The sequence below is a fragment of the Phyllobates terribilis genome, unplaced genomic scaffold (genome assembly GCF_046119375.1).
Source record: "Phyllobates terribilis strain yellow unplaced genomic scaffold, ASM4611937v1 Scaffold_5__5_contigs__length_657084704, whole genome shotgun sequence".
Classification (NCBI taxonomy): domain Eukaryota; kingdom Metazoa; phylum Chordata; class Amphibia; order Anura; family Dendrobatidae; genus Phyllobates; species Phyllobates terribilis.
Window position 1 is genome coordinate 570,480,358 of NW_027362765.1, and position 144,179 is coordinate 570,624,536.

At 45.4% G+C, this 144,179-nt stretch overlaps 1 protein-coding gene across 1 annotated transcript; it reads left to right on the forward strand.

Moving 5' to 3' along the window:
- The first annotated feature begins 24,390 nt into the window (after nucleotides 1–24,390).
- On the forward strand, nucleotides 24,391–80,153 carry LOC141271661 (uncharacterized). Its single transcript, XM_073681700.1, has 5 exons — nucleotides 24,391–24,495; nucleotides 77,459–78,289; nucleotides 78,674–78,733; nucleotides 79,512–79,535; nucleotides 80,076–80,153. Exons 1-2 carry the CDS (start codon nucleotides 24,391–24,393, stop codon nucleotides 78,245–78,247), a joined length of 894 nt encoding a protein of 297 aa, XP_073537801.1. The 3' UTR covers nucleotides 78,248–78,289; nucleotides 78,674–78,733; nucleotides 79,512–79,535; nucleotides 80,076–80,153.
- The last annotated feature ends 64,026 nt before the right edge of the window (nucleotides 80,154–144,179 follow it).

Here is a 144,179-nt window from a genome sequence, read left to right on the forward strand (position 1 = left end):
ATTATATTGAATTTGCAACCCGATGGAGGTCAGTATAGATGGATTAATAGACCAAGTCCCACACACTGCTAGAAGCCGAAATATTTTTTCAGAGCTAGATGTAGAAAAAAATTATTTTTAATTTGCAACCTGGTGGAGGTTAGTATAGATGGACTAATAGAACAAGTCCCAGACACTGCTAGAAGCCTAAATATTTTTTCAGAGCTAGATGCAGAAAAAAATTATATTGAATTTGCAACCTGATGGAGGTCAGTATAGATGGACTAATAGACCAAGTCCCACACACTGCTAGAAGCCTAAATATTTTTTCAGAGCTAGATGCAGAAAAAAATTATATTGAATTTGCAACCCGATGGAGGTCAGTATAGATGGATTAATAGACCAAGTCCCACACACTGCTAGAAGCCGAAATATTTTTTCAGAGCTAGATGTAGAAAAAAATTATTTTTAATTTGCAACCTGGTGGAGGTTAGTATAGATGGACTAATAGAACAAGTCCCAGACACTGCTAGAAGCCTAAATATTTTTTCAGAGCTAGATGCAGAAAAAAATTATATTGAATTTGCAACCTGATGGAGGTCAGTATAGATGGACTAATAGACCAAGTCCCACACACTGCTAGAAGCCTAAATATTTTTTCAAAGCAAGATGCAGAAAAAAATTATATTGAATTTGCAACCTGATGGAGGTCAGTATAGATGGACTAATAGACCAAGTCCCACACACTGCTAGAAGCCTAAATATTTTTTCAGAGCTCGATGCAGAAAAATATTATATTGAATTTGCAACCTGATGGAGGTCAGTATAGATGGACTAATAGACCAAGTCCCACACACTGCTAGAAGCCTAAATATTTTTTCAGAGCTAGATGCAGAAAAAAATTATATTGAATTTGCAACCTGATGGAGGTCAGTATAGATGGACTAATAGACCAAGTCCCACACACTGCTAGAAGCCTAAATATTTTTTCAGAGCTCGATGCAGAAAAATATTATATTGAATTTGCAACCTGATGGAGGTCAGTATAGATGGACTAATAGACCAAGTCCCACACACTGCTAAAAGCCTAAATATTTTTTCAGAGCTAGATGCAGAAAAAAAATATTTTTAATTTGCAACCTGGTGGAGGTTAGTATAGATTGACTAATAGAACAAGTCCCACACACTGCTAGAAGCCTAAATATTTTTTTCAGAGCTAGATGCAGAAATTTTTTTTAATTGAATTTGCAACCTGATGGAGGTCAGTATAGATGGACTAATAGACCAAGTCCCACACACTGCTAGAAGCCTAAATATTTTTTCAGAGCTAGATGCAGAAAAAAATTATATTGAATTTGCAACCCGATGGAGGTCAGTATAGATGGACTAATAGACCACGTCCCACACACTGCTAGAAGCCGAAATATTTTTTCAGAGCTACATGTAGAAAAAAATTATTTTTAATTTGCAACCTGGTGGAGGTTAGTATAGCTGGACTAATAGAACAAGTCCCAGACACTGCTAGAAGCCTAAATATTTTTTCAGAGCTAGATGCAGAAAAAAATTATATTGAATTTGCAACCTGATGGAGGTCAGTATAGATGAACTAATAGACCAAGTCCCACACACTGCTAGAAGCCTAAATATTTTTTCAGAGCTAGATGCAGAAAAAAATTATATTGAATTTGCAACCCGATGGAGGTCAGTATAGATGGACTAATAGACCACGTCCCACACACTGCTAGAAGCCGAAATATTTTTTCAGAGCTACATGTAGAAAAAAATTATTTTTAATTTGCAACCTGGTGGAGGTTAGTATAGCTGGACTAATAGAACAAGTCCCAGACACTGCTAGAAGCCTAAATATTTTTTCAGAGCTAGATGCAGAAAAAAATTATATTGAATTTGCAACCTGATGGAGGTCAGTATAGATGGACTAATAGACCAAGTCCCACACACTGCTAGAAGCCTAAATATTTTTTCAAAGCTAGATGCAGAAAAAAATTATATTGAATTTGCAACCTGATGGAGGTCAGTATAGATGGACTAATAGACCAAGTCCCACACACTGCTAGAAGCCTAAATATTTTTTCAGAGCTCGATGCAGAAAAATATTATATTGAATTTGCAACCTGATGGAGGTCAGTATAGATGGACTAATAGACCAAGTCCCACACACTGCTAAAAGCCTAAATATTTTTTCAGAGCTAGATGCAGAAAAAAAATATTTTTAATTTGCAACCTGGTGGAGGTTAGTATAGATGGACTAATAGAACAAGTCCCACACACTGCTAGAAGCCTAAATATTTTTTTCAGAGCTAGATGCAGAAATTTTTTTTATTGAATTTGCAACCTGATGGAGGTCAGTATAGATGGACTAATAGACCAAGTCCCACACACTGCTAGAAGCCTAAATATTTTTTCAGAGCTAGATGCAGAAAAAAATTATATTGAATTTGCAACCTGATGGAGGTCAGTATAGATGAAGTAATAGACCAAGTCCCACACACTGCTAGAAGCCTAAATATTTTTTCAGAGCTAGATGCAGAAATTTTATTTATTGAATTTGCAACCTGATGGAGGTCAGTATAGATGGACTAATAGACCAAGTCCCACACACTGCTAGAAGCCTAAATATTTTTTCAGAGCTAGATGCAGAAAAAAATTATATTGAATTTGCAACCTGATGGAGGTCAGTATAGATGGACTAATAGACCAAGTCCCACATACTGCTAGAAGCCTAGATTTTTTTTTCAGAACTAGATGTAGAAAAAAAATATTTTTAATTTGCAACCTGGTGAAGGTTAGTATAGATGGACTAATAGAACAAGTCCCACACACTGCTAGAAGCCTAAATATTTTTTCAGAGCTAGATGCAGAAAAAAATTATATTGAATTTGCAACCTGATGGAGGTTAGTATAGATGGACTAATAGACAAGTCCCACACACTGCTAGAAGCCTAAATATTTTTTCAGAGCTAGATGCAGAAAAAAATTATATTGAATTTGCAACCTGATGGAGGTCAGTATAGATGGACTAATAGACCAAGTCCCACACACTGCTAGAAGCCTAAATATTTTTTCATAGCTCGATGCAGAAAAATATTATATTGAATTTGCAACCTGATGGAGGTCAGTATAGATGGACTAATAGACCAAGTCCCATACACTGCTAGAAGCCTAAATATTTTTTCAGAGCTAGATGCAGAAAAAAAATATTTTTAATTTGCAACCTGGTGGAGGTTAGTATAGATGGACTAATAGACCAAGTTCCACACACTGCTAGAAACCTAAATATTTTTTCAGAGCTAGATGCAGAAAAAAACTATATTGAATTTGCAACCTGATGGAGGTCAGTATAGATAGACTAATAGACCCAGTGCCACACACTGCTAGAAGCCTAAATATTTTTTCAGACCTAGATGCAGAAAAAAATTATATTGAATTTGCAACCTGATGGAGGTCAGTATAGATGGACTAATAGACCAAGTCCCACACACTGCTAGAAGCCTAAATATTGTTTCAGAGCTCGATGCAGAAAAAAAATATTTTTAATTTGCAACCTGGTGGAGGTCAGTATAGATGGACTAATAGACCAAGTCCCACACACTGTTAGAAGCGTAAATATTTTTTCAGAGCTAGATGCAGAAAAAAATTATATTGAATTTGCAACCTGATGGAGGTCAGTATAGATGAACTAATAGACCAAGTCCCACACACTGCTAGAAGCTGAAATATGTTTTCAGAGCTAGATGCAGAAAAAAATTATTTTTAATTTGCACCCTGGTGAAGGTTAGCAAAGATGGACTAATAGAATGATGCTATGCCCAAAAGATTTTACTTCACTAGGTGCAGTAAAAAAATTATATTCTATACACAGGTGGTGTAGCTTGCAACACAGATAGGCTACTCCACTGACTAACACACTCTGCAATAGGCCAAAAAGGATTTGCTTTGCTAGATTTACCCAAATGATGTGAAAAAAACTTGCACAGCACTGGCACAGACCTGCCTGGAAAAAGTGATAGGAACTGATGTAATTTAGCCCTGAAAAGGACCGCAATTACAATTAGTCTTCACTCCCAACCTATCTATTTAAGATCACAGACCTGCCTGATAAAAGTCGTATGAAATTATGTAACCTATTCCTTAAAAGGACTGCAATCACAACTCTTCCCTACTCCCAAGCTATATGTAGATTTGTGCGAAAATTGGCTTGAAATTAACAAAGTATAGCGCACACAGCAACACCGGTACCATCTAACACGCAGCTGCAGCAGTGAGAAAATGGTGGCGAAGGGGAAAATGTCTGTGTCTTATAGGGCAAGGACATGTGACATACACTGCCAATGACACATGCCCTTGCTTGTGTGAAAAAAAGCAGTTCGCTCCGTGTGTGCGCTGCTGATAGGCTGACAGATTGCACCTCCCCACTGTAAATGCGGGAAAGAGAAAAAAAAATGGAGATCTTCATTATTCCTGCAGAGATCCATCCCCTGCCCCTCCCCCCGCCCCGCTGTTCACTCAAACTGCGTATTAACATTAATTTTCAGCATTACTGAGAAAATATCCAGTTATGATTTTGGTGCACGAACAGTTATCGAACATAACCTCGAACAGCCAAATTTTTTTCTAATTGTTCGTGTTCGCCGAATGGCTCGAACACCGCCCAAAACAGCTCGAATTTGAGATTGGCGAACAGTTCGAGTCGAACACCGCTCATCTCTATTCAACACTGACTTGAGGGATTTCTGTACACTGGTCAAATTAAAAAATTCATTTCTCCACACTGTACCTCACTGTTTCCTCACAGAGATCACTCCAACACTGTGTCAGTCCACACTCTCTGTTTCCATTACTATTTGTAACAGCTGTACTCTCTCCTGCTTCTGTTGCTGAATGGTGTAAAACCTTCTTTGTCTTTGTTTGACAAGGAGTGAAAAAAACAGCAATTCTGTTTAATATTCTGCGTTTTGTGGTGTCTTCCCACCTCTTGTGATACGACAGCCCCCAGTCCAACATCTGAAGCGTCCATCTGGATCAAAAACTCCTTTGAGAAATCCGGCGCCACCAGCACTGGCTGTTTACACAGAGCCTGCTTCAGCTCCTAGAAAGCCATCTCAGCTTCTGGAGACCATTTAGCCATAGCCAACTTTGTCACTTTAAGGAGGTTTGTCAAAGGGGCGGCTATCACGGCGAAGTTAGGGATGAACCGGCGGAATTAGCCCACGATGCCCAGGAAGGCTCTGACCTGTTTTTTTGAGAGAGGTTGTGGCCAGCCCTGGATCGCTACAATTTTATTTATTTGGGGCTTTATCACGCCTCTGCCTACGACATAGCCCAAATATCTGGCTTCCTCAATGCCCATGGCACATTTCTTTGGGTTGATTGAAAACCCCGCCATCCGCAGAGCATCGAATATTGCCTGGACTTTACTCAGATGGCTTCCCCAATCCTGGCTGTAGATCACAATATTATCAAGCTAGACCGCTGCTTACTTCTTGTGTGGAGCTAGGATACAGTCCATGGCCCTCTGGAAGGTATCTAGAGCTCCTTGCAACCCAAACGGCATCCTGGTGTACTGAAAACACTCATCTGGAGTTGAAAAGGCTGTCTTCTCCTTGGCATCTTGGGCCATAGGGATCTGCCAATACCCTTTTGTGAGGTCAAAGGTGGTAATATACCTGGCCGGCCCTAGCCTTTCAATTAGTTCATCTACCCTGGGCATTGGGTATGAATCGAACTTAGAGACCTCATTCAGTTTCCTATAGTCATTGCAAAACCACCATTCTCCATCTGGTTTTGGCACTAGGACTATGGGACTGGACCAGCCACTCTTGGATTCTTCAATGACTCGCAGACTTAGCATCTGCTTTACTTCTTTCGAGATTACCTCTCGGCGCGCTTCGGGAATCTGATACGGCTTCAGGTTTACCCGGACATGAGGTTCTGTAAGGACCTCATGCTCTATGATCTGGGTACAAGCTGGTAGTTCGGAGAACAGGTCCCTGTTCCACTGCAGCAACTCTCAGCACTGTTGCTTTTGGGCATGTGAGGGCGACTCAGCCAACTTGACCTCTTCCACATCGACTTCAGACTTCGCCACCAAACACGGAGCTTCAAATCCCTCTCTCGCCATGGCTTGATTAAGTTGACGTGGTACAGCTGGTAGGGCTTTCTCCTCTCTGGTTGGTGAATTTTACAATTGACATCACCAACCTTTTCCACTACTTTATAAGGACCCTGCGACTTGGCCAGGAATTTGCTCTCCACTGTAGGCACCAGCACAAGTACCCCATCTCCAGGGTTGAAGTATCTCACCCTCGCCGACCTATTGTACACCCTCGACTGTGCCTCTTGCGCTTTGATGAGGTGTTATTTCACAATGGGCATTACTTCTGCAATCCTCTCTTGCATCTGTGCCACATGTTTAATTACACTCCTGTAGGTTGTAGACTCAGCCTACCAGGTCTCCTTTGCTACGTCCAGGAGTCCACAGGGGTGTCAACCATACAACAGCTCAAAAGGGGAGAATCCAGTAGAGGCCTGTGGGACTTCTCTGATCGAGAACAGAAGGTACGGCAATAGGCAGTCCCAGTCCTGGCTGTCTTTCTCTACGACCTTCTTCAACATGGCCTTCAAGATTTTATTGAACCGCTCCACCAAGCCATCTGTCTGCGAGTGGTAAACTGAGGTCCTTAGTTGTGTGATTTTCAGGATCTTGCACAACTCCCTCATCACCTTTGACATAAATGCAGTTCCTTGGTCAGTTAGAATCTCTTTAGGCAACCCTGTCCTGGAAAAGATATGGACCAACTCCCTAGCTATACACTTGGAGGAGGAGTTTAATAGGGGCACAGACTCCGGATACCGCTTAGCATAGTCCAGTACCAGCAGGATGTACTGATGTCATCTGGCAGACTTGACCAGGGGTCCCACTAGATCCATTGCGATGCGTTTAAACGGGATCTCAATGACAGGTAGAGGCACTAAAGGGCTACGGAAGTGAGCCACTGGGGAGGTCAACTGACAGGTGGGAGAAGACCTAAAATAATTCACTATCTCTCGGTGAAACCCGGGCCAGTAGAATCTCTGGAGAATCCTCTCTTGGGTTTTTTCTACCCCCAGATGACCACCTAAGACATGTGCATGGGCCATATCTAACACGTTGCATCTGTACGGCACTAGTAACTGCTCAAGAACCTCCCATCTGAGCTTGGTGACCCTATATAACAACTCCCCATTTATGGCAAAATGCGGATACCGGGTGTCAGCCCCCGGCTCTTGAGCAACACCATTAAGAACAGACACATTATCAAGCGCCCCTTTTAGGATTAAGTCCCTGAGCTGGGCGGTTCCAAAGTTTCCTCTGGACACCTCCAGTTCAGGGAGGTTGACCTCTGGGGATGCTGCCTCATCTTCATCCCCAAGCAGCACACAGAAAGGAAACCCGTTGGCAGCGGGATGTGATGAGGTTTCTTCAGGAGTGACCAGGTTGTTGTCCGGAAAAGCTGGTTTCCTCCCTTTCTCCCACAAGTCCCAAAACAAGGCAAATTATAACAGGGTGCAACAGGTCCTTGACTACACCCACCTCATGGGACTCAGTGCCACAGTTTGTGTCTATGACCACTCGGGCCACAGGGTAGTCCTTAGCGTCCCCAAGGATACAACGGACTCTGACCTTTTTCCCCGGAACCAGATGATGAGGAACTGTGGCCCGCACTAGGGTTACCAGACTCCCTAAGTGTAGCAGAGCAGCCGATTGGACACCATTCACTGACACGAGGCATGCCTGCGGTCCCTCGCCTGTTTGAGGATCAGCACTGCAGGCAGGATATGCAAAGTACAAGCAGAGCCATCCTGCGCTGCAGTCCATTGGCTCGTTGGTCATGGGGCAACGTGCAGCTATGTGAACTGGGGTATTACATCTCAATCACACTATGTTATGGGGCGGGACCTTGGGCAGCAACTCAGACCCCTCCTGAGCTCTAGGACGCCCCCCAGGTGTGGCTATAGCTCCCCTTTTTTGGGTGTCCACCCCCTTTTGGGGACCCCAGTATGGAGACGCTATGACCCCTTGTTTCCCCAAGCAACTCTTAACCACCTGGTACCTTTCCACAAACCCTACCAAGTCAGCGGCATTGCTGGGATCTCCCTGGGCAACCCAGGATTGCACAGACCTCAGAAGGAGTGTATGAAACTGTCCATGACAACTTTCTCCACCATTTGTGCTGGGGAGGAAGATTCAGGTTGCAACCACTTTTGGACCATGTGTAGGAGGTCGAACATCTGGGACCGGGGAGGTTTGTCATTACAATAGGCCCAGTGGTGCACCCGTTGCACCTTGACAGTGAGAGTCACTAACAAGAGTGCCAAAATCTCATTTTTCAACTTGGCGTACTCTTTTGCGTCCTGCAAGGCCAGGTCATAATAGGCCTTCTGTGGCTCACCTGTTAAATATGGCATCAGCACCTCCTCTCACTGCTCCGGAGGCAATTTCTCCCATTCTGCCACCCTCTCAAAGACCATCAGGAAGGCCTCGACATCATCACCCAGGGTCATCTTTTGCAATGCGCTCCTACCATCTTCCTCACGTGAGAGTCATCACCTGGAGTCAACCTGCCACGGATCACCTCGGCCAGGAGCTCCATCTACTGCTTGTGCTGTAGTTGTTGCATCTGCTGCTGCTGTTGCCACTGCTGCTGCGCTTGCTGCTGCTGTTGCCACTGCTGCTGTTGCTGTTGGTGCTGCTGGAGGTTAGCCTGCACTTGCTTAATCAGCTCCTCCAAGCTGCCGGATGTCCCTTGTTGGCTGGCGGCCTTCACCCAGGACATAAATAGTTTCTTATAGCAGTCACACTGCCCCTTGGGATTCATGCCCGTGCTTCTATTACCAATTGTAGGGTTCAGTACTCACTTAGCGGCGTTAGAGATAGGCTCGGGACACTGTCTCCTAAAAATGTCCAAGGCAGGTTTATTATGCTGCATAAACCGCACTTTCAGAAGTAAACAAAAGAAAGCCTTGTCCGGCACAGTGTAACAAAACAGAAAATAAACAGTCCAATACAATATGGCAGGTTCACCCGCTCACGGTCACGGTCAGTGTCTTTTTGGCACAAAATACTCTGGAAGTCTCCACACCTCTAGCCACAGACACTGAATGAGACACTTGTTCTCCATTTTATACACACGCCCTGGGGGTGGGGATATGTGAGCAGCCAATCCCCCCATCTCTTATGACTGCTCGAAAAAAACAGCCCTGATACACCTAATTAACCCTCTCAGCACTACTTGTGCTGGAGCTTGCTTTTCTGGTTTTGCATCACTGAAGTTGCCATCCTCAGCAATACATATCTCAACTCAGGGACTTGTCCGGTGGCCATTTTACAGCACTAATGTACATGTAGATTTCCTGAAACAACAGAAAGTTAGAGTTTCAAAAAAACACCAGTGGCCAGTCTGAAAACATCCCTCAAAAATTGATGAAGAGTAGAAAACTGGTCATGGAAGATTCCTAGAGGCCTATAGCAACATTTAAGTAAATGCAGGAATTTCTGACAAGTACTTGTGTACTGCATCTGACTATAATCTTGCATATGCCTCATATGTTTGGCTTGTGGGGTAGGGTTCCAAAATGGAAGCCTTTTCTTACAAAGAGGAACATTCAAACCTGGCTACGTTTTGCCAAGACCTACAATGCCTTGAAGAAATATTCATACCCTGTGAACTGTTTCACATTTTTTCATGTTACACCCACAAACCTAAATATTTTTTATTTAGTTTTATGTGATAAACCAACACAAAAAAGCAAGAATTTATGAAGTGTAAAGGAAATGATACACAGTTTTCTAAATATTTTAAAAATATAAATCTGAAAATTGTGACATGCATTTGTATTCAGCCTCCTGAGTCAATACTTTAAAAGACCACCTTTCACTGCAATTACTGCCTCAAGCCTTTTGGGGTATGTCTCTACAAACTTTGCACATCTGGAATCTGAACTTTTTGACCATTCTTCTTTGCAAGGTAGCTCTAACTCAGTGAGATTGGATGGAGAGTGTCTGTGAATAGCAATTTTCAGGTCTTGCTACAGATTGTCAATAGGATTTTGGTCTGAACTTTGACTTAGCCATTCAACCCATAAACATTCTGTGATCTAACCAATTCCATTGTAGCTCTGGCAGCATGTTTAGGGTCGTTGTCCTGCTTGAAGGTAAACTTACACCCCAGTCTCAAAACTATTGCAGTCTCTAACAGGTTTTCATCCAGGATTACCCTGTATTTAGCCTACATCCATCTTCCCTTCAACTCTGACCAGCTTTCTTGTCCCTGCTGAAGAAAAGCATCCCCATAGCATCATGCTGCCACTACCATGTTTATCTGTAGATATGGTGTTTTCAGGGTGATGTGCAGTGTTAGTTTTGTGCCACACATAGCATTTTGCATTGAGCCCAAAGAGTTCTACTTTGATCCCATCTGACCAGAGCACCTTCTTCCACGTGCTAGTTGTGTCCCCTCTTTGGATTTTTGCAAACTGCAATTGGACTTCTTATAATTTTCTTTAAAAATGACTTTCTTCCTGCTACTCTTCCATAAAGGCCAGATTTGTGGAGTACACAACTAATAGCTGTCATGTGGACAACATGGGCCTCTTGGCTGCTTCTCTAACTAGTGCTCTCTTGCTTGGGAAGTCAGTTTAGGCTGATGGCTATGTATTAGTAGATTTGCAATTGTGCCATAGTCCTTCCATTTTTGGATGATGGATTGAACGGTGCTCTGGGAGATCTTCAGAGCTTGGTCTATTTTTTATATAACCTAACTCTGTTTTACTCTTCTCCATAACTTCATCCCTGGTGTGTTCCTTGGCTTTCAAGATGCTGTTTGATCCTGTAATGATTCCACCCCTCAGTGCTGAACTGTCAGTGCAATGATTGATAGCTCAGTTGTCTAGTCTGATGCAGGGGTATGCGGCTGAGCTTTCTGTGTTTTGAATGACAGCTTGGCCATCCAATCTGTGACTGGGAGGTCCAAAGCTCTTGTCAGCTGCTCCCAGTTTCCATAGTTGCTCAGCTATTTAACTGAGCTGACTGTCCCAGATAGCTGTCAGCCGTAGCTTCAGCTAAGTGTGGACGGTTTACTCTGTGCCTTGCTTGTTGATGTATAGCTGACTAACTTTGGACTTTGTTCTTACCATCCGTCTGTTTAACCCTTTTGCTCTAAACCAATATCCTCCTGGTATTTTGACTTCGGGCCATTACCTGACTACGACTTTGTCTCTTCCCTCTGCTTATGACGTACCCTCCTGGCTTTTGACCTTAGACTATCCCGACTCACGGTCTGTCTGTGAAAAGTGTTTCAGCATCACATTGGTCAGCATGCCCCTGCACCAGACAGGACAAATGAGCTATCAATCACTGCACAGACAGCTCAGCACTGGAGGGTGGAATGGTTACAGATCCCTAATGTTCTCAAACAAACCTCTGAGGGCTTTACAGAACAGCAGTAGTTATACTGAGAATACAATTTACATTTTTTGTGATTTCTGGTCACTCTGGATTTTATTAAGGAGTATCAGACTACATTGAGCTGAATAGAAATGCACGTCACAATTTTCAGATTTATATTTTGTAAAAGAAAACTATGTATCAGTTCCTTTATACTTTACAAATATTTGATATTATGAGTTGGTATATCACATAAAATCCCAATAAAAATATTGTAGGTTTGTGGTTGTAACGTGAAAAAATGTGGAAAAGTTGATAGGGTATGAATATTTTCAAGACTCTGTACATCAAGTTTGCCAAAATCATGTGAGAAAATGTGTTATGAACTTTTTGGTCATAATTCCTAAAGGTTTGGCACAAAGCCAGCACAGCACATCCTTAACAGAACACCATGCCCACAGTGAAGCATGGAGGATGCAGCATTATGCTTTTTGGTTGTTTTCCGACAACTGGAACTGGAGCTATAGTTAAGATGTGGAAATTATGAAAAATTTTAAAGAACAGTCAAATATGCAACAAAACCTTCAGGCTTCTGCAAAAATGCTGAAGATAAAGAGAAATTTCACCTTTCAGCACAGAAAAGAGGGCACTGTACACAGGAGATGCCCTTGCAATCTGACAGATTTAGAACTACTGCATTGAAGAGTGGGCAAAGATTGCCAATTCTTGATGTGCCATGTTGATTGACTCATACCCCAAAAGACTGAATGCTGTCATAAATTCAAAGGGTATTTAAAGTATTAGTTTAAAGGTGCTCATATTTATGCAACAATATTATTTTAGTTCTTTATTTTTCTTATATCACAGGAAAATATTTTAATTTAGTTTTCAATTAAATTGTACGGATTATCAATGGTATTAATGATGGAAAAAGTACTGAAATTATTATTTTAGTCATGGCAATTTATATACAGGTCAGAAGATAAGTAGACTCAGTGAAACAAGGGAAGAATATTAAAGGGAACACCATTGCTGTCTTCAATTGGCTCCAAATTTGACATACATATTTAATATGTACAGAGGTAGTCAAATTCAACCATACGAATAACTCACCATTTGGATAACTTTTCTAAGAAATTTATCATACTTAAGTGAAATAAGATAAGTTAGCAATGTAAATGCCATTCACTAATCTCAAGTTCTGTAACAAATTACACTTTTCTAAGCAGTGATTTCAAAGTGCTGTGTTATGACATTGTGCAGCACACAAACTGAGTGTCACATTGCCGGAAGGAAATTAACTTTATTCCCCTTTGCAGTATTTGTCTTCCAGTCACAGGGGTGGTGCCAGCATTGTTCCAATCACCACTTAGCATCTAGAGAGCGGCAGCTGTATCCGCTTCCCCAGCACTGACTCTAATGCTGATCCTGTTGTCAGTCAGTGCTGGAGGAGCGGTTACTAGTGATGGGCGAGCAGTAAAAAGCTCGGGTGCTTCTTGCTCGGGTTGAGCAAATTGGAATGCTTGGGTGCTCGACCCGAGCAGCGAGCCCAAGGTAAGTCTCCCCCCGGCAGTCTGCAGAGGGACTAGAAATTTCGGAAATCGATAGGAACAGTGCTCAAATGACATGGGAACAGCATGGGGAGTATCAGAGTATTACGCCACTTTTACAGACACACAAAAAAATGTACAAAAACGAAACCAAACTGGATTTTCCTAGGAAAAATGTTAAGGAACATCCTTTGCAGGGTAATGACTTGTATATAAGGCAAAATAAATAACCAAAAACAAAAATGCTCCCCCACACTTTGGGCTATGTTCACACATAGCGTTTTTGATGCATTTTTGCACTGCTTTCAACCAAGACAAATGCATGTCATTTTAACATTTTACAACCTTATTTAGCCATGTGGTGTGAGATACATCATCAGATACATGCATACAGGGCTAAAAAGACATGGGAACAGCATGGGGAGGACCCCTGGAAGCATCTCTGACTCCCAGGTCACTACCTAAAAGTGTGCCTATCATAAGTGAACCTTGGTGCATGCGAAGATGCCTCCCGCCATGCACCTGTCATTGCAGACTTGCAACAATCAACATCCACGTCCTTGTCCCACCACAGTGTTCAGTTATCCCTACTCCATTCCTTGGAATGCAAGCGCAAGTATGCAGCCAGCCACTCACCCTCCCACAGGCTGCAATATTATACTGCTAAATTTTTGACAGCTGCTTACTCTTGAAATGTGGCCTTTTAGGCTTGTGGAGGCGGAAGCTTTTCACAACCTCATGCAGGTGGCGGCCGGGTGTCCATACTTGGTGCCCGGCTGCCACTATTTATCCCGGTGTCGTCTCCACCTTCCACAAGCACAGGTCCTGCAACATTACCCATGGGAAGGACCGCCTAACCACAAACACGTGGACAAGTGAATGTGGCCAGGGACGGTAGGGAGCCAGTTCACAGCTCGTCTGTGAGAGTTGTATTTCACCACAGCCATATTCTTTAGCTTGGTGAAAGGACTTGGGAAACCGTATCTACTCCAGTTGTCTTTTCTCCCAGGAAGTCCTCTAAAGCATCTTCTTGCATAAGCAATGGCAGCCCATTCAACATCAGCTCACACTTCTTAATGGTGCTTCGACACACAAACATCTTTGCGACTTTAATTTCATGACTACAGAGTAGGGCAATGGCCTGCTCTGCAATGCGGTTTGAGAAATAACATGCATAAGCACGACCAATCCACAGTTAAAAAGCAGCCATAGAGTGTCTGGGAACCTTCCCACACACTTTTCTTAGCCAGGTCTGCTTCTCGGCAGGGTTGGACGGTCCCATCATAGAATCCTCCTGTGAGTCCTGGCTTCTCCATCAGGAGAGTTCATGATGATAGCGCAAACTTTTCAGCCGCTATGATCGGGGGAGAAAGGTGGACCCTCAGAATGAAATCCTCTGGTCAGAGTTGTATTTCACCACAGTCATATTCTTTAGCTCGGTGAAAGGACTGGCATAGAGGGAAACCATATCATCTCCGGCTGTCATTTCTCCGTCACCAGGTTCCACCCATTGTCACACATGACCATGCCTGGCTGTATGTTCAGCGGTGAGAGCCACAGATAAGGCTGCTGAGTTACAGATTTCAACAACTCTGCAGCAGTGGGCGGTTTGTCACCTAACAGCCGCATTAAGCATGTTATCTTCAGTTCAGCCTGTTGTCGCTTGGCCAAGGCAGTGCTGCAGTGCTTTCAGCTTGTGACTGATGTGGACATTTCAGAGATGGAGGCCGAGCTGGAGGAGGAGGAGGTGCAGGAGCTGAACAATGTGATTACATTGAGGTTACATTGGTGTCTCTGGTTTTTATACTAAAGAAAGATCCTACTGTGTTTTTTTTTAACGTTATTTATTTTTTTAAGACAAATGCATTCACTGGGAAATGTAATTTAAACATTTTACAACCTTATCTGGCCATGTTGTGTGTGACACATCATCAGACACATCCTGTTTAATTTATGATGGAGGGACTCTGACAGTCACAAAGACTATTTTAATAGGGGCAACAGGCGGCACTCACTATTTTTAAAGGGCCAGCAGTCGGCACTCGCTATTGTTAGAGAGTCATCAGTCGGCTATGCTTTGTTGTTCCCTTTATTAAAGAGTGTGTCTCCGATACTGTTATTGCGTATGCAGTGACGGCAAGGGCTGTCAAAAATTTGGACACACATAACCCAATACCCCTTTGAAGAGACATAGAGGTGGGTCTCAGTAAAAAAAAATGTTCCCATTATAAAGGAGCGGGTCTCCTATAGTGGTAATGCCTATGCAGTGACTGCAAGGGCTGCCAAAATTTGGGAAAAACTCTACTACCAATTTAAAGACACATAGAGCAGGGCAACAGTAACGACATGTTCCCATTAAAAAGAAGCAGTTCTGCTATACAGTTATAGGGTTTGCAGTGAGTTCAGCGGCATCCTAAATTAGGGAAAAACCCCAATACCAATTTAAAGACATATGGAGGTGGGCCTCAGTAATTACATGTTCCCATTACAAAAGGAACGGTTCTGCTATACAGTTATAGGGTATGTAATGAGTACAACGGCTGCCAAAAATTTGTAGGCACTCCAATACCCCTTGGAAGAGATGTAAACGAGGGCCTCATGAAAAAATGTTTCCATTATTAGGAAGTGGGTCTCCCTTAGTGTTTGCCTATGCAGTGAATGCAAAAGCTGCCAAAAATTTGGAGGAACTCCATTGCCCCTTGCAAGACACGTAGAGGTCAGAGAGCCTCCTAAAAACAATGTTCCCATTATTAGGAAGTGGGTCTCCCATAGTATTTGCCTATGCAGTGAATGCAAAAGCTGCCAACAATTTGGAGGCACTCCAATGCTCCTTGGAAGAGACGTAGAGGGCCTCATGAAAAAATGTTCCCATTATTAGGAAGTGGGTCTCCCATAGTGTTTGCCTATGCAGTGAAGCAACGGCTGCCAAAAATTTGGAGGAACTTCAATGCCCCTTGCAAGACACATACAGTAGAGGAGGTGATATGATAGATATAGTGGTGAATGATATGGTGATGGAGGATGAGGAGAAGGAGGAGGACAAGAGAAAATAAACAAAATCAGGAAACGCATACCCATGTGTGGGTGTGAAGAGGTGCATGGGAATAGACCTCCCATAAAAAGACACTGGATTTGAGTTTAAGTTACACTGCTATCATTCGGTGGTGTTGAGAAGTCTGGCCCAATCCAGCCCTTATTCATTTTTATAGGTGGATGCGCTTATCAGTTATAATTGCACCAGTGGCACTAATAACCCACTCTGACAAAACGCTAACGGCAGGGCAGGTCATGACCTCCAAGGCGGAGAGAACCAGTTTATGCCACGTGTCAAGCTTTGATACCAAATAATTATAAGGCATAGAGGAATCACGGCGGACATTGGTACTGTCGGCAAGGTACTCCCTCACCACTTTCCCAAACTTTGCACTCCTTGTGAGAGGGACTGAGAAAACTGTCCCAGAACTTTTACAGTGTTCCACTGCCTCTGCTGGATTGGATTTGTGTCTCTCTCACCTGTACTCCTTGGTTGTCCAACAAACTGTGACCTCTGCCGCCAGCATTTTCAGACAGGAATTTTTTTAATAATTCAGCAACAAGGGCATTCTGGTGCTGCCCCATTTTAGTAGACCTCCCTGTCTCGGGAATAAGAGATAAAAAGTTCTCCTTGTAGAGTGGGTCTAGAAGTGTCACCAACCAGTAATGACTGTCACCCAAAATTTTGAGAACGCGAGGGTCACGGGAAAGACAGCGTAACATAAACTCAGCCATGAGTGCCAGACTGCTAACAGGCAAGATTTCGGTGTCCTCACCAAGAGGACCACTGACCATGCTCTCCTCCTCCTCCTCCTCCCTGTCCTCAGGCCATCCACGCTGAACAGATGGTATCACAGTTGTGCAGGTAGTACCATCTATGGCGCATGAAACTAGCTTCAGTTCTTCCTCCTCCTCCTACTCCTCTTCCTCATTGTCACCCAATCCACGTTGGGATGAGATGAGGCTGGGCTGTGTGTAATCACTCTGTATGGTTCCTTGCTCCATTTTATCGTGCTCTGCCTGCAATGCATCCTCTTTGATTGTGTGCAGAGAGCGTTTCAGAAGACAGAGAAGCAGGATGTCCATGCTAATAATGGCGTCATCGCCGCTCACCATTTTAGTGGAGTCATCAAAATTTTGCAGGATGGTACATGTGTCTGACATCCATGTCCACTCCTGAGGTCTTATGTGTAGAGTTTAAACTCAATACCGATGGCTTTCTGGATGCTGGTAGTCAACAACTACCCTCTTCTGCTCACAAATCCTTCCCAACATCTGCAATGTAGAGTTCTAATGCGTGAGGACATCACACACCATTTGATGAGCCGTAAGCTGAAAATGCTGATGAAACATGGCAAAGGTGTCGGAAGCTGTAGCTGACTTTCTAAAATGGACACACAGGCGGCATACTTTGACAAGCAGATCCAGCAGCTCCTGATACATTTTAAGAAACCGCTGAACCACAAGGTTAAGCACAAGGGCCATGCATGGTACGTGTGTGAGCTCGCCTCGCTTCAGAGTCGCCACCAGGTTCTGGCTATTGTCACACATGATCCTGCCTGGCTGTAGGTTCAGCAGTGTCAGTCACAGATCTGCCTGCTCTTTCAGACCTGTCCACAACTCTTTAGCATTGTGCGGTTTGTCACCTAAGCATATTAGCTTCAGCAGAGCCTGTTGCCGCTTGGCTGAGGCAGTGCTGCAATCCTTCCAGCTTGTGACTGATGTGGTCATTTTGGAGATGGAGGCTGAAGAGGAACAGGAGGATGAGATGCAGGAGCTGTAGACTGTGGGGGCAACCCTGATTGACCCAGGGCCCCCAATCCTTGGCGTCAGGAGGACGTGTTCCGTCCCAACGTCCGACTGGGTCCTGGCTTCCACTGTGTTAACCCTGTGTGCAGTCAGTGAGATGTACTGTCCCTGCCCACAAGCACTTGCCCACGTGTCCGTGGTTAGGTGGACTTTTCTCAGTAACTGCATTGTTGAGGGTACGGCTAATATTATGGGACTTGTGCTTGTGTAATGTGGGGACGGCACACCGGGAGAAATAGTGGCGGCTGGGGACAGAATAGCGAGGAATGGCCGCCGTCAGGTTGCGGAAAGCTTCTATCTCCACGCGCCTAAAAGGCAACATTTCGAGCGCAAGTAGTCATGAAATGTGTGAATTTAGTAGTGTGGCCTGTGGGGCATTGGCTGCATATTTGCACTTGTGTTCCAAGGACTAGGGTAGGGACAACTGAACGCTGCACCGGGACAAGGATGTGGATGTGCTTGCTGATGATGCTTGTTGAGAGTGTGCAACATCAGGTGTAGGGCAGGAGGCATCTTTGCATGTGCCATGGACAGGGTATTGGCTTGCATGCACAACAGCAGAAGAAGCAGTGGTGCCACCCACAGACCCTGTTTGTGGACCCCTGGCGTTTGGCCCACCTAGTCGGGTGCTTTTCTGCCATGTGCCTTATCATGCTGGTGGTGGCCAGGCTGGAAGTTTGGCTACCTCTGCTGATGCTAGCCTGGCAGGGAGTACAAATGGTCTTTTTGGAGTTATCGACAGAGTCTTTAAAAAATAACCAGACTCAGGAAGACCTAACAGTTGTACTGGCAACTTCCTTTGTGTAGGTTTTACGTGAATGGTTTCCTACTTTCTGTCTGCGGCCACCACACTGCTTCTTCCTGCCTGTTGTGGTGCTACGCCTCCCTCCCCCTGTGTGCTGCTGTCCCTGCTCTGTATGTCCCCGTGCCAGGTTGGGTCAGTTACTATATCATCCACCACTTTGTTTTCCACTTCCGCACCCTGGTCCTCCTCCTGACTTTCTGGCAATTGTGTCTCATCATCATCCACCTCTTGTGACATTTTCCACCGTTGCCTCCGTGTGACCGTGGCTGCTCAAATATTTGGGCATCGCTACATGCGATCTCCTCTTGCCCCACTTCAAGTGGACCGGGAGAGAGGCCCGAAACTATAAATGGAAAAGTGAACAGCTCTTAGGAGTGTCCAAGTGCTGGATCAGTTGTCTCTGGTCACTCGGCATGGTGGGAGGAAGAAGGATCAGGTTGAGGAATATGCAGTCCAGACTGACGACTACTGAGACTTGACCGTGTGGAAGACAGTGTGGTGTTGGTGGTGGCTAAGTGACTCGAAACATTATCTGCTATCCAACCAATAACCTTTTCACACTGCTCTGTGTTCAATAGTGGTGTTCTGCGGTCCCCTATTAATTGGGACAGGAAGGTCGAGAGAGAAGATGTGGGTGTTTGTTGTGGCACAATTTCAGCTAGCCCAAGGCCTCAGCCTCATCCTCTGCATGCACCATCATCAAAATCACATCCACTTTCCCGTCCCTTGCCAAGCGCCTTGCCCATTTTAAATCTAGGACAATATTTTCCACTTTCACTACAAATGGATGGATTTGAACCGCAGTGATATGTGATACGTGTGACGGAAAATCACAGTTTTATAGCTGGCCTGTAGGTAACTATTTTTAACAGCGAACTGGTGTCAATAACTTCGCTAACACACTGCAACAAAATTTCAATGGAGGCCAGAAATGGCAGAATTTTGAGCGCACTTATATGTGATCCGTAATGATGCACAAACCACAGTTTTAATTAGCTGGCCTGTAGGTAACTATTTTTAACAGCGAACTGGTGTCAATAACTTCGTTAATACATTGCAACAAAATTTAAATGGAGGCCAGAAATGGCAGAATTTTGAGCGCACTTATATGTGATCCGTAACGATGCACAAACCACAGTTTTAATTAGCTGGCCTGTAGGTAACTATTTTTAACAGCGAACTGGTGTCAATAACTTCGTTAATACATTGCAACAAAATTTAAATGGAGGCCAGAAATGGCAGAATTTTGAGCGCATTTATATCTGATCCGTGTGATGGACAAACCACAGTTTTAAATAGCTGGCCTGCGGGTAACTATTTTTAACAGTGAACTGGTGTCAATAACTTCGCTAACACACTGCATCAAAATTTAAATGGAGGCCAGAAATGGCAGAATTTTGAGCACACTTATATGTGATCCATGTGATGGACACCACAGTTTTAAATGGATGGATTTTTAGTGCTGTAATATGGAAAGGATCTGGCTGTATTCTGCAGTGCTAACAAGCAAATGGAGCAGAAAAACGGTGTTCTCCGGATTGCTTCTTAAGAAAATAATCAGGATTAAAATCCCCCAAAAATTATTCCTGGCCCCTGATAACTGGGGCTATTTCTACAAATATCTGTAAAAATTCCAGCAGCAGACAGAAATGGAATGGACCCTCTTGCTATATGCACTGCTGTCTGCCACATACACTGCCTGCCTGCCTAGCACTGATATCTATGCAACTGGATTACTCCTCAGAAGGACTGTTAGTTGAGATGGATATGAGTGCTCAGCAGCACCTCTACCTACACTGCCTGATTTCGGAGTAAACTGTGACGAGCATGGCCTCGTCAGGTCTGATATAGACCTGATGATGCTGTGCAGCCAGCTAGTCACTGTAATTCCACAACCAACATGACTGCGGCATTACAGTGTGTGGCAGACAGTCCCTGCATGTTCATTGACTCTCTAAAGAGCGCCAAACAAGCAGGGAGGGGACCCGAGCTCCCGCCGAGCAACCCAGGAAATACTCGGCGAGTTCCGAGAATCTCGAGCAGTGAGATGCTCGCGCGAGTACCGGGCAGTAGCAAGCATGCTCGCTCATCACTAGCGGTTACAGTTGCCACTTTCTATACACAGATTGGTGACTGAACACCGAACGCTGCATGGGGGGATAATTCCTCCTGGCACCGGGGCTCTCAGTGCAGGTGCAGCACAGTGTTAGAACCCTATTAATCTGCAGATTGATTCCACATCTGTGGTTAAAAGCGTTATTTTACATGACAGGTTCCCTTTAACCATTGCTACATTTGTATGCTCTAACAATATTCAGAAGTAAGATCTATTCTAGTTGTTTATTTTACAAGAGGACTACCATGTCATCCCTCATTTAAGTGTTGATACATTGTCTATTAATCTGTACCAAGCCTGTCTTTCATTATGCCCCATCTCATAAAAGTGTTTAGAGGCAAGAAAAAATAGGCATTTGGTGCAAATTATCCACCTGTGATTTTTTAACCTGATCTTGAACTCTAAAGTGGTTTCACCAACAGGGAGTAACTGGCAAGGACATCTGTGGCACCCCTGCGGGGGATTACCACAGGATCCATAGCTGCAGGGGGAGATGTACGCTTGGGCACACACAACACCTTCCAACCCAGGTCTGAGGGGAGGAGTCAGTTTCCAGGGAGACAGCAAAGCGACAGTTAATCTGGAAACAGGGGTGAAGGAAGGATGAAAAAAAGAGCTGTTGGCCGGGGACCAGTTAAGCCCTGAACTAGGAAACCGGACTGAGTTGTGAAAGCGCCCTAGAGAGAGGGACGGAGGCTAGAAGGAGAAAGGAAGAGATAAAACGATTATCCCTTTAGCTCACCCGGACACCGGAGTCCGAGTTTGCTATTAATTTAAGAATAGCATAGAAAACCTGGACAGATCAGGAGGATCTATTCCCCCTGAAGAAGAAGGGGAAAGAGTTGCCAAACTTGAACAACTATAGGACCAGGGGCTCAAAAAGAGAATTGGTAGCCCCAAGGAAAGGTCCTCATTGTCAGTTGTGGAGAAGGACCCCAAAGAAAGTCAAGGTGGCAGGTTCAGCTTAAGGCAGGACTGACCCCAAACAATGCACACAGTGTTAGAGGAGGCCTCACAAATCCCCAAGGTGAATAACTCTACCTGCACCAAAAACCTGGTTACCCTCCTGAACTGTACTTGTTACCGGACATCAGTAAAGAAAAAAAAAGGTACTGAATCAAAGAGTTAATGTGTGTGTGTGTGCCTACTTTGTGATTATTGCCTATAGTGTTCGGACAAGCTGTATGCCGATCACCTCAGCGACCCCATTCACAGCGCTGGTAACCGATATTACCAGTTACACAGAAGGTAACACGACACAGTACTCCCATCATCCTAACCCCCATCACTTCACTGAGGGTCCAGGGCACGGAACCGGGAACCGACCAACCTTGATCCCCACCAAAGTAGCCCATCCATCACGGTATCCGAATACCCCTACCCTGTCGACCGAATCAGATTGGCGTCACAAACAGGATACCGGGCCCGGTAGAACTGGGTACTGGGTGCTTAAATTGGACTTTATTGAATGTTTCTGTACTGTAAAAAGGGACGTCATTACTGCACCATATAGAAATTAAACTGCGTTACAGAGCGGGGAGAGAGTCGCAGGGGCGTGGCTAAAGGAGAGTGAGGATAGGCCCGCCGTTTTTAGAGTCACTGGTTACTGAAGGAGTCGATTGTAGCGGCTGGCAACTGTTAACTAGGGGGGCACCGTAATGAGTGAAGCAAACAATATCTGAGACCTTGAGGGAGGGGATGCCAAAGGCACAGCAGCAGCCGGTTCCTCAGCTCGTGAGGGAGCCACAGCATCTGAAGCGATGGCCCCGATAATGCCAATTGCCTTGCCATATGTACTGGGGGCCAAGTGGTTACCGACGTATGAAGGTAAATCCGGTACCTTAGCAATTTTCAAACGTAAAATGTGTACGGTGCTGGACATGTATGCGATGACAGGAAAGCAGCGAGCTTCTGTTGTGTAGGGTCAATTAATAGGTGCAGCGGAGCTAGAAGCTGAGACTTGGAGCGATGCTGATGGAGACTCTATAGAAAATGTGTTTGATGAGCTCAAAGCTGCTTTTGAAAAACGCACACAGTCTGAACTAAGGATGCTATTCTACCAATGCAAGCAGAGACCGCAAGATACCATGAGAGACTTTGCCCTACGTTTACAAGCGGCACTCCGGTCCATAAAACAGGTAGATCCAGAAAATGTGCAAGATGAAGATAAATTGCTTGCAGAACAGTTTATGAATGGGTTGAGATCAGACTTTCACCGTCAGCAGGTGGGTACTAGATCATCCAGATGTGGATTTTAATACCTTAAAGGACCATGCTATAACTGTACTACGAGACCCATTTCCTGCAAAACCTGAAATTCCATCCTGGCAGGTTAATACCTCTCACATGAACTTAGAGCATACCCCTAAAAACTCTGTAGAAGCGGTAGGACAAGCTGTCGCACCCGAATCTGCTGATGATCTACATAATCATGTGTTACAACTAGCCAAAAGCATGGACTATGTGTTAAAACTCTTGCAAGCCAGACCGGAGGCACAACCACCAAGCAAAATCCAGTTAGCTGAATTCCCTGAGGATGTTCCGTGGATGAGGAGAAAGCTCATGTCGCCCGTGTAGGGCACCAACGCACCATTCCGATGCAGAGCCATGTTGCCCGCGGAGGGGATAAACAAGTCACCCGTTCAGGGGACCAATGCACCATTCCGACACAGAGCCACCGACCACACGGATTCTGCAGGACAACCTGTTTGCCTTCGTTGCAAAAAACCGGGCCACTTTGCAAGAGGATGTTGTTTAAATCCGAGATTCCTGGGTCCCGGGGCCATTCCCCAGGAATAAAATGGCAGGGCCCATATGACTTCCATAGTCGGTATATGGGAGGCCGTCCGTACCTCAAAATTACGCTAGAAGGAATCCCCACATTGGACCTATTGGACACTGGATTACAAGTCACCACCATCCCACATATCCTTTAAAAGCAATTTTGGTCTGATGCTGATCTTAGCCCCCCAGACTCTAGTCTTGTCATTTTAGCAGCTAATGGTCAACCACTGAATCAGGTGGGGTTTAGAGAAGTGACAATAAAGCTGGGGAGGGTGGAGTTGAGGGACCAAGGGTTATGTGTGGTAGAAGATGACCCCAATTACAAATATCCTTACATGGTGCTTGGTACTAATGTGATTGAAAACTGCCTTGAAGAAGTGCTGTTTTTACTGCAACAGATTACAGAGACTGCTGGCATTGGGCGGAGGAGAGTCCTTCAAAGAGAAATCCGTGCCTTAATTCACAAGCAAAAGGTAAATCTGTCTGAGGGGAGAATGGCAGTGCGCGGGTAACAGACCCATTTCCCATTGTATTGCCACCAAACAGTGAAATGATGATATGGTGTCGAGCAGCTATGAGTATCAGAAGAAAGGAATATCAGGCAGTTGTAGAACCAATATATTCAGAGCATAGACCTACACTGCTGACAGCTGGAGGGGTGGTGGATGTACGCAGGGGAAGAGTACCAATCCATGTGTTGAATTGCGGGGAGGAAGAAGTGAAACTACCCCGGTATGCTACTGTAGCAAAGCTGTACACTGTCAGTAATAACAACATACAGACACTAGAGCATTTGCCCCCGTCAAGTCAGGAGGAGGACAACAACCCCAAGGGACAGCTGGAGGAGTGGTGTCAGCAGTTGCACATAGGGATGGATGCCACTCCCTACCACGAGAAGCAAGGAGTTTACAGGGTGGTACAAGAGTTTAGCCAGGTATTCAGTAAGCATCCATTAGATTTTGGGAGGATAAAAAGGGTACGTCATCACATACCCACAGGAGATCATCCCCCGATTAAAGTGAGACATAGACCCATCCCACCAAACCACTACCAGTGTGCTAAGGAGATGCTGTAGGACATGAAGGAGGCCGGGGTTATAAGTTATAGCTGTAGTCCCTGGGCTGCCCCCTTAGTCTTAGTCAGGAAAAAGGATGGCACTATGAGGATGTGTGTGGATTACAGGGAGGTCAATAAGATCACTCACAAAGATGCTTACCCGTTACCCCGGATAGAGGAGTCTCTTGCTGCATTAAAGACTGCTAAGCATTTCTCCACATTAGATCTCACTTGTGGGTATTGGCAGGTCTCCGTTGCTGAAGAAGACCGGGAGAAAACAGCATTCACAACACCAATGGGCCTATGCGAATTCAATAGCATGCCATTTGGGTTATGCAATGCACCGGGGACGTTTCAGAGACTCATGGAGTGCTGCCTGGGACACCAGAATTTTGAGACGGTACTTTTATACCTGGATGATGTCATTGTGTATTCCGAAACCTATGAAGAACATCTGGAACACCTGGTAGATGTATTTACAGCTCTAACAAAGTAAGGAATGAAACTCAAACCATCTAAATGTTACCTGCTGAAGCCAAAAGTCCAATACCTAGGGCATGTGGTCAGTGCAGATATCATACCACCAGATCCGGGAAAAGTGACCGCTATCCCGGACTGGCAGAGGCCGACCACCGTCAGAGAGGTACGTCAGTTCTTAGGTTTGGTTGGGTATTACAGAAGATTTATTAAGGGCTACACGAAGATGGCAGCGCCCCTACAAGATCTTCTAGTAGGCCAAGCTAAGAAGAGAAGGTCTTCAGAGCCGCCGTTGGAAAGGGGAAAGAAACAAGAAGACTCCTTCCAACAAATGAAACAGGCCCTGAGCGGTGAGGAAATCATGGCGTACCCAGATTATAGCCTACCATTTGTCCTCTACACGGATACAAGTAATGTAGGCCTGGGAGCAGTACTGTCCCAAATACAAGAAGGCAAGGAAAGAGTGATTGCCTATGCCAGTAGAAGACTTCGACCTACCGAGAAAAACCCGGAAAACTACAGCTCTTTTAAGTTGGAGTTTCTGGCCTTGGTCTGGGCAGTCACGGAGAGGTTCAATCATTACTTAGCAGCTTCAAAATTTACCATTTTTACGGACAACAATCCGCTAACACACTTGGTGCGCTGGAGCAGCGCTGGATGGCCCGGCTATCAGATTATGACTTTACCATCAAGTACCGAGCAGGGTGTGGAAATGTAAATGCTGATGCCCTCTCCAGAAACCCTCAAGTACATTTGCAAGGGCTTGAAGAAAAAGCAGATGACTTGGAGGAAATAGAACTTCCAGCTTTCCATAAAAGTAGAAAATGGAAAATGACAGAAACCCATATCTACCAGAACCGTCAGGATGTTGCACTAAACCCGCTGCCTCATTATGGATGAAAAGAGACCCAAGATAGTGATCCAGCAGTGAGTCTAGTGTAGAGGCTGGTAACCCATCCGGATTCCAAACTTGAGAAGAATGCTCCCCCTGAGGCCCAATACCGGTGGAAAGAAAGAAGCAGGTTATTTATCTGTAAAACCAATTGTGCAGACGGTATATCAATCCAAGGACACATGAAATGGTATGGCAAGTTGTGGTTCCAAAGAGAGACGTCCAAATGGTATTGGAAGCGTACCATAATGGAGCAGGACACTTTGGATGGAGAAAACTGAAAATACTGTTACGTGAGAGGTTTTATTGGATTTGCATGAGATCTTCCATAGAAAAATGGTGTAAAAATTGTGGCCCATGCTCATTAAGAAGAGGAGATCGTATCAACCAGAAAGCACCACTCCAGCCTATCATAACCAAACAGCCATTGGAACTAGTAGCCTTGGATCATGTCAAACTCACACCCAATAGATCAGGCTATACTTATGCTCTTACCATGGTGGACCACTATTCCAGATTCCTAGTGGTAGCTCCTGTGAAGGACTTGACAGCTCAGACAGCAGCAAGAACCTTTCAAGCTTATTTCTGCAGGCCACATGGATATCCAGAACAGGTATTGACAGATCAGGGTCCTGCCTTTGAAGCGGAAACATTTCAAGAGTTCTGTAGCTTGTATGGATGCATGAAAATTCGTACCACGCCTTACCATTAGTGTTGAGCCACCCCCGTAGTGTTCGAGTTCGGTTCGGTTCGTCGAACACCCGTGTGTTCGCCGAACTGTTCGTCGAACTGTTCGTCGAACACCTTCGAACACCGTTAAAACCAATGGCAGGCAAACAAAAACACATAGAAAACACCTTCAAAGGTGTCCAAAAGCTGACAAACTGCTCAGAAGACACAACTAACACATGGAAAAGTGACAAGTACATATAGTCATGCGAAAAGAAAAGAGGTGGAGGAGTAAAAGGAGGGGGAGACACAGATATAGGCATGTCATGCCCTTCTAAAATCCAAAAAGTGAGAAGCCGAGACGGCCAGTCCGCTCCTGCCCGTGCCACCTCCGTGTCGCCGGGTTTGTGCCAGAGCCGCGGTGAACCCTGACGGCCAGCCCCCCTCTCCCAATACTGGTGCCTGTCCGCTGGTGGGTCGAGAGAGCCACCCTGTGGTGGAGGCAGCTCTAAGCTTTTTAATTTAAATTGTCCCTCTAATTTAAATGAATACACTTTAAATCCATTTACAAGGATCTATTGGAGGGCAAGTCTCATGCCAGCAGCCGCGTAATTCCAGCTCCAGTAGCGTCCACTAAAGCTGCTGCAGTTAAAAAGCTTTTATAAGGATCGAGCTCGGCTGTCCACCGCAAGGCATCCTAGTGCCGGTCCCAGCCCCTATGCCTTGGGGTGCCTCCTGATGCTCTTCACTAAGTATCCCGTGGTCCCGAAGCATTTCCTTTGAAAAAATTAAGTGTCCAAACTACAGGTGGTGTAGCTTGCTTAACAGCCAGGATAATCCGCTGACTAGCAGACACTGCTACTAGGCACAAAGTATTTCCTGGGCTAGATGCAGTTAAAAATTTGTAAGTAGATACTCTCGTTGGATGCTGAGAAAGCATTCCATAGAGTCTCCTGGCACGCCATATATGATTCTCTTAAAAAGCTTGGGGTAGGGGTCTAGGGGACCCTTTTATAGCCAAAATCACGGCCCTGTATCACAATACGTCACCTAGGCTGAAGATAAATGGAACTGTAGCACCGAGGGCTCGGTTGCTACAGACGTATTGCACCTCACCCAGAGGTGTGATATCTCACTCTCAGATAAGGATGGAGTGTGGATCAGGACCCGACACCTGCATGCATTACACCACATTGCCGTGGGGCAGGGCGACCAATATGCCCCTGAGATGGGCACGACAGTCCCTGTCCCTGGCTGGAGTGGGGGGAGGGAACACTGAGGAAGGGGAACCCTGCAGTGCAGGAGCAGGGAGGAAGCAGTTGATGGGTGCATTGAGAAGGGAATATAAAAGGTGGGCACCATCTTAGTTCAGTGCAGAGAAGTCTGAGCAGAAGTGGCAGGGAGCAGGGGCTCTGCATGAGCTCTGCTCCGGAGGCGGGCCTAGTAACAGAGGCCCAGGCCTGCAAGAGGGAGAAGGAAGGAAGAGGAGCGCAGAAGGCTCCAGGAACGAGGAATGAAGGGATCCCAGGGGTGCGGACGGGCGAGTCGCCACCGCACGCCCGAATCCACCTGCGTGGAGGGGTCAGGCCAAAGGGGGAGACCGGTCCCCGAACTAGTGGAGGCAGGAAACGACCCTCAGCTAGAAACCGGAGGCTCTGACATTTTATGTGGCGCAGCCCCTTGCTCCACCCGCTAGGAAGGCACCACATAGGGTCAGGGAAACTGGCGCCAAGTTTACCAAGAGGAGGCCCGAGGCAGCCGGACAGAAGTGGTGGTAAGAAAGGCCAGACAAAGGACACACAAAGGGGGTCCTGTGAAGCGCTCCAAAGTTATCTGGGAGTTGTCTGAGCCCCTCACCTGGTGAGCACAGTACGACGTGGGCAGCCGTTACCTGCAGACGTGGTCTGGATAATAAGAACTGTGAGTAAAGGCCCTGAACTGCATCACTGACTCCGTGTCGTTACTGCTGCTGCCCTGCACCATCACCCCCATCCTCCGCATACACTGCCCTGAGGCTATACTCCTCCCGTGGGGAGTTATGCTACGCTCTGCTGCACCCACAACACCAGCCTTAGCGGTCTGCCCTGTAGCGGCGGTTCACTCTGACCGCAATCCACGGGTGGCGTAGTCGGACATTTAAACATCAAAACCACATAAATAGTTCCGCCACTGGTTTGACCGCCCTGAGCCACGGAACCGGATCGCCGCCACGAAGAATACAACCACCAGCATCCACCAAAAAGGGTCCGGCTCCGGGTGTCCCAAGGCCCAGGGGGTGCGTCAGAACATTTTCATCACCTTTCACAATCACCAATGGGACAAGGCAGGGATGTCCTCTGTCCCCTCTCTTATACATCCTAGTGACGGAGCACCTGCTCTCATCAATTCGCCATAACCCCAATATTAGGTGGATTGAGGTGGGAGGCACCAAGTACAAGTGCTCTCTATTTGCTGATGATATCCTAGTATATATCACTCAATCACATATATCCATCCCTGCTGTTATGGCTGAAATAGATCACTTTGTTACATGGTAAAATTTTAAAATCAATGCAGCGAAGTCTGAGGCCCTCGATGTCTCCCTCCCTAAATCCATATAGGATTCCATCCAGTCCAACTTTCCCTTTGCCTGGCCCTCACAGGGTATCAAATACTTAGGAATTCCTATTCATAGAGACCTCTCCCATCTATGTTATCTTAATTTTGGGCCCTTTATTGAACAATTCCATACAGACCACGGTTGGCAAGTTAGAACTGTAAGATTCACTACGTGAACCACTGGTGTTTTGTGGAAAAGCACATGTACACCGCGTTCCAAATTATTATGCAAAAAGTGTTTAGGAGTGATAAGGGAAGAATTTGTTTGTTTGTCAGTTAAACTCATTGATGGTGATGTGTGTCAGGGCTCTTTATATCACTGTAAGCAATTGCAGACACCTGTGCTAATTAGTTTGGCAGGTGTGTCCAATGAAAGGCAAGACTACTTAAGAAGGCTCTCTCACATTATTAAGCAGCCTACATTTTCTGCCAAAATGGGAAAGAAAAAGGATGTGTCGGCTGCTGAGAAGCAACAAATTGTGGAGTGTTTAGGTCAAGGCATGACTACAATCAACATTGTGCGATGATCAGGATGAAGTGTCTTGGCAATCAAGAAGTATGTAGCTGATTCACAGTACACACGTGTGCATGCTGATAAGGGCAAATTGAGGACTCTTTCCTACAGGCAATTACGTCAGGTTGAAACAGCAGCGGCAAAAAAGCCTTGTCATAGCAGCAGACAAGTTTTTGAAGCTGCTTGTGCCTCCAACGTCCCCCGAGCAACAAGATGCAGGGTCCTTCAGAGGTTTGCAGCTGTGCATATGCCATCCTGTCGACCTCCTCTATCCACTTCACACAAGCAGAAACGGCTCCAGTGGGCCAAACATTACATGAAGACTGATTTCAAAACTGTTTTGTTCACGGATGAGTGCCGTGCAGCGCTCGATGGTCCAGATGAATGGAGTGGAGGATGGCTGGTTGATGGACACCCCACGCAAACACGGCTACAGCGCCAACAAGGAGGAGGTGGAGTAATGTTTTGGGCTGGAATCATGGGGAGAGAGATTGTCGGCCCCTTTAGGATCCCTGAAGGCGCTAAAGATGAACTCCATAATGTATGTGGATTTTCTCAAACACCACTTCCTGCCATGGTTCAAGAAGAAGAACCGTGTATTTCACAGCAAGATCATTTTTCTGCATGATAATGCACCATCTCATGCTGCACATAAAACATCTGCATCTCTGGCTGATATGGGCATAAAAGGGGACAAACTTATGGTGTGACCCCCATGCTCCCCTGACCTCTACCCCATTCAGAACCTTTGGAGCATCATTAAAAGGAGTGTCTATGATGGCGGGAGGCAGTTCACATCTAAGCAACAGCTCTGGGAGGGTATTCTGTCCTCATGCAAAACAATTGAAGCAGAAACCATCCAAAACCTGACAAATTCAATGGACGAGAGAGTTCAGAAGCTCCTTTCGAACAAGGGGTCCTATGTGAAAATGTAACATCACCTAGAATAAAGTTTTGAGTTGAAAACTGTTTGATTTCAGTTTCTAACAACCTGCTAATGCTTATAATTTCAAAAATGACCATTTTTTTGGTCTTTATTAAAATGAAAAGGTTGATCGAAAAGTTTGGGGGATCTAAGAGTGTGGCAACCCAGTAGTCATGATTACTTCGAATTCTGACAATATGAGGGTCATGCTGCAGGTAGTGTAGCAAGAAGGCACTTATGTGTCTTGCGCATCTCGGAGCCCCAAAATTATTTTCCGGGCTAGATGCAGCTAAAAATTATTTTTAATTTTAAATCTGGTGAAGCTTATTATAGATGGCCTAATAGGATCAGTGCTGCACACTGCTACAAAGCCCAAATTATTTTCCAGTCAAGATACAGATAAACATGATTAGTAATTTGAAAGCTTAAAACGGTTGGTAGGGTGATTTTAACCAATCATCAAGCTTTTACTCTCCCCAGGATGACACAGGGGTAGAAAAGTCGTTTCGGATCCATGATTTGTTCATCTTTATGAACGTGAGTCTGTCTACATTATCAGTGGAGAGCCGCGTGCGCTTATCTGTCAGCACACCACCAGCAGCGCTGAACACACGTTCAGACAGAACGCTGGCTGCGGGGCATGACAAGATCTCCAAGGCGTAAGTGGCTAGCTCCGGCCATTTATCCAGATTGGAAGCCCAAAAAGAGCAAGGGTCCAGTGACACAGTCGTGGCTTCAATGTTTACTTGGAGATACTCCTGTACCATCGTCTCTAGGCGTTTACTATGTGTCAGACTTCTTGTCTCCTGTGGCCTTGCAAAGGATGGGCTAAAAAAGTGGTGAAATGATTCCGCAAAATTGATGTTACCAGCAGATACTGTGGTTCTGTTACGGTTTGAGTGCTGAACACTTGACGGTCCCACGGTTGGCAAGTTGGAACTGTGAGATTCACTACGTGCACCACTGGTATTTTGTGGAAAAGCACATGTAAGATTCTGCAACAGTCTCTGCTGATACTCCTGCATGCGTGCATCCCTTTCTATGGCAGGAATAATTTCTGCAAATTTACTTTTGTACCGGGGATCTAACAGTGTGGCAACCCAGTAGTCAGGATTATTTCTAATTCTCACAATTCGAGGGTCATGTTGCAGGTAGTGCAGCAAGAAGGCACTCATGTGTGTTGCGCATCCAGGAGCACCAAGTCCCTGTTGTGTTGGTGGCGAAGTAGCAATCATGCTTCCTTCCTCTGTCCTCTCCCCCCAACCTCGCACAACAGAAATGTGATCAAGGTCTCCCTCATCTGATGAGTCTTCCATCAGTTCGTCCTCCACTTCTTCCTGGGCTCCTGCACCTTCCTCACTAGTTTGGCTGCTACCATGCGCCCTGGTAAAATCATCTCCCCCACCCTCACATGCCTGCCGCCTTGGTGCTGCCGACCGTCTGGACCTTGCAGATGTTAGCCCTTCCGCATACAACTCCTCCTCCTCTACTTCCTCCACCTCCTCTTGTGCCACCACCTGACTCCGAATTCTGTTTAACATGTGCTCCAGCATGTAAATCACCGGAATAGTCATGCTGATAATGGCATCGTCAGCACTAAACATCTTCGTCGCCATTTCAAAACTGTGCAGAAGGGTGCATAGGTCCCTGATCTGAGACCACTCCTCCAGCGTGATTTGCCCCACCTCTGAATCTCGTTGGCCCAGGCTATACGTCAGAACGTATTGCACCAGGGCTTGTCGGTGCTGCCACAGTCGCTGCAACATGTGCAGAGTTGAATTCCACCGGGTAGGCACATCGCATTTTAGCCGGTGAAGTGGCAGGCCCAACGACTTCTGTAGAGATGTAAGTCGCTGAGCTGCGGGATGCGAACGGCGGAAGTGAGCACACAGCGACCGTGCCCTCTGCAGAAGGCCATCTAGTCTGGGATAGTGGGCTAAAAATTGCTGGACAACCAGGTTCAACACGTGAGCCATACAAGGCACGTGTGTGACATTGCCCCGGCGAAGGGCCGCACCCAGGTTTGCAGCATTGTCGCACACGGCCTTCCCTGGTTTCAGGTCCAGTGGAGACAACCATTCATGAAATTGGTTCTCCAGAGCTGACCACAACTCCTCAGCTGTGTGACTCACATTTCCCAGACATTTCAATGTAAAAACCGCCTGATGACGTTGAGCCCTACTGCCAGCATAGTAAGGAGATGTGCAGGATCCCTTCTGCGCAGTTAGAAAGCTTGTGGCATGACCAGACAGGCTTTGGGTGCAGGTGGAAGACCGAGAGGAGGTTGAGGAGGCAGAAGCAGTGGAGGAAAAATGACATAAAGAGGATTGACGCACAACTCGTGGGGACGGCAAGACTTGGACAGCAGCCCCTTGTCCTGCTGTCACCATAGTTACCCAGTGCCCAGTCAGCGACATGTAACGCCCCTGTCCATGCCTACTCGTCCAAGTGTCTGTGGTGAATTGCACCCTGTCACACACAGAGTTTCTCAAAGAAGCGGTGATGTTGTGTGCGACATGCTGGTGGAGCGCAGGCACACCTTTCTTTGAGAAGTAGTGCCGACTGGGCATCTGGTACTGGGGCACTGCGACGGACATAAGGTCTCGAAAATCCTCTGTGTCCACCAGGCGGAAAGGCAGCATTTCTGCAGCCAAGAGCTTGCAGATGGTGAAATTCAACCTCTTAGCTTTCTCATGGCTAGGAGGAAATGGTCTTTTACTTGTCCACATCTGAGGGACCGAGGGCTGGCTATTGTGCTTAGACAGGGTTGATAAGGGTGTCCCCGGCAAACTGACGGTCTGTGAGGAAGATGCAGGCGGACATGTTAGGTTGCCTTGATCCAAAGGTGGTGCTATCGATGTCGGACAGCGCTCAAGACCAGCTGGTGTTACCACCTCCAAAGAAAATGATGACCTGCCAATCACGCTGGCTGTTGCGGGTAAAGAGGTGGCAGGTCTGCGCCCCAAAACAGGTGTGACTGCTGTCCCCCCAGTCACAGAGGATGAAGAGGCCGCGGATGCACAAGATATGGCAGACGGTGGTTGGCCCGGCCGGCTAGACCGCATTGTAGCACACTGAGCTTCCCACTGCAACTTATGCTTCATGTCCATGTGCCGGTTCATGCATGAAGTACTCAAACTATGTATTTTTTGGCCTCTACTTAGCTTTTGCTGACAAATGTTACAGATAACACGAGTTGGGTCATCTTTATCGATCTGAAAAAATGCCCAGGCTATGCAAGGCTTAGCATCCATGCGACCTGAAGAGCCACCACGACTTGTGGTGAGAGGCAGAGTTGTGTTTGAGGATGCAGTTGTTGACGTGCTTCCAGTACTACGTCTCTGTCCAGGAAGGCGCAACCTGACCTCGTCGTCACTAGCATCTTCCTCCACCTCCTCTGCTGACCTCATCTCTTGGCTGACTGTGGGTTGACAGTAAGTGGGATCTCCGACCTCATCATCATCACCCTGTGCGTTATCACACCCGTCGTCCTCAGAGCCAACCTGTTCCTGCCCTGACAAAAAACTAAAGTTGTCGCTCCAATCAGGTATTTGAGTCTTATCATCGTCTTCCTCATTGTCTCCACCAACAGGAGTTACAGTTTGGGAATGAGGGTCTACATTATGGTCAGAACCTTCTGCGTCTGGTCCTGGATCCGACTCATAAAGATTCTGGGCATCAGTGCAGATCATTTCCTCGTCTGGATTCACAGAAGCGCTGGAGTCGACCTCTGATTCCCAGGCTATAGTATGAGTAAACAGCTCTGCAGACTCAACCATCTGTTCTACCTCATACTCAGACGGGCAGCTGGAGATTTGGGAGCTGTGAGGAAGCAAGTGCGATTTGGGTGACACCTTTGAGGACTGGAGTATTTGTGATGTTGAAGTTGATGTGGAGGAGAGCCCACTTAAAGGAGCACTTGATATCCGTTGAAGCACCTGCTGTTTTTGTGCCTCATCTGGAATTTGTAGCGATTGGCGTGGCCGTAAGAAAGGGATCTTATCACATTGTCCGCTAAAAGAAGTAGACATTTTAGTTTTGCTGGAAGATGGTCTTTCTTCTGCACCTACCCCACGGACACAACCTTTTTTCCCCTTCCCAACACGCCTATTCCCCTTTCCACCAGCAGCAGGCCTTTTTCCACTCATTTTGGTGGTTAACTAATTCACAACTCTGGAGTTGTTTGCACAAAAAAACAATGGATGGTAACCGAGCAGAGCTGAGTGGCCAAACTGTGGTATTAGGCCAAAACTATTGGCTGGGTTAGATGCAGAAAAAAATTATTTTTAATTTGCAACCTGATGGAGGTCAGTATAGATGGACTAATAGACCAAGTCCCACACACCGCTAGAAGCCCAAATATTTTTTCAGAGCTAGATGCAGAAAATTTTTTTATTCAATTTGCAACCTGATGGAGGTCAGTATAGATGGACTAATAGACCAAGTCCCACACACTGCTAGAAGCCCAAATATTTTTTCAGAGCTAGATGCAGAAAAAAATTATTTTTAATTTGCAACCTGATGGAGGTCAGTATAGATGGACTAATAGACCAAGTCCCACACACTGCTAGAAGCCCAAATATTTTTTCAGAGCTAGATGCAGAAAAAAATTATTTTTAATTTGCAACCTGATGGAGGTCAGTATAGATGGACTAATAGACCAAGTCCCACACAATGCTAGAAGCCCAAATATTTTTTCAGAGCTAGATGCAGAAAAAAATTATTTTTAATTTGCAACCTGATGGAGGTCAGTATAGATGGACTAATAGAACAAGTCCCACACGCTGCTAGAAGCCCAAATATTTTTTCAGAGATAAATGAAGAAAAAAATTATTTTTAATTTGCAACCTGATGGAGGTCAGTATAGATGGACTAATAGACCAAGTCCCACACACTGCTAGAAGCCCAAATATTTTTTCAGAGCTAGATGCAGAAAAAAATTATTTTTAATTTGCAACCTGATGGAGGTCAGTATAGATGGACTAATAGAACAAGTCCCACACGCTGCTAGAAGCCCAAATATTTTTTCAGAGATAAATGAAGAAAAAAATTATTTTCAATTTGCAACCTGATGGAGGTCAGTATAGATGGACTAATAGACCAAGTCCCACACACTGCTAGAAGCCCAAATATTTTTTCAGAGCTAGATGCAGAAAAAAATTATTTTTAATTTGCAACCTGATGGAGGTCAGTATAGATGGACTAATAGACCAAGTCCCACACACCGCTAGAAGCCCAAATATTTTTTCAGAGCTAGATGCAGAAAAAAATTATATTCAATTTGCAACCTGCTGGAGGTCAGTATAGAAGGACTAATAGAACAAGTCCCACACACTGCTAGAAGCCCAAATATTTTTTCAGAGCTAAATGAAGAAAAAAATTATTTTTAATTTGCAACCTGATGGAGGTCAGTATAGATGGACTAATAGACCAAGTCCCACACACTGCTAGAAGCCCAAATATTTTTTCAGAGCTAGATGCAGAAAAAAATTATTTTTAATTTGCAACCTGATGGAGGTCAGTATAGATGGACTAATAGAACAAGTCCCACACGCTGCTAGAAGCCCAAATATTTTTTCAGAGATAAATGAAGAAAAAAATTATTTTTAATTTGCAACCTGATGGAGGTCAGTATAGATGGACTAATAGACCAAGTCCCACACACTGCTAGAAGCCCAAATATTTTTTCAGAGCTAGATGCAGAAAAAAATTATTTTTAATTTGCAACCTGATGGAGGTCAGTATAGATGGACTAATAGACCAAGTCCCACACACCGCTAGAAGCCCAAATATTTTTTCAGAGCTAGATGCAGAAAAAAATTATATTCAATTTGCAACCTGCTGGAGGTCAGTATAGAAGGACTAATAGAACAAGTCCCACACACTGCTAGAAGCCCAAATATTTTTTCAGAGCTAAATGAAGAAAAAAATTATTTTTAATTTGCAACCTGATGGAGGTCAGTATAGATGGACTAATAGACCAAGTCCCACACACTGCTAGAAGCCCAAATATTTTTTCAGAGCTAGATGCAGAAAAAAATTATATTCAGTTTGCAACCTGATGGAGGTCAGTATAGATGGACTAATAGAATGATGCTATGCCCAAAAGATTTTACTTCACTAGGTGCAGTAAAAAAATTGGCATTCTATACACAGGTGGTATATCTTGCAACACAGATAGGCTACTCCACTGACTAACACACTCTGCAATAGGCCAAAAAGGATTAGCTTTGCTAGATTCAGCCAAATGCTGTGAAAAAAACTTGCACAGCACTGGCACAGACCTGCCTGGCAAAAACTGATAGGAACTGATGTAACCTAGTCCTGAAAAGGACTCCAATTACAATTAGTCTTTACTCCCACAATCTATCTATTTAAGAGCACAGACCTCCCTGATAAAAGTCATAGGAAATGCTGTAACCTAGTCCTTAAAAGGACTGCAATCACAACTATTCCCTACTCCCAAGCTATCTGTATATTTGTGCGAAAATTGGCTTGAAATTAACAAGGTATAGCGCACACAGCAACAGCGGTGCCGTCTAACACGCAGCTGCAGCAGTGAGAAAATGGTGGCGACGGGGAAAATGGCTTGGTCTTATAGGGCAAGGACATGTGACATACACTGCCAATGACACATGCCCTTGCTTGTGTGAAAAAAAGCACTTCGCTCCGTGTGTGCGCTGCTGATAGGCTGACAGATTGCACCTCCCCACTGCAAATGCGGGAAAGAGAAAAAAAAATGGAGATCTTCATTGTTCCTGCAGAGATCCATCCCCTGCCCCTCCCCCCGCCCCGCTGTACACTCAAACTGCGTATTAACATTAATTTTCATCATTACTGAGAAAAAATCCAGTTATGATTTTGGTGCACGAACAGTTATCGAACATAACCTCGAACAGCCGAATTTTTCTCAAATTGTTCGTGTTCGCCGATCGGCTCGAACACCGCCCAAAACAGCTCGAATTTGAGATTGGCGAACAGTTCGAGTAGAACAACGCTCATCTCTACTTACCATCCCCAAACTAACGGAATGTGCAAAAAAAATGAATCACGTGGTAATAGAATTTCTGAAGGCTCTAACCTTGGAAGACAGAAACAGATGGCCGAAGAAATTACCAGATCTTATTGACATGTATAACAACATCCCAGTAAGCTCAACTAATTGTACCCCGGCATGCTTAATGAGAGCGAGACCAGGAAAATTGCCAGTGGACTCTGAAATTGGCATTGTAGTTCCTGAGGAAGACCCCTCAAGTGCAGATTGGGATACTAGAAGAACAGAACAATACAAGAAAATACAGGAGTGTGTTGAGAAAAGTCTAGCAAAATCCAGAGAAAGACAAGAAACCAATTTCAATAAAAACGCACAAGGAATCCCGTTAACCCCCGGAGAATTGGTTTTGAAAAGGAAAAAGAGACTTCATAAGCTAGATAGTCAATGGGAAGAAGAACCATACACTGTATTACCATCCAATTTTGACAACCAGAAAACCTGTTTAATCAGCAAGGATAATGGAAAAACAATAGCAACAGTGTCCCGAAACCACTTAAAGAAGTGTCCTCAACCCTTACAACAAAAAGAATATATCCCTTGTCCCATACCAGAAGAAGAGACGACAAGGACAATTAAGACAATCTTAGGAGAGTTACCCACAGATTGACCCCAAATAGAAGGAGCATATTTAATTCCCATGTTGACAGTCCCACAACTAGTAGAAGGATCAAGAGCAGAAGAACCACCTGCTGCAGCCGAGCTAGGGAATCCTGCAATCGGTGTACCTGCCATTCCCACTAGGGAAGTGGGAAGACACTCCGGCATACCTGTGCTACGTAGACCAACACATGAGTCAGTAAGTAGTGTTCGCTCCACACCAGGCTTACGCACCAGTGGGATACCAGTTTTACGGAGGTCATCACGTATTAATTTTGGACACGCACCACTCAGATACAGGGAGTAAACCATAAAAAGTGGGAAATGTAAATAGGTTCAAAAATGTAAATATGTGGTTAAAGTCAGTATGTAGAAGGGTGACGAGTAGACCAAAACAGGTTACACCAGGTACACAACATAAAAAAGGGGTGAGTAAAGTTGGTGCAAGAAGCTGTCTAGGGAAAGCAAAATCTTGGCCAATAGGTGACCCCAGGGCCAAAAGGCCTACAGTGCTTATGACCGGTAGAGGCCCCTGCAGTACCTAGGACTCTTGCGCCAAGGCACACGTAGTAAATGTTTTATTGAGTATTGCGAATTATTAAGTCTATTTGAATTTTTAAGCCTACAGAGACTTTACCTGTTTGGACGTCTGAAACTTTTTGCAAATTTTTAAGAATGGACTGAAGCCACAGGACTGGTGGTAGCAAAAGCACATCCCTTTAACAGCCTGCAGCAGATCGACTATTGTTGCATGGACTGGTTATCCGTTTTTCCCATTTTCCTTTGTTATTGTAAATTTTATTTTTGGGACTCTGTTCAAATTACAAATGTAAATGTTAATGTTATGTTATCTTTGTTAAAAAAAAAATGTTTCAGTCCTGGAGAACTGAAGTTGACTAGGGGGGAATGTGGCACCCCTGTGGGGGATTACCACAGGATCAATAGGTGCAGGGGGAGATGTACGCTTGGGCACACACAACACCTTCCACCCCAGGTCTGAGGGGAGGAGTCAGTTTCCAGGGAGACAGCAAAGCGGCAGTTAGTCTGGAAACGCGGGTGAAGGAAGGATGAAAAAAAGAGCTGTTGGTCGGGGACCAGTTAAGCCCTGAACTAGGAAACCAGACTGAGTTGTGAAAGCGCCCTAGAGAGAGGGACGGAGGCTAGAAGGAGAAAGGAAGAGATTAAAACGATTATCCCTTTAGCTCACCCGGACACCGGAGTCCGAGATTGCTATTAATTTAGGAATAGCATAGAAAACCTGGACAGATCAGGAGGATCTATTCGCCCTGAAGAAGAAGGGGAAAGAGTTGCCCAACTTGAACAACTATAGGACCAGGGGCTCAAAAAGAGAATTGGTAGCCCCAAGGAAAGGTCCTCATTGTCAGTTGTGGAGAAGGACCCCAAAGAAAGTCAAGGTGGCAGGTTCAGCTTAAGGCAGGACTGACCCCAAACAATGCACACAGTGTTAGAGGAGGCCTCACAAATCCCCAAGGTGAATAACTCTACCTGCACCGAAAACCTGGTTACCCTCCTGAACTGTACTTGTTACCGGACATCAGTAAAGAAAAAAAAAGGTACTGAATCAAAGACTTAATGTGTGTGTGTGTGTGCCTACTTTGTGATTATTGCCTATAGCATTCGGACAAGCCGTGTGCCGATCACCTCAGCGACCATTCACAGCGAGGGTAACCGATATTACCAGTTACCACAGGAGGTAACACGACACAGTACTCCCATCATCCTAACCCCCATCTCTTCACTGAGGGTTCAGGGCACAGAACCGGGAACCAACCAACCGTGATCCCCACTGAAGTAGCCCTTCCATCCCGGTATCCGAGATCCCCTACCCTGTCGACCGAATCACATCATTGTATCAGCTCCTATGTACAAGAATATAACTACTATAGTACTGCTCCCCATGTACAATAATATAACTACTATAATACTGCCTCCTATGTACAAGAATATAACTACTACAATACTGCCCTCTATGTACAAGAATATAACTACTATAATACTGCCCCCTATGTACAAGAATATAACTACTATAATACTGCCCCCTATGTACAAGAATATAACTGCTATAATACTGCCTCCTATGTACAAGAATATAACTACCCTCCGTCAATTCCTGGATCACTTTGCTGCCTGGCTTACAAATTTTCTATCCTGCGACATCCCCACGATAATCATGGGAGACTTTAACATCCCAATTGGCGATCCTCTTTCCCCATCTGCCACGCATCTTTTATCATTAACCTCCTCCTTCGGCCTTTCACAGCTTGCTAATTCTCCTACACATGAGGACGGGAACACATTGGACCTGATCTTCTCCCGGCTTTGCTCAGTACATGACTTTACTAACTCTCCCCTTCCACTCTCTGACCATAATCTTCTTTCATTCTCTGTCAAGAACTGTGACTCTACTCAAGACACTCCCACCGTCCACACTTATAGAAATTTACGCGCCATTAACACCCAGAAATTTATAAAAAGGTTGCAATCATCATTGGCCCCAATCTCCTCCCTCTCATGTCCCGAATCTGCATTGAAGCATTATAACAAAATAATGCTATGCGCCCTGGATGAAGCCGCACCTCCTACACAAAGAACAATTCGGCATAGACGGCGACAACCCTGGCACACGCCTCAAACACGTCTTCTCCAGAGGTACTCCAGGTGCGCTGAACGGCTGTGGAGAAAATCAAATCTGCCCGAAGATTTCCTCCACTATAAATTTATGCTGAAAACATATAACTCTGCCCTTCACCTCTCCAAACAAACCTACTTTAACAACCTCATCATCTCACTTTCCAATAATCCTAAACGACTCGTTGACACGTTTCATTCTCTCCTCAATCAAACAGCACAGGCCCCGACCACCGACCTCAGCGCTGACGATCTGGCTAACTATTTCAAAGAAAAAATTGACCATATCCGACAGGAAATTTTCTCCCAATCCCCAAATGTTATGCATGCTCCCCCCCGCCACATTGTATCTTGCTCATTTTCTGACTTCGAACCAGTCACGGAAGATGAAGTGATCAGGCTCCTTGCATCTTCTCGCCCTACCACCTGCACCAGCGACCCTATTCCCTCACATCTCCTTCAGTCCCTTGCTCCAGCTGTCACCTCTCACCTAACTAAAATTTTCAACCTTTCCCTCTCATCTGGTATCTTTCCCTCTTCTTTTAAACACGCTAGCATACAACCATTACTTAAAAAACCATCCCTCGACCAGAACTGCACGGCCAACTACAGACCTGTTTCCAATCTTCCCTTTATCTCTAAACTCCTGGAACGCCTGGTCCACTCCCGTCTAATCCGCTATCTCTCAGACAACTCTCTTCTTGACCCTTTACAATCTGGTTTCCGCTCTTTACATTCTACTGAAACTGCCCTCACTAAAGTCTCTAATGATCTACTAACAGCTAAATCTAATGGTCACTACTCCCTGCTGATTCTCCTGGATCTCTCTGCAGCATTTGACACTGTGGATCACCAGCTCCTCCTCACTATGCTCCGCACTATTGGCCTCAAGGACACGGTTCTCTCCTGGTTCTCCTCTTATCTCTCTGACCGCTCCTTCTCTGTGTCTTTTGCCGGCTCCTCCTCCTCCCTACTTCCTCTTACTGTCGGGGTTCCTCAAGGATCAGTCCTAGGCCCCCTTCGTTTCTCCTTATACACTGCTCCTAATGGACAAACAATCAGTAGATTCGGTTTTCAGTACCATCTCTATGCTGATGACACCCAATTATACACCTCTGCTCCGGACATCACCCCTGCATTACTACAAAAGACCGCTGTAAGCTCGCGAGCAGGGCCCTCACTCCGTTCGATATGAGATATGCTTATTCTGTATTGTCTGTATAAGTCCCCCCTAAAATTTGTAAAGTGCTGCGGAATATGTTGGCGCTATAAAAATAAACTATTATTATTATTATATTATTATTATAGATAAGTGATGAATGAGGAATTACATTTAAGGTAATGCTGAATTTGGAAGACTTTTTTAGTTAGGGGATGCTCGAACTTGCTATCTACTCAAATGTACTGAATCATGAGATTGCAATTGATGCATCCATGGCATTGATAGCAGCCCAATTTAGGTGGATGAGCATAGTTGGAGATTCTTTTAATGGGGGTTTTCACAGTGGCCCTTACCAAAGTCAAACATTGCTGTGAGAAAATAGGAAGATTAGCCAGTTCTGGAAGCATTTCAAGTTGCTACATTAAGTAGACCAATTTTTAAAAATTTAAGCAGCAACAGATTTATACAGGCTTCAGAGCAACAAAGCTGTACAGAGTGGACCTCTCAGACAGACACTAGTGGTTCTCTGAGTAGTCATGTCGCAACCTATCACAGCTTCCCAGGTTAGAAGAAAGAGAAAAGAAAGACCATGCTACTTTTGGAAATGGGCCAGAAGTTGTAGAGAAAAGAGAATAGCATACAGTCACTACTGAAGGATCAAATATACTACAGATAGAACATTAATACATCAGAAGCTAATTTACTAATTATTATACTTGTTTATACATCTCCAATATATTCTACAGCGCTTTGTAAACATTGTTGTCTCTCAGTGTACCTATTGAGGCTCACATTCTTAATTCAGTATGTCTTTAAATTGCTGGAGGTACATGGAATACCCAGAGGAAACTCATAGAAACCTACAGATACATTGAGTGAACATAGAAACTCCATGGAAAGCACTGCTAACTACTCAGCTACTGTGCTGCCCAATGATCGTGAAAAGGTTTAACTTTCGTGGACCCCCTGCAACTGTCCGGATTTCCCTTATTAGAATCCACACCTGGCAAAAATTATTGACCTAAATTGTTATAGCTTTTTGTATTGTTTATTGATATATTCAAATTTAATTCATACATCATCCGAAAACCAAATATTAAGTGGCGTAACAAAATGTTCTGCCAATTTTTAAAATAGGTAGCTATTCTTTATGATTAATCCATTTTCATGGTGATGCCAATATATTAGCAATTCATAGAGGAATTGACATTGTGTTCTCAAGAATTTTCCCTTAGCTTATAAAATGCACTTACAATAACTTTTAGAATATTAAGCACAAGTTGAAGACAATGCAAATGGAAATATCCTAGAATTACATATTCTGTTCATGTTGGCATACAAGGAATAAGCCAAAATATTAATGTAAATTGCATAATTCCTGTGATACCATATGAAAAAAGTTCAGATGGCATAATTCTGAAGTATGGGACAAGGCACTCTGCTGGCCCAAAGAGTTTGGTGCCGTAAGTTTGTTTCCATGGCTAGGGAATTAGCAGTAATATTTTGGATGTGCAGAGTCATAGCTTTTATGCTTGAAAGTAGACTTAAGACCATTGATGAGACTAGCTGAGATCGATAAGTCTGGAAGTCAGGCTCCCTGTCACCACTTCTGATGTGTTAGGCGTGGGGGTGACTGGTAATGCTGACTACATGGCTTCCAGTGCATGGATCATGCAGGATGAGCAATGCTCTGAACCGCTCAACATTCCTATTGGTGAGTCATTACATAAAAGGCAACTCTTTCCACTTTATACTTACACCCACTGGAAGAAAATAATGATGAAACACATGTTGAAGTTTGTTTATATTCACTAAGGTCTTTTTCTATTTACGATTCCATATTACCTATTATTGTGCCATTCTTTGGCTACCTGAATTTATTAAACTTTGTTCTGCTGTCTGGCTACTTGTCCTGTTAGACTGTACATCGTGACTGGCCACTTGGCTTTTCATAGTGATTTATTCATTTTCAAACATTGTGACTGGCCATTTGGCCTTCTATAAAGGTTTATTTATTAACACTTAGGTTTTCTCCAGTCTATTATATTTCATTAATACATGCACTACTATTGAAGCCCCCTTGGCTATAGTGACATACTTAGATGCATGACCACTTGTCCTTTTTGTAATTTGGTTTAGATACCCAGTGCTGTACATTTATGATTGGCCATTTGGCCTTTTCAACATGATATAGATATATTGGTTTGTACATTGTGGTTTTCAATTTACTGTATATCTGTTTTGCCTGAGTGTTATACAACTCTGTATTGCATTCTCTTTATATTAATTTTTTTAATCGTGTCTTTTGGGTAATTTGTAAAGTTTGTTACTTTTATTGGACCTTTATGCTTTCATTTTTTGTAGGTTCTTTTGATATTTGACAGAGCCCTTTTATCATTCTGGCTTTTACACAGGGTATTATTGAAACATTTACAGACCTCACCAAGGTGGTAGAGTCTAGGTGTATTTTTTTTGTCCAGAACAATCATACATCAGTCAGCAGTCAGCACTCTGTATACTCAGAGCGGTGACGGAACAAGCGCCGGCACTGCCCCTATGACTGAAACGGGAACATTGTGGGGGAGAATAAAGTTCATTTTCAACCCACATCGTTAGGGTAAGTGCACGTTCCGGCCGGCAGAATAATGCTATTAACCTGTAGATTAACCTTATATCTGCAGGTTAATAATGTTTTTTTCTGGTGACAGTTTCCCTTTAAGTAAATTCAGAAGTCATCCCAAAATCACCCTAGGTATGAATGCAGATGTTCATTAAGTGTCCTATTTAGCATATCATATATGTCATCTCTAGATTGTGATTTTGCAAAAAGTTCTCTAAATATTCATTAAGCTTTCTAGAGGAGTATTCAGTTGTCCCAAACACCTTAACTGGGTGATGGACACATTGCATGAAAGATACGGCTTTTGAATTCTCTTGGCATGGATATAAATATTTTACCAGAGGAGTATCCTCTTCTCTCAGGATATCCTCTATGTAATCAAAAATACTTTTCCTAAATTGTCGGATTGTTTTGCCCACATAACTGAGATTACACAGGCATCTCTGCCAGATAGAACTAATAAACTGTAAAGCACATGGTAAAATCTATGTTTATGAATTGCACATTACTTTCAACATTTGTGAATCTATTGGATTGACAGACATATTCTCAAGCCTTACAAGATTCACATTTGTTGGTATGAAAGTTTGAAAACTGTTCCCACCCAACCAAGACTGAATCACTTAAGAGGCATGATGATAGATACGTGCTTGACAGTCCTGTTAACAGATAGATCCCTCTAATAGACATAACTTTGCCTGATCTAAAAGAAACTCAAAGGATCACTGTGGAACAGTTCAAGTAATCAGAGGAATACATTCCAATGCCCTCTCTTTAATACTCTGTGCTCAAAATGGAGAATGTAATCCTGTCCACATTACACCATGCCTATACTGCCCCTACTTTTGTTATGGATCGAATGTCCATTCTGATAATAGGTTGAGTGGTGCCTCAAGGTGTGTGCCAGGTGATCTGGGGGGACAATACTATACTATGCGGACTGTGCATTATAGTACAGGGTACAGAGTAGGACAGTGTGTGACATAGTACTTCTAGTTGCTTTTAGGTCACCACTGCTAATATGTATCTCTGTCTTTAGCCTGTCTGTGACATATGTATTGTCAGGTCAAAGGCCTATCTCTCATGCTAACCAATGATATTGGCTTAGCTAGAGGGACTAGGGGGTCTGTAATCAATATTGACATGGCTAGATAGAAGTGATGTAGCAGAAGAGGGGCACCCTTAGTTATTAAATATTCAGCAATTAAGTTTCATAAGCTAGAATCAACAATCAGGACTCTGTAATATGCAAAAAGTCTACCTCTATCTTCTGATCTGTCCATTACTAAGGATTCATTTCCATGAGCAGATAATAGTTTAAATGATGAACGTAACTTACCACCAGCAAACAATGTCAGACAAGTGTTTATTCAGGATGAGAATAGTTGAACAGCGATTGTTGCTTTGTAACATTGAGCAATGTGCAGTGCATTCACACAGTTAGTCTGAAGGGTAGATGTGTCAAACATTCAAATTCCATAAGTGATACCATCTATTTTTAATACATAAATTGATAAAGTATTGTACAAACATTTCGGTTGATACTGTGCAAAGAAACGTTCATCGAAATAGCGATGCAAAAGAAATTATTTTGATAATCATGAATATAAATATTCATTCCAATGCTTCAACTTCTACTGAACTATTTAACTATTTATTGATTGGAACATGATCAATAATATATTTAGGACTTGAATTTCCACTCCTCCTTTTTAAATTGTTGGACAAGTGAACTTTATCCATTCACATCATTCAACTATCGAAAATTGAAGAAAGATTTTTAGTTCGTCCAAACATATTTATGCACGATCAGCGAGTGTTTTTGGTCATATCGTTCGTGCGCTCAACCCATTCACATTACACAACCATCGTGAACGATGGCTCTTACCGTTAAAATTTGATGGATTATCAGCCAGTTTAAATGCAGCTTTAGTGGAATGGACAAACAGCATTTAGACTGAAATTACTGCAAACTGGTATTCTATACTGTGCTATAATGATAGCGTGATCAAAGAGAGTTATTGAATTAACAGGTGAAATGAGAGAATTTCTTGCTACTTTCCTATCTATGTCAAAGGCCAAATTATCTTGGCTCATCTGCATTATGATACTGTATCAAAGAAGAGGTTTATTATATTTATTAATATTATTCAGTTAAAGTATTTTGCTTTAGTATATAAGTCCACTTTTGATTGTTTACATATCAAAACTATGGCCTTTACATAACAAAACTATCTCTTTCGTTATTGGAAGCTATGAACAGTTTTTGAGAGATACATTTAGAGTACATGGCATTGTACTAGGTAAGACACCAAGTGATTCTCTAAAATGACCCCAGTCAGAATGGTGAGAAATGGGTATGAGAAGAATTTTTTAGGGAATTATTGGTAATGCAATGTCATACATGTGGAGAAGACAAAATAATGACATAGCATGAATACAGCTGTAACCGTCCAATGATTATATCACCACCTGTACTTGCAGTTTTCCATACAGCATATTAATATCTGATATTTTTGCCAGCACATTACTCATTCCCAATTATTCTTCATTTCAAGATGTGTAAAAAATGATGACAAATCAGTTTCAATTATAGCTTTGCAACTACTAGTTTTACTAGGGTTATATTAAGGACTATGGGATCTTAGTAACCACACAATCATTTGCAAAATTGGAGGTTTATGATAATACCATCAAGACATTTGCAGTGATTGAATTAGAATACTTCTCATGCATAACTAATGCACTAAATTTACACCAAACTCCACCTCGTTTATGCAAATTACATTTTTTGAATAATTGCATAAAAGATTTGCAGAAAAAGATGAATTATGGATAAATCATACATTGAGGCTTATGCGTTTTCATCAATCCTTATGTGTCATTTTAATATAGGTTATTAAATTTTCATAAAAATCAATTTATGAGTTTAATCAATTGGGCCAACCAACCATGTCATGTTTTTTGGCAAGCTATGGAAACAGACCCCGTGATCAGTGAGGTGTGTCATTGGGATCTGTCATATGACTGATCTGGCACAGCATTGTGCTTCTGATGAAGGAAAGCAGTGACGGAGATGTGAACAGAGCCTAACGGAGACCAAATAAAATAAAACCTAAAAAGGCCACTTTATTATATGTCAGCAAATTTTTGGAGCTTGAAAAAAAGAGCTCTTAAAAGTCTTCAGTGAAAACTCCACAAAAACACTTTTGATGTAAAAACTCTGAAGTCGCAAAAGGTTGGCACAATTCTGCTACTTTCGGTGTTTTGATGCTATTTTTTCCAGCTCCAACAAAATTGGCAGAGCTGGGGCAGGACAAGGGCACTGCGGAGGCGGGATGTCACAGCTCCTCCAATTCATGATGAGCTGTGGGGTTCCCTATTCCACAAATCTCACTGCAGTACCCGATTGGAGTGAAGTTTGTGGCATGGTGCACTGAGGCGCACGCCACTCATCAGAAACTCCAGATTCATAAATCAGGAGTGTCTGACTTCAGCACATAACACTGGTCTTGATTAGTGTTGAGCCACCCCCGTAGTGTTCGAGTTCGGTTCGGTTCGTCGAACACCCATGTGTTCGCCGAACTGTTCGTCGAACTGTTCGTCGAACACCTTCGAACACCGTTAAAACCAATGGCAGGCAAACAAAAACACATAGAAACACATAGAAAACACCTTCAAAGGTGTCCAAAAGCTGACAAACTGCTCAGAAGACATAACTAACACATGGAAAAGTGACAAGTACATATAGTCATGCGAAAATAAAAGAGGTGGAGGAGTAAAAGGAGGGGGAGACACAGATATAGGCATGTCATGCCCTTCTAAAATCCAAAAAGTGAGAAGCCGACACGGCCAGTCCGCTCCTGCCCGTGCCACCTCCGTGTCGCCGGGTTTGTGCCAGAGCCGCGGTGAACCCTGACGGCCAGCCCCCCTCTCCCAATACTGGTGCCTGTCCGCTGGTGGGTCGAGCGAGCCCCCCTGTGGTGGAGGCAGCTCTAAGCTTTTTAATTTAAATTGTCTCTCTAATTTGAATGAATACACTTTAAATCCATTTACAAGGATCTATTGGAGGGCAAGTCTCATGCCAGCAGCCGCGGTAATTCCAGCTCCAGTAGCGTCCACTAAAGCTGCTGCAGTTAAAAAGCTTTTATAAGGATCGAGCTCGGCTGTCCACCGCAAGGCATCCTACTGCCAGTCCCAGCCCCTATGCCTTGGGGTGCCTCCTGATGCTCTTCACTAAGTATCCCATGGTCCCGAAGCATTTCCTTTGAAAAAATTAAGTGTCTAAACTACAGGTGGTGTAGCTTGCTTAACAGCCGGGAAAATCCGCTGACTGGCAGACACTGCTACTAGGCACAAAGTATTTCCTGGGCTAGATGCAGTTAAAAATTTGTAATTAGATACTCTCGTTGGATGCTGAGAAAGCATTCCATAGAGTCTCCTGGCACGCCATATATGATTCTCTTAAAAAGCTTGGGGTAGGGGTCTAGGGGACCCTTTTATAGCCAAAATCACGGCCCTGTATCGCAATACGTCACCTAGGCTGAAGATAAATGGAACTGTAGCACCCTGAGGGCTCGGTTGCTACAGACGTATTGCACCTCACCCAGAGGTGTGATATCTCACTCTCAGGTAAGGATGGAGTGTGGATCAGGACCCGACACCTGCATGCATTACACCACATTGCCGTGGGGCAGGGCGACCAATATGCCCCTGAGATGGGCACGACAGTCCCTGTCCCTGGCTGGAGTGGGGGGAGGGAACACTGAGGAAGGGGAACCCTCTAGTGCAGGAGCAGGGAGGAAGCAGTTCCTGGGTGCATTGAGAGGGGAGTATAAAAGGTGGGCACCATCTTAGTTCAGTGCAGAGAAGTCTGAGCAGAAGTGGCAGGGAGCAGGGGCTCTGCATGAGCTCTGCTCCGGAGGCGGGCCTAGTAACAGAGGCCCAGGCCTGGAAGAGGGAGAAGGAAGGAAGAGGAGCGGAGAAGGCTCCAGGAACGAGGAATGAAGGGATCCCAGGGGTGCGGACGGGCGAGTCGCCACCGCACGCCCGAATCCACCTGCGTGGAGGGGTCAGGCCAAAGGGGAGACCGGTCCCCGAACTAGTGGAGGCAGGAAACGACCCTCAGCTAGAAACCGGAGGCTCTGACATTTTATGTGGCGCAGCCCCTCGCTACACCCGCTAGGAAGGCACCACATAGGGTCAGGGAAACTGGCGCCAAGTTTACCAAGAGGAGGCCCGAGGCAGCCGGACAGAAGTGTTGGTAAGAAAGGCCAGACAAAGGACACACAAAGGGTGTCCTGTGAAGTGCTCCAAAGTTATCTGGGAGTTGTCTGAGCCCCTCACCTGGTGAGCACAGTACAACGTGGGCAGCCGTTACCTGCAGACGTGGTCTGGATAATAAGAACTGTGAGTAAAGGCCCTGGACTGCATCACTGACCCCGTGTCGTTACTGCTGCTGCCCTGCACCATCACCCCCATCCTCCGCATACACTGCCCTGAGGCTATACTCCTCCCGTGGGGAGTTATGCTACGCTCTGCTGCACCCACAACACCAGCCTCAGCGGTCTGCCCTGTAGCGGCGGTTCACTCTGACCGCAATCCACGGGTGGCGTAGTCGGACATTTAAACATCAAAACCACATAAATAGTTCCGCCACTGGTTTGACCGCCCTGAGCCACGGAACCGTGTCGCCGCCACGAAGACTACAACCACCAGCATCCACCAAAATGGGTCCGGCTCCGGGTGTCCCAAGGCCCAGGGGGTGCATCAGAACATTTTCATCACCTTTCACAATCACCAATGGGACAAGGCAGGGATGTCCTCTGTCCCCTCTCTTATACATCCTAGTGACGGAGCACCTGCTCTCATCAATTCGCCATAACCCCAATATTAGGTGGATTGAGGTGGGAGGCACCGAGTACAAGTGCTCTCTATTTGCTGATGATGTCCTAGTATATATCACTCAATCACATATATCCATCCCTGCTGTTATGGCTGAAATAGATCACTTTGTTACATGGTAAAATTTTAAAATCAATGCAGCGAAGTCTGAGGCCCTCGATGTCTCCCTCCCCAAATCCATATAGGATTCCATCCAGTCCAACTTTCCCTTTGCCTGGCCCTCACAGGGTATCAAATACTTAGGAATTCCTTTTCATAGAGACCTCTCCCATCTATGTTATCTTAATTTTGGGCCCTTTATTGAACAATTCCATACAGACCACGGTTGGCAAGTTAGAACTGTAAGATTCACTACGTGAACCACTGGTGTTTTGTGGAAAAGCACATGTACACTGCGTTCCAAATTATTATGCAAAAAGTGTTTAGGAGTGATAAGGGAAGAATTTGTTTGTTTGTCAGTTAAACTCATTGATGGTGATGTGTGTCAGGGCTCTTTATTAGTGTTGAGCCACCCCCGTAGTGTTCGGGTTCGGTTCGGTTCGTCGAACACCGGGATGTTCGAGGAACTGTTCGTCGAACTGTTCGTCGAACACCTTAGAACACCGTCGAACACCGTTAAAACCAATGGCAGGCAAACAAAAACACATAGAAACACATAGAAAACACCTGCAAAGGTGTCCAAAAGCTGACAAACTGCTCAGAAGACACTCTCTTTAAAAAAGCCGGCCGGCAAATTCAGCAGCGGCATACACCGGTACCCGACAATTTAGACAAGAAGGAATAGAGCATCACACATAGATTAGATAGATAGAAACATGTCAGTCACACATATAAGAAGCACAGTGACAGTGTTGGTTACTGCACTTGTCATTTAGTGTAAAGGATTTATTAAAAAAAATATTAGTGTTTTCATGCACCCTCTCTTTAAAAAAGCCGGCCGGCAATTCAGCATCTGTACCCGACAATTTAGAACAGAAAGAATAGAGCTTCACACATAGATTAGATAGATAGAAACATGTCAGTCACATATATAATAAGTACAGTCATAGTGTTGCTTACTGTACTTGTCATTTAGTGTAAAGGATTTATTTAAAAAAATAATAGTGTTTTCATGCACTGTCTCTTTAAAAAAGCCAGCCGGCAATTCAGCATCTGTACCCGACAATTTATAACAGACAGAATAGAGCTTCACACATAGATTAGATAGATAGAAACATGTCAGTCACATATATATGAAGTACAGTGATAGTGTTGGTTACTGTACTTGTCATTTAGTATTAAAATAAAGGATTTATTATTAAAAAAATTGGCGTGGGGTTCCCCTTAATTTTAGGCTCTAGCGGAGGTTAAGCAGACGGCTGGGGCAGATGTTTGAAGCCTGGGAAGGGGGTAATACCCACGGAGCTTCCCAGGCTACTAATATCAGCCCTCAGCTGAATACATAGCCTTTACTAGCTATTAAAATGGGGGACCACCCCAAAAAAATGACGTGGGGTCCCCCCTAATTTAATAGCTAGCAAAGGCTAGGCAGACAGCTGGGGGCTGATATTAATAGCCCAGGAAGGGAACCATGAATATTGGCCCCCTCCCAGGCTAGAAACACCAGCCGTCAGCCGCCCCAGAAATGGCGCATTCATAGGATGCGCCAATTCTGGCACTTAGCCTCGCTCTTCCACGCTGCCCTGGTGCGGTGGCAGGGGGTAATAGGGTTGGGGTTGATGTCAGCTTATAATGCCAGCTGACATCAAGCCCAGGTTAGTAATGGAGAGGCGTCTATAAGACACCCCCATTACTAACCCCATAGTCAAAGTTAAAAAAAACACAAACACCCAGAATAAAGTCCTTTAATTGAAATAAAGACACAATCCTTTATTGTTCTAAATTAAACCATACTTACCATCACGCCCATTCCAGCTGAAGCCAACGATCTCCTGCAATAAAAGAAAAATAATAAAGCAATCTCATCCTTACCTTTCCATGGTTCCCACGACAGCTTCAGCTCTGCTACATCGAGATGACAGGCTGGACCGGAGCAGAACGCTGCCATCCAGCCTCTCATCCCGCAGACACTGAGAAGCGCAGGCTTGCTTGCGCTGCTCAGCGTCTCTCTGTGACGACATCCAGATGAGCCGAGTTCATGTCCAATGAACTCGGCTCACCTCATGCACGTCACTGACAGCGTGGGAAAATTCTCACGCTGAAGCGGTGAGTGCAGGAGAATTCTCCCACGCTGTCAGTGACGTGCATAAGGTGAGCTCATGTCCAATGAACTCAGCTCACCTCCTGCACGTCACTGACAGCGTGGGAGAATTCTCCTGCACTCAGCGCTTCAGCGTGAGAATTTTCCCACGCTGTCAGTGACGTGCATGAGGTGAGCCGAGTTCATTGGACATGACCTCGGCTCATCTGGATGCCGTCACAGCGAGACAGTGAGGAGCGCAAGCATGCCTGCGCTTCTCAGTGTCTGCGGGATGACAGACTGGATGGCAGCGTTCTGCTGCGGTTCAGCCTGTCATCTCGATGTAGCAGAGCTGAAGCTGTCGTGGGAACCATGGAAAGGTAAGGATGAGGTTGGTTTATTATTTTTCTTTTATTGCAGGAGATCGTTGGCTTCAGCTGGAATGGGTGTGATGGTAAGTATGGTTTAATTTAGAACAATAAAGAATTGTGTCTTTATTTCAATTAAAGGACTTTATTCTGGGTGTTGTGTTTTTTTTAAATACTTTACTAGATTTTCATGGCGGTCATGTCTAATACTGGCGTGACCCCATGAATTTTGGGCTTGGGGCCAGCTGATAATACCAAGCTGGCCCTAACCCCTTTATTACCCAGTGAGCCACCGCACCAGGGCCCTGGATGAGTTGGGTACAGCGCCAGAAGATGGCGCTTCTATGAACGCGCCATTTTCCGGGGTGGCTGCGGACTGCAATTTGTAGCGGGGGGGGGCCCAGAAAGCTTGGGCCTCCCTGCGCTGCAGATTCCAGCCCCCAGCTGCCTAGTTGTACCTGGCTGGACACAAAAATAGGGCGAAGCCCCACGTACTTTTTTTTTAAATATTTCATGAAATTCATTAAATAATTAAGAAAAAAAGGCCTTCCCTATATTGTTGTGTCCGGCCAGGTACAAATAGGCAGCTGGTGGTTGGGGGCAGCCCGTTCCTGCCTGCTGTACCTGGCTGGACACAAATATAGTGCGAAGCCCCACTTCAATTTTTTTTAATTATTTCATGAAATTCATGAAATAATTAAGAAAAAAAGGGCTTCCCTATATTGTTGTGTCCGGCCAGGTACAAATAGGCAGCTGGTGGATGGGGGCAGCCCGTTCCTGCCTGCTGTACCTGGCTGGACACTAATATAGTGCGAAGCCCCACTTCAATTTTTTTAAATTATTTCAGGAAATTCATGAAATAATTAAAAAAAAATTGACGTGGGGCTTCGCACTATATTTGTGTCCAGCCAGGTACAGCAGGCAGGAACGGGCTGCCCCCAACCACCAGCTGCCTATTTGTACCTGGCCGGACACAACAATATAGGGAAGCCCTTTTTTTCTTAATTATTTCATGAAATAATTTAAAGAAAATTGACGTGGGGCTTCGCCCTGTTTTTGTGTCCAGCCAGGTACAACTAGGCAGCTGGGGGCTGGAATCCACAGCGCAGGCGGGCCCAAGCTTTCTGGGCCACCCCCGCTGCAAATTGCAGTCCGCAGCCACCCCGGAAAATGGCGCGTTCATAGAAGCGCCATCTTCTGGCGCTGTACCCAACTCATCCAGGGCCCTGATGCGGTGGCTCACTGGGTAATAAAGGGGTTAGGGCCAGCTTGGCATTATCAGCTGGCCCTAAGCCCGAAATTCATGGGGTCACGCCAATATTAGACATGACCACCATGAATTTCTAGTAAAGTATTTAAAAAAAACACAACACCCAGAAAAAAGTCCTTTAATTGAAATAAACACACAATTCTTTATTGTTCTAAATTAAACCATACTTACCATCACGCCCATTCCAGCTGAAGCCAACGATCTCCTGAAATAAAAGAAAAATAATAAAGCAACATCATCCTTACCTTTCCATGGTTCCCATGACAGCTTCAGCTCTGCTACATCGAGATGACAGCCTGGACCGCAGCAGAACGCTGCCATCCAGCCTCTCATCCCGCAGACACTGAGAAGCGCAGGCTTGTTTGCGCTCCACAGTGTCTCTCTGTGAGGGCATCCAGATGAGCCGAGTTATTGTCCAATGAACTCGGCTCACCTCATGCACGTCACTGACAGCGTGGGAAAATTCTCCTGCACTCAGCGCTTCAGCGTGGGAGAATTCTCACACTGAAGCGCTGAGTGCAGGAGAATTCTCCCACGCTGTCAGTGACGTGCAGGAGGTGAGCTGAGTTCATTGGACATGAGCTCACCTTATGCACGTCACTGACAGCGTGGGAAAATTCTCCTGCACTCAGCGCTTCAGCGTGGGAGAATTCTCACGCTGAAGCGCTGAGTGCAGGAGAATTCTCCCACGCTGTCAGTGACGTGCAGGAGGTGAGCTGAGTTCATTGGACATGAGCTCACCTTATGCACGTCACTGACAGCGTGGGAGAATTCTCCTGCACTCACCGCTTCAGCGTGAGAATTTTCCCACGCTGTCAGTGACGTGCATGAGGTGAGCCGAGTTCATTGGACATGAACTCGGCTCATCTGGATGTCGTCACAGAGAGACGCTGAGCAGCGCAAGCAAGCCTGCGCTTCTCAGTGTCTGCGGGATGAGAGGCTGGATGGCAGCGTTCTGCTGCGGTCCAGCCTGTCATCTCGATGTAGCAGAGCTGAAGCTGTCGTGGGAACCATGGAAAGGTAAGGATGAGGTTGCTTTATTATTTTTCTTTTATTGCAGGAGATCGTTGGCTTCAGCTGGAATGGGCGTGATGGTAAGTATGGTTTAATTTAGAACAATAAAGGATTGTGTCTTTATTTCAATTAAAGGACTTTATTCTGGGTGTTTGTGTTTTTTTTAACTTTGACTATGGGGTTAGTAATGGGGGTGTCTTATAGACGCCTCTCCATTACTAACCTGGGCTTGATGTCAGCTGGCATTATAAGCTGACATCAACCCCAACCCTATTACCCCACTGCCACCGCACCAGGGCAGCGTGGAAGAGCGAGGCTAAGTGCCAGAATTGGCGCATCCTATGAATGCGCCATTTCTGGGGCGGCTGACGGCTGGTGTTTCTAGCCTGGGAGGGGGCCAATATTCATGGCTCCCTTCCTGGGCTATTAATATCAGCCCCCAGCTGTCTGCCTAGCCTTTGCTAGCTATTAAATTAGGGGGGACCCCACGTCATTTTTTTTGGGGGGTCCCCCATTTTAATAGCTAGTAAAGGCTATGTATTCAGCTGGGGGCTGATATTAGTAGCCTGGGAAGCTCCGTGGGTATTACCCCCTTCCCAGGCTTCAAACATCTGCCCCAGCCGTCTGCTTAACCTCCGCTAGAGCCTAAAATTAAGGGGAACCCCACGCCAATTTTTTTAATAATAAATCCTTTATTTTAATACTAAATGACAAGTACAGTAACCAACACTATCACTGTACTTCATATATATGTGACTGACATGTTTCTATCTATCTAATCTATGTGTGATTCTCTATTCTTTCTATTCTAAATTGTCGGGTACCGCTGCTGAATTGCCGGCCGGCTTTTTTAAAGAGACGGTGCATGAAAACACTATTATTTTTTTTGATAAATCCTTTACGCTAAATGACAAGTACAGTAAGCAGCACTTTCACTGTACTTCATATATATGTGGCTGACATGTTTATATCTATCTAATCTATGTGTGAAGCTCTATTCTTTCGGTTCTAAATTGTCGGGTACAGGTGTATGCCGCTGCTGAATTGCCGGCTTTTCATGTTTCACTCTTGGCACTGTTCCCATCGATTTGGGCAATCACTGTAATGCCACAACCACCATGGCTGTGGCATTACAGTGAGTGGCAGACAATCCCTGCATGATTGGTGCTCTAAATAGCGCCAGACATGCAGGACACGCTTTTGGTGCACGAACAGTTATCGAACATAACCTCGAACAGCCGAATTTTTTGCAAATCGTTCGGGTTCGTCGAACAACTCGAACACCGCCCAAAACAGCTCGAATTTGAGATTGGCGAACAGTTCTAGTCGAACACCGCTCATCTCTGCTCTTTATATCACTGTAAGCAATTGCAGACACCTGTGCTAATTAGTTTGGCAGGTGTGTCCAATGAAAGGCAAGACTACTTAAGAAGGCTCTCTCACATTATTAAGCAGCCTACATTTTCTGCCAAAATGGGAAAGAAAAAGGATGTGTCGGCTGCTGAGAAGCAACAAATTGTGGAGTGTTTAGGTCAAGGCATGACTACAATCAACATTGTGCGATGATCAGGATGAAGTGTCTTGGCAATCAAGAAGTATGTAGCTGATTCACAGTACACACGTGTGCGTGCTGATAAGGGCAAATTGAGGACTCTTTCCTACAGGCAATTACGTCAGGTTGAAAGAGCAGCGGCAAAAAAGCCTTGTCATAGCAGCAGACAAGTTTTTGAAGCTGCTTGTGCCTCCAACGTCCCCCGAACAACAAGATGCAGGGTCCTTCAGAGGTTTGCAGCTGTGCATACGCCATCCTGTCGACCTCCTCTATCCACTTCACACAAGCAGAAACGGCTCCAGTGGGCCAAACATTACATGAAGACTGATTTCAAAACTGTTTTGTTCACGGATGAGTGCCGTGCAGCGCTCGATGGTCCAAATGGATGGAGTGGAGGATGGCTGGTTGATGGACACCCCACGCAAACACGGCTACAGCGCCAACAAGGAGGAGGTGGAGTAATGTTTTGGGCTGGAATCATGGGGAGAGAGATTGTCGGCCCCATTAGGATCCCTGAAGGCGCTAAAGATGAACTCCATAATGTATGTGGATTTTCTCAAACAGCACTTCCTGCCATGGTTCAAGAAGAAGAACCGTGTATTTCACAGCAAGATCATTTTTCTGCATGATAATGCACCATCTCATGCTGCACATAAAACATCTGCATCTCTGGCTGATATGGGCATAAAAGGGGACAAACTTATTGTGTGACCCCCATGCTCCCCTGACCTCTACCCCATTCAGAACCTTTGGAGCATCATTAAAAGGAGTGTCTATGATGGCGGGAGGCAGTTCACATCTAAGCAACAGCTCTGGGAGGGTATTCTGTCCTCATGCAAAACAATTGAAGCAGAAACCATCCAAAACCTGACAAATTCAATGGACGAGAGAGTTCAGAAGCTCCTTTCGAACAAGGGGTCCTATGTGAAAATGCAACATCACCTAGAATAAAGTTTTGAGTTGAAAACTGTTTGATTTCAGTTTCTAACAACCTGCTAATGCTTATAATTTCAAAAATGACCATTTTTTTTGGTCTTTATTAAAATGAAAAGGTTGATCGAAAAGTTTGGGGGATCTAAGAGTGTGGCAACCCAGTAGTCATGATTACTTCGAATTCTGACAATCTGAGGGTCATGCTGCAGGTAGTGCAGCAAGAAGGCACTTATGTGTCTTGCGCATCTCGGAGCCCCAAAATTATTTTCCGGGCTAGATGCAGCTAAAAATTATTTTTAATTTTAAATCTGGTGGAGCTTATTATAGATGGCCTAATAGGATCAGTGCTGCACATTGCCACAAAGCCCAAATTATTTTCCAGTCAAGATACAGATAAACATGATTAGTAATTTGAAAGCTTAAAACGGTTGGTAGGGTGATTTTAACCAATCATCAAGCTTTTACTCTCCCCAGGATGACACAGGGGTAGAAAAGTCGTTTCGGATCCATGATTTGCTCATCTTTATGAACGTGAGTCTGTCTACATTATCAGTGGAGAGCCGCGTGTGCTTATCTGTCAGCACACCACCAGCAGCGCTGAACACACGTTCAGACAGAACGCTGGCTGCGGGGCATGACAAGATCTCCAAGGCGTAAGTGGCTAGCTCCGGCCATTTATCCAGATTGGAAGCCCAAAAAGAGCAAGGGTCCAGTGACACAGTCGTGGCTTCAATGTTTACTTGGAGATACTCCTGTACCATCGTCTCTAGGCGTTGACTATGTGTCAGACTTCTTGTCTCCTGTGGCCTTGCAAAGGATGGGCTAAAAAAGTGGTGAAATGATTCCGCAAAATTGATGTTACCAGCAGATACTGTGGTTCTGTTACGGTTTGAGTGCTGAACACTTGACGGTCCCACGGTTGGCAAGTTGGAACTGTGAGATTCAGTACGTGCACCACTGGTGTTTTGTGGAAAAGCACATGTAAGATTCTGCAACAGTCTCTGCTGATACTCCTGCATGCGTGCATCCCTTTCTATGGCAGGAATAATTTCGGCAAATTTACTTTTGTACCGGGGATCTAACAGTGTGGCAACCCAGTAGTCAGGATTATTTCTAATTCTCACAATTCGAGGGTCATGTTGCAGGTAGTGCAGCAAGAAGGCACTCATGTGTGTTGTGCATCCAGGAGCACCAAGTCCCTGTTGTGTTGGTGGCGAGGTAACAATCATGCTTCCTTCCTCTGTCCTCTCCCCCCAACCTCGCACAACAGAAATGTGATCAAGGTCTCCCTCATCTGATGAGTCTTCCATCAGTTCGTCCTCCACTTCTTCCTGGGCTCCTGCACCTTCCTCACTAGTTTGGCTGCTACCATGTGCCCTGGTAAAACCATCTCCCCCACCCTCACATGCCTGCCGCCTTGGTGCTGCCGACCGTCTGGACCTTGCAGATGTTAGCCCTTCCGCATACAACTCCTCCTCCTCTACTTCCTCCACCTCCTCTTGTGCCACCACCTGACTCCGAATTCTGTTTAACATGTGCTTCAGCATGTAAATCACCGGAATAGTCATGCTGATAATGGCATCATCAGCACTAAACATCTTCGTCGCCATTTCAAAACTGTGCAGAAGGGTGCATAGAGCGGGATTTGCCCCACCTCTGGATCCCGTTGGCCCAGGCTATACGTCAGAACGTATTGCACCAGGGCTTGTCGGTGCTGCCACAGTCGCTGCAACATGTGCAGAGTTGAATTCCACCGGGTAGGCACATCGCATTTTAGCCGGTGAAGTGGCAGGCCCAACGACTTCTGTAGAGATGTAAGTCGCTGAGCTGCGGGATGCGAACGGCGGAAGTGAGCACACAGCGACCGTGCCCTCTGCAGAAGGCCATCTAGTCTGGGATAGTGGGCTAAAAATTGCTGGACAACCAGGTTCAACACGTGAGCCATAAAAGGCACGTGTGTGACATTGCACCGGCGAAGGGCCGCACCCAGGTTTGCAGCATTGTCGCACACGGCCTTCCCTGGTTTCCGGTCCAGTGGAGACAGCCATTCATGAAATTGGTTCTCCAGAGCTGACCACAACTCCTCAGCTGTGTGACTCACATTTCCCAGACATTTCAAAGTAAAAACCGCCTGATGACGTTGAGCCCTACTGCCAGCATAGTAAGGAGGTGTGCAGGATCCCTTCTGCGCAGTTAGAAAGCTTGTGGCATGACCAGACAGGCTTTGGGTGCAGGTGGAAGACCGAGAGGAGGTTGAGGAGGCAGAAGCAGTGGAGGAACTTTGACATAAAGAGGTTTGACGCACAACTCGTGATGACGGCAAGACTTGGACAGCAGCCCCTTGTCCTGCTGTCACCATAGTTACCCAGTGCCCAGTCAGCGACATGTAACGCCCCTGTCCATGCCTACTCGTCCAAGTGTCTGTGGTGAAATGCACCCTGTCACACACAGAGTTTCTCAAAGAAGCGGTGATGTTGTGTGTGACATGCTGGTGGAGCGCAGGCACACCTTTCTTTGAGAAGTAGTGCCGACTGGGCATCTGGTACTGGGGCACTGCGACGGACATAAGGTCTCGAAAATCCTCTGTGTCCACCAGGCGGAAAGGCAGCATTTCTGTAGCCAAGAGCTTGCAGATGGTGAAATTCAACCTCTTAGCTTTCTCATGGCTAGGAGGAAATGGTCTTTTACTTGTCCACATCTGAGGGACCGAGGGCTGGCTATTGTGCTTAGACGGGGTTGATAAGGGTGTCCCCGGCAAACTGCCGGTCTGTGAGGAAGATGCAGGCGGACATGTTAGGTTGCCTTGATCCAAAGGTGGTGCTATCGATGTCGGACAGCGCTCAACACCAGCTGGTGTTACCACCTCCAAAGAAAATGATGACCTGCCAATCACGCTGGCTGTTGCGGGTAAAGAGGTGGCAGGTCTGCGCCCCCAAAACAGGTGTGACTGCTGTCCCCCCATTCACAGAGGATGAAGAGGCCGCGGATGCACAAGATATGGCAGACGGTGGTTGGCCCGGCCGGCTAGGCCGCATTGTAGCACACTGAGCTTCCCACTGCAACTTATGCTTCATGTCCATGTGCCGGTTCATGCATGAAGTACTCAAACTATGTATTTTTTGGCCTCTACTTAGCTTTTGCTGACAAATGTTACAGATAACACGAGTTGGGTCATCTTTATCGATCTGAAAAAATGCCCAGGCTATGCAAGGCTTAGCACCCATGCGACCTGAAGAGCCACCACGACTTGTGGTGAGAGGCAGAGTTGTGTTTGAGGATGCAGTTGTTGACGTGCTTCCAGTACTACGTCTCTGTCCAGGAAGGCGCAACCTGACCTCGTCGTCACTAGCATCTTCCTCCACCTCCTCTGCTGACCTCATCTCTTGGCTGACTGTGGGTTGACAGTAAGTGGGATCTCCAACCTCATCATCATCACCCTGTGTGTTATCACACCCGTCGTCCTCAGAGCCAACCTGTTCCTGCCCTGACAAAAAACTAAAGTTGTCGCTCCAATCAGGTATTTGAGTCTTATCATCGTCTTCCTCATTGTCTCAACCAACAGGAGTTACAGTTTGGGAATGAGGGTCTACATTATGGTTAGAACCTTCTGCGTCTTGTCCTGGATCCGACTCATAAAGATTCTGGGCATCAGTGCAGATCATTTCCTCGTCTGGATTCACAGAGGCGCTGGAGTCGACCTCTGATTCCCAGGCTATAGTATGAGTAAACAGCTCTGCAGACTCAACCATATGTTCTACCTCATACTCAGACGGGCAGTTGGAGATTTGGGAGCTGTGAGGAAGCAAGTGCGATTTGGGTGACACCTTTGAGGACTGGAGTATTTGTGATGTTGAAGTTGATGTGGAGGAGAGCCCACTTAAAGGAGCACTTGATATCCGTTGAAGCACCTGCTGTTTTTGTGCCTCATCTGGAATTTGTAGCGATTGGCGTGGCCGTAAGAAAGGGATCTTATCACATTGTCCGCTAAAAGAAGTAGACATTTTAGTTTGGCTGGAAGATGGTCTTTCTTCTGCAGATGTTACTGTTGCTTTAACACCTACCCCACGGACACAACCTTTTTTCCCCTTCCCAACACGCCTATTCCCCTTTCCACCAGCAGCAGGCCTTTTTCCACTCATTTTGGTGGTTAACTAATTCACAACTCTGGAGTTGTTTGCACAAAAAAACAATGGATGGTAACCGAGCAGAGCTGAGTGGCCAAACTGTGGTATTAGGCCAAAACTATTGGCTGGGTTAGATGCAGAAAAAAATTATATTCAATTTGCAACCTGATGGAGGTCAGTATAGATGGACTAATACAACAAGTCCCACACACAGCTAGAAGCCCAATATTTTTTCAGAGGTAGATGCAGAAAAAAATATATTCAGTTTGCAACCTGATGGAGGTCAGTATAGATTTACTAATACAACAAGTCCCACACACAGCTAGAAGCCCAATATTTTTTCAGAGGTAGATGCAGAAAAAAATATATTCAGTTTGCAACCTGATGGAGGTCTGTATAGATGGATTAATAGAACAAGTCCCACACACAGCTAGAAGCCCAATATTTTATCAGAGGTAGATGCAGAAAAAAATATATTCAGTTTGCAACCTGATGGAGGTCAGTATAGATGGACTAATACAACAAGTCCCACACACAGCTAGAAGCCCAATACTTTTTCAGAGGTAGATGCAGAAAAAAATATATTCAGTTTGCAACCTGATGGAGGTCAGTATAGATGGACTAATACAACAAGTCCCACACACAGCTAGAAGCCCAAATATTTTTTCAGAGGTACTGTAGATGCAGATAAAAATTATTTTTAATTTGCAACCTGATGGAGGTCAGTATAGATGGACTAATAGAGAAAGTCCGACACACTGCTAGAAGGCCAAATATTTTTTCAGAGCTAGATGCAGAAAAAAATTAGATTCAGTTTGCAACCTGATGGAGGTCAGTATAGATGGACTAACAGAGAAAGTCCCACACACTGCTAGAAGGCCAAATATTTTTTCAGAGCTAGATGCATACAAAAAATTATTTTGAATTTGCAACCTGATGGAGGTCAGTATAGGTGGACTAATAGAACAAGTCCCACACACTGCTAGAAGGCCAAATATTTTTTCAGAGCTAGATGCAGAAAAAAATTATATTCAGTTTGCAACCTGATGGAGGTCTGTATAGATGGATTAATAGAACAAGACCCACACACAGCTAGAAGCCCAATATTTTTTCAGAGGTAGATGCAGAAAAAAATATATTCAGTTTGCAACCTGATGGAGGTCAGTATAGATGGACTAATACAACAAGTCCCACACACAGCTAGAAGCCCAATATTTTTTCAGAGGTAGATGCAGAAAAAAATATATTCAGTTGGCAACCTGATGGAGGTCAGTATAGATGGACTAATACAACAAGTCCCACACACAGCTAGAAGCCCAAATATTTTTTCAGAGGTACTGTAGATGCAGATAAAAATTATTTTTAATTTGCAACCTGATGGAGGTCAGTATAGATGGACTAATAGAGAAAGTCCGACACACTACTAGAAGGCCAAATATTTTTTCAGAGCTAGATGCAGAAAAAAATTATATTTAGTTTGCAACCTGATGGAGGTCAGTATTAGAGATGAGCGTTGTTCTACTCGAACTGTTCGCCAATCTCAAATTCGAGCTGTTTTGGGCGGTGTTCGAGCCGTTCGGCGAACACGAACAATTTGAGAAAAATTCGGCTGTTCGAGGTTATGTTCGATAACTGTTCGTGCACCAAAATCATAACTGGATTTTTTCTTAGTAATGATGAAAATTAATGTTAATACGCAGTTTGAGTGTACAGCGGGGTCGGGGGAGGGGCAGGGGATGGATCTCTGCAGGAATAATGAAGATCTCCATTTTTTTTTCTCTTTCCCGCATTTACAGTGGGGAGGTGCAATCTGTCAGCCTATCAGCAGCGCACACACGGAGCGAAGTGCTTTTTTTCACACAAGCAAGGGCATGTGTCATTGGCAGTGTATGTCACATGTCCTTGCCCTATAAGACCAAGCCATTTTCCCCGTCGCCACCATTTTCTCACTGCTGCAGCTGCGTGTTAGACGGCACCGCTGTTGCTGTGTGCGCTATACCTTGTTAATTTCAAGCCAATTTTCGCACAAATATACAGATAGCTTGGGAGTAGGGAATAGTTGTGATTGCAGTCCTTTTAAGGACTAGGTTACAGCATTTCCTACGACTTTTATCAGGCAGGTCTGTGCTCTTAAATAGATAGGTTGTGGGAGTAAAGACTAATTGTAATTGGAGTCCTTTTCAGGACTAGGTTACATCAGTTCCTATCAGTTTTTGCCAGGCAGGTCTGTGCCAGTGCTGTGCAAGTTTTTTTCACAGCATTTGGCTGAATCTAGCAAAGCTAATCCTTTTTGGCCTATTGCAGAGTGTGTTAGTCAGTGGAGTAGCCTATCTGTGTTGCAAGATATACCACCTGTGTATAGAATACCAATTTTTTTACTGCACCTAGTGAAGTAAAATCTTTTGGGCATAGCATCATTCTATTAGTCCATCTATACTGACCTCCATCAGGTTGCAAACTGAATCTAATTTTTTTCTGCATCTAGCTCTGAAAAAATATTGGGCTTCTAGCTGTGTGTGGGTCTTGTTCTATTAATCCATCTATACTGACCTCCATCAGGTTGCAAACTGAATATAATTTTTTTCTGCATCTAGCTCTGAAAAAATATTGGGCTTCTAGCTGTGTGTGGGTCTTGTTCTATTAATCCATCTATACTGACCTCCATCAGGTTGCAAACTGAATATAATTTTTTTCTGCATCTAGCTCTGAAAAAATATTTGGCCTTCTAGCAGTGTGTGGGACTTGTTCTATTAGTCCACCTATACTGACCTCCATCAGGTTGCAAACTGAATATATTTTTTTCTGCATCTACCTCTGAAAAAATATTGGGCTTCTAGCTGTGTGTGGGACTTGTTGTATTAGTCCATCTATACTGACCTCCATCAGGTTGCAAACTGAATATATTTTTTTCTGCATCTAGCTCTGAAAAAATATTTGGCCTTCTAGTAGTGTGTGGGACTTTCTCTGTTAGTCCATCTATACTGACCTCCATCAGGTTGCAAACTGAATATATTTTTTTCTGCATCTACCTCTGAAAAAATATTGGGCTTCTAGCTGTGTGTGGGTCTTGTTCTATTAATCCATCTATACTGACCTCCATCAGGTTGCAAACTGATTATAATTTTTTTCTGCATCTAGCTCTGAAAAAATATTTGGTCTTCTAGTAGTGTGTGGGACTTTCTCTGTTAGTCCATCTATACTGACCTCCATCAGGTTGCAAACTGAATATATTTTTTTCTGCATCTACCTCTGAAAAAATATTGGGCTTCTAGCTGTGTGTGGGTCTTGTTCTATTAATCCATCTATACTGACCTCCATCAGGTTGCAAACTGAATATAATTTTTTTCTGCATCTAGCTCTGAAAAAATATTTGGCCTTCTAGTAGTGTGTCGGACTTTCTCTATTAGTCCATCTATACTGACCTCCATCAGGTTGCAAATTAAAAATAATTTTTATCTGCATCTACAGTAACTCTGAAAAAATATTTGGGCTTCTAGCTGTGTGTGGGACTTGTTGTATTAGTCCATCTATACTGACCTCCATCAGGTTGCAAACTGAATATATTTTTTTCTGCATCTACCTCTGAAAAAATATTTGGCCTTCTAGTAATGTGTCGGACTTTCTCTATTAGTCCATCTATACTGACCTCCATCAGGTTGCAAATTAAAAATAATTTTTATCTGCATCTACAGTACCTCTGAAAAAATATTTGGGCTTCTAGCTGTGTGTGGGACTTGTTGTATTAGTCCATCTATACTGACCTCCATCAGGTTGCAAACTGAATATATTTTTTTCTGCATCTACCTCTGAAAAAATATTGGGCTTCTAGCTGTGTGTGGGACTTGTTGTATTAGTCCATCTATACTGACCTCCATCAGGTTGCAAACTGAATATATTTTTTTCTGCATCTACCTCTGAAAAAATATTGGGCTTCTAGCTGTGTGTGGGTCTAGTTCTATTAATCCATCTATACAGACCTCCATCAGGTTGCAAACTGAATATAATTTTTTTCTGCATCTAGCTCTGAAAAAATATTTGGCCTTCTAGTAGTGTGTGGGACTTTCTCTGTTAGTCCATCTATACTGACCTCCATCAGGTTGCAAACTGAATATATTTTTTTTTGCATCTACCTCTGAAAAAATATTGGGCTTCTAGCTGTGTGTGGGACTTGTTGTATTAGTCCATCTATACTGACCTCCATCAGGTTGCAAATTGAATATAATTTTTTTCTGCATCTAACCCAGCCAATAGTTTTGGCCTAATACCACAGTTTGGCCACTCAGCTCTGCTCGGTTACCATCCATTGTTTTTTTGTGCAAACAACTCCAGAGTTGTGAATTAGTTAACCACCAAAATGAGTGGAAAAAGGCCTGCTGCTGGTGGAAAGGGGAATAGGCGTGTTGGGAAGGGGAAAAAAGGTTGTGTCCGTGGGGTAGGTGTTAAAGCAACAGTAACATCTGCAGAAGAAAGACCATCTTCCAGCCAAACTAAAATGTCTACTTCTTTTAGCGGACAATGTGATAAGATCCCTTTCTTACGGCCACGCCAATCGCTACAAATTCCAGATGAGGCACAAAAACAGCAGGTGCTTCAACGGATATCAAGTGCTCCTTTAAGTGGGCTCTCCTCCACATCAACTTCAACATCACAAATACTCCAGTCCTCAAAGGTGTCACCCAAATCGCACTTGCTTCCTCACAGCTCCCAAATCTCCAGCTGCCCGTCTGAGTATGAGGTAGAACAGATGGTTGAGTCTGCAGAGCTGTTTACTCATACTATAGCCTGGGAATCAGAGGTCGACTCCAGCGTTTCTGTGAATCCAGACGAGGAAATGATCTGCACTGATGCCCAGAATCTTTATGAGTCGGATCCAGGACCAGACGCAGAAGGTTCTGACCATAATGTAGACCCTCATTCCCAAACTGTAACTCCTGTTGGTGGAGACAATGAGGAAGACGATGATAAGACTCAAATACCTGATTGGAGCGACAACTTTAGTTTTTTGTCAGGGCAGGAACAGGTTGGCTCTGAGGACGACGGGTGTGATAACACACAGGGTGATGATGATGAGGTTGGAGATCCCACTTACTGTCAACCCACAGTCAGCCAAGAGATGAGGTCAGCAGAGGAGGTGGAGGAAGATGCTAGTGACGACGAGGTCAGGTTGCGCCTTCCTGGACAGAGACGTAGTACTGGAAGCACGTCAACAACTGCATCCTCAAACACAACTCTGCCTCTCACCACAAGTCGTGGTGACTCTTCAGGTCGCATGGGTGCTAAGCCTTGCATAGCCTGGGCATTTTTTCAGATCGATAAAGATGACCCAACTCGTGTTATCTGTAACATTTGTCAGCAAAAGCTAAGTAGAGGCCAAAAAATACATAGTTTGAGTACTTCATGCATGAACCGGCACATGGACATGAAGCATAAGTTGCAGTGGGAAGCTCAGTGTGCTACAATGCGGCCTAGCCGGCCGGGCCAACCACCGTCTGCCATATCTTGTGCATCCGCGGCCTCTTCATCCTCTGTGACTGGGGGGACAGCAGTCACACCTGTTTTGGGGCGCAGACCTGCCACCTCTTTACCCGCAACAGCCAGCGTGATTGGCAGGTCATCATTTTCTTTGGAGGTGGTAACACCAGCTGGTGTTGAGCGCTGTCCGACATCGAAAGCACCACCTTTGGATCAAGGCAACCTAACATGTCCGCCTGCATCTTCCTCACAGACCGGCAGTTTGCCGGGGACACCCTTATCAACCCCGTCTAAGCACAATAGCCAGCCCTCGGTCCCTCAGATGTGGACAAGTAAAAGACCATTTCCTCCTAGCCATGAGAAAGCTAAGAGGTTGAATTTCACCATCTGCAAGCTCTTGGCTACAGAAATGCTGCCTTTCCGCCTGGTGGACACAGAGGATTTTTGAGACCTTATGTCCGTCGCAGTGCCCCAGTACCAGATGCCCAGTCGGCACTACTTCTCAAAGAAAGGTGTGCCTGCGCTCCACCAGCATGTCGCACAAACATCACCGCTTCTTTGAGAAACTCTGTGTGTGACAGGGTGCATTTCACCACAGACACTTGGACGAGTAGGCATGGACAGGGGCGTTACATGTCGCTGACTGGGCACTGGGTAACTATGGTGACAGCAGGACAAGGGGCTGCTGTCCAAGTCTTGCCGTCCCCACGAGTTGTGCGTCAATCCTCTTTATGTCAAAGTTCCTCCACTGCTTCTGCCTCCTCAACCTCCTCTCGGTCTTCCACCTGCACCCAAAGCCTGTCTGGTCATGCCACAAGCTTTCTAACTGCGCAGAAGGGATCCTGCACACCTCCTTACTATGCTGGCAGTAGGGCTCAACATCATCAGGCGGTTTTTACTTTGAAATGTCTGGGAAATCTGAGTCACACAGCTGAGGAGTTGTGGTCAGCTCTGGAGAACCAATTTCATGAATGGCTGTCTCCACTGGACCTGAAACCAGGGAAGGCCGTGTGCGACAATGCTGCAAACCTGGGTGCGGCCCTTCACCGGGGTAATGTCACACACGTGCCTTGTATGGCTCACGTGTTGAACCTGGTTGTCCAGCAATTTTTAGCCCACTATCCCAGACTAGATGGCCTTCTGCAGAGGGCACGGTCGCTGTGTGCTCACTTCCGCCGTTCGCATCCCGCAGCTCAGCGACTTACATCTCTACAGAAGTCGTTGGGCCTGCCACTTCACCGGCTAAAATGCGATGTGCCTACCCGGTGGAATTCAACTCTGCACATGTTGCAGCGACTGTGGCAGCACCGACAAGCCCTGGTGCAATACATTCTGACGTATAGCCTGGGCCAACGAGATCCAGAGGTGGGGCAAATCACGCTGGAGGAGTGGTCTCAGATCAGGGACCTATGCACCCTTCTGCACAGTTTTGAAATGGCGACGAAGATGTTTAGTGCTGATGATGCCATTATCAGCATGACTATTCCGCTGATTTACATGCTGGAGCACATGTTAAACAGAATTCGGAGTCAGGTGGTGGCACAAGAGGAGGTGGAGGAAGTAGAGGAGGAGGAGTTGTATGCGGAAGGGCTAACATCTGCAAGGTCCAGACGGTCGGCAGCACCAAGGCGGCAGGCATGTGAGGGTGGGGGAGATGGTTTTACCAGGGCGCATGGTAGCAGCCAAACTAGTGAGGAAGGTGCAGGAGCCCAGGAAGAAGTGGAGGACGAACTGATGGAAGACTCATCAGATGAGGGAGACCTTGATCACATTTCTGTTGTGCGAGGTTGGGGGGAGAGGACAGAGGAAGGAAGCATGATTGTTACCTCGCCACCAACACAACAGGGACTTGGTGCTCCTGGATGCGCAACACACATGAGTGCCTTCTTGCTGCACTACCTGCAACATGACCATCGAATTGTGAGAATTAGAAATAATCCTGACTACTGGGTTGCCACACTGTTAGATCCCCGGTACAAAAGTAAATTTGCCGAAATTATTCCTGCCATTGAAAGGGATGCACGCATGCAGGAGTATCAGCAGAGACTGTTGCAGAATCTTACATGTGCTTTTCCACAAAACACCAGTGGTGCACGTAGTGAATCTCACAGTTCCAACTTGCCAACCGTGGGACCGTCAAGTGTTCAGCACTCAAACCGTAACAGAACCACAGTATCTGCTGGTAACATCAATTTTGCGGAATCATTTCACCACTTTTTTAGCCCATCCTTTGCAAGGCCACAGGAGACAAGAAGTCTGACACATAGTCAACGCCTAGAGACGATGGTACAGGAGTATCTCCAAGTAAACATTGAAGCCACGACTGTGTCACTGGACCCTTGCTCTTTTTGGGCTTCCAATCTGGATAAATGGCCGGAGCTAGCCATTTACGCCTTGGAGATCTTGTCATGCCCCACAGCCAGCGTTCTGTCTGAACGTGTGTTCAGCGCTGCTGGTGGTGTGCTGACAGATAAGCGCACGCGGCTCTCCACTGATAATGTAGACAGACTCACGTTCATAAAGATGAACAAATCATGGATCCGAAACGACTTTTCTACCCCTGTGTCATCCTGGGGAGAGTAAAAGCTTGATGATTGGTTAAAATCACCCTACCAACCGTTTTAAGCTTTCAAATTACTAATCATGTTTATCTGTATCTTGACTGGAAAATTATTTGGGCTTTGTAGCAGTGTGCAGCACGGATCCTATTAGGCCATCTATAATAAGCTCCAACAGATTTAAAATTAAAAATAATTTTTAGCTGCATCTAGCCCGGAAAATAATTTTGGGGCTCCGAGATGCGCAAGACACATAAGTGCCTTCTTGCTGCACTACCTGCAGCATGACCCTCATATTGTCAGAATTCGAAGTAATCATGACTACTGGGTTGCCACACTCTTAGATCCCCCAAACTTTTCGATCAACCTTTTCATTTTAATAAAGACCAAAAAAATGGTCATTTTTGAAATTATAAGCATTAGCAGGTTGTTAGAAACTGAAATCAAACAGTTTTCAACTCAAAACTTTATTCTAGGTGATGTTGCATTTTCACATAGGACCCCTTGTTCGAAAGGAGCTTCTGAACTCTCTCGTCCATTGAATTTGTCAGGTTTTGGATGGTTTCTGCTTCAATTGTTTTGCATGAGGACAGAATACCCTCCCAGAGCTGTTGCTTAGATGTGAAATGCCTCCCGCCATCATAGACACTCCTTTTAATGATGCTCCAAAGGTTCTGAATGGGGTAGAGGTCAGGGGAGCATGGGGGTCACACCATAAGTTTGTCCCCTTTTATGCCCATATCAGCCAGAGATGCAGATGTTTTATGTGCAGCATGAGATGGTGCATTATCATGCAGAAAAATGATCTTGCTGTGAAATACACGGTTCTTCTTCTTGAACCATGGCAGGAAGTGCTGTTTGAGAAAATCCACATACATTATGGAGTTCATCTTTAGCGCCTTCAGGGATCCTAAAGGGGCCGACAATCTCTCTCCCCATGATTCCAGCCCAAAACATTACTCCACCTCCTCCTTGTTGGCGCTGTAGCCGTGTTTGCGTGGGGTGTCCATCAACCAGCCATCCTCCACTCCATCCATCTGGACCATCGAGCGCTGCATGGCACTCATCCGTGAACAAAACAGTTTTGAAATCAGTCTTCATGTAATGTTTGGCCCACTGGAGCCGTTTCTGCTTGTGTGAAGTGGATAGAGGAGGTCGACAGGATGGCGTATGCACAGCTGCAAACCTCTGAAGGACCCTGCATCTTGTTGTTCGGGGGACGTTGGAGGCACAAGCAGCTTCAAAAACTTGTCTGCTGCTATGACAAGGCTTTTTTGCCGCTGCTCTTTCAACCTGACGTAATTGCCTGTAGGAAAGAGTCCTCAATTTGCCCTTATCAGCACGCACACGTGTGTACTGTGAATCAGCTACATACTTCTTGATTGCCAAGACACTTCATCCTGATCATCGCACAATGTTGCTTGTAGTCATGCCTTGACCTAAACACTCCACAATTTGTTGCTTCTCAGCAGCCGACACATCCTTTTTCTTTCCCATTTTGGCAGAAAATGTAGGCTGCTTAATAATGTGAGAGAGCCTTCTTAAGTAGTCTTGCCTTTCATTGGACACACCTGCCAAACTAATTAGCACAGGTGTCTGCAATTGCTTACAGTGATATAAAGAGCCCTGACACACATCACCATCAATGAGTTTAACTGACAAACAAACAAATTCTTCCCTTATCACTCCTAAACACTTTTTGCATAATAATTTGGAACGCAGTGTACATGTGCTTTTCCACAAAACACCAGTGGTTCACGTAGTGAATCTTACAGTTCTAACTTGCCAACCGTGGTCTGTATGGAATTGTTCAATAAAGGGCCCAAAATTAAGATAACATAGATGGGAGAGGTCTCTATGAATAGGAATTCCTAAGTATTTGATACCCTGTGAGGGCCAGGCAAAGGGAAAGTTGGACTGGATGGAATCCTATATGGATTTGGGGAGGGAGACATCGAGGGCCTCAGACTTCGCTGCATTGATTTTAAAATTTTACCATGTAACAAAGTGATCTATTTTAGCCATAACAGCAGGGATGGATATATGTGATTGAGTGATATATACTAGGACATCATCAGCAAATAGAGAGCACTTGTACTCGGTGCCTCCCACCTCAATCCACCTAATATTGGGGTTATGGCGAATTGATGAGAGCAGGTGCTCCGTCACTAGGATGTATAAGAGAGGGGACAGAGGACATCCCTGCCTTGTCCCATTGGTGATTGTGAAAGGTGATGAAAATGTTCTGACGCACCCCCTGGGCCTTGGGACACCCGGAGCCGGACCGTTTTTGGTGGATGCTGGTGGTTGTAGTCTTCGTGGCGGCGACCCGGTTCCGTGGCTCAGGGCGGTCAAACCAGTGGCGGAACTATTTATGTGGTTTTGATGTTTAAATGTCCGACTACGCCACCCGTGGATTGCGGTCAGAGTGAACTGCCGCTACAGGGCAGACCGCTGAGGCTGGTGTTGTGGGTGCAGCAGAGCGCAGCATAACTCCCCACGGGAGGAGTATAGCCTCAGGGCAGTGTATGCGGAGGATGGGGGTGATGGTGCAGGGCAGCAGCAGTAACGACACGGAGTCAGTGATGCAGTCCAGGGCCTTTACTCACAGTTCTTATTATCCAGACCACGTCTGCAGGTAACGGCTGCCCACGTCGTACTGTGCTCACCAGGTGAGGGGCTCATACAACTCCCAGATAACTTTGGAGCACTTCACAGGACCCCCTTTGTGTGTCCTTTGTCTGGCCTTTCTTACCAACACTTCTTTCCGGCTGCCTCGGGCCTCCTCTTGGTAAACTTGGCGCCAGTTTCCCTGACCCTATGTGGTGCCTTCCTAGCGGGTGTAGCGAGGGGCTGCGCCACATAAAATGTCAGAGCCTCCGGTTTCTAGCTGAGGGTCATTTCCTGCCTCCACTAGTTCGGGGACCGGTCTCCCCCTTTGGCCTGACCCCTCCACGCAGGTGGATTCGGGCGTGCGGTGGCAACTCGCCCGTCCGCACCCCTGGGATCCCTTCATTCCTCATTCCTGGAGCCTTCTCCACTCCTCTTCCTTCCTTCTCCCTCTTCCAGGCCTGGGCCTCTGTTACTAGGCCCGCCTCCGGAGCAGAGCTCATGCAGAGCCCCTGCTCCCTGCCACTTCTGCTCAGACTTCTCTGCACTGAACTAAGATGGTGCCCACCTTTTATACTCCCTTCTCAATGCACCCAGGAACTGCTTCCTCCCTGCTCCTGCACTACAGGGTTCCCCTTCCTCAGTGTTCCCTCCCCCCACTCCAGCCAGGGACAGGGACTGTCGTGCCCATCTCAGGGGCATATTGGTCGCCCTGCCCCACGGCAATGTGGTGTAATGCATGCAGGTGTCGGGTCCTGATCCACACTCCATCCTTACCTGAAAGTGAGATATCACACCTCTGGGTGAGGTGCAATACGTCTGTAGCAACCGAGCCCTCAGGGTGCTACAGTTCCATTTATCTTCAGCCTAGGTGACGTATTGCGATACAGGGCCGTGATTTTGGCTATAAAAGGGTCCCCTAGACCCCTACCCCAAGCTTTTTAAGAGAATCATATATGGCGTGCCAGGAGACTCTATGGAATGCTTTCTCAGCATCCAACGAGAGTATCTAATTACAAATTTTTAACTGCATCTAGCCCAGGAAATACTTTGTGCCTAGTAGCAGTGTCTGCTAGTCAGCGGATTATCCCGGCTGTTAAGCAAGCTACACCACCTGTAGTTTAGACACTTAATTTTTTCAAAGGAAATGCTTCGGGACCATGGGATACTTAGTGAAGAGCATCAGGAGGCACCCCAAGGCATAGGGGCTGGGACTGGCAGTAGGATGCCTTGCGGTGGACAGCCGAGCTCGATCCTTATAAAAGCTTTTTAACTGCAGCAGCTTTAGTGGACGCTACTGGAGCTGGAATTACCGCGGCTGCTGGCATGAGACTTGCCCTCCAATAGATTCTTGTAAATGGATTTAAAGTGTATTCATTCAAATTAGAGAGACAATTTAAATTAAAAAGCTTAGAGCTGCCTCCACCACAGGGGGGCTCGCTCGACCCACCAGCGGACAGGCACCAGTATTGGGAGAGGGGGGCTGGCCGTCAGGGTTCACCGCGGCTCTGGCACAAACCCGGCGACACGGAGGTGGCACGGGCAGGAGCGGACTGGCCGTGTCGGCTTCTCACTTTTTGGATTTTAGAAGGGCATGACATGCCTATATCTGTGTCTCCCCCTCCTTTTACTCCTCCACCTCTTTTATTTTCGCATGACTATATGTACTTGTCACTTTTCCATGTGTTAGTTATGTCTTCTGAGCAGTTTGTCAGCTTTTGGACACCTTTGAAGGTGTTTTCTATGTGTTTCTATGTGTTTTTGTTGCCTGCCATTGGTTTTAACGATGTTCGAAGGTGTTCGACGAACAGTTCGACGAACAGTTCGGCGAACACACGGGTGTTCGACGAACCGAACCGAACTCGAATACTACGGGGGTGGCTCAACACTAGTCAGTATAGATGGATTAATAGAACAAGACCCACACACAGCTAGAAGCCCAATATTTTTTCAGAGGTATATGCAGAAAAAAATATATTCAGTTTGCAACCTGATGGAGGTCAGTATAGATGGACTAACAGAGAAAGTCCCACACACTACTAGAAGGCCAAATATTTTTTCAGAGCTAGATGCAGAAAAAAATTATATTCAGTTTGCAACCTGATGGAGGTCTGTATAGATGGATTAATAGAACAAGACCCACACACAGCTAGAAGCCAAATATTTTTTCAGAGGTAGATGCAGAAAAAAATATATTCAGTTTGCAACCTGATGGAGGTCAGTATAGATGGACTAATACAACAAGTCCCACACACAGCTAGAAGCCCAATATTTTTTCAGAGGTAGATGCAGAAAAAAATATATTCAGTTTGCAACCTGATGGAGGTCAGTATAGGTGGACTAATAGAACAAGTCCCACACACTGCTAGAAGGCCAAATATTTTTTCAGAGCTAGATGCAGAAAAAAATTAGATTCAGTTTGCAACCTGATGGAGGTCAGTATAGATGGACTAATAGAATGATGCTATGCCCAAAAGATTTTACTTCACTAGGTGCAGTAAAAAAATTGGTATTCTATACACAGGTGGTATATCTTGCAACACAGATAGGCTACTCCACTGACTAACACACTCTGCAATAGGCCAAAAAGGATTAGCTTTGCTAGATTCAGCCAAATGCTGTGAAAAAAACTTGCACAGCACTGGCACAGACCTGCCTGGCAAAAACTGATAGGAACTGATGTAACCTAGTCCTGAAAAGGACTCCAATTACAATTAGTCTTTACTCCCACAACCTATCTATTTAAGAGCACAGACCTGCCTGATAAAAGTCGTAGGAAATGCTGTAACCTAGTCCTTAAAAGGACTGCAATCACAACTATTCCCTACTCCCAAGCTATCTGTATATTTGTGCGAAAATTGGCTTGAAATTAACAAGGTATAGCGCACACAGCAACAGCGGTGCCGTCTAACACGCAGCTGCAGCAGTGAGAAAATGGTGGCGACGGGGAAAATGGCTTGGTCTTATAGGGCAAGGACATGTGACATACACTGCCAATGACACATGCCCTTGCTTGTGTGAAAAAGCACTTCGCTCCGTGTGTGCGCTGCTGATAGGCTGACAGATTGCACCTCCCCACTGTAAATGCGGGAAAGAGAAAAAAAAAATGGAGATCTTCATTGTTCCTGCAGAGATCCATCCCCTGCCCCTCCCCCCACCCCGCTGTACACTCAAACTGCGTATTAACATTAATTTTCATCATTACTGAGAAAAAATCCAGTTATGATTTTGGTGCACGAACAGTTATCGAACATAACCTCGAACAGCCGAATTTTTCTCAAATTGTTCGTGTTCGCCGAACGGCTCGAACACCGCCCAAAACAGGTCGAATTTGAGATTGGCGAACAGTTCGAGTAGAACAACGCTCATCTCTAGTCTTGATGAATCAGACTCTTTGTATGAATGAAGAATATTTAAATTTTTTTATTGAAGATAACAAAAAGTTCAGTTGATCGCTCATTCACTCCAATTTATATTGTTCGTCTATTAGGCTCTGGTCACAAATTTTCATATTTTTTTTTCAATGGATCATAATGTATGCTCACAGTCCCAATTGATTTTAAGTTTTACAACACAGATATGAAAATTGCACAAGAAATGTGTAATATTGTTAATAAAATACTAGAAAGCATGGTAAAAATCCCAATATACAAATTTAGGACAAGTCTCCTAAGTGAAATTTGGAAGGTTTAATATAATGTTAAATTCAAAATATATAGAATGCATCAGACAAAGGCAATACTATTACCAAGTCTATGTCCAAAATGTTGTTTTTGAGCCAGACATTAATTGTGGACAAAAAATATCAAATATTGCATTTTTTAACTAGCAGACACATTTTATAGCTATATGCTCAATGGTATAAGTTGGCTGTTAATAGTAGAGAGTTAGAATTTAGTGAAACCTCCAGAATAATCCACTTTCTTCTTCAGACCAGATTTCCTGTGATGTATTTTCAGTTTCATCATATCTTTAGCAAATAATCTCTCTTCTTTGAATAGAGATCCCCTTTACCCCAGAATGCCACGTATCAGTATAATTTTGGATGCTCATATCAAAAAGGTTTTACTACAATCACATAACATTTCGCATTTAAAAATATATCCAATCATAAAAAAAGAAAACACTATTGCATGTTCCGTCTTGTATATTTCTCTGTTGTATTCACTTGGTAAAAGATAATCCACAGCACTGTGAATCTGCACTAGTACTTTTCAAAATGCTTAGAAACATAACAAGAAACAAGTGAATTATTTTTATTACAATTCAAAGCTTCTAAAACAAGTATACTATTATGTAAAAACATACATGGGCGTAACACTAAACAATGCATATGTAATACGATGTAACATTATAGCATTAGAAAAATGCTATGTATATGTTATAAATGGAGTGATTTCAGAATGGAACCTCTATTTAATATTAAATATAGCATATGATTTCAGGCAAGTATATCATTTTTCGGCGAGTCATGTAAACAATACTTTTATAGTGCCTGTAAACCCCAGCGCAAGGGAACCACCCTGCTTTCAAGCCAGCAGTATTGACAATATGAAATGGATTCTAAATTATACACGTTGCTCCATCCTATTTAACAAATTAAAATGACAGCCAATGGAAAAACACGACAATTTAGGATTGAGGTTAGCTCAGGGATATAAAAGGAGTCTTTTCCAACATAGCAGACATACAGCTCTTATTTTGCACTCTTGCTTTAAGAATTAGCTTAGTATTACATACAGCTATCATGTCTGGTGTTAAAGGTGGATCTGGTGGTGGAAACCAAAAAGGCAGTTCTGGTGGTGATTGTGGTGGTGGATTTCAGCAAGGAAGCTCTGGTGGTGGGTATCAGCAAGGAGGTTCAGGAGGAGGTTATCAACAAGGCAGTTCCGGAGGTGACTGTGGTGGTTCACATCAGCAAGGAGGTATTGGGGGAGGACATCAGCAAGATAGTTCTGGAGGTAGCTTTCAGCAAGCTGGATCTGGTAGTGGTTGTCAGCAAGGTGGCTCCGGAGGTAGCTATCAGCAATCTGGGTCAGGTGGTAGTTGTCAGCAAAGTGGCTCTGGCAGTGGATACCAACAAGGCAGCTCTGGTGGCTTTGGTGGCGGAAGTCAGCACAGTGGCTCCGGTGGTGCATGTCAGCAAGGTGGTTCCGGAGGTGGATATCAACAAGGTAGCTCTGGAGGAGATTGTGGTGGAGGATATCAGCAAGGTGGCTCTGGAGGTGGACATAAGCAAGGTGGCTCTGGAGGTGGATATCAGCAAGGTGGCTCCAGAGATGGATATCAACAAGGTGGCTCCGGAGGTGGATATCAGCAAGGTGGCTCCAGAGGTGGATATCAGCAAGGTGGTTCCGGAGGTGGATGTCAGCAAGGCGGCTCCGGTGGCGGATGTCAGCAAGGTGGCTCAGGTGGTGGATATCAGCAAGGCGGCTCCGGTGACGGATATCAGCAAGGCGGCTCCAGTGGTGGATATCAGCAAGGCAGCTCTGGTGGAGACTGCGGTGGTGCATCGGGCAAGCAGAGCTTGACCATGTGTGGTGGTGAACAGCAGCAAGGAGGATCCCATACATGTAAGTACAGATAATGAACCATAGTAAGTATTATACTGAACATGTCCATTAACATGTAAATGTTAAATGTTATATCTCAAACTAATGTTATCTTTTAACTGTTGACCATAGTTTCTGAGGAAACCTTTATTAATATTTTGTCTTGAGAAATGTTAGTAACATGAAGCAATAGCATAGTAAAATTGGGTATATTAATACTGGTTGTATCAGGAATTACAAACTGCTTATAACGGTTATAGCATGTATGTAGCAGCATATAGTATGGAATATAGTATAGTATAACTTATAGTAAAACAGCAGCAAAATAGAATTGTGATGCAATCAAATGAGAAATGTGTTTTCTAGAAAAAAAAATGTACTTAACAATGTCACATTTCTTTTCAGCTGGAGGCTCTGGACGACAATGTCAAGATCAAGGTTCATGTGGTGGTGATAGTAAATCAGGTATAATAATTAATGAAATGATGCAGGAAAAAAACGCAAAATTGCTTTTTAAATTCATACTAATAAATATTAAATCCATTAGATTAAAAGTCTTGTAGTTATTGTTGGGTTATGTTTTTATAGCAAATTATTCTAAAGGCCCGATGTACATGCCACAGAGCCTGTATGACTCGTATGTACAGTCATTCAGTAAACTGTCGGATGTCAAATAGGTGTAGCATTCCTTAAATGAACATATAAGGAAGATATGATGAAGTAGAGAGTGAACACTTACACATCAAAAGCCTTGAACTTGTATGGACTCCAAGTGATCTGATAATGGGGCTACTGAACCCAGGAATCCTTTTTGAATGGAGCAGAGATGCACAAGTTCCACTCTATTTATTATCTATGGGACAGCTGGAAATAGCCAACAGCTGTGCTGATCATGGTACAGTCTTTCAGTTAAGACCCATGTACTGAGCTATCATCAGCAGGGAAGCAGCTATTTAGTTTTCAGTTCCTATACAGCAATGTTTTATTGCATGAATGTACCAGGCGCTTTTAAAAAACAGCTTACACTGCAGCTATCTGTCTATAAATATAGATGGTGGACCAAATGAGAGATTCCCTTGGATATCAATATTCCATGAAAGAGCACATGCATAGAATACAGATTCAATACAAAGCAGACAACACCAGTAACTAGCATATTAAGGCATAAAAATTATTATAATTATTTTATCAGAAAACAGTTTGTATAGCTTCTAAAACTAATTGTACTTCCTTTCTAACTTAGGTGGTGGTGCTGGATGGGGCACTGGTAAGTGGCATGCCTTCTTTCCCAACATCTTTAGTTTTTCCATCTAGCCATAATCAAAAGGATTTACATGACGTGTATATGGGTTTAGTGGACACAATTGAGTATTCCTTGCATATTTTCATTTTTGCATCTAAAAGAGCTTAAAATTTCCACATTTTCTGCTGTTGGAAACCAAGAACCTGATTCATGATTGCATTGGACCATTTTTTGTCTATTATAAATAAATAAAACAGGTGAACACATATCAAATAGACTTTAAAAAAATACATCAATTTAAAGAATAAGGTGCAAATGAGCAACTGTTGAAAAACACACAAAAAGGACACAAATTTAATATTGAGTTGGGTCCATAATGCCTCCTAACTATCTCTGTATGAAGCAAGGGGATCTCTTTTTCAGGTGGAAAGTTATTGAATGAATTTGAATGTATTCATAAACGTATGTAAAAGAGAATAACGCATTGAAATGATTTCTTGGTATGTCTCTCAGGGAAAAATTATCAACTAAATTATGATATAGCCATGTTTCTTATGTTTTTAGATGGTGGCATTGGCAAAGGATCAGGATCCGGATCAGGAGCATGCAAGAAGTGAACAGAGCTGCAGTACAAAAAAGCAAAACCTAAAATCTAATCAATACATGTGATACTCTGATGCCTTAAATTATCTAATAAATGTGATTTTCTCATTGATCAGTTGATTTCAGCATTTTGAGTTTTATATCTTCGATATTACAAATAAGATACTTTAAACCCTCATGTTATTCAAGTTATTGATTAAAAATGGTGAAGTTTCTCTCTTTATCCTTCCTTGCTGATTCTTCTCTAATTTTGTTATTTGCTATTGTCCTTGTCACAGTTGATAGCATGAAGCAAATCCTGCAGGCCGTTCAGGCTACATAGTTAGCAAATCTCTGGTAGGTTGGCACATATGTGTGCACCGTTGCAAGAAGGTTTGTTGTTTCTCCCAGCAAATTCAAGACTTACATAGTGAATGTTGAAAAATTACATCAGTCTATTGAGCTTAACCTTTCTCGATAAATTAGACATCATATATGTCTAGATTATTTATAACCCGCAATGCCAATTGTTAGGATAAAAGCATCCTGACCTTCTTACAATGATGACAAAGTATCCTGCCATTACTACCTCTTGTTGTAGGGTATTCTACAGATTATGCTAAATGTATAGAACCCTGTCTCATTTAGATGCCAGAATTGCCTTTCCACCATACATATTGAAAGTTCTCTTATCCTTTGATGGGTCTTTGGATGAATAAATCATGTGCAGGTTCTTTGATTTGACAACACATGTATTTGTACATGTAAGTAAGAAACAGGAGAAGCACTGCCAGAGCCTTACAAAATGACTACCTATTGGCTACTAGTGTGCATGTTTATGACCAAACTGTCAGAAACTGACTCCATAAAGATAACATTAAGATGTCCTATATTGGAAGCTATGTTCACAGCCCAGTACTGTGCAGCTTGATACAATTTCTTGTACACCAAGATTGCTAAATCTGCCATTGGCATCCCAATCTCTTCCCAGCTGACAGAAGGTTCTCACTGAACACATGTGACAGTGTCTGGAGATTTTTGCCTACTGCAAAATCATTCAGCGTAACTGATGGGCCAGGGATAGCTTGTGGAGGTATATCCATGGAATTTTGCAAAACATTCACATGTCAACTAATGGTACCCTGACTGTTAGGTGCCTGGATGAACCCCTCAGAGCCATTGTTAGAACTAATGCTAATACAGAAGTCTCAGAGTTCCTACTAGTGAAGGACAATGTTCAGGTACTTGTGGTCAGAGTGTGTAGGCAGTTCCTAGATGACATAGCATTGATACCTTTGAGTGGCTCTCATGTTGCTCAGACCAGAATTCAACCTTTGGGACATCATATATTAGTGCATCTGACATAAAATGTCCAAATGACTACTGAAACATTTATATGTGTGATGTGGTAGCTGGTATCCACACTTGAATGCAGCCCCAACTTCGTTTTTCTCCTCTGACAAAGAAGGGTGAAACACAGATTAGAGCGGCAGGAATGCATGAATACCAGCAACTATATCACACATGTAAGTGCTTCAGTAGTCATTTGGACATTTTATCTTAGGCAGTGCTTACATTCCACTTGGGACATTATATACTGTATACTCATATGTTACTATACCAGTCACTGTTCAATCATGACATTTATATTTAAATTGCTGAATTACCTCTCCAATTGTCAACAACGTTGTCAAAGGTATTATGCCATTTTTACGGACTCACAATAAAACATACAAAAACGAAACCAAAATGGATTTTCCAGGGAAACATGTTAAGGAACATCCTTTCAAGGGTAATGACTTGTATATAAGGCAAAATAAATAGACAAAAACAAAAATGCTCCTCCACACCCTGGGCTTAGTTCACACGTAGTGCTTTTGATGCAATTTTACGCTTTTTCATTGCTTTCAACCAAGACAAATGCATTCACCGGGAAATGTCATTTTAACATTTTACAACCTTATCTGGCCATGTGGTGTGTGAAACATCATCAGATACAGTACAGACCAAAAGTTTGGACATACCTTCTCATTTTAAGATTTTTCTGTATTTTTATGGCTTTGAAAATTGTACATTCACACTGAAGGCATCAAAACTATGAATTAACACATGTGGAATTATATACTTAACAAAAAAGTGTGAAACAACTGAAAATATGTCTTTTATTCAAGGTTCTTCAAAGTAGCCACCTTTTGCTTTGATGACTGCTTTGCACACTCTTGGCATTCTCTTGATGAGCTTCAAGTGGTAGTCACCGGAAATGGTTTTCACTTCACAAGTGTGCCCTGTCAGATTTAATAAGTGGGATTTCTTGCCTTATAAATGGGGTTGGGACCATCATTTGTGCTGTGAAGAAGTCTGGTGGATACACAGCTGATAGTCCTACTGAATATACTGTTAGAATTTGTATTATGGCAAGAAAAAAGCAGCTAAATAAAGAAAAACGAGTGGCCATCATTACTTTAAGAAATGAAGGTCAGTCAGTCCGAAAAATTGGGCAAACTTTGAAAGTGTCCCCAAGTGCAGTTGCAAAAACCATCAAGTGCTACAAAGAAACTGGCTCACATGAGGACCGCCCCAGGAAAGGAAGACCAAGAGTCACCTCTGCTTCTGAGGATAAGTTTATCAGAGTCACCAGCTTCAGAAATCGCAGGTTAACAGCAGCTCAGATTAGAGACCAGGTCAATGCCACACAGAGTTCTAGCAGCTGACACATTTCTTCAACTACTGTTAAGAGGAGACTTTGTGCAGCAGGCCTTCATGGCAAAATAGCTGCTAGGAAACCACTGCTAAGAACAGGCAAGCAGAAGAGACTTGTTTGGGCAAAAAAACACAAGGAATGGACATTAGACCAGTGGAAATCTATGCTTTTGTCTGATGAGTCCAAATTTGAGATCTTTGGTTCCAACAAACGTGTCTTTGTGCGACGCAGAAAAGGTGAACGGATGGACTCTACATGCCTGCTTCCCACCGTAAAGCTTGGAGGAGGAGGTGTGATGGTGTGGGGGTGCTTTGCTGGTGACATTGCTAGGGATTTATTCAAAATTGAAGGCATACTGAACCAACATGGCTACCACAGCATTTTGAAGCGGCATGCTATTCCATCCGGTTTGCATTTAGTTGGACAATCATTTATTTTTCAACAGGACAATGACCCCAAACACACCATCAGGCTGTGTAAGGGCTATTTGACCAAGAAGGAGAGTGATGGAGTGCTACGACAGATGACCTGGCCTCCACAGTCACCAGACTTGAACCCAATCGAGATGGTTTGGAGTGAACTGGACCGCAGAGTGAAGGCAAAAGGGCTAACAAGTGATAAGCATCTCTGGGAACTCCCTCAAGATTGTTGGAAGACCATTTCCAGTGACTACCTCTTGAATAGAGATAAGCGGTGTTCAACTAGAACTGTTCGCCAATCTCAAATTCGAGCTGTTTTGGGCGGTGTTCGAGTCGTTCGCCGAACACGAACGATTTGCAAAAAATTTGACTGTTCGAGGTTATGTTCGATAACTGTTCATGCACCAAAAGCGTGTCCTGCATGTCTGGCATTATTTAGAGCACCAATCATGCAGGGATTGTCTGCCACTCACTGTAATGCCACAGCCATGGTGGTTGTGGCATTACAGTGGTTGCCCAAATCGATGGGAACAGTGCTCACAGTGAAACATGAAAAGCCGGCAATTCAGCAGTGGCATACACCGGTACCCGACAATTTAGAACTGAAAGAATAGAGTATCACACATAGATTAGATAGATAGAAACATGTCAGTCACATATATAAGAAGTACAGTGATAGCGTTGATTACTGTACTTGTCATTTAGTGTTAAAATAAAGGATTTATTAAAAAAAAAATGGCGTGGGGCTCCCAGTAATTATAGTCTCTAGCGGAGGTTAAGCAGACGGCTGGGGCAGACGTTTGAAGCCTGGGAAGGGGGTAATACCCACGGAGCTTCCCAGGCTACTAATATCAGCCCCCAGCTGAATACCTAGCCTTTACTAGCTATTAAAATGGGGGACACCCCAAAAAAATGACGTGGGGTCCCCCCTATTTTAATAGTTAGCAAAGGCTAGGCAGACAGCTGGGGGCTGATATTAGAAGCCCTGGAAGGGTGCCATGAATATTGGCCCCCTCCCAGGCTAGAAACACCAGCCATCAGCCGCCCCAGAAATGGCGCATCCATAGGAACTCATGTCTGTACTGTATATATATATATATATATATATATATGTATATATATGTTGTGGAATACCTATACTCACAGGACATTCAATGGACAGTCTTGCACTATATGAACTGCAGTCTGCCACATACCCTGCATGCCTGCCTAACTCCTACTATCACCACTGAATATATGCAGCTGGATTAGTCCTCAGAAGGACTGTTAGTTCAGTTAGATATATACAGGGTGGACAGAAAGTGTAATAAGGTTATGCTTAACGAAATTGAAGAAAATCCAGTAATTTTAGATAACATTATGTGGAGTGATGAAGCTTCTTTCAAATTATCCGGCCATATTAACAGACATAATTGTATTTACTGGTATAATGAGAACATGCATTTAACATTAGAACAACAACTAAATGAGCCCGGTGTCAATGTTTGTGGTGGTATTTCAAGTTTTGGTGTTTTAGGACCAATATTTTTTGATGGAACAGTCACAGGAGATAAGTATCTCGAAATTCTAATGAATCAAGTTGTTCCCCAGTTACAGCAACAGCCTAATTCAAATGACCTTTATTTCCAACAAGATGGGGCCCCTCCACATTATTCAAGAGTAGTCCACGAGTATCTTGATGAAACATTTCCTAATAAATGGATTGGCCAAAGAGGCCCACTTGATTGGCCGGCACTATCACCAGACTTGACCCTAATGGATTTTTTCTTTTGGGGAGTACTCAAGGACAAAGTTTATAGTCGAAAACCAAAAAGTGTCAGTGATTTGAAAAATTACATAAGAGATGCATTTCAAGAAATTAATACCCAAAGAGACTTGTGCAAAAAAGTTTGTTGAAGCATAAGAGGCAGACTTCAAAGCTGGGCAAATTGTAATGGAAAACAGTTTGAGCTCCTGCGTTGATAAAATTTAAGGGCTTTTGTATTATTGTTCATAATAAAATTTAATTGTCAATGTTATGTTTGTGCTAGTAAATATAATTTTATATATAAATCAAAATAAATGTTATTATTTTCTGGCCACCTACTTTTGGACCACCCTGTATATATGTTGTGGAATACCTATACTAACTATAAACAAGCAAATCTCTCCCTGACGCAGCAACACCTGTCCCTACTCTGCCTGATTCCGTGGTAGAGACTGTGACGAGCATAGTGGCGCCAGGTCTGATATAGACCTGATGATGCTGTGCGGTCAGCCAATCACTGTAATGCCTGCAAACAACATTACAACGCATTACAGTGCGTGGCAGGCAATCCATGCATGCTCTCTAAAGAGCGCCAAACATGCAGGGAGAGGACCTGAGTTCCTGCCCGAGCAACCCGGAAATACTCGATGAGCGCTGAGCTTGTCGACCACCTTGATGCTCGAGCGAGTACCGAGCAGTGGCAAGCACGTTCGCTCATCACTAATAGGCACAGCTAACTCAGTTTTTTGGGCCATCTTTATGCTTTTCTATTTTTCTGGTATTGGTAAAGATTCCATCAGCCAGAGAAGAGGGCTCATAATGTCAGACGAGGCTGTGCAGGCTTCCTCATAATGCCTTAGAGCTCACAAGATCACAAGATCTATCACAGCCAATTAGGGGGGACTATCGCTGGGACTATAAAACAAAAGGGCAGGAAAATCAGCTGCAATTTTAAGCTTGTTCAGCCTTTGAATAACAGGTCACAGATCAAAGCTCAACATTACAATATATTGGCCTAAATCTGATTGTGGTGTGTTACTGCAACACTGAGGAATATAGAAAATTTAAGTAGTGGTCATTGTCTAAGAACAATCATACACAGATTCAAGTGATAGGAAGGTGCTGGACCTGCAGAGTCTGTGTGACTGTGAATTCATTGATGTGTGGTACATTGCAAAACAGCAACTTAATAGCACTTTTTTTTCATTTTTGATGCACTGCAAAAAAGAGGGTAGCTTAATACCACTCTGCCATAAAAGTAAAATCTCCACATACCAGAAATTTAAATGCAATGTTATTTTTTAAAATCTTTAAAAAGAAAGAAACATATTAATTTTTGAATAATTGTTTTAAATAGTCCAATTTGGCAACCATACAACAAACAACAATACTGTATGTTATGTTGCATGTTCCTTTCCAGGCATGAACATGTTTCCTTACCAGTCATGTTCCTTTCTAGGCATGAACCTACATTTAGCAACCATATGTGGGGGACAACCATTGTTTGGGCGCACTGCAGGGCTCGGTAGGGAAGGAGCATCATTTGACTTTTTCAATGCAAAACTCGCTGGAACTGAGAGCGAATGCAATGTTGCATTTGGAGACGTGTAATGGGCACTTTGAACCCCCAAGTGTTTCACAAAAGTTTATAGCGTAGATCCATGAAAATAACAAATCACTTTTTTTCCACAAAAAATATCTTTTAGCAGCAATTTTTTATTTTCACAAGGGTAACAGGAGAAATTGGAGCCCAAAAGTCATTGTGAAATTTCTCCTGAGTATGCTGATACCCCATTTGTGGGTGAAAACCATTGTTTGGGCGCAAGGCATGGCTCGGAAGGGAAGGAGCACCGTTTGACTTTTTCAAAGCAAAACTCGCTGGAATTGAGAGCGGATGCCATGTCATGTTTGGAGATCCCCTGATGTGACTAAACAGTGGAAATCCCTCACAAGTGACCCCATTTTGGAACAAGACCACTTAAGAAACTTATCTAGTTGTGTGGTGAGCACTTTGAACCCCCAACTGTTTCACAAAAGTTTATAACGTAGAGCCGTGAAAATAAAAAATCACCTTTTTCCCACAAAAATTATATTTTAGCCGCTATTTGTTTTATTTTTACAAAGGTAACAGGAGAAATTGGACTCCAAAAGTTGTTGTGCAATTTTATCTGAGCATGCTGACACCCCATATATGGGAGAAAACTACTGTTTGGGCGCACGCCAGGGCTTGGAAATAAAGAAGTTACGTTTTGGAGTATAGACTTTGATGAAATGGTCTGTGGGCATCATGTCGTGTTTGCATAGCCCCTGATATGCCTAAACAGTGGAAATGCCCAACATGTGCCCACTTTTTGGAAACTAGAAGCCCAATGAATTTATCGAGATGTGTGGGGAGCACCTTGAATCCCCAGGGGCTTAACAGAATATTATAACATTGACTTGTGAAAATAAAAAAAATCTAATTTTTTCCACAAAAATGTTATTTTAGCCCAAAAACATATTTTCACAAGGGTAACAGGAGAAAGTGGACCTCAAAATCTATTGTGAAATTTCTCCTGAGTATGCTGATACCCCAAATGTAGGAGCAACTACTGTTTTGGTGCACGTTAGGGCTCGGAAAGGAAGGAGTGAGATTTGGAATGCAGATGTTACACGCACGCCGCTAGGTTCAGATAGGGCAAGACAGGTTTCATGAATTCTTTGGAATCCTAGGGGAACCGTTACTCAGGGCGACCATAGGTTGCAGCTTCTCTCAGGCACACGATAGATTCAATTGCTGACCAGACACATCTGATAAGAGCCTTTTTCAACAGTTTAACAGTGGAATTTAATCTGAAGCACAGCCAGTGCAATTCAGGGATATTACAGCAACAATCTTCATTACAGTACAGTCTAAGTTTCTTGAGCAACCGGCTCCAGTAACAATACAGTAGTTTCTTCACAGGGCACAGTATTACAGTCTCTTCAGTAGCATAATTCAGCATAGATTAGATCTCTTAGCAGCACACTTCTATGCATACACAGGCACAGGCTTTGCCTTCACAAGGACACAATAGTACACAGCATTCTTTATCCTGCATGGAGATGGAGAGGGAGGAGGCTATGATGAGGGAGATGATCCCTGTACCACAATTCCTTCCAGTCCATATCTTCCTGCCCGATAATACTCTGCACTGTTAGCTCAGGGAGTTTATCGGACCTGTGTTTAGTTTCTCTCCTGATCTGAATCCGGTTCACTTGCCTTCTGTCAGATACAGATAACACATCACCTCTCTCTTTGGCTTCAGCCAGGCTACAATAACAAGTTCCCCACAATCCCCCTGGGGCTCTGCTAAAACACTCTCTGTCTTCTGTGACTGTGTTAACCCCTCTAGTTGCTGGATACTTCTGGAGCACAACACTTCCTGTCTCCTGTGCTTGTGTTACTTCTAATAATTGCTGGATGCTTTTGAAGCAACAGCACTACTTCTCCATGTCACACAGACTTTGATGGAATGGTCGGCGGGGGTCATGTCACATTTGCAGAGCCCCTGATGTGCCTGCACAGTGGAAATGCCCAACAAGTGCCCCTGAAACTGATCTACTGTTTCCTGGTATGTGAATTTTATAATGTAGTGGCATACGTGAGTTGTGTAGTGTTAGTCAGGTTGTCATACGTCAGTTGTGTAGTGTTCGTCAGGTTGTCATACATTAGATGTGTAAGTCAGAAATGAATTTAGTAGTCCATGGATGTGTGGTACAGTCTGTAGCATTCTTTCATACACAGGCTTGGTTTTTCGGGGCAGGTGTCGAATTGATAAATTATGTTCTTGCGTATCCCCCTTATGTAACACATTGGGCACCTTTTTTGTAACTTACCTTTTTTCTGCTTTGAGGGACCTCCCCCAGGAAATGTTGGCCTGGTACGATATGAGCACTTTCAGTTTAGAAAGTACTGGTGCCCGCTCTTTCCTGACTGTCAAATATCAGGGTCTTGATCACTACCTCCTGGAACTGAATTTACAATGTAGTGGTCTGGCCTGCACATCGTGATAGCAGAAAAGAATTGTGCATTGTCATCTGTATGAAGTGCACAGCCAGCATCTTGTACCACACCTTGGCCTTCCTCAAGGCACTGAACAGCTGGAGGACTTGATCAGAGAGATCTACTCCCCCCATGTTTTTGTTATACCCCAGTATACAGTCTGGTTTGACGACCTGTGTAGTGGTACCTTGTACAGTGCTGGGGGTGCTGCCATCACCGTGTATGGTGGTCAAGAAAAGGACATCCCTCTTGTCCTTGTACTGGACCAACAGTAGGTGGTCGCTACATTGGGCTCTCCTGTCACCCCTTCTGAGCATCTGTCCAATTAGCGTCTTCGAGTGGCCTCTCTGAATTTTGCAGACAGTACTGCAGGCTGCGGTACCTCATGCAGAGAGGGACTTGAAGAGTGGGATTCTGGTATAAAAGTTATTCACGTAGAGGTGATAACCTTGATCCAGCAGTGGGTTCACCAAATTCCACACAATTTTCCCACTAACTCCCAGGATAGGGGGAAATTGAGGGGGTTCAAACCAGGGGGCCTTCCCTTTATAAAACCTAAACTTGTGGGTATACCCTGATGTACTCTCACACCATTTATACAGATTAATTCCATACCTAGCCCTCTTACTGGGCAGGTACAGCAGGAATATTAGCCCCCCCTTAAAATGAATTAGGGACTCATCCATGCTGATGTCCCTATGGGGCACGTACACTTCAGCAGACTTGTTGAAGTGCTCGATGCCGAACTTTGAAAAGACGATTAAAGTTGGGGTCATCTCGATGCATTATCATTATAATGCAAGAATTTGTGGATGGCCTCAAAACGTGTCTGGGTCATGACCATTTGGAACAATGGAGTGTTATACAAAATGTCAACACTCCAATATTGCTGAACTTCTGGCTTTTTCATTATCCCCATGTGAAGGACCAGGGCCCAAAACTTCCTCATTTCTACTGTGTCTACAGGAGTCCAGTTAGAAAATGATGAGCGGTTTTCTGCCAAAAATTGCTAAGCGTACAAATTAGTTTGGCCTACCATGAGGTTTACAAAAACCTTGGAGAAAAAGACTTTGAAAAGCCTATTTCTGTGAGGCTGGTGGTGTCAAACATGATTCCTGATTGTGCCACAAAATCAGGAATCAGTGGCTCATAATTTTTGAGGACGAGGTACATACATGGTCTGTTATGGGGGGCTCTGGTTCAGCTTCTGCGCTGGGGCGTCTTCATGACGGTTCAGCATCGCCTGAGGAGTAAGTGGAGGAGTCAGAAAAATAAAGAAAGGTGGGATACTCTCCCTCACTGTTAGTGTCAGAAGCAAGGAAAGCATATGTCTCCTCCACTGAATAGCGGGTTTGGGTTGAGCAGGACAACACTTTTTGGGGGGGTGTGGTGTTTTTGTCAGTACTTTATTCAGTTGTGTGTGAGAGTGCTTGACGTACACTTTTTTTTCCAGAAAAAAAATAAAGTAAAAAAGCAACAACCGGAGGTTGTGCAAAGGGGTGGGGGTCTGTGAAAAAAATGTGGAAAACAGCAAGTAAAAGTGCGGACCAGTGATCTGCGTCACTGATCAATGCTCAGTGGCTGTTGGATGTGTGCACAGAGGTGGTGCAAAGGGGGGGGAGTGTAAAACAGCGAGCATGAGTTTGAATCAGTGATCTGTATCACTGTTCAACACTCTGCGGCTGCTGGATGTGCGCACAGAGATGATGCAAAGGGGTTGAGGAAAAAAAAGTGCGCCACTGATCAATGCTTGACGGCTGCTGGATGTACACGTGGAGGTGGTGCAAAGGAGAAGGAGAAAAATGAGCAGGGACAAAAAAAAGTCCTGGAAAACAGCGGGCATGGACGTTGATCAGTGATGTGCGTCATTGATCAGTGCTCGGCCACTGCAGGATGCACGAAAAAAAAAACAGCCAAAAATGAAGCGATCAAGTACTGATCAGCCATCAAGTACTGATCGGTGCTCGGCGACAGAAAGGGGAGGTTAGGAGTGGGGTAAAAGAGGGGGGGAGGGAGAGGGGGATTAGGGTTGATGAGAAGAGATCAGGCAGGGATCTACTTACAATTGTCCTCTTTCTTCTCTTTTCTTTCTTCTATCTTCTTTCTTCTTTAGCAGCAGGAGCAGCGATTGTGGTGTCACAGGCTTTTGTGGCACCACAAGGCCCAGCACGGCACATAATCTGACAGCGTGACCGCCCTGTACAAATCCTCAGCTACTACGAGGAAGTGTAGGGCAGTCATCGCCAGGTCACACAGAGTCTGTGTACTGTGATTGGTGCGATCGATGTCATCGCACCAATCGCACCAATCAGAGCGGGCTCAGGCGAGGCCTGGCAATGCCAGGCACCAGCTTATGATTGGTGCTCTTACAACACCGATCCTAAGCTGGACATCAGTGTTTCAGGCAATCTGATTGTCTGAAACACTGAGAAATGCTGCGATTGGCTGTCACACTGATCATAGTTGCGGGGGGCGGCGACACCTCCCAGGATGATGACGCCATCTACCCTGAGGTAAGATGGCACCAGAATTCTAATGCGATCACTGTGACTCTGGTCGTGGTGCCAGATTAAAGATGAGATGAAATAATATATACCTGGTCCATAAGGCCCAGGACACAGGGACGTATTATTACGTACAATGTCAGAAAGGGGTTAAACATCATCATTTTGAGCGTATGTATGAAGTTTTGAAATGAGTCTCTGCTGGTGTGACTTTATTTGGAACAACCTTGTGCAGATACGGTACCTGCGCAGGGCAGGGTGCAAATGGCAAAATTGTTATAATTTAGAAAATGCAATTTCTTGGTATTCCATTAATGCAATTTTTTTAACAAAATTCAAATTTTTGTCTAATTTGTTAATAATTTTTTTGGGTTGGGTGAAGTTTCCCACTGTGCAAGATTGAACCCTAACATTCAATATTCATGCTACATGCAGCAGGATGTGGAGGAGATGGAAGAGAAGGAGAAGTAGCAACTGGTAGAGTTGGAGGGGGAAATAAAGTTGGCACAGGGATAGGATAAGGTTAACGTTCAAAATGAATATGACAACGACAATGAAGATGCTGACCATGATGACCACCTGCAAGGTGTAGAACGTGAACCAGTGGTACACTTGGTCAATTTGTAAAATATGGCAAGCTGCATTCTGGAATTCTTGTGGGATGACAGGAGTATCATTCTTATGAAGCAAAAAGATGACTATTGTATAGCTATTCTTTTCGATGATCATTATAAATGAAAAAATTGGGACGTTTTCAAGCTTCTGAAAGGGAGTATAATGTGTTCCTTGTGAACAGTAAAGCATTCAGAGAGTGAACGCCTGTCGACTAGTGTTGAGCCACCCCCGTAGTGTTCGAGTTCGGTTCGGTTCGTCGAACACCCGTGTGTTCGCCGAACTGTTCGTCGAACTGTTCATCGAACACCTTCGAACACCGTTAAAACCAATGGCAGGCAAACAAAAACACATAGAAACACATAGAAAACACCTTCAAAGGTGTCCAAAAGCTGACAAACTGCTCAGAAGACACAACTAACACATGGAAAAGTGACAAGTACATATAGTCATGCGAAAAGAAAAGAGGTGGAGGAGTAAAAGGAGGGGGAGACACAGATATAGGCATGTCATGCCCTTCTAAAATCCAAAAAGTGAGAAGCCGAGACGGCCAGTCCGCTCCTGCCCGTGCCACCTCCGTGTCGCCGGGTTTGTGCCAGAGCCGCGGTGAACCCTGACGGCCAGCCCCCCTCTCCCAATACTGGTGCCTGTCCGCTGGTGGGTCGAGAGAGCCCCCCTGTGGTGGAGGCAGCTCTAAGCTTTTTAATTTAAATTGTCCCTCTAATTTGAATGAATACACTTTAAATCCATTTACAAGGATCTATTGGAGGGCAAGTCTCATGCCAGCAGCCGCGTAATTCCAGCTCCAGTAGCGTCCACTAAAGCTGCTGCAGTTAAAAAGCTTTTATAAGGATCGAGCTCAGCTATCCACCGCAAGGCATCCTAGTGCCAGTCCCAGCCCCTATGCCTTGGGGTGCCTCCTGATGCTCTTCACTAAGTATCCCGTGGTCCCGAAGCAAATCACGGCCCTGTATCACAATACGTCACCTAGGCTGAAGATAAATGGAACTGTAGCACCGAGGGCTCGGTTGCTACAGACGTATTGCACCTCACCCAGAGGTGTGATATCTCACTCTCAGATAAGGATGGAGTGTGGATCAGGACCCGACACCTGCATGCATTACACCACATTGCCGTGGGGCAGGGTGACCAATATGCCCCTGAGATGGGCACGACAGTCCCTGTCCCTGGCTGGAGTGGGGGGAGGGAACACTGAGGAAGGGGAACCCTGCAGTGCAGGAGCAGGGAGGAAGCAGTTCCTGGGTGCATTGAGAAGGGAGTATAAAAGGTGGGCACCATCTTAGTTCAGTGCAGAGAAGTCTGAGCAGAAGTGGCAGGGAGCAGGGGCTCTGCATGAGCTCTGCTCCGGAGGCGGGCCTAGTAACAGAGGCCCAGGCCTGCAAGAGGGAGAAGGAAGGAAGAGGAGCGGAGAAGGCTCCAGGAACGAGGAATGAAGGGATCCCAGGGGTGCGGACGGGCGAGTCGCCACCGCACGCCCGAATCCACCTGCGTGGAGGGGTCAGGCCAAAGGGGGAGACCGGTCCCCGAACTAGTGGAGGCAGGAAACGACCCTCAGCTAGAAACCGGAGGCTCTGACATTTTATGTGGCGCAGCCCCTTGCTCCACCCGCTAGGAAGGCACCACATAGGGTCAGGGAAACTGGCGCCAAGTTTACCAAGAGGAGGCCCGAGGCAGCCGGACAGAAGTGTTGGTAAGAAAGGCCAGACAAAGGACACACAAAGGGGGTCCTGTGAAGCGCTCCAAAGTTATCGGGGAGTTGTCTGAGCCCCTCACCTGGTGAGCACAGTACGACGTGGGCAGCCGTTACCTGCAGACGTGGTCTGGATAATAAGAACTGTGAGTAAAGGCCCTGAACTGCATCACTGACTCCGTGTCGTTACTGCTGCTGCCCTGCACCATCACCCCCATCCTCCGCATACACTGCCCTGAGGCTATACTCCTCCCGTGGGGAGTTATGCTACGCTCTGCTGCACCCACAACACCAGCCTTAGCGGTCTGCCCTGTAGCGGCGGTTCACTCTGACCGCAATCCACGGGTGGCGTAGTCGGACATTTAAACATCAAAACCACATAAATAGTTCCGCCACTGGTTTGACCGCCCTGAGCCACGGAACCGGATCGCCGCCACGAAGACTACAACCACCAGCATCCACCAAAAAGGGTCCGGCTCCGGGTGTCCCAAGGCCCAGGGGGTGCGTCAGAACATTTTCATCACCTTTCACAATCACCAATGGGACAAGGCAGGGATGTCCTCTGTCCCCTCTCTTATACATCCTAGTGACGGAGCACCTGCTCTCATCAATTCGCCATAACCCCAATATTAGGTGGATTGAGGTGGGAGGCACCGAGTACAAGTGCTCTCTATTTGCTGATGATGTCCTAGTATATATCACTCAATCACATATATCCATCAATGCTGTTATGGCTGAAATAGATCACTTTGTTACATGGTAAAATTTTAAAATCAATGCAGCGAAGTCTGAGGCCCTCAATGTCTCCCTCCCTAAATCCATATAGGATTCCATCCAGTCCAACTTTCCCTTTGCCTGGCCCTCACAGGGTATCAAATACTTAGGAATTCCTATTCATAGAGACCTCTCCCATCTATGTTATCTTAATTTTGGGCCCTTTATTGAACAATTCCATACAGACCACGGTTGGCAAGTTAGAACTGTAAGATTCACTACGTGAACCACTGGTGTTTTGTGGAAAAGCACATGTACACCGCGTTCCAAATTATTATGCAAAAAGTGTTTAGGAGTGATAAGGGAAGAATTTGTTTGTTTGTCAGTTAAACTCATTGATGGTGATGTGTGTCAGGGCTCTTTATATCACTGTAAACAATTGCAGACACCTGTGCTAATTAGTTTGGCAGGTGTGTCCAATGAAAGGCAAGACTACTTAAGAAGGCTCTCTCACATTATTAAGCAGCCTACATTTTCTGCCAAAATGGGAAAGAAAAAGGATGTGTCGGCTGCTGAGAAGCAACAAATTGTGGAGTGTTTAGGTCAAGGCATGACTACAATCAACATTGTGCGATGATCAGGATGAAGTGTCTTGGCAATCAAGAAGTATGTAGCTGATTCACAGTACACACGTGTGCGTGCTGATAAGGGCAAATTGAGGACTCTTTCCTACAGGCAATTACGTCAGGTTGAAAGAGCAGCGGCAAAAAAGCCTTGTCATAGCAGCAGACAAGTTTTTGAAGCTGCTTGTGCCTCCAACGTCCCCCGAACAACAAGATGCAGGGTCCTTCAGAGGTTTGCAGCTGTGCATACGCCATCCTGTCGACCTCCTCTATCCACTTCACACAAGCAGAAACGGCTCCAGTGGGCCAAACATTACATGAAGACTGATTTCAAAACTGTTTTGTTCACGGATGAGTGCCGTGCAGCGCTCGATGGTCCAGATGAATGGAGTGGAGGATGGCTGGTTGATGGACACCCCACGCAAACACGGCTACAGCGCCAACAAGGAGGAGGTGGAGTAATGTTTTGGGCTGGAATCATGGGGAGAGAGATTGTCGGCCCCTTTAGGATCCCTGAAGGCGCTAAAGATGAACTCCATAATGTATGTGGATTTTCTCAAACAGCACTTCCTGCCATGGTTCAAGAAGAAGAACCGTGTATTTCACAGCAAGATCATTTTTCTGCATGATAATGCACCATCTCATGCTGCACATAAAACATCTGCATCTCTGGCTGATATGGGCATAAAAGGGGACAAACTTATGGTGTGACCCCCATGCTCCCCTGACCTCTACCCCATTCAGAACCTTTGGAGCATCATTAAAAGGAGTGTCTATGATGGCGGGAGGCAGTTCACATCTAAGCAACAGCTCTGGGAGGGTATTCTGTCCTCATGCAAAACAATTGAAGCAGAAACCATCCAAAACCTGACAAATTCAATGGACGAGAGAGTTCAGAAGCTCCTTTCGAACAAGGGGTCCTATGTGAAAATGTAACATCACCTAGAATAAAGTTTTGAGTTGAAAACTGTTTGATTTCAGTTTCTAACAACCTGCTAATGCTTATAATTTCAAAAATGACCATTTTTTTGGTCTTTATTAAAATGAAAAGGTTGATCGAAAAGTTTGGGGGATCTAAGAGTGTGGCAACCCAGTAGTCATGATTACTTCGAATTCTGACAATATGAGGGTCATGCTGCAGGTAGTGCAGCAAGAAGGCACTTATGTGTCTTGCGCATCTCGGAGCCCCAAAATTATTTTCCGGGCTAGATGCAGCTAAAAATTATTTTTAATTTTAAATCTGGTGAAGCTTATTATAGATGGCCTAATAGGATCAGTGCTGCACACTGCTACAAAGCCCAAATTATTTTCCAGTCAAGATACAGATAAACATGATTAGTAATTTGAAAGCTTAAAACGGTTGGTAGGGTGATTTTAACCAATCATCAAGCTTTTACTCTCCCCAGGATGACACAGGGGTAGAAAAGTCGTTTCGGATCCATGATTTGTTCATCTTTATGAACGTGAGTCTGTCTACATTATCAGTGGAGAGCCGCGTGCGCTTATCTGTCAGCACACCACCAGCAGCGCTGAACACACGTTCAGACAGAACGCTGGCTGCGGGGCATGACAAGATCTCCAAGGCGTAAGTGGCTAGCTCCGGCCATTTATCCAGATTGGAAGCCCAAAAAGAGCAAGGGTCCAGTGACACAGTCGTGGCTTCAATGTTTACTTGGAGATACTCCTGTACCATCGTCTCTAGGCGTTGACTATGTGTCAGACTTCTTGTCTCCTGTGGCCTTGCAAAGGATGGGCTAAAAAAGTGGTGAAATGATTCCACAAAATTGATGTTACCAGCAGATACTGTGGTTCTGTTACGGTTTGAGTGCTGAACACTTGACGGTCCCACGGTTGGCAAGTTGGAACTGTGAGATTCACTACGTGCACCACTGGTATTTTGTGGAAAAGCACATGTAAGATTCTGCAACAGTCTCTGCTGATACTCCTGCATGCGTGCATCCCTTTCTATGGCAGGAATAATTTCTGCAAATTTACTTTTGTACCGGGGATCTAACAGTGTGGCAACCCAGTAGTCAGGATTATTTCTAATTCTCACAATTCGAGGGTCATGTTGCAGGTAGTGCAGCAAGAAGGCACTCATGTGTGTTGCGCATCCAGGAGCACCAAGTCCCTGTTGTGTTGGTGGCGAGGTAACAATCATGCTTCCTTCCTCTGTCCTCTCCCCCCAACCTCGCACAACAGAAATGTGATCAAGGTCTCCCTCATCTGATGAGTCTTCCATCAGTTCGTCGTCCACTTCTTCCTGGGCTCCTGCACCTTCCTCACTAGTTTGGCTGCTACCATGCGCCCTGGTAAAATCATGTCCCCCACCCTCACATGCCTGCCGCCCTGGTGCTGCCGACTGTCTGGACCTTGCAGATGTTAGCCCTTCCGCATACAACTCCTCCTCCTCTACTTCCTCCACCTCCTCTTGTGCCACCACCTGACTCCGAATTCTGTTTAACATGTGCTCCAGCATGTAAATCACCGGAATAGTCATGCTGATAATGGCATCGTCAGCACTAAACATCTTCGTCGCCATTTCAAAACTGTGCAGAAGGGTGCATAGGTCCCTGATCTGAGACCACTCCTCCAGCGTGATTTGCCCCACCTCTGAATCTCGTTGGCCCAGGCTATACGTCAGAACGTATTGCACCAGGGCTTGTCGGTGCTGCCACAGTCGCTGCAACATGTGCAGAGTTGAATTCCACCGGGTAGGCACATCGCATTTTAGCCGGTGAAGTGGCAGGCCCAACGACTTCTGTAGAGATGTAAGTCGCTGAGCTGCGGGATGCGAACGGCGGAAGTGAGCACACAGCGACCGTGCCCTCTGCAGAAGGCCCTCTAGTCTGGGATAGTGGGCTAAAAATTGCTGGACAACCAGGTTCAACACGTGAGCCATACAAGGCACGTGTGTGACATTGCCCTGGCGAAGGGCCGCACCCAGGTTTGCAGCATTGTCGCACACGGCCTTCCCTGGTTTCAGGTCCAGTGGAGACAACCATTCATGAAATTGGTTCTCCAGAGCTGACCACAACTCCTCAGCTGTGTGACTCACATTTCCCAGACATTTCAATGTAAAAACCGCCTGATGACGTTGAGCCCTACTGCCAGCATAGTAAGGAGGTGTGCAGGATCCCTTCTGCGCAGTTAGAAAGCTTGTGGCATGACCAGACAGGCTTTGGGTGCAGGTGGAAGACCGAGAGGAGGTTGAGGAGGCAGAAGCAGTGGAGGAAAAATGACATAAAGAGGATTGACGCACAACTCGTGGGGACGGCAAGACTTGGACAGCAGCCCCTTGTCCTGCTGTCACCATAGTTACCCAGTGCCCAGTCAGCGACATGTAACGCCCCTGTCCATGCCTACTCGTCCAAGTGTCTGTGGTGAAATGCACCCTGTCACACACAGAGTTTCTCAAAGAAGCGGTGATGTTGTGTGCGACATGCTGGTGGAGCGCAGGCACATCTTTCTTTGAGAAGTAGTGCCGACTGGGCATCTGGTACTGGGGCACTGCGACGGACATAAGGTCTCGAAAATCCTCTGTGTCCACCAGGCGGAAAGGCAGCATTTCTGTAGCCAAGAGCTTGCAGATGGTGAAATTCAACCTCTTAGCTTTCTCATGGCTAGGAGGAAATGGTCTTTTACTTGTCCACATCTGAGGGACCGAGGGCTGGCTATTGTGCTTAGACGGGGTTGATAAGGGTGTCCCCGGCAAACTGCCGGTCTGTGAGGAAGATGCAGGCGGACATGTTAGGTTGCCTTGATCCAAAGGTGGTGCTATCGATGTCGGACAGCGCTCAAGACCAGCTGGTGTTACCACCTCCAAAGAAAATGATGACCTGCCAATCACGCTGGCTGTTGCGGGTAAAGAGGTGGCAGGTCTGCGCCCCAAAACAGGTGTGACTGCTGTCCCCCCAGTCACAGAGGATGAAGAGGCCGCGGATGCACAAGATATGGCAGACGGTGGTTGGCCCGGCCGGCTAGACCGCATTGTAGCACACTGAGCTTCCCACTGCAACTTATGCTTCATGTCCATGTGCCGGTTCATGCATGAAGTACTCAAACTATGTATTTTTTGGCCTCTACTTAGCTTTTGCTGACAAATGTTACAGATAACACGAGTTGGGTCATCTTTTTCGATCTGAAAAAATGCCCAGGCTATGCAAGGCTTAGCACCCATGCGACCTGAAGAGCCACCACGACTTGTGGTGAGAGGCAGAGTTGTGTTTGAGGATGCAGTTGTTGACGTGCTTCCAGTACTACGTCTCTGTCCAGGAAGGCGCAACCTGACCTCGTCGTCACTAGCATCTTCCTCCACCTCCTCTGCTGACCTCATCTCTTGGCTGACTGTGGGTTGACAGTAAGTGGGATCTCCGACCTCATCATCATCACCCTGTGCGTTATCACACCCGTCGTCCTCAGAGCCAACCTGTTCCTGCCCTGACAAAAAACTAAAGTTGTCGCTCCAATCAGGTATTTGAGTCTTATCATCGTCTTCCTCATTGTCTCCACCAACAGGAGTTACAGTTTGGGAATGAGGGTCTACATTATGGTCAGAACCTTCTGCGTCTGGTCCTGGATCCGACTCATAAAGATTCTGGGCATCAGTGCAGATCATTTCCTCGTCTGGATTCACAGAAGCGCTGGAGTCGACCTCTGATTCCCAGGCTATAGTATGAGTAAACAGCTCTGCAGACTCAACCATCTGTTCTACCTCATACTCAGACGGGCAGCTGGAGATTTGGGAGCTGTGAGGAAGCAAGTGCGATTTGGGTGACACCTTTGAGGACTGGAGTATTTGTGATGTTGAAGTTGATGTGGAGGAGAGCCCACTTAAAGGAGCACTTGATATCCGTTGAAGCACCTGCTGTTTTTGTGCCTCATCTGGAATTTGTAGCGATTGGCGTGGCCGTAAGAAAGGGATCTTATCACATTGTCCGCTAAAAGAAGTAGACATTTTAGTTTGGCTGGAAGATGGTCTTTCTTCTGCACCTACCCCACGGACACAACCTTTTTTCCCCTTCCCAACACGCCTATTCCCCTTTCCACCAGCAGCAGGCCTTTTTCCACTCATTTTGGTGGTTAACTAATTCACAACTCTGGAGTTGTTTGCACAAAAAAACAATGGATGGTAACCGAGCAGAGCTGAGTGGCCAAACTGTGGTATTAGGCCAAAACTATTGGCTGGGTTAGATGCAGAAAAAAATTATTTTTAATTTGCAACCTGATGGAGGTCAGTATAGATGGACTAATAGACCAAGTCCCACACACCGCTAGAAGCCCAAATATTTTTTCAGAGCTAGATACAGAAAAAAATTATATTCAATTTGCAACCTGCTGGAGGTCAGTATAGAAGGACTAATAGAACAAGTCCCACACACTGCTAGAAGCCCAAATATTTTTTCAGAGCTAAATGAAGAAAAAAATTATTTTTAATTTGCAACCTGATGGAGGTCAGTATAGATGGACTAATAGACCAAGTCCCACACACTGCTAGAAGCCCAAATATTTTTTCAGAGCTAGATGCAGAAAAAAATTATATTCAGTTTGCAACCTGATGGAGGTCAGTATAGATGGACTAATAGAATGATGCTATGCCCAAAAGATTTTACTTCACTAGGTGCAGTAAAAAAATTGGTATTCTATACACAGGTGGTATATCTTGCAACACAGATAGGCTACTCCACTGACTAACACACTCTGCAATAGGCCAAAAAGGATTAGCTTTGCTAGATTCAGCCAAATGCTGTGAAAAAAACTTGCACAGCACTGGCACAGACCTGCCTGGCAAAAACTGATAGGAACTGATGTAACCTAGTCCTGAAAAGGACTCCAATTACAATTAGTCTTTACTCCCACAATCTATCTATTTAAGAGCACAGACCTGGCTGATAAAAGTCGTAGGAAATGCTGTAACCTAGTCCTTAAAAGGACTGCAATCACAACTATTCCCTACTCCCAAGCTATCTGTATATTTGTGCGAAAATTGGCTTGAAATTAACAAGGTATAGCGCACACAGCAACAGCGGTGCCGTCTAACACGCAGCTGCAGCAGTGAGAAAATGGTGGCGACGGGGAAAATGGCTTGGTCTTATAGGGCAAGGACATGTGACATACACTGCCAATCACACATGCCCTTGCTTGTGTGAAAAAAAGCACTTCGCTCCGTGTGTGCGCTGCTGATAGGCTGACAGATTGCACCTCCACACTGCAAATGCGGGAAAGAGAAAAAAAAATGGAGATCTTCATTGTTCCTGCAGAGATCCATCCCCTGCCCCTCCCCCCGCCCCGCTGTACACTCAAACTGCGTATTAACATTAATTTTCATCATTACTGAGAAAAAATCCAGTTATGATTTTGGTGCACGAACAGTTATCGAACATAACCTCGAACAGCCGAATTTTTCTCAAATTGTTCGTGTTCGCCGACCGGCTCGAACACCGCCCAAAACAGCTCGAATTTGAGATTGGCGAACAGTTCGAGTAGAACAACGCTCATCTCTACTGCCGACCACATGCCTGACAAGGAGATCCATCTCCGCTCCCTGCAGAATCAACACTCCCTCTTGTGTGCCAGCACTATAGCTACAACAAATAACCAAAGCAGCATTGATTACAGTATATAAGACATGACAGAACATGTGGACCAACCTGAAACATATCAGAAAACAGACTCACACCACCTGAGCAGCCAGGTTCAGTCTCACTTGCACTACAGTATGTCCTTTCTCCAACAGATTCCCTGAGACCTGATCATATGGACTTTTAGTTCAGCAGTTTGGAAGAGCGCTAAGAATAGCACAGTTTGGTTTAGGGTACTGACATGACTAGTCTCCAAAGTAGCATGAGAGAGTAAAGATGAGCGAATGTTTCAATTTAGGTTGAGATTAAAATTGTCGAATTTGCAAAATTTGCCGATTCATTCATTGAATATTCGTCGAACATTACCGAACGTCATTGGATTCAATGGGGAGCAAAAACAAACACATACATAACACCTTCAAATGGGACCAAAAGGTGACAAAACACATCAAATTATGGGCAGACACCAGGAAAGTGCCATCAATTGACCCAGAGTACAAGTACTATAATTATTATAGCAACATTTATTCTGTAGCGCTTTACATGTGAAAAGGGGTCACCGACTGGTACAAGAGAAGAGAGGATCCTGCCCGTGAGGGCACACAAACAAACTACAAGGGATGAGTGAGGATACAATAGGTCAGGGTACAGCTGGTCGTGCAGCGGTATGCTGGAGAGAGGGTTACCACAGATTGTACGCTTCTCAGAAGAAGTGGTTCTTAAGCTTCCTTTTCATGGTTTCCACGGTACGCAAGAGTCTGATGTGTTGGGGTACAGAGTTACATAGTAGGGGAGATGCATGGGACAAATCTTCTGACAGCCTAAATGAAGGTAAGCTTCCAGGAGCTCACAACTGAGCAGATTAACCCTTGCACTGCTAAAAGAAACCTGATTAATATGAAGGCGAAAGACTTCTAATGAGTGCAGAAGTGGGAGGAATCAGATGCTGCGGTCTTCTGGCTCCTCTCTGTCACAGTAAACCCGTGACACCTTGCAAGCTTTAACACAATGTTCACAAGGTAGACAGCAGCGGTGGTACATCTCCTACACAATGAGCTAACTCCTTTATGATGATAGAGGCCACCATCTCCTTAGCTTCCTGCTGGTACTTTTCTGTGGGAATGAGTTTGTATCTAGTGATGAACAAACATGCTCGCCACTGCTCGGTACTCGCCAAAGCATCACTGTGCTCGACAAGCTCGGCGCTCAGCGAGTATTTCCGGGTTGCTCGGGCAGGAACTCGGGTCCCCTCTCTGCATGTTTGCCACTCTTTACAGAGCCAATGAACATGTAGTGATTGACTGCCACGCACTGTAATGCAGTAGCCATGTTGGTTGTGAGCATTACAGTGATTGGCTGGACATACAGCATCATCAGGTTTATATAAGACCTGGCGCCGCTATGCTCATCAAAGTGTACCCAGGAATCAGACAGAGTAGGGAAAGGTGCTGCTGCGTCAGGGAAAGAATTGCTTCTTTATAGTTAGTATAGGTATTCCACAACATAAATATATACAGCATATATCCATCTGAACTAACAGTCCTTCTGAGGACTAATCCAGCTGCATACATTCAGTGGTCATAGCAGAAGTTAGGCAGGCAGGCAGTGTATGTGGCAGACTGCAGTGCAAGATACAGCACAAGAGGGTCCATTGAACGTCCTGTTAGTATAGGTATTCTACAACATATATATATATATATATAGTAATGCAGCAGCTTGCTAGCATTACTGTAAATGGTCCAGGATGTGTTTACCGGACCATGTACCTTCCCCTTTAACTGACTGGTCACATGAATGTGACATCACACAGGTCCTGTATGCACAGTAAAGCTCTCTACACATGACTGGGACAGCACACAGGACCTATACACACAGATGACTGATCACATGACTGTGACATCAGCAAGGTCCTGTCAGTATGTGGCTGTCTGTGCACAGCATATATAAACCCTGCTTAATTTGAGACAGGTGTGTTCGGTGTGAGGCGTGAGGCCTGTGCTCCGTGTGTGTGTGGGTCACCGTTTGTGAGAGGCCTAGTGAGGCCGAGTGAAGCCTGGCAGCCTGAAGGCAAAGACTGGATCCTGTGCGGATGCTAGTGGCCTTGGAAGGCAGCGGCTTTGGAGTGAAGTCTGGTGCCTGGAAGGTCGAGCCTGGATCCTGTGTGGATGTCAGTGGCCTTTGAGGTAGAGCCGGCTTGAGTAAGAGTCCTGAAAGGCAGAGCCTGGATCCTGTGTGGATGTCAGTGGCCTTTGAGGGAACGACGGCTAGAGACCCCTACCTGGGAAGACACAAAGCCACAGTGGTGGCAAGCGTAATGGACTGCAGCAGCTAAACCCGGCAAAGGTAATACCCTGTGCTATATGGACATTGTGATATGAACATTGCTACTTTATTACCTTGCCGTAAGCTGTAACATGGAGCAAGTGGGCCGGTGTGCCACTTGGCTCATGAACATTGTGTTTATGTGTGTAAACATACCGGTGTGCCACTTGGCTCATGAACATTGTGTTTATGTGTGTAAACATGCCGGTGTGCCACTTGGCTCATGAACATTGTGTTTATGTGTGTAAACATGCCGGTGGCGGACTAAGATGAACTGTGTGGACTTGTGGTTTATGAAGTAATAAACTGCTGAGCACTGTTTATAAACGGAAAGACATTGCACATGTGCATTGATTGACGCAGCAAAGCGAGTATTCCCCATTATGATGACTAGTGCTGCCTTACATATGGTTCGAGGATGTGGGCAACGGCAGCCCGGTTGCTAGCGGCAACGACAACCCGGTTGCTAGCGTCAACGGCACAGAACGACAAGTGTGGATAAAGCATCTTGCGGCAACTCGGCGGGGTTGTGAAGATTGGCGTCGCACGCAAACCTGGTTTGCTGTGGCTCGGCAGGGCTCACGAAGTATAAAGCATCTTGCGGCAACTCGGCGGGGTTGCGAAGATTCTCATCGCACTCAAATCCGGTTTTGCGGTGGCTTGGTGGGGCCATGAAAATTTTTCCGGGAGAGCGATGAAGTGCTAGTGTGAACAGTGTACCGCGATGGCTGTGAGCAAAGCAGCAGATCTGTCTGGAGATATTGAGTGGTTGAAGGGCCGGTTGGGACCGGAGCAGATATTTGGGAAACTTTTACTGGACATGGTGCAGGAACCTCAGGAGCTGTGGGCACCATATGGAATGGCGGCAGTGGACCATTCTATGGACTCTCCGGGGGCGCCAGTGTTGTCCCAGAGTGCCCGGGGAGGTGGTAAGAGATGTTGTGAACTGAGTCCTAAGACTACTGCTGATTTTTTGTGTAAAAATTACCCTGCCGGTGTGGTTGTTAAAAAGGGGGCGGAGTCTAAAAAAGGGGCGGATTTTCACAAGAGTGTGGAGTGTAGAAAACTGAAAATTTTTGCTGCTGGTGGGTTGGTGCCTCCTAAAAATGACAATGTGACCGTTGATAACGGGGTAACTCCAGTAGAAGGGGGTGACGTCAAAGTGGGAGGTGACCTGTTAGTCCACAACACCATGGGGAGTGACACAGACCCCGTAGCTGACGGTGACACTACGAAAGTAGAAGGAGAGGTCAGTCAGGAGGGGCTAGACGAGGTGAGAGAGTCCCCATCTCGTAGATGGCGCAAGGGCCACAAAAAGGTTGCTCCTGTAGACTTGGCTGAAAATAAAAATAAAGATAGGGTAGTACTGTGTGCCTTTGCTTCAAGTGTGGGTCCTCCATTAGAGGTAGAAGAGGAGGTGACATTGCCAGTAGCAACCTCCGGTACGGTACCGAGTCAGAAGGATCTGACAGCCCTGAAAGAGGAGGCGGCCAGTCGTGACCAAGAGCTGGAACCTATCGGCCAGCAGGGTCAGAGTGACGGGCAGCAATTATGTGAAAACCTGGGGAACGTGTCCTCAGACCAGTTGATCCTGGAGTCTGAACAGCAGAAAATACACCAGCTTGTGAAGAACTTACAGCGAGATCTAAAGGGAAGCAACGAGGAAATTAACCAGTGGAAGGAAATGTTCTACGCAATTAAGGAGGACCGCCGCAAAATCCAGGAAGAGGTTTTGCAGTTGAAGCTTGAGAAGGAGGTGCGGCAGAATGGTGTTTCTGGACGCGAAAAAATCCTAGAACGACTGCGCAAACAGCTCAACCAGGAGCTGTGTGACTCCAAGAAGGTGTGTGGTGAATGCAGTAGGGAATTGCAACAGAGTAAGAGGGATTATGAGGATCTCCTCAAGGTGAAGAAAAAACTAGAGGAGGATAAGGCGGGTGCAGAGGAAGTGCGCCAAGTGGGTGAGACCACTCTGCAAGAGACCCGTGAGGAGAATGATTATCTCCGTGGAAAGACCCTAGGTCTGGAAGCTCAGGTGAAGGAGCTACAGATGTCCTGTGAAACTCTCCAGAGGGCGGAGATGTGCCTTAAAGAAACAGTCAGCAAGATGGAAGCTGAGCGGGAAAAGATGGAGGAGTCCATCGGAGAAGCCACAGACCACGGCCAGGAGTTGGCCGCTGGTGAGGGGAGGTGTGAAGCAGATACCTCCTCGAGTGATGCGAGCTTGGATGATTCGGTGGAAGTAAGAGCCGAGATCAGGGAGCTCAAGGAATTGCTTCATGCCCATTTGAAGCAAGAAAGGTCTGAGAGAACTCTACTGTTAAAAGAGCAGTTGAAGCAGGAAGAGCTTCAGAGACGGGCCGCTGAGAGGCGAGTGACGGAACTAGAGGAAGAGGTTTCCGGGCTCAAAAGTCGCCTGACAAAGTATCACTCGGTGAGCGAGGCCTCCTTGGAGAAGGAAAAAGGCAAACACGTTGCACTTACTCTCTTAGACCATGAGAAGGTGGACCTGAGGAGAGCTAAGAGTATGGTGGTGGTCAAGACGAAAAGTTGTGAAGTGGTAGCTGTGAGTCAGCTCAGGGGAAGCATCCAGGGTGAAGAAGCTGGAAGTCAGTTGTCCCTGAAACCTGAGCTGGTTGATCGTCTGGAAACCACTGGTGAGACCGAAACATCTCGGTACAAGTGCCTCGTAGATGTACCCGAGGACTTGAGGGAAGAATGCACCCGTGAGTTCGTGCATGAGGAGTTTAAGAAAGCCGTGGGAGCCTGTAAGGTGTACCTGACCTCAGAAGCTAAACAGCTGGTGGTCCTGTCCACGACGGAAGTCACAGTGAAGAGGGTGGCTATCCTAAGTGACATGCACTGGTGATGTATTAGCACAAAGCTGTTTCTCCGGTTGAAGACGGAACAAGCCGTAAGATAACTGGAGCTTAGGAGAAAAGCTGACAGTATGCGTGAAGAGGTCATCCGGGTGCCTCATGTTCTGGTGAGAAAGCTCATTGGGAGAAGCGGTCGAGCCATGCAGATGATGGTCAAGAAGTCTGGTGTGGTGAAAGTAAGCAGTCCACGTGATCATCAGGACTGGATACCAGACGAAGATGGCATGGTGTCCTTCTCCACTGTAGGAACAGAAGAAAGCCTAGAATATATACGCATGCTGATTGAGTACAGAGTGACCTACCTGCAGGAGGTAGAACAATTGAATCTAGCTAGATTGCGAGTAGATAGACAGCATCATGAGCAGCAGAAGATGGAAGCCGTCTAGAAATAGTGAGACCCGACAGAGAAAGGGCCCCCTAAATAACAGAACAGCTACAGCTGAAGTTAGGGACCTTTCAAGATGTCCTGAGAGTAGTGGGCGTGGGTTTAGAGGTAGTGAGTAGAGATGAGCGTTGTTCTACTCGAACTGTTCGCCAATCTCAAATTCGAGCTGTTTTGGGCGGTGTTCGAGCCGTTCGGCGAACACGAACAATTTGAGAAAAATTCGGCTGTTCGAGGTTATGTTCGATAACTATTTGTGCACCAAAATCATAACTGGATTTTTTCTCAGTAATGATGAAAATTAATGTTAATACGCAGTTTGAGTGTACAGCGGGGTGGGGGGAGGGGCAGGGGATGGATCTCTGCAGGAACAATGAAGATCTCCATTTTTTTTTCTCTTTCCCGCATTTGCAGTGGGGAGGTGCAATCTGTCAGCCTATCAGCAGCGCACACACGGAGCGAAATGCTTTTTTTCACACAAGCAAGGACATGTGTCATTGGCAGTGTATGTCACATGTCCTTGCCCTATAAGACCAAGCCATTTTCCCCGTCGCCACCATTTTCTCACTGCTGCAGCTGCGTGTTAGACGGCACCGCTGTTGCTGTGTGCGCTATACCTTGTTAATTTCAAGCCAATTATCGCACAAATATACAGATAGCTTGGGAGTAGGGAATAGTTGTGATTGCAGTCCTTTTAAGGACTAGATTACAGAATTTCCTACGACTTTTATCAGGGAGGTATGTGCTCTTAAATAGATAGGTTGTGGGAGTAAAGACTAATTGTAATTGGAGTCCTTTTCAGGACTAGGTTACATGAGTTCCTATCAGTTTTTGCCAGGCAGGTCTGTGCCAGTGCTGTGCAAGTTTTTTTCACAGCATTTGGCTGAATCTAGCAAAGCTAATCCTTTTTGGCCTATTGCAGAGTGTGTTAGTCAGTGGAGTAGCCTATCTGTGTTGCAAGATATAACACCTGTGTATAGAATACCAATTTTTTTACTGCACCTAGTGAACTAAAATCTTTTGGGCATAGCATCATTCTATTAGTCCATCTATACTGACCTCCATCAGGTTGCAAACTGAATATAATTTTTTTCTGCATCTAGCTCTGAAAAAATATTTGGGCTTCTAGCAGTGTGTGGGACTTGGTCTATTAGTCCATCTATACTGACCTCCATCAGGTTGCAAATTAAAAATAATTTTTTTCTTCATTTAGCTCTGAAAAAATATTTGGGCTTCTAGCAGTGTGTGGGACTTGTTCTATTAGTCCTTCTATACTGACCTCCAGCAGGTTGCAAATTGAATATAATTTTTTTCTGCATCTAGCTCTGAAAAAATAATGGGCTTCTAGCGGTGTGTGGGACTTGGTCTATTAGTCCATCTATACTGACCTCCATCAGGTTGCAAATTAAAAATAATTTTTTTCTGCATCTAGCTCTGAAAAAATATTTGGGCTTCTAGCAGTGTGTGGGACTTGGTCTATTAGTCCATCTATACTGACCTCCATCAGGTTGCAAATTAAAAATAATTTTTTTCTGCATCTAGCTCTGAAAAAATATTTGGGCTTCTAGCAGTGTGTGGGACTTGGTCTATTAGTCCATCTATACTGACCTCCATCAGGTTGCAAATTAAAAATAATTTTTTTCTGCATCTAGCTCTGAAAAAATATTTGGGCTTCTAGCAGTGTGTGGGACTTGGTCTATTAGTCCATCTATACTGACCTCCATCAGGTTGCAAATTAAAAATAATTTTTTTCTTCATTTAGCTCTGAAAAAATATTTGGGCTTCTAGCAGTGTGTGGGACTTGTTCTTATTAGTCCTTCTATACTGACCTCCAGCAGGTTGCAAATTGAATATAATTTTTTTCTGCATCTAGCTCTGAAAAAATAGTTGGGCTTCTAGCGGTGTGTGGGACTTGGTCTATTAGTCCATCTATACTGACCTCCATCAGGTTGCAAATTAAAAATAATTTTTTTCTGCATCTAGCTCTGAAAAAATATTTGGGCTTCTAGCAGTGTGTGGGACTTGGTCTATTAGTCCATCTATACTGACCTCCATCAGGTTGCAAATTAAAAATAATTTTTTTCTGCATCTAGCTCTGAAAAAATATTTGGGCTTCTAGCGGTGTGTGGGACTTGGTCTATTAGTCCATCTATACTGACCTCCATCAGGTTGCAAATTAAAAATAATTTTTTTCTGCATCTAGCTCTGAAAAAATAGTTGGGCTTCTAGCAGTGTGTGGGACTTGGTCTATTAGTCCATCTATACTGACCTCCATCAGGTTGCAAATTAAAAATAATTTTTTTCTGCATCTAGCTCTGAAAAAACATTTGGGCTTCTAGCGGTGTGTGGGACTTGGTCTATTAGTCCATCTATACTGACCTCCATCAGGTTGCAAATTAAAAATAATTTTTTTCTGCATCTAGCTCTGAAAAAATATTTGGGCTTCTAGCAGTGTGTGGGACTTGGTCTATTAGTCCATCTATATTGACCTCCATCAGGTTGCAAATTAAAAATAATTTTTTTCTTCATTTAGCTCTGAAAAAATATTTGGGCTTCTAGCAGTGTGTGGGACTTGTTCTATTAGTCCTTCTATACTGACCTCCAGCAGGTTGCAAATTGAATATAATTTTTTTCTGCATCTAGCTCTGAAAAAATAGTTGGGCTTCTAGCGGTGTGTGGGACTTGGTCTATTAGTCCATCTATACTGACCTCCATCAGGTTGCAAATTAAAAATAATTTTTTTCTGCATCTAGCTCTGAAAAAATATTTGGGCTTCTAGCAGTGTGTGGGACTTGGTCTATTAGTCCATCTATACTGACCTCCATCAGGTTACAAATTAAAAATAATTTTTATGTGCATCTACAGTACCTCTGAAAAAATATTTGGGCTTCTAGCAGTGTGTGGGACCATTTGTATTAGTCCATCTATACTGACCTCCATCAGGTTGCAAGTTCAAAATATTTTTTTTCTGCATCTAACCCAGCCAATAGTTTTGGCCTAATACCACAGTTTGGCCACTCAGCTCTGCTCGGTTACCATCCATTGTTTTTTTGTGCAAACAACTCCAGAGTTGTGAATTAGTTAACCACCAAAATGAGTGGAAAAAGGCCTGCTGCTGGTGGAAAGGGGAATAGGCGTGTTGGGAAGGGGAAAAAAGGTTGTGTACGTGGGGTAGGTGTTAAAGCAACAATAACATCTGCAGAAGAAAGACCATCTTCCAGCCAAACTAAAATGTCTACTTCTTTTAGCGGACAATGTGATAAGATCCCTTTCTTACGGCCACGCCAATCGCTACAAATTCCAGATGAGGCACAAAAACAGCAGGTGCTTCAACGGATATCAAGTGCTCCTTTAAGTGGGCTCTCCTCCACATCAACTTCAACATCACAAATACTCCAGTCCTCAAAGGTGTCACCCAAATCGCACTTGCTTCCTCACAGCTCCCAAATCACCAGCTGCCCGACTGAGTATGAGGTAGAACAGATGGTTGAGTCTGCAGAGCTGTTAACTCATACTATAGCCTGGGAATCAGAGGTCGACTCCAGCGCTTCTGTGAATCCAGACGAGGAGATGATCTGCACTGATGCCCAGAATCTTTATGAGTCGGATCCAGGACCAGACACAGAAGGTTCTTACCATAATGTAGACCCTCATTCCCAAACTGTAACTCCTGTTGGTGGAGACAATGAGGAAGACGATGATAAGACTCAAATACCTGATTGGAGCGACAACTTTAGTTTTTTGTCAGGGCAGGAACAGGTTGGCTCTGAGGACGACGGGTGTGATAACGCACAGGGTGATGATGATGAGGTCGGACATCCCACTTACTGTCAACCCACAGTCAGCCAAGAGATGAGGTCAGCAGAGGAGGTGGAGGAAGATGCTAGTGACGACGAGGTCAGGTTGCGCCTTCCTGGACAGAGACGTAGTACTGGAAGCACGTCAACAACTGCATCCTCAAACACAACTCTGCCTCTCACCACAAGTCGTGGTGGCTCTTCAGGTCGCATGGGTGCTAAGCCTTGCATAGCCTGGGCATTTTTTCAGATCGATAAAGATGACCCAACTTGTGTTATCTGTAACATTTGTCAGCAAAAGCTAAGTAGAGGCCAAAAAATACATAGTTTGAGTACTTCATGCATGAACCGGCACATGGACATGAAGCATAAGTTGCAGTGGGAAGCTCAGTGTGCTACAATGCGGCCTAGCCGGCCGGGCCAATCACCGTCTGCCATATCTTGTGCATCCGCGGCCTCTTCATCCTCTGTGACTGGGGGGACAGCAGTCACACCTGTTTTGGGGCGCAGACCTGCCACCTCTTTACCCGCAACAGCCAGCGTGATTGGCAGGTCATCATTTTCTTTGGAGGTGGTAACACCAGCTGGTGTTGAGCGCTGTCCGACATCGATAGCACCACCTTTGGATCAAGGCAACCTAACATGTCCGCCTGCATCTTCCTCACAGACCGGCAGTTTGCCGGGGACACCCTTATCAACCCCGTCTAAGCACAATAGCCAGCCCTCGGTCCCTCAGATGTGGACAAGTAAAAGACCATTTCCTCCTAGCCATGAGAAAGCTAAGAGGTTGAATTTCACCATCTGCAAGCTCTTGGCTACAGAAATGCTGCCTTTCCGCCTGGTGGACACAGAGGATTTTCGAGACCTTATGTCCGTCGCAGTGCCCCAGTACCAGATGCCCAGTCGGCACTACTTCTCAAAGAAAGGTGTGCCTGCGCTCCACCAGCATGTCGCACACAACATCACCGCTTCTTTGAGAAACTCTGTGTGTGACAGGGTGCATTTCACCACAGACACTTGGACGAGTAGGCATGGACAGGGGCGTTACATGTCGCTGACTGGGCACTGGGTAACTATGGTCACAGCAGGACAAGGGGCTGCTGTCCAAGTCTTGCCGTCCCCACGAGTTGTGCGTCAATCCTCTTTATGTCAAAGTTCCTCCACTGCTTCTGCCTCCTCAACCTCCTCTCGGTCTTCCACCTGCACCCAAAGCCTGTCTGGTCATGCCACAAGCTTTCTAACTGCACAGAAGGGATCCTGCACACCTCCTTACTATGCTGGCAGTAGGGCTCAACGTCATCAGGCGGTTTTTACATTGAAATGTCTGGGAAATGTGAGTCACACAGCTGAGGAGTTGTGGTCAGCTCTGGAGAACCAATTTCATGAATGGTTGTCTCCACTGGACCTGAAACCAGGGAAGGCCGTGTGCGACAATGCTGCAAACCTGGGTGCGGCCCTTCGCCGGGGCAATGTCACACACGTGCCTTGTATGGCTCACGTGTTGAACCTGGTTGTCCAGCAATTTTTAGCCCACTATCCCAGACTAGATGGCCTTCTGCAGAGGGCACGGTCGCTGTGTGCTCACTTCCGCCGTTCGTATCCCGCAGCTCAGCGACTTACATCTCTACAGAAGTCGTTGGGCCTGCCACTTCACCGGCTAAAATGCGATGTGCCTACCCGGTGGAATTCAACTCTGCACATGTTGCAGCGACTGTGGCAGCACCGACAAGCCCTGGTGCAATACGTTCTGACGTATAGCCTGGGCCAATGAGATTCAGAGGTGGGGCAAATCACGCTGGAGGAGTGGTCTCAGATCAGGGACCTATGCACCCTTCTGCACAGTTTTGAAATGGCGACGAAGATGTTTAGTGCTGACGATGCCATTATCAGCATGACTATTCCGGTGATTTAAATGCTGGAGCACATGTTAAACAGAATTCGGAGTCAGGTGGTGGCACAAGAGGAGGTGGAGGAAGTAGAGGAGGAGGAGTTGTATGCGGAAGGGCTAACATCTGCAAGGTCCAGACGGTCGGCAGCACCAAGGCGGCAGGCATGTGAGGGTGGGGGAGATGGTTTTACCAGGCGCATGGTAGCAGCCAAACTAGTGAGGAAGGTGCAGGAGCCCAGGAAGAAGTGGAGGACGAACTGATGGAAGACTCATCAGATGAGGGAGACCTTGATCACATTTCTGTTGTGCGAGGTTGGGGGGAGAGGACAGAGGAAGGAAGCATGATTGTTACCTCGCCACCAACACAACAGGGACTTGGTGCTCCTGGATGCGCAACACACATGAGTGCCTTCTTGCTGCACTACCTGCAACATGACCCTCGAATTGTGAGAATTAGAAATAATCCTGACTACTGGGTTGCCACACTGTTAGTTCCCCGGTACAAAAGTAAATTTGCAGAAATTATTCCTGCCATAGAAAGGGATGCACGCATGCAGGAGTATCAGCAGAGACTGTTGCAGAATCTTACATGTGCTTTTCCACAAAATACCAGTGGTGCACGTAGTGAATCTCACAGTTCCAACTTGCCAACCGTGGGACCGTCAAGTGTTCAGCACTCAAACCATAACAGAACCACAGTATCTGCTCGTAACATCAATTTTGCGGAATCATTTCACCACTTTTTTAGCCCATCCTTTGCAAGGCCACAGGAGACAAGAAGTCTGACACATAGTCAACGCCTAGAGACGATGGTACAGGAGTATCTCCAAGTAAACATTGAAGCCACGACTGTGTCACTGGACCCTTGCTCTTTTTGGGCTTCCAATCTGGATAAATGGCCGGAGCTAGCCACTTACGCCTTGGAGATCTTGTCATGCCCCGCAGCCAGCGTTCTGTCTGAACGTGTGTTCAGCGCTGCTGGTGGTGTGCTGACAGATAAGCGCACGCGGCTCTCCACTGATAATGTAGACAGACTCACGTTCATAAAGATGAACAAATCATGGATCCGAAACGACTTTTCTACCCCTGTGTCATCCTGGGGAGAGTAAAAGCTTGATGATTGGTTAAAATCACCCTACCAACCGTTTTAAGCTTTCAAATTACTAATCATGTTTATCTGTATCTTGACTGGAAAATAATTTGGGCTTTGTAGCAGTGTGCAGCACTGATCCTATTAGGCCATCTATACTAAAGCTTCACCAGATTTAAAATTAAAAATAATTTTTAGCTGCATCTAGCCCGGAAAATAATTTTGGGGCTCCGAGATGCGCAAGGCACATAAGTGCCTTCTTGCTGCACTACCTGCAGCATGACCCTCATATTGTCAGAATTCGAAGTAATCATGACTACTGGGTTGCCACACTCTTAGATCCCCCAAACTTTTCGATCAACCTTTTCATTTTAATAAAGACCAAAAAAATGGTCATTTTTGAAATTATAAGCATTAGCAGGTTGTTAGAAACTGAAATCAAACAGTTTTCAACTCAAAACTTTATTCTAGGTGATGTTACATTTTCACATAGGACCCCTTGTTCGAAAGGAGCTTCTGAACTCTCTCGTCCATTGAATTTGTCAGGTTTTGGATGGTTTCTGCTTCAATTGTTTTGCATGAGGACAGAATACCCTCCCAGAGCTGTTGCTTAGATGTGAACTGCCTCCTGCCATCATAGACACTCCTTTTAATGATGCTCCAAAGGTTCTGAATGGGGTAGAGGTCAGGGGAGCATGGGGGTCACACCATAAGTTTGTCCCCTTTTATGCCCATATCAGCCAGAGATGCAGATGTTTTATGTGCAGCATGAGATGGTGCATTATCATGCAGAAAAATGATCTTGCTGTGAAATACACGGTTCTTCTTCTTGAACCATGGCAGGAAGTGCTGTTTGAGAAAATCCACATACATTATGGAGTTCATCTTTAGCGCCTTCAGGGATCCTAAAGGGGCCGACAATCTCTCTCCCCATGATTCCAGCCCAAAACATTACTCCACCTCCTCCTTGTTGGCGCTGTAGCCGTGTTTGCGTGGGGTGTCCATCAACCAGCCATCCTCCACTCCATCCATCTGGACCATCGAGCGCTGCACGGCACTCATCCGTGAACAAAACAGTTTTGAAATCAGTCTTCATGTAATGTTTGGCCCACTGGAGCCGTTTCTGCTTGTGTGAAGTGGATAGAGGAGGTCGACAGGATGGCGCATGCACAGCTGCAAACCTCTGAAGGACCCTGCATCTTGTTGTTCGGGGGACGTTGGAGGCACAAGCAGCTTCAAAAACTTGTCTGCTGCTATGACAAGGCTTTTTTGCCGCTGCTCTTTCAACCTGACGTAATTGTCTGTAGGAAAGAGTCCTCAATTTGCCCTTATCAGCACGCACACGTGTGTACTGTGAATCAGCTACATACTTCTTGATTGCCAAGACACTTCATCCTGATCATCGCACAATGTTGATTGTAGTCATGCCTTGACCTAAACACTCCACAATTTGTTGCTTCTCAGCAGCCGACACATCCTTTTTCTTTCCCATTTTGGCAGAAAATGTAGGCTGCTTAATAATGTGAGAGAGCCTTCTTAAGTAGTCTTGCCTTTCATTGGACACACCTGCCAAACTAATTAGCACAGGTGTCTGCAATTGCTTACAGTGATATAAAGAGCCCTGACACACATCACCATCAATGAGTTTAACTGACAAACAAACAAATTCTTCCCTTATCACTCCTAAACACTTTTTGTATAATAATTTGGAACGCAGTGTACATGTGCTTTTCCACAAAACACCAGTGGTTCACGTAGTGAATCTTACAGTTCTAACTTGCCAACCGTGGTCTGTATGGAGTTGTTCAATAAAGGGCCCAAAATTAAGATAACATAGATGGGAGAGGTCTCTATGAATAGGAATTCCTAAGTATTTGATACCCTGTGAGGGCCAGGCAAAGGGAAAGTTGGACTGGATGGAATCCTATATGGATTTGGGGAGGGAGACATCGAGGGCCTCAGACTTCGCTGCATTGATTTTAAAATTTTACCATGTAACAAAGTGATCTATTTCAACCATAACAGCATGGATGGATATATGTGATTGAGTGATATATAATAGGACATCATCAGCAAATAGAGAGCACTTGTACTCGGTGCCTCCCACCTCAATCCACCTAATATTGGGGTTATGGCGAATTGATGAGAGCAGGTGCTCCGTCACTCGGATGTATAAGAGAGGGGACAGAGGACATCACTGCCTTGTCCCATTGGTGATTGTGAAAGGTGATGAAAATGTTCTGACGCACCCCCTGGGCCTTGGGACACCCGGAGCCGGACCCTTTTTGGTGGATGCTGGTGGTTGTAGTCTTCGTGGCGGCGACCCAGTTCCGTGGCTCAGGGCAGTCAAACCAGTGGCGGAACTATTTATGTGGTTTTCATGTTTAAATGTCCGACTACGCCACCCGTGGATTGCGGTCAGAGTGAACCGCCGCTACAGGGCAGACCACTGAGGCTGGTGTTGTGGGTGCAGCAGAGCGTAGCATAACTCCCCACGGGAGGAGTATAGCCTCAGGGCAGTGTATGCGGAGGATGGGGGTGATGGTGCAGGGCAGCAGCAGTAACGACACGGAGTCAGTGATGCAGTTCAGGGCCTTTACTCACAGTTCTTATTATCCAGACCACGTCTGCAGGTAACGGCTGCCCACGTCGTACTGTGCTCACCAGGTGAGGGGCTCAGACAACTCCCAGATAACTTTGGAGCACTTCACAGGACCCCCTTTGTGTGTCCTTTGTCTGGCCTTTCTTACCAACACTTCTGTCCGGCTGCCTCGGGCCTCCTCTTGGTAAACTTGGCGCCAGTTTCCCTGACCCTATGTGGTGCCTTCCTAGCGGGTGTAGCGAGGGGCTGCGCCACATAAAATGTCAGAGCCTCCGGTTTCTAGCTGAGGGTCGTTTCCTGCCTCCACTAGTTCGGGGACCGGTCTCCCCCTTTGGCCTGACCCCTCCACGCAGGTGGATTCGGGCGTGCGGTGGCGACTCGCCCGTCCGCACCCCTGGGATCCCTTCATTCCTCGTTCCTGGAGCCTTCTCCGCTCCTCTTCCTTCCTTCTCCCTCTTCCAGGCCTGGGCCTCTGTTACTAGGCCCGCCTCCGGAGCAGAGATCATGCAGAGCCCCTGCTCCCTGCCACTTCTGCTCAGACTTCTCTGCACTGAACTAAGATGGTGCCCACCTTTTATACTCCCTTCTCAATGCACCCAGGAACTGCTTCCTCCCTGCTCCTGCACTACAGGGTTCCCCTTCCTCAGTGTTCCCTCCCCCCACTCCAGCCAGGGACAGGGACTGTCGTGCCCATCTCAGGGGCATATTGGTCGCCCTGCCCCACGGCAATGTGGTGTAATGCATGCAGGTGTCGGGTCCTGATCCACACTCCATCCTTACCTGAGAGTGAGATATCACACCTCTGGGTGAGGTGCAATACGTCTGTAGCAACCGAGCCCTCAGGGTGCTACAGTTCCATTTATCTTCAGCCTAGGTGACGTATTGCGATACAGGGCCGTGATTTTGGCTATAAAAGGGTCCCCTAGACCCCTACCCCAAGCTTTTTAAGAGAGTCATATATGGCGTGCCAGGAGACTCTATGGAATGCTTTCTCAGCATCCAACGAGTGTATCTAATTACAAATTTTTAACTGCATCTAGCCCAGGAAATACTTTGTGCCTAGTAGCAGTGTCTGCTAGTGAGCGGATTATCCCGGCTGTTAAGCAAGCTGCACCACCTGTAGTTTAGACACTTAATTTTTTCAAAGGAAATGCTTCGGGACCATGGGATACTTAGTGAAGAGCATCAGGAGGCACCCCAAGGCATAGGGGCTGGGACTGGCAGTAGGATGCCTTGCGGTGGACAGCCGAGCTCGATCCTTATAAAAGCTTTTTAACTGCAGCAGCTTTAGTGGACGCTACTGGAGCTGGAATTACCGCGGCTGCTGGCATGAGACTTGCCCTCCAATAGATCCTTGTAAATGGATTTAAAGTGTATTCATTCAAATTAGAGAGACAATTTAAATTAAAAAGCTTAGAGCTGCCTCCACCACAGGGGGGCTCGCTCGACCCACCAGCGGACAGGCACCAGTATTGGGAGAGGGGGGCTGGCCGTCAGGGTTCACCGCGGCTCTGGCACAAACCCGGCGACACGGAGGTGGCACGGGCAGGAGCGGACTGGCCGTGTCGGCTTCTCACTTTTTGGATTTTAGAAGGGCATGACATGCCTATATCTGTGTCTCCCCCTCCTTTTACTCCTCCACCTCTTTTATTTTCGCATGACTATATGTACTTGTCACTTTTCCATGTGTTAGTTATGTCTTCTGAGCAGTTTGTCAGCTTTTGGACACCTTTGAAGGTGTTTTCTATGTGTTTCTATGTGTTTTTGTTTGCCTGCCATTGGTTTTAACGGTGTTCGAAGGTGTTCGACGAACAGTTCGGCGAACACACGGGTGTTCGACGAACCGAACCGAACTCGAACACTACGGGGGTGGCTCAACACTAGTAGTGAGACCTCCAGTAACTCAGGTTTGAGCAGCCCATACAAACGACCCAATAGAGGACGGGACAGTACGGAGTCGAACCGGACCTTAGATACCAGGGCATGTGAGTCGCGCTGCTGTATTGACTGCTGGGAGCGGGGAAGACCTGACAGGGTTTCGATTGACTGCTGGGAGCGGGGGCGACCTGACAAGGTTACAACTAACCGCTGGGAGCGGGGGAGACCTGACAAAGTTACGACCCGGAAATGCGACCTGACGAAGTCACTGACAGTGACAAATGGTAGGTCCCTAAGGAATGGGCTAATGTCATTGACTAAGGTTCCAGGGGCTGAGTAGCACAATTTTAAAGTACATGGTCTCTATGTGAGCTTGGGGTTATAATGTTATTGTGTATATTATGTGTTCAACCTCACAAGTTTGAACAGAGGGGGGGAATATGTAATGCAGCAGCTTGCTAGCATTACTGTAAATGGTCCAGGATGTGTTTACCGGACCATGTACCTTCCCCTTTAACTGACTGGTCACATGACTGTGACATCACACAGGTCCTGTATGCACAGTAAAGCTCTGTACACATGACTGGGACAGCACACAGGACCTATACACACAGATGACTGATCACATGACTGTGACATCAGCAAGGTCCTGTCAATATGTGGTTGTCTGTGCACAGCATATATAAACCCTGCTTAATTTGAGACAGGTGTGTTCGGTGTGAGGCGTGAGGCCTGTGCTCCGTGTGTGTGTGGGTCACCGTTTGTGAGAGGCCTAGTAAGGCCGAGTGAAGCCTGGCAGCCTGAAGGCAAAGACTGGATCCTGTGCGGATGCTAGTGGCCTTGGAAGGCAGCGGCTTTGGAGTGAAGCCTGGTACCTGGAAGGTCGAGCCTGGATCCTGTGTGGATGTCAGTGGCCTTTGAGGGAACGACGGCTAGAGACCCCTTCCTGGGAAGCCACAAAGCCACAGTGGTGGCAAGCGTAATGGACTGCAGCAGCTAAACCCGGCAAAGGTAATACCCTGTGCTATATGGACATTGTGATATGAACATTGCTACTTTATTACCTTGCCGTAAGCTGTAACCTGGAGCAAGTGGGCCGGTGTGCCACTTGGCTCATGAACATTGTGTTTATGTGTGTAAACATGCCGGTGTGCCACTTGGCTCATGAACATTGTGTTTATGTGTGTAAACATGCCGGTGGCAGACTAAGATGAACTGTGTGGACTTGTGGTTTATGAAGTAATAAACTGCTGAGCACTGTTTATAAATGGAAAGACATTGCACGTGTGCATTGATTGACGCAGCAAAGCGAGTATTCCCCATTATGATGACTAGTGCTGCCTTACAATATATATATATATATATATATACAACTGAACTAACAGTCCTTCTGAGGACTAATCCAGCTGCATTTAATCAGTGCTAGGCAGGCAGTCAGTGTATGTGGTAGAATGAAGTGTATGATACAGCACAAGAGGGTTCATTGAACATCCTGTCTACTGCTGCAATAATTACAGATAATTGTAGACATAGCCCCAGTTATCAGGGGCAGGGAAAAATATGTGATCTTAATCCTGGTTATTTGCTTAAAAAGCAATCCAGAGGACACCATTTTTCTGCTCCATTTGCTGATTCTCACTGCAAAATAAAGCCAGATCTGTTCCATATTTCAACGATAAAAATCCAGAAATTTGAACTGAATGTGGAACATATTGGCCTCCTTTTCCATTCTGTTGCACTGTGATGGTCAAACTATTCACATTAGGTGTCTGTGAAGAATAGTATTAGTAATTTACAAGCCTGCTATTTAAAACCGTGGTTCTCTGTCAGACATAACATCTATAAGAGTGTTCCAAAACCAGACATTTCTTCCATCTTCATTTCGTTGCAGTGTGTCGGCCAAGCTATTCACACTAGGTCTCTGTGAAGAATAGTATTAGCAAATTACAGGCCAGCTATTTAAAACCGTGGTTCTCTGTCAGACATAACACCTATAAGAGTGTTAAAAAATTATCCATTTCTTCCATTTTCATTTCGTTGTAATGTGTCGGTCAAGCTATTCACACTAGGTCTCTGTGTAGAATAGTATTAGCAAATTATAGGACTGCTATTTAAAATTGTGGTTCTCTGTCAGACATATCACATATAACTGCATTCCAAAATCAGCCATTTCTCGTGAACATGGAAAATATTGTCCTCCATTAAAAATGGGCAAGGTGCATGGCAAGGGACAGGGAAGTGGACGTGATGGTGATGTGCATGCACAGGCCGAGGCCGAGGACGTGGCCATGGGCAAGCTGAAATTGTGCCTCAACAAACACCCACATCTTGTCACTCGACCTTTCTGCCATGCAGCGATGCCCAAATATTTGAGCAGGCACGGTCACACGAATGCGACGGTGGGAAACTGTCACAAGAGGTGGACGAGGATGAGACACAATTGCCAGAAAGTCAGGAGGAGTACCAGGGTGCGGAAGTGGAAGATGAGGTGGTGGATGATATAGTAACTGACCCAACCTGGCAGTGGTACATACAGAGTGAGGACAGCAGCACACAGGGGGAGGGAGGTGTAACACCACAACAGGCAGGAAGAAGCTGTGTGGTGACCGAAGACACAAGGTGGGAAAGTGTTCCTCGTAAAGCCAACACGACGTAAGCTGCCAATACATCTGTTAGGTCTTCCGGGGTCTGGTTATTTTTTAAAGAGTCTGCAGATAACCCCAGAAAGGCCATTTGCACCACCTGCCAGGCCAGCATCAGCAGTGGTAGTAAAACAGCAGCCTTACCACCACCAGCATGATCAGGCACATGGCAGGAAAGCACCCAACAAATTGGGCTGAACCTCAGGGTCCAGCAACAGTGTCTGCAGGTGACACCACAACTTCTCCTGTTGTGCGTGCACACCAATCCCCTGCCCATGACGCTTGCCCAGACGCCTCCTGCCCTGCACTTTTCGTTGAACACTGTCAACCAGCAAGCACGTCCTCGTTCTTGTCCCAGCGCAGCGTTCAGTTGTGCCTACTCCAGTTCTTTGAACGCAAGCGCAAATAAGCAGTCAAAGCCCCACAGGCCACACTACTAAATTCAACCATTTTGTGAATGCTTGAGCCCAAAATGTTGCCTTTCAGGCTTGTGGAGATGGAAGCTTTCTGCAACCTAATGGCGGCGGCCATCCCTCGATACTCGGTTCCCAGCCGCCACTAATTTTCCCGGTGTGCCGTCCCCGCAATTCACGAGCACGTATCCCACAACATTAGCCATGCCCTCAACCACGCAGTTACTGGGAAAGTCCACCTAGCCACGGACACATGGACAAGTGCTTGTGGACAGGGATGGTACATCTCGCTGATGGCACACTGGGTTAATAGAGTGAAAGCCGGGACTCAGTCAGACCTTGAGACGGAACACGTCCTCCTGACACTGAAGATTGCAGGCCCCAAGTCAATCAGGGTTGCCCGAAGATTCTACAGCTCCTGCACCTCCTCCTTCTCCATTTCAGCCTCCATCTTCGAAAAGACCACATCAGTCACAAGCTGAAAGCACTGCAGCACTGCCTCGGCCAAGCGGCAACAGGCTGTGCTGAAGTTAATATGCTTAGGTGACAAACTGCAAAATGCTTAAGAGTTGTGGACAACTCTGAAAGAGCAGGCAGAACTGTGTCTGACATCGCTGACCCTACAGCCAGGCATGATCATGTGTGACAATAGCCGGAACCTGGTGGCGGAAATGAGGCAAGGCGAGCTCACACATGTACCATGCCTGGCCCATGTGCTTAACCTCATTATTCAGCGGTTTCTCAAAGCCTACCTGGATCTGTCGGATCTGATTGTTAAAGTAAGCCGCTTGTGTGCCCATTTTAGAAAGGCAGCTACAGCTTCCCGCTCACCGACTGATCTGCAATGTCTCTACGCATTCGAGCTCTACATTGCTGATGTTGGGAATGATTTGTGAGCAGAAGAGGGCAGTTGTTGAGTACCAGCATCAACAAGGCAGTTGATATTCAGGTCAGACTCCACACATAAAACCTCAGGAGTGGACTTTGATGTCCGACATTTGTACCATCCTCCACAACTTTGAGTACTCCACCAAGATGATAAGCGGCGATGACGCCATAATTAGCTTCACCACCCCGCTTCTCTGTCTTCTAAAACGCTGTCTGCTCACAATTAAAGAGGATGCATTGCAGGCGGAGCACAATGAGATGGAGCAAGGAACCATACAGGGTGATTACACATAGCCCAGCCTCATCTCATCCCAATGTGGATTGGGTGACAATGAGGAAGAGGAGGAGGAGGAGGAAGAACATGAGCTAATTTCCTGCGCTATAGATGGTACTACCTGCACAACTGTCATACCGTCCGTTCAGCATGTATGGCCTGAGGACAGGGAGAAGGAGGAGGAGGAAGATGAGGAAGAGAGCATGGTCAGCCGTCCTCTTGGTGAGGACATGGAAGTCTTGCCTGTTAGCAGTCTGGCACACATGGCTGAGTTTATGTTACGCTGCCTTTCCTGTGACCCTCGCGTTGTCCAAATTTTAGGTGACAGTCATTATTGGTTGGTGACACTTCTAGACCCATGCTACAAGTAGAACTTTCTGTCTCTTATCCCCTTGCAGGACAGGCTTAATAAAATGCGGCAGTACGAGAAGTCCCGTGTTGCGGAATTATTAAAAAAATTCTCATCTGAAAACGCTGGCAGCAGACGTCACAGTTCGTTGGACAACCAAGGAGTACAGGCGAGAATGACACAAATGCAATCGAGCACAGGCAGAGAAACACTGTCAAAGCTTTGGGACAGCTTTCTCAGACCATCCATTCGCACAAGCCCTGATGCGTGGGGTGCTCTCCCAAGGAGGGAAAAGTTGCGGAAGATACTGAGGGAAAATGTTGACAGGCTGACTCATAAAAATGAACAAGGGCTGGATTGGGCCAGACTTCTCAACACCACCGAATGATAGCAGCATAACATAAACTCAAATACAGAGTATTTTTTGTGGGAGGTCTAACTCTATTCCCATGCACCTCTGTCTTCACACCCAGACATGGGTATATGCTTCCTGATTTTGTCTATTTGCTTTTGTCCTCCTCCTTCTCTGCAACCTCATCCTCCACCACCATATCACCACCATATGTACCATATCAACATATCTACTTCTCTTGCAAGGGACATTGGAGTTCCTCCAAATTTTTGGCAGCCGTTGCTTCACTGCATAGGCAAACAGTATGGAAGACACACTTCCTAATAATGGGAACATTGTTTTCAGGAGGCCCTCTGACCTCTACGTCTCTTGCAAGGTGCATTGGAGTTCCTCCAAATTTTTGGCAGCCGTTGCTTCACTGTATAGGCAAACAGTATGGGAGACACACTTCCTAATAATGGGAACATTGTTTTTAGGAGGCCCTCCGACCTCTACGTTTCTTGCAAGGGGCATTGGAGTGCCTCCAATTTTTTGACAGCCATTGCAATCACTACATAGGCAAACAGTATGGGAGACTCACTTCCTAATTATGGGAACATTGTTTTCAGGAGGCCCTCTGGCCTCTACGTCTCTTGCAAGGTGCATTGGAGTTCCTCCAAATTTTTGGCAGCCGTTTCTTCACTGCATAGGCAAACAGTATGGGATACACACTTCCTAATAATGGGAACATTGTTTTCAGGAGGCCCTCCGACCTCTACATCTCTTGCAAGGGGTATTGGAGTTCCTCCAAATTTTTGGCGGCCGTTGAAATCACTGCATAGGCAAACAGTATGGAGGACCCTCTCCTTTCTAATGAGAATGTCATTTCTGAGGCCCAGCTCTATGTGTGTTTAAATTGTTAGTGGGGTTTTTCCTAAATGTTGGCAACCGTTGAATTCACCGTATACCCTGTAACTGTATAGCAGACCCTCTCCTTTCTAATGGGAATATGTTGTTACTGTGGCCCAGCCTCAGTATTGAAATTGTTAGTGGGGTTTTTCCCAAATTTTGGCAGCCCTTGCAGTCACAGCATGGGCATTACCACTACAGGAGACCCGCTCCTTTATAATGGGAACATTTTTTTTACTGAGACTCTCCTCTATGTCTCTTCAAAGGGATATTGGGTTGCGTCCAAATTTTTGGCAGCCCTTGCAGTCACTGCATATGCAATAACAGTATAGGAGACCCATTCGTTAATAATGGGAACAACAAAGCATAGCCGACTGCTGGCCTTTTAAGAATAGTAAGGGTCACCTGATGGCCCTATAAAAATAGTCTTTGTGACTTTCAGAGTCCCTCCTTCATAAGTGAAGCAGGATGTGTCTGATGATGTGTCACACACCACATGGCCAGATAAGGTTGTAAAATGTTAAAATGACATTTCCCGGTGAATGCATTTGTCTTGGTCGAAAGCAATGCAAAAGTGCAAAAACGCATCAAAAACGCTACGTGTGAACATAACCCAAGGTGTGGAGGAGCATTTTTGTTTTCAGTTATTTATTTTGCCTTATATACAAGTCATTATCCTGGAAAGGATGTTCCTTAACATATTTCCGAGGAAAATCTATTTTGGTTTAATTTTTGTATGTTTTATTAGTCCTTAAAAGTGGCATAATACCTCTGACAATGTTGGTGACAGTAGTTAACTAGGAGTTAGAAATGCTTCCACGGGTCTTCCCCATGCTGTTCCCATCGATTTGGGCAATTTTTAGGCCCTCTGCAGACCACTGGGGGGAGGTGCCGGAAAATTGCTTGAGTTTCCTATAGAATAACATTGGGCTCGTTACTCGGACTGAGCACTCGAGCATTCCAATTTGCTCAACTTGAACAATGAGTACTCAAGCATTTTAGTTCTCACTCATCACTACTTGTCTCCAACCAGCCTGGAATATTTCCTGTGAATTATGGCATCCCATGTTACTAGCAGTGCACCCAGTACCAGAAGCAAAGCCATCCACAGTTTCCTTCTCAGGAATTTTATTTGGTAGACTGAGTGGCTGCCCAAACATTAGTTTCTCACAAAGATTCTGAAGACACTGAGTGGCAGCAGGTGCAAGTTTCTCCAGCATGTTAGATATCAGAGGGAGAAGAGCGAGAGCAGCATGGTGGCTCAGTGGTAAGCACTGCAGCCTTGCAGCGCTGGGGTCCTGGGTTCAAATCCCACCAAGAACAACATCTGCAAGTAGTTTGTATGTTCTCCCCCCATGTTTTCATGGGTTTCCTCGCTTTCTCCAGTTTCCTCCTCAGTAATAAAGCAGCCATACTGTATCTGGGAACCTTCACATAGACTTTTCTTAGCCAGGGCCCACCAGAGAACCAGAGAATCCTCCAATGCGCCCTGGCTTCTCTTTCAGGAGAGTTCATAGCGCAAACCTTGCAGCTTCTATGGGGCTCTTGAGTGGGGGAGAAAGGTGGTCCCTCAGAATCAAATTGTCTGGTGGGCCCAATGTTCTTCAGTATGACACTGCTTCTCAGTGAGAGTTGTATTTCACCTCAGTCATATTCTTTAGGTCGGTGAAACGACTGGCATAGAGGGAAAACGTATTTACTCTGGCAGTCATTTCTCCCAGGAAGTCCTGTAATGCAGCTTGTTCCATAGGCAATGGCAGCCCATTCAACATAATCTCACACTTTTCGGTGGTGCTTAGTCATGCCAAAGATCTTTCTTTACGCCTTAAATTTCATGACTACGGAGTTAGGAAATGGCCTGATCTGCAATGCGTTTTGAGAAATAACATGCATAAGCAAAGCCACGGTTTAGGCTACTGAAGATTATCATTAAGCGAAACTCATACAGCGTTCCCACACACTGAAAGAGGGGTATCAAGACTTCCAAGACAGCCAAGACTTCCCTGTCCTCACAAAGAGGACAAATGTCCATGTTCTCCCCCTCGTCCTCCTCATTATCACCCAGTCCGCGTTGAGATGAGGCTGGGCTGTGTAGCATCATCCTGTATAGTTCCTTTCTCCACCTGCAATGCCTCCTCTTTAATTGTGAGCAGCGAGCGTTTCAGTAGAGAGAGAAGCGGGGTGATGATGCTAATTATGGCATCATGGCTGCTCACCATCTTGGTGGAGTCCTCAAAGTTTTGGAGGACGGCACAGATGTCAGACATCCATGCCCACTCATCAGCTCTTATGTGCGGAGGCTGACCTGAATTCCAATGGGTGTGTTGAAGCTGGTACTCAACAACTGCCCTCTGCTGCTCACAAATCCTTTCCAACATATGCAACATTGATTTCCAAAGCGTGATAACATCACACACCAGTCGGTGAGCAGGAAGTTGCAAGCGCTGGTGAAGCACTGCCAGGGTGGCGGAAGCTGTAGATGACTTTCTGATATCGGCACACAAGCGACATATTTTCACAAGCAGATCTGGGTAGGTTTTGAGAAACCGCTGAACCACTAAGTTGAGCATATTTAGTGCTTGCTCATCACTAATGTGTACCCCTGTATGGAGAACATAATCAGCACCAAAGAATTAAAAGATGAAATGTAGCCTACTTTATATACCATGGTAGTAAGAAAACCAATTTCAATTATATTGATTATTATATATGTGTACCCCTGTGACAACAATATCTGCACCAAAGAATTAATTTCACTAGAGTAGAACTAGTATAATGGGGACCAACAACTCTTCCACTACAGCCAACCCAGCAGTTGGAGACCTAACCAGGAGTGTTCACATTTCAAAACATTAGGGCCTGACACCACAATTTCCATGGCCAACAGATTGGAGATGATGGAGTTCAATCTTTTAGCTTTGTCATGTGTAGGAGGAAACAATCTTTCACATGACCACAACTATGGGACCAAGGGCTGGCTTTTGTGCTGAAAGAGGGTGGAATATGGTGAACTACACAAACTGCTGGACCGTGAGTGAGATGCAGGCAGAGATGTTACGATGGATTGATAAAGTTGTGGTGTGCTCATTCCCTGAGATCAGTCAAAAACAGCAGGCATGTCCACTTCCGCTACAGCTGAAGGGCTCTCACTCCGCTTAACTGGAGCGTGTAAAGAACCGTAGGTTCTGTGTTGGGAGACCTGTGTGACAATACTTGGCACAGTAGCAGAGGAGGAGGAAGAAGCAGCAGATGCAGTTGACAGGGTGGCTAATGGTTGTTGAGGTCCGCATTTTATCGCAGTGAGATTGCCAGACTAACGCATGTTGATTGCACATGTGAAGGTTCATGCATGTAGAAGTCAAATTATTGCACTTTTTCCCTCTATTTTTTTCTGTAAAGTTTGCAGATAATGTGAGCTGGCTCATCCTTTGTCAAAAAACGAGCAGGCTAGACAACCCTTGCCACCCCATGCGAGCTGCAAACCCGCGACCGATGCTCGAACCTGCCACAGTTGTGGCTAAGGATGCAGTGCTCATCGTGGTTGCATCACTCCGTGTCTGTACCTTAGGACACAATGTAACCTCCTCATCTTCCTACTCCTACACCTCCTCATATGAGCTACTCAGCTTTGTGCCTCTGGGTTCACACCAAGTTGGATCTACAACCTCATCATCCAATATGTTATCCCATTACTCACCCTGAGAGTCAGCCTCCTCGTCTTCTTGTCCTGACAGCACAGTATAGTCAAGGGTCAGGAAGCTGCTTGGACCCAACCTTTTTTTTTTCCTGTATGAAGCACAATATTTGCCCCAAAAAATTTTAGGCTGAGATGTAGTCTGCTTTATATACCAATTTTGAGTTATCATGTCTGTGTACCCCTGTGTGGAGAACAATATCTGACCCAAAGAATTTTAAGCTGAGATGTAGTCTGCTTTATATACCAATTCTGAGTTTATCATGTCTGTGTATACCTGTATGGAGAACAATATCTGCACAAAAGATTTAAAAGATGAAATATAGCCTGCTTTATATACCACGGTAGAAAAAAAAGAGTTATTTTATCATGTGCTCCCCTGTGAAAACAATATCTGCACCAAACAATTAATTTCAATAGCAAATAAGTATTATAATGGGGACTGACACCTCTTCCACTACAGCCAACCCAGCAGCTGGAGACACAATCCGGAGTGTTCACATTGAAAAAATTAGGGCCAAAGGCTGCGTGCCGACTATGCGTTTTTCAAGCATTTTTGCAGCGAAATTTCTGCGGCGAAAACGCTTAAAAAATGCTTGGTAATATGTGCCCCATGGTCCCCAATGATAATCCACATGTTCTGTGCACATGCAGCGGAAATTTCCGCTGCGGATTATCATTGCGGAAAAATACGCAGCATGTCCATTAATTTTGCTGACACACAGCATAATTGCCGCCATTGACTTGCATTGAAACGCATATTATCCATATCAGCACATTTGCACATACGGATATTATGCGATTCTATGCGCGGATGCTACCCGGGTCAGGAGAAGAGGAGACTCTCCTCCAGAGTCGGGTACCATAGAACATGTTAAAAAAATAATTTAAAATGGAAAATAAAGATTATACTTACCTTCCGATGGCCCCCATTGTTTTCTCCGCTCTGTCTGGTCTGCTGTATGGGTCGCGGTGGTGTGAAAGGACCTGCGATGACGTCATTGAGTCATGTGAGAGGTCACGCGACCGATGCTCGAACCTGCCAACGTTGTGGCTAAGGATGCAGTGCTCATCACGGTTGCATCACTCCGTGTCTGTGCCTTAGGACACAATGTAACCTCCTCATTTTCCTACTCCTACACCTCCTCAGATGAGCTACTCAGCTTCATGCCTCTGGGTTCACACCAAGTTGGATCTACAACCTCATCATCCAAAATGTTATCCCATTCCTCACCCTGAGAGTCACCCTCCTCGTCTTCTTGGCCTGACAGTACAGTACAGTCAAGGGTCAGGAAGCTGCTTGGACCCAACCTTTTTTTTTCCTGTATGGAGGACAATATTTGCCCCAAAAAATTTTAGGCTGAGATGTAGTCTGCTTTATATACCAATTTTGAGTTATCATGTCTGTGTACCCCTGTGTGGAGAACAATATCTGGGTTCACACCAAGTTGGATGTGCAACCTCATCATCATCCAATATATTTAGAGATGAGCGGTGTTCGACTAGAACTGTTCGCCAATCTCAAATTCGAGCTGTTTTGGGCGGTGTTCGAGTTGTTCGACGAACCCGAACGATTTGCAAAAAATTCGGCTGTTCGAGGTTATGTTCGATAACTGTTCGTACACCAAAAGCGTGTCCTGCATGTCTGGCGCTATTTAGAGCACCAATCATGCAGGGATTGTCTGCCACTCACTGTAATGCCACAGCCATGGTGGTTGTGGCATTACAGTGATTGCCCAAATCGATGGGAACAGTGCTCACAGTGAAACATGAAAAGCCGGCAATTCATCAGCGGCATACACCGGTACCCGACAATTTAGAACAGAAAGAATAGAGCTTCACACATAGATTAGATAGATAGAAACATGTCAGTCACATATATATGAAGTACAGTGACAGTGTTGCTTACTGTACTTGTCATTTAGTGTAAAGGATTTATCAAAAAAAATAATAGTGTTTTCATGCACCGTCTCTTTAAAAAAGCCGGCCGGCAATTCAGCAGCGGTACCCGACAATTTATAACAGACAGAATAGAGCATCACACATAGATTAGATAGATAGAAACATGTCAGTCACATATATATGAAGTACAGTGACAGTGTTGATTACTGTACTTGTCATTTAGTGTTAAAATAAAGGATTTATTTAAAAAAAAATTGGCGTGGGGTTCCCCTTAATTTTAGTCTCTAGCGGAGGTTAAGCAGACTGCTGGGGCAGATGTTTGAAGCCTGGGAAGGGGGTAATACCCACGGAGCTTCCCAGGCTACTAATATCAGCCCCCAGCGGAATACCTAGCCTTTACTAGCTATTAAAATGGGGGACCCCCCAAAAAAATGACGTGGGGTCCCCCCTATTTTAATAGCTAGCAAAGGCTAGGCAGACAGCTGGGGGCTGATATTAATAGCCCAGGAAGGGTGCCATGAATATTGGCCCCCTCCCAGGCTAGAAACACCAGCCGTCAGCCGCCCCAGAAATGGCGCATCCTTAGAATGCGCCAATTCTGGCACTTAGCCTCGCTCTTCCCACTGCCCTGTAGCGGTGGCAGTGGGGTAATAGGGTTGGGGTTGATGTCAGCTTATAATGCCAGCTGACATCAAGCCCAGGTTAGTAATGGAGAGGCGTCTATAAGACACCCCCATTACTAACCCTATAGTCAAAGTTAAAAGAAAACACAAACACCCAGAATAAAGTCCTTTAATTGAAATAAAGACACATTCCTTTATTGTTCTAAATTAAACCATACTTACCGTCACGCCCATTCCAACTGAAGCCAACGATCTCCTGCAATAAAAGAAAAATAATAAAGCAACCTCATCCTTACCTTTCCATGGTTCCCACGACAGCTTCAGCTCTGCTACATCGAGATAACAGGCTGGACCGCAGCAGAACGCCGCCATCCAGCCTGTCATCCCGCAGACACTGAGAAGCGCAGGCATTCTTGCGCTCTGCAGTGTCTGGCTGTGACGGCATCCAGATGAGCCGAGGTCATGTCCAATGAACTCGGCGCACCTCATGCACGTCACTGACAGCGTGGGAGAATTCTCCTGCACTCAGCACTTCAGCGTGAGAATTCTCCCACGCTGTCAGTGACGTACATGAGGTCAGCTGAGTTCATTGGACATGAATGAGCTCACCTCAAGCACGTCACTGACAGCGTGGGAGAATTCTCACGCTGTAGCGCTGAGTGCAGGAGAATTTTCCCACGCTGTCAGTGACGTGCATGAGGTGAGCCGAGTTCATTGGACATGAACTTGTCTCATCTTTATGCCGTCACAGCCAGACACTGCAGAGCGCAAGCAAGCCTGCGCTTCTCAGTGTCCGCGGGATGACAGGCTGGATGGCAGCTTTCTGCTGCGGTCCAGCCTGTCATCTCGATGTAGCAGAGCTGAAGCTGTCCTGGGAACCATGGAAAGGTAAGGATGATGTTGGTTTATTATTTTACTTTTATTGCAGAAGACATTGGCTTCAGCTGGAATGGGCGTGATGGTAAGTATGGTTTAATTTAGAACAATAAAGAATTGTGTGTTTATTTCAATTAAAGGACTTTATTCTGGGTGTTTGTGTTTTTTTAAATACTTTACTAGAAATTCATGGTGGTCATGTCTAATATTGGCGTGACCCCATCAATTTCGGGCTTAGGTCCAGCTGATAATGCCAAGCTGGCCTTAACCCCTTTATTACCCAGTGAGCCACCGCACCAGGGCCCTGGATGAGTTGGGTACAGCGCCAGAAGATGGCGCTTCTATGAACGCGCCATTTTCTGGGGCGGCTGCGGACTGCAATTTGCAGCGGGTGGGGCCCAGAAAGCTTGGGCCTCCCTGCGCTGCGGATTCCAGCTCCCAGCTGCCTAGTTGTACCTGGCTGGGCACAAAAATAGGGCGAAGCCCCACGCATTTTTTTTTTTAATTATTTCATGAAATTCATGGAATAATTAAGAAAAAAAGGGCTTCCCTATATTATTGTGTCCAACCAGGTACAAATAGGCAGCTGGTGGTTGGGGGCAGCCCGTCCCTGCCTGCTGTACCTGGCTGGACACAAATATAGTGCGAAGCCCCATGTCAATTTTTTTTTAATTATTTCATGAAATAATTTTTTTAAAAAAGGGCTTCCCTATATTGTTGTGTCTGGCCAGGTACAAATAGGCAGCTGGTGGTTGGGGGCAGCCCGTTCCTGCCTGCTGTACCTGACTGGACACAAATATAGGGCGAAGCCCCACGTCAATTTTTTTTAAATTATTTCAGGAAATTCATGAAATAATGAAAAAAAAATTGATGTGGGGCTTCGCCCTATATTTGTGTCCAGTCAGGTACAGCAGGCAGGAACGGGCTGCTCCCAACCACCAGCTGCCTATTTGTACCTAGCCGGACACAACAATATAGGGAAGCCCTTTTTTTCTTAATTATTCCATGAATTTCATGAATCTAAAAAAAAAATGCGTGGAGCTACGCCCTATTTTTGTGTCCAGCCAGGTACAACTAGGCAGCTGGGGGCTGGAATCTGCAGCGGAGGGAGGCCCAAGCTTTCTGGGCCCCACCCGCTGCAAATTGCAGTCCGCAGCCGCCCCGGAAAATGGCGCGTTCATAGAAGCGCCATCTTCTGGCGCTGTACCCAACTCATCCAGGGCCCTGGTGCGGTGGCTCACTGGGTAATAAAGGGGTTAAGGCCAGCTTGGCATTATCAGCTGGCCCTAAGCCCGAAATTCATGGGGTCACGCCAATATTAGACATGACCACCATGAATTTCTAGTAAAGTATTTAAAAAAAACACAACACCCAGAAAAAAGTCCTTTAATTGAAATAAACACACAATTCTTTATTGTTCTAAATTAAACCATACTTACCATCACGCCCATTCCAGCTGAAGCCAACGATCTCCTGCAATAAAAGAAAAATAATAAAGCAACATCATCCTTACCTTTCCATGGCTCCCACGACAGCTTCAGCTCTGCTACATCGAGATGACAGGCTGGACCGCAGCAGAACGCTGCCATCCAGCCTGTCATCCCGCAGACACTGAGAAGCGCAGGCTTGCTTGCGCTACTCAGTGTCTGGCTGTGACGGCATCCAGATGAGCCGAGGTCATGTCCAATGAACTCGGCGCACCTCATGCACGTCACTGACAGCGTGGGAAAATTCTCACGCTGAAGCGCTGAGTGCAGGAGAATTTTCCCACGCTGTCAGTGACGTACATGAGGTGAGCCGAGTTCATTGTCGGCTCATCTGGATGCCGTCACAGTCAGACACTGAGGAGCGCAAACATGCCTGCGCTTCTCAGTGTCCGGGGGATGACAGGCTGGATGGCAGCGTTCTGCTGCGGTCCAGCCTGTCATCTCGATATAGCAGAGCTGGAGCTGTCCTGGGAACCATGGAAAGGTAAGGATGAGGTTGCTTTATTATTTTTCTTTTATTGCAGGAGATCGTTGGCTTCAGCTGGAATGGGCGTGATGGTAAGTATGGTTTAATTTAGAACAATAAAGAATTGTGTCTTTATTTCAATTAAAGGACTTTGTTCTGGGTGTTTGTGTTTTTTTTTTAACTTTGACTATGGGGTTAGTAATGGGGGTGTCTTATAGACGCCTCTCCATTACTAACCTGGGCTTGATGTCAGCTGGCATTATAAGCTGACATCAACCCCAACCCTATTACCCCCTGCCACCGCACCAGGGCAGCGTGGAAGAGCGAGGCTAAGTGCCAGAATTGGCGCATCCTATGGATGCGCCATTTCTGGGGCGGCTGACGGCTGGTGTTTCTAGCCTGGGAGGGGGCCAATATTCATGGCTCCCTTCCTGGGCTATTAATATCAGCCCCCAGCTGTCTGCCTAGCCTTTGCTAGCTATTAAATTAGGGGGGACCCCACGTCATTTTTTTTGGGGGGGGTCCTCCATTTTAATAGCTAGTAAAGGCTAGGTATTCAGCTGGGGGCTGATATTAGTAGCCTGGGAAGCTCCGTGGGTATTACCCCCTTCCCAGGCTTCAAACATCTGCCCCAGCCGTCTGCTTAACCTCCGCTAGAGACTAAAATTACGGGGAATCCCACGCCAATTTTTTTTAATAATAAATCCTTTATTTTAATACTAAATGACAAGTACAGTAACCAACACTATCACTGTACTTATTATATATGTGACTGACATGTTTCTATCTATCTAATCTATGTGTGAAGCTCTATTCTGTCTGTTATAAATTGTCGGGTACAGATGCTGAATTGCCGGCCGGCTTTCTTAAAGAGACGGTGCATGAAAACACTATTATTTTTTTTGATAAATCCTTTACACTAAATGACAATTACAGTAAGCAACACTGTCACTGTACTTCATATATATGTGACTGACATGTTTCTATCTATCTAATCTATGTGTGAAGCTCTATTCTTTCTGTTCTAAATTGTCGGGTACCGGTGTATGCCGCTGCTGAATTGCCGGCCGGCTTTTTTAAAGAAAGCATCTTCTGAGCAGTTTGTCAGCTTTTGGACACCTTTGAAGGTGTTTTCTATGTGTTCCTATGTGTTTTTGTTTGCCTGCCATTGGTTTTAACGGTGTTCGACGGTGTTCTAAGGTGTTCGACGAACAGTTCGACGAACAGTTCCTCGAACATCCCGGTGTTCGACGAACCGAACCGAACCCGAACACTACGGGGGTGGCTCAACACTAAATATATTATCCCATTCCTCGCCTTCAGAGTCAACCTCTTCTTCTTCTTGCCGTGACAGCACAGTACAGTTGAGGGTCAGGAAGCCACTCGGACCAAACCTTTTTTTTCCCCCTGTGTGGAGAAGAATATCTGCCCTAAACAATTTTAAGCTGAGATGTAGCCTGCTTTATATACCACGGTAGAAAGAAAACCAATTTCTATTTTATCATGTGTTCTCCTTTGAGAACAATATCTGCACCAAACAAATAATTTAAATTGAGTATAAGTATTATAATGGGGACAGACACTTCTTCCACTACAGCCAATCCAGCAGATGGAAACACAATCAGGAGTGTTCACATTTAAAAAAAAATTAGGGCCTAACAACACCATTTCCGTGGCCAACAAATTGGAGATGATGGAGTTCAATCTCTTAGCATTGTCATGTGTAGGATGAAAAAATTGTACAATTAGGAACAACACCTCTTCCCCTACAGCCAACCCAGTAGATGAAGACCCAATCAGGATTCCCCGCATTTCCAAAAATTACTATCAGACACCAACAAAGTGGCATCAATTTCAATAGAGTAAAAATTGTACAATTAGCAATGACACCTCTTCCTCTACAGCCAACCCAGTAGATGAAGACCCAATCAGGACTGTTCCGATTTGAAAACATTTGGGCCTAAAACCACTAAAGTGGCATCAATTTCACTAGCGTATAAGTAGTATAATGAGGACCAACACCTCTTCCACTACAGCGAACCGAATGGACTGAGAGAGCAAATCTGTATTCTCCACATTTCCAAAAATTAGGGCCTAAAACCTGCAGCTGCAGCAAGAGCAGGCACACAAGCCATATCACAGACTGCAATTCCGCAAGATCAATGCAGCACAATAAAAACTAAAACATCGTCTACTCTGTACAGTCTGCAATTTCGATGCAAAAGTCCTTTGAGATCCATGACTTGTTCATCTTGATGAAAGTTAGGCGGTCAACACTTACATAGGAAAACCGGGTGTGCTTATCCATTCAGGACACCAAGAGCAGCGCTGAACACACGTTCTGAGAGAACGCTGGCTGCCGGGCATGATAAAACCTCCAAGGCGTGACAGGCGAGCTCAGGCCATTCATCTGTTTTTCAAGACCAAAATGTAAAGGGTCAAAATCCTCACTAATGATATTCATATTGAGCTCTAGATAGTCCTCCATCATCCTCTCCAGTCGTTCTCCACGTGTCAGACTTGTACTCTGGTGTGCTGGTGCACAAGCTGGTCTAAAAAATATGTGAAAGGACTCACAGAAATTGCTTCTGCCACTTACTCTGCTGCTGCTGCTGCTAATGTTTTGGCAGTGACAAACTGACGTGCCGGAGGTTGAAAGACTACACCTGTGATGCACACTGTGTGCCTCACTCGTATCTTGAGAAAAAGCTCTGTTAAGGTTGCTTAAAAGCTTTTTTCGATACTCCAACATTAGCGTGCCCCTCTCCAGGGCGGGAAGCATCTGGCAAAATTTACTCATATGATGTGGATCTAACAGAGTGGCAACCCAGTAGTCAGCATTATTTTGAATCCTAATGATATGGGGATCATGTTGCAGAAAGTGCTGCAAAAAGGCACTCATATGTTGGGCTCTTCCAGGTGGTCCAAAGCCAGACTTTATTGTTCGCTGCGTAACACTGATGCATGTTTCCTCCGTCCCCTCCTGCCAACCACCTTCAGCAAAGAGGGGATTATTATACTCTTCATCTTCTGACTGTTGCTCGCCCAGCACCTATTCCTCCTCCGTTTGTTCCTTGGCTCTTGTACGTTCACTAACAGTATGTCTGGTATCACCAAGCCCCCTCGGTCACAGGAAGCCACCGTCACTTGTCATCTGCCTGTGTGACGACAGTCTGGAACTTTGAGACATTCTTATCCCTTCCGTACCCTCCTCTTTTTCTGGGACAACCACCTCCTGCCGCACGCTATTCAAAGTCTTCTCCAGCATGTAGATGACCGGAATAGTGATGCTGATGTCGGCAATGTCAGCGCTAACTAGTTTAGTAGCCATTTGAAAACTGTGCAGAAAGGTGCAGAGGTCCTTAATCTGTTCCCACTCCGTAAACGTGATATGCCCCATGTCCGTACTGTGCTGGCTTAGGTTATATGACATGACATACTGCGTCAGGGCTCGTTGCTGCTGCCACAGTCACTGCAACATGTGCAGAGTGGAATTCCACTGTGTCGGCACATTGCATATTAACCTGTTAACTGGCATGGACAAAGACCTCTGTATCGATGCAAGTCAATGACATGAAGGATGTGAATGGCGGAAGTGAGCACACAGCTTCAGTACTTTCTGAAGCAGCTCACCCAGGCTGGGATAGTGGCAGAGAAATCACTATACCACCAGGTTGAGGATGTGAGCCAAGCAAGGCACATGTGTGAGTTGACCTCGGTTTAGGGCCGCCAACAGGTTCGTACCGTTATCGCACATTGCCTTCCCTGGCTCCAGGTTCAGCGGAGACAGCCATTGCTGAAACTGAGCCTGGAGAGCAGTCCTCAACTCTTCAGCTCTATGACTGCGATCTCAAAGGCATATTAATTTGAAGACTGCCTGATTGCGGTGAGCTCTGGCTGCGCAGTATAGAGGTGGTGTGGATTCGCTCTGCACTGTTGGAATGAGCGTCTTATTAAGGCAGAGGTTGATCGCGCAGGTAGAAGCCCTTGAGGAGATGGAAGGTGCAGAAGCAGTGGAGGAAGTGGGAAATTCAGAGGTTTCCTCTGCAAGCCTTTGGGATTCCAAGATATGTGGAGCAGCCCCTTCCCCGTCTGTCCCTACAGCCACCAAAGTCAACCAGTACCCAGTCAGCAAGATGTAACACCCTTGAACATGCTTACTCGTCCAGGTGTCTGTGGTGAAATGCACCCTGACAGACATCGATTTTTTGTTGTCTGCGACATGCTGGTGTAGCGCAAGCATAGCTTTCTTAGAGAAGTAATGGCGACTGGGCAACTGGTACTGGGGGACTGCGACGACCATTAGCTTTTGGAAACCGTCTGTATCTACCAGGCGGAAAGGCAGCATTTCCATGGCCAACAGACTTGAGATGGTGGAGTTCAACCTCTTAGCTTTGTCATGTGTAGGATGGAAACAATCTTTTACGTGACCACAACTGCGGGACCGAGGACTGGCTGCGGTACTGATAGAGGGTGGAAAATTGTGCAGCGGACAAACTGCTGGACCGTGAGTGAGGTGCAGGCACAGATGTTACAGTGGATTGAGAAACGTGGGGTGTGCTCAGTGAAACAAGCACAGCAGGCATATCCGATTCCGTTACAGCTGATGGGTTCTCACTCAGCCTGACTGGAGCGGGTAGAGAATCAGAAGGACCTAAAAATTGCCCAAAACGATGGAAACAGTGCTCAAATTACATGGGAACAGCATGGGGAAGACCCCTGGAAGCATTTCTGACTCCCAGGTCAAAGCTGTCAACAATGTTGTCAGAGGTATTACGCCACTTTTATGGACTCGCAATACAAAAACAAAACCAATATGGATTCTCCTGGGAAATATGCTAGGGAACATCCTTTCCAGGGTAATGAAATGTATATAAGGCAAAATAAATGACCAAAAACAAAAATCCTCCTCCACACCTTGGGCTATGTTCACACGTAGCGTTTTTGATGCGTTTTTGCACTTTTGCATTGCTTTCGACCAAGACAAATACATTCACTGGGAAATGTCATTTTAACATTTTACAACCTTATCTGGCCATGTGGTGTGTGACATGGGAACAGCATGGGGAAGACCGCTGGAAGCATCTCTGACTCCCAGGGCACTGCCTAAAACTGTGGTCATCTCATCAGACGTGATCCTATATTACTGCGGTAATAATACAGACATTTTTGACAACGTGACAAATCTTAAACTCCATTTAAAATTGGTATGGTATGTCTCAAGGGACGGGGAAGTGGACATTATGGTGATGGTGATAGTGCACGCAGAGGCCATGGGCTACATGAGACTGCCTGCTGAGGGAGCACAACAAACACCCATGTCATGTTGCACTACCTTAATGTCCCAATTTCAAGGGGGCTGCGGAACACAGCTATTAAAGCCAGAGCAGTGTGTTGGTTGCATAGAAGATAAAGTTTCCAGTCAGTTTGCAACCACCACCACCCTGTGTTCCACATGGTCCAGTCTCAGTAGATGTAAGTCTGGATCACATTATTACTATTACTTTATCGCCATTTATTCCATAGCACTTGACATGGGAAAAAGGGGTATGCATCGCAAAAACAATTACAATAATCGTGAACAAAAATGTGACCGCGACTGGTACAGGAGAGGAGAGGACCCTGCCTGTGAGGGCTAAGTCTACAAGACATTGGTGAGGATACAGTAGGTGAGGATAGAGCTGGTCTTGCAGCACTAGGGTGGAGCGAGGGTTACTGCAGTTTGTACGCATGTCGCAAAAGGTGGGTCTTCAAGTTCCTTTTAAAGGTTTCAACAGTAGACGAGAGTCAGAAATGGTGAAATAGAGAATTCAAGAGAAGGGGGATGCATGGGAGAAATCTTGTATGCGATTGTGGGAAGAGGAGATAAGAGGGGAGTAGAGAAGGATATCTTGTGAGGATCGTAGGTTGCGTGCAGGTAAGGACTGGGAGACTAGGTCACAGATTTGTGGAGGAGACAGGTTGTGGATAGCTTTGCATTCCAAGGTTAGGGCTTTAAACTGGAGTCTCTGGGTAATGGGGAGCATTGATAAATTTGGGCCTCTCGACCGGCCAGCTTTGAGCAGAGCGACAGAAAATCACTAATGATGAGCGAGCATACTCGCAAGTACTCGGTACTCGCCTGACCATCTCAGTACTCGAGATGCTCGGAGCTCGCCGAGTACTTGAGAGATGCTCATGTGGATGCTTGGGTCCCCTCCCTGCATGTTTGGCACTCTTTACAGAGCCAATGAACATGCAGGGATTTCCTGCCACTCACTCTAATGCCACAGTCATGTTGGTTGTGGTATTACCGTGATTGGCTGGCAGCACAGAGTCATCAGGTCTATATCATGCTCGTCAGTCTACTCCGCAATCAGACAGTGTAGGGAGAGGTGCTGCTGAGCTAGGGAGAGATTTGCTTGTTTATTAGATAGTGTAGGTTGAACAGAAGTATATTACACATATCCATCTCAACAAACAGTCCTTCTGAGGACTAATCCATCTGCAGAGATATCAGGCAGGCAGTGTATATAGTTAGGCAGGCAGTGTATATAGCAGACTGCAGTGCATATAGCACAAGAGGCTCCATTCCAGTTCTGTCTGCTGCTGCTGCTGTTAGACATTTCTAGACATAGACCCAGGAATAATTTTTTTTTGGATCTTAATCCTCATTATTTGCTTAAAAAGCAATCCAGAGAACACTGTTTTTCTGCGCCATTTGCTTGTTGGCAGTGCAGAATACAGCCAGTTCCTTTCCAAATTACAGTGCTAAAAATCCAGCCATTTAAAACTGTGGTTTGTCCGTCACATGGATCACATATACGTTTTCAGAAAATACTGCCATTTCTGGCCTCCATTAAAAAAAATTTTCAGTGTGTCAGCGAAGTTTTTGACACCGGTTTGCTGTTCAAAATAGTTACCTATAGGCCAGGGATTTAAAACTGTGGTTTCTCCATCAAACGAATCACATATAACTTCAAACCAAATTCAGTCATTTGTAGTGCGCTTGGAAGATATTGTCCTCCATTTAAAATGAGCAAGGCGTGTGGCAAGGGAAGGGGAACTGGACATGATGGTCATGGTGATGGTGCATGCAGAGGCCGAGGCCGTGGGCAAGCTGAAACTGTGCCACAACAAAAACCAACATCTTCTCACCCGACCTTCTTGACTCAATTCCTAGGGGACCGCAGCACACCACTATTGAACCCAGAGCAGTGTCAAAAGGTTGTTGGTTGGATAGCGCATAATGCTTCCAGTCACTTTGCCACCACCACCCTGTCTTCCACACGGTCAAGTCTCAGTGGCAGTGGGTCTGGACTGTATATTCCTCACCTTGATCCTCCTTCCGCCCACCATGCCAAGTGCCCGGAGACAACTGATCCCACACTTGGACACTCCAAAGAGCTGTTCACTTTTCCATTTATAGATTCGGGCCTTTCGCCTGGTTCACTTGAAGCGGGGCAAGAGGAGATCGCATGTAGCAATGCCCAAATATTTGAGCAGCCACGGTCACACGAAGGCGACGGTGGGAAAGTGTCACAAGAGGTGGGCGATAATGAGACACAATTGCCAGAAAGTTAGGAGGAGGACCAGGGTGCGGAAGTGGAAGACAAGGTGGTGGATGATATAGTAACTGACCCAACCTGGCAGGAGGACATGCAGAGCGAGGACAGCAGCTCATAGGGGGAGGGAGGCAGAGCACCCCAACAGGCAGGAAGAAGCAGTGTGATGGCCGCAGACAGAAGGTGGGCAACTATTCCCCATAACACCAACACGAAGGAAGTTGCCAGTACAACTGTTAGTCTGATTGTTTTTTAAAGACTCTGCCGATAACTTCAAAAAGGCTTTTTGCACCACCTGCCAGGCCAGCATCAGCAGGGTTGGCAAAACTACCAGGCTGACAACCACCAGCATGATCAGGCACATGGCAGCAAAGCACCTGACTATGTGGGCCGAACCCCAGTGTCCAGGAACAGTGTCTGCGGGTGGCACCACTGCTTCTTCCGCTGTTGTGCATGCAAGCCAATCTCCTGTCTATAGTGCATGCAAAGATGGCAGCATCAGGAAGCGAGTCCACGTCTTTGTCCCAGCGCAGCGTTCAGTTGTCCATATCCCAGTCCTTGGAACACAAGCGCAAATACGCAGCCAACACCCCACAGGCTACACTACTAAATTCCCACATTTCGCGACTGCTTGTGCTCGAAATATTGCCTTTTGGGCTCATGGAGACAAAGCATTCCACCACTTGTTGGCAGTGGCCGTCCCTCGGTACTCGGTCCCCAGCCGCCACTATTTCTCCCGGTGTGCCATTGCCGCATTACACAAGCATGTGTCCCAAAACATTAGGCGTGCCCTCAACAACGCACTTATCGGGAAAGTCCACCTAACCACGGACACGTGAACATGTGCTTGTGGGCAGGGACGGTACATCTCGCTGACGGCACACTGGGTTAACATAGTAGAAGCCGGGACCCAGTCAAACTTGGGACAAAACACGTCCTCCTGACTCCAAGGATTGTGGGACCCAAGTCAATCAGGGATGCTCCCACAGTCTACAGCTCCTGCACATCATCCTCCTCAGCCTGCTCCTCCTCTTCAGCGTCCATCTCCGAAATGACCACATCAGTCGGCCAAGCGGCAACAGGCTGTGCTGAAGCTAACACACTGTGTTCCAAATTATTATGCGAATAATATTTTCTCAGATTTTCCCAAATTACCTATATGAATTGCAGTCATTGTAATTTTCCAGTTAAATAACTATTAGAGTACAACTGAAAGGTTTTTGTACAAACTGTCTATAACAGTATATTTTTAAAAAAATAAAACACTCAAACTGCACTCAAAATGCATGTTTCAAATTATTATGCACAGCAGAGTATTCAACCTTTTCATTTTAATAAAGAACAAAAAAATGGTCATTTTTGAAATTATAAGCATTAGCAGGTTATTGCAAACTGAAATCAAACAGTTTTCAACTCAAAACTTTATTCTAGGTGATGTAACATTTGCACATAGGACCCCTTGATTGAAAGGAGCTTCTGAACTCTCTCATTCATTGAATTTGTCAGGTTTTGGATGGTTTCTGCTTCAATTGTTTTGCATGAGGACAGAATACCCTCCCAGAGCTGTTGCTTTAGATGTGAACTGCCTCCCACCATCATAGACACTCCTTTTGTTGATGCTCCAGAGGTTCTCAATGGGGTTGAGGTCAGGGGAGCATGGGGGTCACACCATAAGTTTGTACCCTTTTATGTCCACAGCAGCCAGAGATGCAGACGTGTTATGTGCAGCATGAGATGGGGCATTTTGTTCTTTATTAAAATGAAAAGGTTGAAAACTCTGCTGTGCATAATGATTTGGAACATGCATTTTGAGTGCAGTTTGAGTGTTTTATTTTTTTAAAAATATACTGTTATCATAGACAGATTGTACAAAAACCTTTCAATTGTACTCTAATAGTTATTTGACTGGAAAATTACAATGACTGCAATTCATATAGGTAATTTGGGAAAATCTGAGAAAATATTATTTGCATAATAATTTGGAACACAGTGTATGCTTAGGTGACAAACCGCACAATGCTGAAGAGTTGTGGACAGCTGTGAAATAGCAGACAGATGTGTGGCTCACATCGCTGAACCTACAGACAAGCATGGTCGTGTGTGACAATGGCCAGAACCTAGTGGCGGCTCTGAGGCTAGGCAAGCTCACACACGTACCATGCCTGGCCCATGTGCTTAACCTCATGGTTCAGCGGTTTCTCAAATCCTACCCGGAGCTGCCACATCTGCTTATTAAAGTACGCTGCATGTGTGCCCTTTTTAGAAAGTCACCTACAGCTTCCGCCGCCCTTGACGAGTTTCAGCAGCGTTTGCAGCTTTAGTCTCACAGATTGGTGTGTGATATCCCCACGCATTGAAATTCTACACTGCAGATGTTGGGAAGGATTTCTGAGCAGAAGAGGGCAGTTGTTGAGTACCAGCATCAACAAGGCCGTCGGTATTCAGGTCAGGCTCCATACATAAGACCTCAGGAGTGGACATGGATGTCACCAAGATGGTGAGTGGCGTTGACGCCATAATTAGCGTCACCACCCCGCTTCTCTGTCTTCTGAAATGCTCTCTGCTCACAATCAAATAGGATGCATTGCAGGCGGAACACAATGAGATGGAGCAAGGAACCATACTGAGTGATTCCACGCAGCTTAGCCTCATCTCATCACAAAGTGGATTGCTTGACAACGAGGAAGAGGAGGAGGAGAAGGAAGAACAGGAGCTAGTTTCCTAAGCTATAGGCAGTACTACCTGCACAACTGTCATACCATTTGTTCAGCGTGGATGGCCTGAGGACAGAGAGGAGGAGAGCATGTTCAGTCGTCCTCTTGGTGAGGATACGGAAGTCTTGCCTGTTAGCAGTCTGGCACGCATGGCTGAGTTTATGTTACGCTGCCTTTCCCATGACCCTCGCGTTCTTAAAATTTTGGGTGACAGTCATTATTGGTTGGAGACATTTCTAGACCCACGCTACAAGGAGAACTCTCTTATTCCTGAGGCGGACTGGTCTACTAAAATGGGGAAGTACCAGAAGGTCCTTGTTGCGGAACTATTAAAAAAATTCACATCTGAAAACGCTGGCGCAGAGGTCACAGTTCGTTGGACAACCAAGGAGTACAGGCTAGAAAGACACAACTCCAATCCAGCAGAGGCAAGGGAACACTTTCACAGTTCTGGGAGAATTTTCTCAGCCCCTCCCATCGCACAGGCCCTGAGACGTGGG

Bases quoted from the DNA above. Each gene is read 5' to 3' on its own strand.
- LOC141271661 (XM_073681700.1), top strand. From the start codon at position 24,391: ATGGATGCCACTCCCTACCACGAGAAGCAAGGAGTTTACAGGGTGGTA. The intron at 24,496-77,458 runs GTACGTCATCAC...TATTACATACAG, and splicing joins ATTTTGGGAGGATAAAAAGG to CTATCATGTCTGGTGTTAAA.